General features: G+C 50.5%; 1 protein-coding gene across 2 annotated transcripts; it reads right to left on the reverse strand.

The window, feature by feature from the left end:
- Positions 1–5,398: 5,398 nt before the first annotated feature.
- On the reverse strand, positions 5,399–83,584 carry LOC103824243 (gamma-aminobutyric acid receptor subunit alpha-3). 2 transcript variants are annotated; one of them, XM_050974498.1, is made up of 10 exons: positions 83,523–83,584; positions 74,364–74,491; positions 69,645–69,766; positions 43,399–43,466; positions 39,250–39,470; positions 29,245–29,327; positions 25,722–25,865; positions 23,621–23,773; positions 20,419–20,630; positions 5,399–13,793 (listed from the first exon to the last, which is right to left on the reverse strand). In XM_050974498.1, exons 2-10 carry the CDS (start codon positions 74,450–74,452, stop codon positions 13,464–13,466), a joined length of 1,422 nt encoding a protein of 473 aa, XP_050830455.1. In that variant the 5' UTR covers positions 74,453–74,491; positions 83,523–83,584; the 3' UTR covers positions 5,399–13,463. The 2 variants fall into 2 exon arrangements, with proteins under 2 accessions (XP_050830455.1, XP_030084736.1); XM_030228876.2 differs by lacking the exon at positions 83,523–83,584 and adding an exon at positions 83,260–83,310.
- Positions 83,585–125,810: the final 42,226 nt, after the last annotated feature.

Here is a 125,810-nt window from a genome sequence, read left to right on the forward strand (position 1 = left end):
GAGGGGACAGCTCCCTGCCCCTGAAGGACACAGAGGGAGCTGGATGGATGAAGCCTTTTCCTGACCCAGAGATGGGGCAGCTGAGAGGTGTTTTAAACACTTTGATTCCATTTTCAGTCTCATGAGGAGGGTGAGACAATACAGATGTTATAATTCACTCCATCACCATCAGCACCCAGCTATTTCCTAATTACAATGCATTCTCAGCTTCTGCCATCCTGTGCTACAAATGCCTTAAAGCCAATCATCTAAAATTACCCCTCGTGGGTCCTACTACAATGCACCTTCCATAGTTCTACTTCTCCAAAGTACCCAGTCTGATTTGCAAGGCCATCCTTTGAAAGTTATTTCTGTTTCCATTTCTCTCTCAACAATGTCTGTCCTATCCCATGGCATTTCTAAGTCAGCATTTCTTATCTCAAGCTTTGCATACAGATGCACACTGTGTGAGCCTTCTGTCAAGATTTCAGAATTTTCCTACAAATTCCATTCCCCACAGGGCTGCTCTGGCTGCTGCTCTCCCCTCACCCAGCCAAGGTGGGAAGGGGATGTGGTGGGGACAGGAAAATAGATTTTATTGTATATTTTAATATATAAATATATAAAAATATAAATATAAAATGCAAAATATTAATGATAAAATATAAATATATAAATATAAAATTTTAAAATTATAAAATGTAAAATTATAAAATATATGTATACAAATAGATAGAATTATAAAACATAAATATTAATATATAACTATATGTAATATATATAAAATATGAAAATATAACTGTAAATTTAAATTGAAAATATAAATATAACTATCAAATATAAATATAAATATAAATATAATATAATATATAAACATAATATAAATATCTATGCTGGCCTTTACTGTGGGCCTCCAGGGGCAGATATGGAAAATATCCACAAAATTCCCACCCCCTTCATAAGGTGAATACAGTTTTATAAGTTTAGTAAATTTGCAAAAGTTCCAGTTTTACAAGTTTAACAAATTAGTTAATTTGATAAAAATCACCAATTAGAGATAGAAGAGGTGAGGTAAGGTGAGGTAATTTCCCCCTCTCTAAATCCTCCCCCCTCAGGTGAAAACTGAACTTTATTTATTAAAATATTTATAATTTTTTTAAAAAAACCCTTTATTTATAAAAATAAAAACATATTTTTATGAAGAGATGTTTTTCACCCTTGTGTTTTGTCTTTTTGCCTGTCAGGGTGATATAAAGGTAGGGAAAAGCAGCTACGAATGACAGGCTACAAATATGTGTGCAAAGAATAGAGGGAATATACAAAAGAAAAAAAAGGCAAAAATCGTTCAGCATCAATAGTTCTGGGAAGAGCCCTGCAGGTGGGAGCTGTGCAGTGCTGGAGCCACTGCCAGATGGGAGGGATGAAGAGAAGAGAGAGAAATAGACGAGAGAAGAGAACTAGAAGAAGATGAGAAGAGAAGAGTAACTAGAAGTATGAAGAGACTGAGAAGAGAGGAAGAGAAGAATAGAGAGAAGTAAGATAGACAGATTCGCTCTCTCCCCCCCTCTCTCTATCCTCCTACCTCCTCTCCATCTCCTCGCCTCTCCTCCTCCTCCCTCCTCTCCTCACCTCTCCGTCCTCCTCTCCTCCCCCTCCTCATTCCACTCTCCCTCTTTCCCTGCCTATGCATCAGTTAGCCTCCCATACTCGAATCTCTGAAAATAAAAGCTAACTCCGCCCTCGTCACTCTCGCTCTCCTATCCCTCTCCACTAACTTCCTATCCTCTCCTCTCCTTCCTTCTCCTCTCCCTCCCTTCTCATACTCCTCTCCCACTCTCCCAAGAGCGTAAGAAAGAGAGATTCTCCTTCTGCAGGAGGATCCCTGCCTTGGTGCTGGCATTTTTGATCATACCACCCTGAATGATGCCTTTATGAGGCTTCCTAAAAACAGAGGCCAGACAAAATTAGGAGAATAAAGAGCAGTTCTATTTATTGGAGGGCCTTCAGGTACATTCAGGGCAGACAAACCCCCCAGGGGCTGCACCCAGAATGGATGACAGGTCAGAGGTGTGGTATTTGCTGGGTCCCCAGGAGAAAGGAGGAATTGATGAATCTGACTCCATGTTCTCAGGAGGGTAATTTATTATTTGATGTACTTATATTATATTATAGAATGCTGTACTAAAACAATACTAAAGAATAGAGAAATGATCCTTGCAGAAGGCTTAACAAGATACTAATTAAAAAACTGGTGACTGACTCCTCAGAGTCCTGACACAGCTGGACTGAGATTGGCCATTAGGTAAAAACAACTCACATGTTGGATAAACAATCTCCAACCACATTCCAAAGCAGCAAACACTGCTACTAGCCCTGCCCAGCCTGGTCTTGGACACTGACAGGGATCCAGGAGAAGCAATCAGATAATTCTCTGAGGCTTCTCATCTTCCCAGGAGAGGAAATCCTGGCAAAGGGATTTTTCAGAAAATGTGACAGTGACACACAGGTTTTCACATTTTTATAGGTTTGCTCCATTGGCATATTGGGGGTTAATCTTCCAATTACAGCTCCAGGTAATGAAGTCATTTACCCCCAGTTTGCTGCCCCCAACTCACTTTTGTTTCCATCTCTCAGGGCCTGGAGAGGAGTTGTTGTGTCTGCCCAGAATGGGAGAGCAGCAGCTCACACTGTGTGTAGAATTTGGAGTTACACACCAAAGAACTGCAGGGTTACAAATAGATGAAACTCTAAAAGCCAAAATCCTGAGGCATGATGAATGTCTTGTAGGGCTGGCTTTGGGGACCTGGCCCCATCTCAGGAGCTGGTTTGCAGAGGAGGTTTCTGAAACATCAGTGCTCTGAAGGCAGAAAGAAACCACAGTGCCCTCTCCTTCCCTGTGGGGCTCTGGGGCTGAGCCATCCCCACTGGCTTCTCTCGGGGAGGAATTATCTGCTCCCAGCTCCTGGCACCTCAGCAGCCCCACGTCAGCAGCTCTGCCCTCCCCTCACCCTGAGCCCTTCTGTGTTATGAGCACCTAATAATAAAAGCCAGCTCTTGCATTCCTGAGACACCTGTCAGGCTGAGCACTAAGTGCTGGGGTAATAAATACTTGTTCAGCTCTGCCTCTTCTCTGCCAATTCTCCCAGCTCTGTCTGTTTTCATTACTATTTCTTTTCTGTGGACACTGCAATTACACTCTGTTCCTCTTCAGGGTCCTTGTTCTAGGTTCAAATAGAGAAGTGATAATGCAAGGAAGCATTTCACATCGCTGTTTATTTTTGTCTTCTGAGTCAGGAAGATCTTTTCAGGCTGGGACCAACCCTGTGCAGTCTTGATTAGGGAAGGACTCAGGCAGGGGGGCTGGCAGAGTGCTGGGGAAAGGGGGGAAAACTTCAGACTGGGGTTTTTATGTTTTCAGACAGTGGTGGGCTGCTCCTGCTGAGGCCACAAGCCCTGCTCCTTCCTGAGGAAGCCTTAAGTATGCAGGCTGTGCTGCTCAGCCCCATGACAGCACTCCATCTGCCACAGCAGCTGTGAGCCCCAGCTCTCCCAAGCCTCCTCTGGCATCCAAATCTCGGAGGAAGAGGGAGGATTCAGCTGAATGCAGCAAATTCAAATGCCTAACTTTTTTTCTTTTTTTCTTTTTCTTTTTTTTTTTTTTTTTTTTTTGGTCCAAGGTTGCAATATGTTTGGAGATCTTGTCCCACCAGCAAGTCCCTGGTGCAGCAGATGGTGCTCAGGGAACCTAGGGAAGGTGGAGGGTGTTTCCTTCCCTCTCCAGGCCTGGAAAACAACTGATGCTCTCACTGGAGTTATTTCCTTCTGCTACTTCCCAGTGATAGCTGGGGGGAGAGGGAAGTCCTCCCTGAATATGTTTGGTTTGGATAAATAATCAACATTTTGACTAAAAATGCAAAAAAAGGGTCTATGGAAACACTGAAAGTTTCAAGCTTAATGCAATAGGATGAACTTCAGCATTTCTTGCAGGTGATTTTCCCTCTGCTTTTGCATTTGGAGAGATTTACCTAATTTCAGATCTTTCTACACGGGGAGAAAAATCCTTCTTTCCATTAGTTGCTAAATATAACATCTCATAAAGGTAGGGAAAACTAGCTCATGGCTCCAAAGAGATGCAGTGGAGTGTCCAAATGAAGTCCCCACACCCTGAACTGCTCTTTCAGCACACCACACACAGAACACATCCCACTGGCTGGGGGACATGGCATGTAAATATAGCATGTGTAAATCTAATACCCACAGGGGAGCCACAATCAAAACTCCTGCAGGAAACACAAGCCCTGTGAGGAAGGTTTGAAGGAGCTGGGGGTGTTTAGCCTGGAGAAGAGGAGGCTCAGAGGTGCCCTTATTGCTCTCTGCACCTCCTGTAGGGAGGCTGTAGCCAGGTGGGGTCGGTCTCTCCCACCAGGCAGCACTGACAGAAGCAGAGGACACAGTCTCCAGCTACAGCAGGGAAGGTACAGGTTGGATATTAGGAAAAAGTTTTTCACCAAAAGAATAATAAAGCACTGGACTGCTCTTCCCAGGGAGGTGGGATCACCATCTCTGGATGTGTTTAAAAAAGCCTGGCCATGGCACTTGGTGCTATGGTCTAGGTGAGGAGTTAGGGCATGGGTTGGACTGGATGATCTTAGAGGTCTCTTCCAACCTGATCATTCTGGGATTCTGTGAAAGGTGTCTGAACCATGGATAATTTGGGTTGAAAGGGACCTGAAAGCCCATCCAGTGCCACCCCTGCCATGGCAGGGACACCTCCCACTGTTCCAGGCTGCTTCAAGCCCTGCCCAGCCTGGCCTTGGGCACTGCCAGGGATCCAGGGGCAGCCACAGCTGCTCTGGGCACCCTGTGCCAGGGCCTCACCACTTTCACAGAAAGAATTCCCTCCCAATATCCCATCTAACCCTGCCCTCTGGCAGTTTAGGTCCTGGCCAAGTCTTTTCTCCTTGCCCCTGGAGAAGCAGGAAGTTTGATTCATGTTGTGCACAGAGAAACCCCCCAAAGCTTCCTGGAGCAGCAGTGTCTGACCATGGGTCACCCACGGGGAGGGCAAAGCACCTCAGACCCCTCTCCCCCCCGTCACATCACCACCACTCTGCCTTCCAGCTGGTCCCCAGCCAATCTGACTCAATTTACCTCGTGCCCTCCCCTGTCAGTGGGAAGGAGAGCGTTTTAAACATGACACAATGGGCACAGGAAATTTTCTCAAGCTTTTACTTTCCCCCAGATTATTATTTTCTAATGGCTTGTTTGCTTGCCAGTGGGACAAACTCCCCAAATGGGCAGGTGGTCCAAAGCCCAGAGGGTTTGGCTTTGAGAACCAAACCTGGGGAAATAACCATGATGACAAAACCCAGATTTTTTTTAAAATATGAATTTTTTATTTGTTTTGATAGGAGTTTGAGAGAGTGGGTAGAGTGGAACAGCAGAGTGATTTAATTCAGTGAAGAGGTCTAGTCCCACCTTGTGTGCTACATCAGGAGGTTAGTAGGTGTCACAAGAGTCCTCCTCCTCCTCCACTCAGCTTGCTGATCTTACTCATGTACTCCTTGTTTCTGGTGTTTTCTAATCTCTTCTCAGAACTTCACTGTAATTTTTTGAGGCATTTTTCTGTTGCTTTGACTTACTGAAAAAGCTAAAAGCTGAAAAAAATGGCAGGACTAAAAATCCTGCCAATTAGAATGGGCCTCTTTTTTTCTTTTTTTTCCAGCAAAGGTTGAAAAATACAATTCAAAAATACAAACAGGCATTGAACATTGCACCAAAAAGCATTTGAAACACAGAAAAAAAATCTCAGAAAGAAAGAGAGAGAGAAATAGAGAGAATAAAGGTCACAGTTTCCATGAGAAATCCCTTAAGAAAGTGGCTACCAGCTACTCAGTAGTGAAAACAAAGTCAACAAAAAGTTTTAAAAATGCTTTTTTTCCCCCTAGATGTTATTTATTTACAGCTGTAATAACAGGATTGTCATGCATTAAACTGCTGCCAGCTAGATCCCTTCTCATAGTGGAGTAAAGAAAGTCTCACAAGATGGAAAACAAAGCTGAGGGCGTGCAGGGCACAGGCTGGGCCCGAGGCAGTGACAATGGAGGTGCTCTCTGAGGTGCTGGGTGTGCTCTGATGCAGGATGGGCTGCCCTGGCATGCTGCTGGTGCCACCCCCTGTGCCTAAAGGAGCAGCTGGTGCCTTCCCCTTCAGGTAGGACACTTGCTTGCAGCTGTCCCCAGGTCAGCTGACAGGGACAGTTTGGTGCAGGAAGGGATGCTCGAGGCCACCTGACAGGATTGGGGGGGCTGAGAAACTCCCTGGTGACAGCAGGGAGGAACCCTTGCACTCCACATGCAGCCTGGCAAAGGCAGGGTGGCAGAGACTCAGGCTCCCCAGCTCTGCCCCTGCTTTCTGTGCTTGCAAAAATCAAGTCATTTGGCGTGTGACTGCTGTTACACTTGCTGGGTGCCTTGCAGAAAGACAGGAGGCACCGACAGACTCTTCAGGGGAGCCAGGGTGCAGCTCACAGTGCAACACGAGCCAATGGTCTCATCAAGCTGACAGGGCCTTCAAGCAGCACTGAGGAGAAGAGCCAAGAGCATTCAAAGGCTGTGGGAGCTCCCTGGCTTGTGCAGCAAACGTGAAACCAGGCTTCCCTCTCTCGGCAGAAGGGACTGGTAAAGTTTCAAAGTTGTTTTTTTAACAGGAGAGATCTGTCCTGATGGGGAATGGGACAGGGAGGAGCAGGACAGGACAGAACAGGACAGAATAGCCAGAACCTGTTTGTCCTAGAGCTTCATGAGGAAAAACCAACATCACCACTGGTGGTGAAGGATGACAGGCCCAGCGCTGGGACCAGCCCAAAGCCAGGGCTGTAAAGCAGCAGAGATTCCTGTGGTGGGAGGCAGGCACCCACCCAGGACAAGAATTGGTGACATCCTTCATTCTCCTGGCTGGGACACCTCAAGGCCCTTGCTGCTGCCTGCCACAGGCTCTCTCCAGCAGCAGAGGAGGGAACAGAGGAGCTCCAAGTGCAACTGCAGGTTCACTGAATGCTCCTCTGAGGCAGGGGTGATGCTGGGGGAGCTGGTGCTGGGTGCCTCTGGGAGGGCTGCTCAGCACAGCCCCACTGCCCACAGGCCACCCTACACCTGTGAGGGGTGCTGCTGGTGCTGAGGTCAGGAGAGCAGCCCCCACTGACACCTCCCACCATGCTCACACCCTCAGGTATCCCTGCATCCCCCCTGGAGCAGCAGCCATGCCCCTGAGCTAGGCAGGAGAGGCCCAGGTGTTGCTCTGGCCAGGGGCAGCTGCAGTGGATCCCAGCAGGTCTCGTGCTCCCTCCTGGAGCAGACTGAGGGGGGGGGACTCCCCCTGCACATTCCCTGGCAGTGCCTGGGCTGAGGAGCAATTGCTTGGGAGCACTCAGCTGTCAAAAGGCACCTCAGGAACGTCCCCATGGGCAGGGCAGGACAAGGGCTGTGCTGTGCTGGAGCACCTGGGACATCGGGGACTAAGTTTTCCTGAAAACTGAGGAAAAAACCCTTTCTTTTCTTGTAAAAGAAAAGAAATTCTGTAGTCTTGAGGCTCACAGTGCCCACTCTCTGCAGAGCTGTGGGTTAGATTTTCAGTGGTCAGACACAGATGGATTTCTGTACAGATCAGCCATAAAAATGGAACCCTGACAGGCTATCAAAGCAGGGAGCTGCTGCATGCAACACACCTGCACTGAGCCCCCAGACTGGGGGGAGGCTCCTCTCCCTTGTTCCCTTTATTCCCTGTGCCTCCCAAAGCCCAGTGCAGAGGGTTCAGCTCACTCTACAAGATTCAGCAAAGAGAAGGAGAGGGAAGAAAAATAATTAAAAGTGGCCATTCTGGCTTTCAAAGACAAAGAGGTTTGACATTTAGATGTAAAGAGTTTGTGAGCATAAATATATACACACACACACACACACATGTATATATATATATATATATATATATAAATATATAAATATGTAAAAACCTTTGGCTGATGGAACAATACAAGGTCAAACAGTAAATATTTATACCTGGAAGCCATCAATCTCATCTGTGCTGTGGCCTCTTGCCAAAATTACCTTCAGAAGAAGTTTAGCTTGATATGGAGAGGATTGGTGAGTTGCTTGGGTGTTTTTTCTTCCTACTGAATATTAATAGAGCATTTACATTTCCGTCAATGTGTCCTTTGCCCTGATTGAGCCCTCCCCACCTCAACAGGAGTCATGGAGATGTTTCTCTTCAGGCTGCAAAATCCACACCGGTGTTTGATCAGGTGGGCTGAAGTGTGGCCCCAGGGAGGGATAAAATTTGGAGAAGAGGGCCTGGAGTGGGGGCTGGCCTGACACTCTGTGCTGGGACAGCCCCATCCCAGCTCTCCACCACTCCCAGGATGAAGGACGTGGGAGGGGCACACCAGCACATCCCTGCCAAGCCCTTCCCAAGGAAAACCTGCAGGAAGGGCACCCTGTGTGCTGCAGAGCTCTCCTGCACCCCTGGCAGAGGCAGCAGCCCCAGGATCCTAAGGGTCTCAGAGAGGTTCTCAGCAGAGGAGAGGCTCTTCCTGGGAGAGGTGCCCTGCAGCAGGAGAAGCCCTTCTGGGGTGGGATGGGATGGGATCCTCCCCAGGGATGGCTGAGAGGAATCCAAGACACGGACAGAAGAAATCAAGGATGAGAAATGGATGCACCTGGTGTGCCTAGGATGGGCCAGCAGGGACAGGCTGGGGACAATCTTGTGCCTGGGAGCAGCAAGCCAGGGGTCTGCTCACACAGGGATGTCCTGCAGCAAACCAGCCAGGACCCTGCCAGTGCCACTCAGCTGCAGGGATCAGGACAGGGGGCTGTGCTTAGGCTGAGCTGGGTGCACAGAGGAGAGCAGGGAAACTCTGCCTGAGTGCTGGGTGATGTCTGAGGAGCTTTCAAGAACTTCTGCGAGGGTAACTCCATCAGACCCTCAGGAGAACAGGTGGCACTGAGGGACCACCTCTGCCCAGCCCTCTCCTGTCACCCCACAGGGATGTTCTCCACGCTGACACCAAAGTGGAGCTCTCAGTGACCACATCTGCTGTCTCTGCCTGCTGAGGGACCCCAGGGGAGCTGTCCCTGCCTCCCCAGGCTCAGTTCTCTGCCTGTGTGCAGTTTCAGAAGAGGAAAGGGGCGAGCTGCTGGTGCCAAAATGTCCTTCTGACATTTCCAGCAGGAATGAAGCTGCAGGCTGGGACTGCACTGGGTGTTCTCCAGGTGGTGGGAGCTGCAAAACAAGAGTGCAGACCAACAGCTCATTTTTAGCACCCTAAAAGACTTCCAATTCCTACCTGGGAGAGTCTCTTCAAGTCAGGGAAATTTGGGCATTGCCAGAAGAAAAAAAATACTGGAGTCTTGAGGTTCACAGTGCCCACTCTCTGCACAACTGGGGGTTAGATTATCAGTGGTCATATCCAGATGGATTTCTATGCAGATCAGCCATAAAAATGGAACCCTGATATGCTCTCACAGCAAGCTAAAACTGCAGTAATTGATGCTGGATTAGCTCTGGCCTGGAAAGCACTTAGAAGAAGCCCCCATCAACAGCCTTGTGTTAACTGGGAGGGAAAAGTCCTAATTTGAGTCACTGACAGTTTCATAAAAAAAGAACATTATCTTCTCTGTGATGTCTGCTGGCAGGAGATGTTAAACCACTTATTTATAACTATCTTCCCAAAATGCTTTCCTGCTTGGAAGCCAAACTAGAAATCCTCTTTGGTTTGTTGTCTTTAACCAAAGGATGCTGGTATTTCTGCTTCCAGCTGGCAAAGAGACTCAGAGCCCATGCCAGCCTTTGGTTGGGAACAGACTTGGCTTTCGAGGCTGCTCACACAGGCACAGGAAGGCAGCCTTCAGCAGGCACCAAAACTTTATCAGTTTTGGGAAGAGCCAGCAGATGGGTGTCACAGGCAAGCCACATCAGTGGCAGGCTCCTGGGCAGGGACAGGAGGGGAGGGACAGGCAGGGATTCACCTGTGGGCAGGGACAGGCAGGAATTCACCCTGGAAGCTCAGTGAGAGGGATTGGATCACTGCAGGGAATGAGGGAGGGAGGGAGGAGGCTCAGGAGCTGCTCCAGCACTTCAGGGAGACCCAGCCCCTCTCTTGGGCATCACCCCACAGGACTGAGCCCACCTGGCCTGGGCAGGCAGCAAAGGCAGCCCCAGGGTGCTTGGGGCTGATGGGAAGAGCTGACACCTGAATGTGCCCAGTTCTGGCTCCTCAGTTTGGGAAGGATGTTGAGATTCCTGAATGTCTCCAGAGGGGACAGCAAGGCTGGAGAGGGGCTGGGAACACAAACCCTGAGAGGAACCCCTGAGGGAGCTGGGGGTGCTCAGCCTGGAGAAAAGGAGACTCAGGGGTGCCCCCATCACTCTCACAGCTCCTGAAAGGTGCCTGTGCTCAGCTGGGGCTGGGCTGTGTCTCCAGGAACTGACAGACCCAGGGCACACAGCCTCCAGCTGCATCAGGGGAAGCTTAGGTTGGATGTTAGAAAAGAAATTCTTCACTGAAAGAGTGCTTTGGTGCTGGAATCATCTGCCCAGGGACGAGGTGGAGCCACCATCCCTGGACAGTTAATAAAAGCCTGGAGGTGGCACTCAGTGCCATGGTTTAGTTGATGAGGAGGTGTTAGGTCATTGGTTGGACTAGATGATCCTAAAGGTCTTTTCCAACCTAATTAATGCTATGATTCTGTGACAATTTATGGAGAGCTCTACAAAGCAGGCACTGACAGACAGCAATGTGGCTCCTGGGGTAAAAAGGATTTTGGGGCATTCCCAGTCAGCAGCTGAAACCCCCTCTGCAGCAGGGCCAGCCAAGACAGCTAAGTCATTGGATGCAGCATTTAAACTTGCTGTAATTCCATTAGTAAACACAACAACTCTTTGTGACCATTTTATTGTGTTGGCTTTGCTTGTTGTGGGGTTTCTGTTCCATTCACTTAGGCCTGAGTGTTATAGTGACATGAATGCTTTATGAGACACTCTTCATCTAGCTTATTTAAGGAAATGTTTCCCAACCAGACAGCTGTAGCCCTTCCCAGCGCAGAGCCCAGGGAGCAGAAGGGTGGCAGGAAGGGAACTCACTGCTGGGGGGAGTGTGGGGGGTGCCTTGGGGCTTGGGGACACGTCCAGGCAGGGATGGGGCAGCTGGGGTGTCACAGTGGGGTGGCTGCAGCAGCAGCAGGAGGCCCAGCAGGCAGAACCAGGTGCCAAAGAAGCCAGGATGTCCTCCCTGTCCAGCAGAAGGGCTGGGGATGCTGCACCCTCCCCTCTGCTCCTCCATCCTGATGCTGCAGGCAGAGTGGGAGAGCTCTGGGTCCTCCCAGCCAGCAGGGAGCCCCTGGGGGTGAAAGGCACTGTAGAAATGACATGGTTTGGGGTGCAGGTGCTGTGAGAGAGGATGTGGACAGAGCTGGTTTCCTTAGCAGCAGGTTGGGCAGGGGCGGGATTTCTGATTCCTCCTTCCCAATGCTGCCAGCCAGGTGGATGTGCTTGTGTGCTCAACACTCTGGGACTGGGCTAAACATCTCCAAACTCCCCTCCAAATCTCAGCTGTGGGCAGGGGGAGTGACTGCACTGCTGTTGAGCCATCAGGTTGGTAAGGGGCAGGCAGGACATGCACCAGCGCCACCCACTGCAGGACAGAATGCCCTGGCCTTCCTCACTCCATCCTGACACCCCCATGGATATTCCAGGTGGGGAAAATCCTGTCCTTTGTGCTCAGCCCTGCTTCTGCACAGGCAGGGGAAGCTAAGCCTGCACAGGGGCTCAAAGCAATGCTGAAGGGGTTGCTGGGGGTGCTGGGGCCTTGGCTTGGCTGCATGAGCCCAAAACACACTGGGGGCAGCTCTGGGGGGCAGCCAGAGGGCCAGAGGGAGGCCCAAGGAAGGGGGGGTGCACCCCTCTGTGGCAGCAGGACTGTGCTACCCCAAGGAATCATCAGGCACAGGATGTCCCTCCTTGCAGGAGCACAGTGTGCCCATGGGTCCAGGGACAGATGGCTTGGATGTCACCACTTAGTGCTGCTGCTGGGAAAGGGACAAACTCTGGTTTGGGTGCACTGTGGTGGTCAGGAAGGGAGAAAAAGCCTCTCTCCAAGGCACTGGAGGGCTTTCCTTGCAGGAGTGTGCAGTCTCAGACTGGGCCTTACCTCAGCTGCTTTGTGGGATGGCACCTGGCTCAGGTGGCTCTGTGGAACAGCAGTGTCACCCTGCTCCTCCAAAGAGCCCCTTCTGCTGTTTTCCTGTGGTGCTGGGGATGCACCAGCTCACCAGGGGCAGGGAGAGCCTTGGGGACCCCCCATCCCCTGGAGCAGGGGTTTGCCATGAGCTGGGCTGCCCCAGCTGTGCTCCTCCCCATCAGACCCCAGGGGAGGGAGCTTCCCTGCCTAAATCCAGGTGTGGGCACTGGGACACCAGTGAGAGCTGCTGAGCAGCCAAGGGAAGGTGAGGGGGAGGCTGGAAGAAGGGGCTGGGACAGAGGATCTGCTAAGAAGGATGAGTGGATGGGGTCCTAAGAGGAAGTGCCAGACCATCCACCTGAGCAGGGGCTCTGTGGTTGCCAGTCCTGATGCTGGGGGCATGCAGCCCCACAGCTGCCATCTCCTCCAAGGCTTTGAAAAGCTTCTGCCTGGGCTTCCTGACTGATGCTGAGGAAAATGAATTCTCTGGTGGGAACCACACTTCCTGCTAACACAAACTGCCCCAAGAGTGCAGGATGCCAGCCAGACAGGACCTTTCTGGAGACACAAAACCAGCTGGGCTTGGTGAAGACAGAGAGGAAGAAGACCTGTGATACCTACAAGATGCTGCCACCAATGGCTCTGGGGACCACAGCAGTGATAGGATTGCCCCAGCAGGCACTGGGCCACAAGCTGGCCCATGCCAGGCTGCTCTCCTGTCCCCACAGGTGACCAGCTCACCTGCACTCACAGCCCATGTGCAGGACCCAGCAGGAAGTGCCAGGCACTGAAGAGGAGCCAGGCTGAGTGAGTGACACAGCCTGCAGCCAGGTGTCCAGGAGCATCCCCCATGCCAGGGCAGCCCATCTCAGAGGAGGAGGAGCCCCTGGGGACAGCATGGAATGGCAGAGGCATGAAGATCATGGGGACCACAGGAGGTGGCAGAGGAGAGATGGCAGCACAAGGGGACTTGGTCAGATGGGTGACAGCAGACTTAAGATGTTAGAGGCACAACTTGTTATGATCCCTTATTATTATTTTAGCTTTCATCATCAAAGTAAACGAAACCAAAGTATATATGGGATTAAATTAAAATCACAGTTTTGTTTACATTATAAAAGAGTGACATAATAATAATAATAATCATAATCATATCAAATGAACAATAATAATTAACCCAAACAAGAAAAGAAGAAAGCCCTGGAGAATTCCTGCTGGGATGATGCTCACAGATGGAAGGTTTGTGTGACCTGTTTTACTGTTTGGGGATCATTCCCTTGATAGCTGACTCCCGGTTCACATAGGTGGCCCAGTAGACCAGGTTGAAAATGGCAAAGAGGACGGGGAAGACGATGCGGGACATCTTGTCTACCTTGCTGACGCTGTTGTAGGTCTTCTTGCTCTCGGGGAGCTTCTCCTCCAGGCGGGGCAGCTTGGGGGGCACGCTGGTGGCAGTGGCAGTGGCAGCAGCACTCTTGGAGATGGTGGGCAGGCCGGGCTCCTTGGAGATGTTCAGGGCGTAGGTGGTGCCAACGATGTTGTAGGTGTTGTTGGTTTTCTTGGCCAGCGCCACCGGCTCTTTTTTCTAGGGGAGGTGGGAGGGGGAAAAAAGGAAAAAACAAACAACAAACAAACAGAGATGAAGTGGCAGAGAACAGCACAGAGAATGTTCTGTCCTCTGAGTTTTACCTGCTCGTCCGGGTGAGGAGGTGGAGAAGGGTGTGAGGAGCAGGAGGCCAGGAGGGGAGGAATGCACCTTGTGAAAGGAGAATGCAAAAAGGAATGACACCCCATGTGCTCATCCTTGGGGAATAACTGCTTTTCTGCTTGGCTCGCTGCTTCCTGGGTCAGGTGAGAGGAGGACACAGCACACAGGATTACAGCTTGGTTTTATTTTTTTGGTGGCAAAAAGCCATATTAAGAGTATGGGCGACAGCATTGCAGTGTTTTTGCACCCTGAGTTCCTCACAGGAACGCCTTACCATTTAACATAATGATGTTCAAATTGTTTCTGGAACCCTTTAGAGCACCTCATGACCCACCCAGGTCAGGTACAAAACAGCTGGAAGGCATTTGCACCAACCAGGATTTATGGAATGCTCAGCACAGCACTACAGGGCAGAGGAAAGCCTTTCCTCCTGCCTTCCTACCCAAGAGATGCTGAAAATCATGGGAGGGGAGGGAATCCCTCCCACAGGGCTCTGGGGGACAGCATATGTGCTGCAGCAAGGACAAACTGCAGACAGAATGGCCCTTGTGTGTCAGATGTGATGCACTGAAGGATGGGGGTGAATGCTGGGGACAGACAGTTCAGTGCTCATGAGGATGGCTGGGCAGGGAGATGGACCTAGGGGGTCATGACAGGTGTTGCCCCCTCTGGGGATCCTCCTGCTGCTGCCAGGGACCTGAGTCCAGCTGCACTGTGTTTTTTAAAGCAACCCAAGGCTACAAGGAGAAGGCCACTGAATGAAAGCTGCACTCAGGTACCCCACAGGTGCCCCCTGCTACACCAGGAGCCAGCATCAGACATAGCAGTGCCTCATGGTGGGACTCTGGTCTCTAAACTCAGAAAAAGGTGTGCCTTTGGATGACTTTTTTCTGTTCAAAAGCAACTGAAACACAAGGTGAGGCTCATCCAGGCATTTCCCAGGGCTGCTGAGCATGGTCATGCATGTTCCTATGAGGGAATCACTTCAGGAGGAGAGAGGGCTTTGGCTTTCAGTGCTGCATTCCATTTTAAATGTGTCTACAGTCACCACAGATATTCCTGGTTACCTTAGGAAATGAATTTTCCACAGGGATTTTCAGAGGGACACTACAAGCAGACTTCTGTGCAATCTTTAAACCCCTCACCAATAACACCACAGCCAGGCAGCCTTGTAATAATGTCAGCAATTACAGAAATTAACTTTTTAGGAGGAGGTGTAGATGTCTTCAGGCTCCAGACCAGACTAAACCACTGTTTGGCCATATTCACAGTATTTGATGGTCTTTAACAATTAACTGGGTCTGATTCTGCAGTCATTAGAGCCACGTTAAGGTGTTCCCTCTGCACAGCAGATGAACTTTTCCTGCTAAAGAATTGACAAAAAAGCAAGTAAAGGGCTAAAGATCCTTCACCTATTAGAACACTTAAATATGCTTAAGTATGATTACTTATTAACACAGCTACAGGAGGCAATAAAATAATTAAAAATCAGTAATGAAATGAAAAACAGAATGTTGTTCACAGAACGTGATTGGCAGTGCACTGTGATTATCTTAGTATTAATCAGCCATGTAATTCATTAGAGGAATAAGATGAATACCAGTGACATGACATTTTCAACCTGGACAGTTTTCCTGCCCCAGAGTTTGGAAAGTGGACCCATATGAAAACAGCTGAAATGGAGTAAAGCCAGGCAAACCTGGGTGCTGCGGGTGGTGACAGCGAGCTGCTGCTCCCAATAGTGTGATCCAGAGACCCCAAGGATTAATTTGGGATCCCCTGGGCCTCAGACCAGGATGTTCAGGCTTGGGAACCTTCAGCCAGGGCCTTTTCCCAGCTGCCCATGGAGTCCTCATCCTGCTCAGAGCTGGGAGCACCCAGAACACCCACACTGCCTAGCCCAAGGCATGCATGTGCTCTCCATGTGTTCTGCCCATGAGATGTCAGAGAAATGGTTCATCCTGGTTGCTGGGCTCTATAAATGAGTTTTTCAGGCAAGGTTTTGACACTCAAACAAAGCAAAATGTGCTTGTTGCTGTCAACTGCTAAGTAGCTCCCAGCCTTCACCCTGCACCTTCATCTGTGAGGAATTCCACATCCTCCTGAAGCAGAAGGAAGAGAGTGGATAAACAGGAGGAACCCCCACATTTGCTTTGAAAACTTGTCCTATTTAAAACCTCTGTTTTGCAAAGCACTTCCTGCACTTATGGCCCCACTGAGGCCCAGGAAGACTGAATTGCTGCACGAAGATGTCCTTGTGCTGGTCTCCTGAGGGAAAAGCTGTAGAAGGTGGTGTAGAGATAAATCTGTTCCCTAGATAGTGCAGCAGTCTGACAAGTTGTTCAACAACACACACACTGGAAAATAACAGTGGTTTTTGCTAAACATTCTTGTCTTCGAGCCTCTCTGCTGAGGAACTAACAACAGAACACCTAAATTATGGGAACTACTGCTTCTGTCTCTGGTTTGCTTGAGATTTATTTCTCTGTACCTGCTCCTTGGCAGGAGAAAATTTGGATTGGAAGCGCCATGACTCTGACAGGCAACTCTGAAAGTCACCAGTATCTGCAGAACTCAGGAAATCCAAGTATTTGCCACTTGTCATTCTAGAGAAAAGTCACTTTAATGACTCCCAAGCAGCTCCAGTCTCTGGCATAGCTGGATCCCATAACTCAAAGCCCAGCAGCTGCTGTTGCTGTTGCAGCAAAGATATCACTCCTTCCCCACACCAAGCCAAAGTTCCTCCTGCAGCCTGCCAGAGACTTGGCAATTCAGATTATATGGGACTGGTCCCAGTGATCTTACACTCCCTGGATCACCTGACAAAGAGGTTGGATGGATTAAATGATCAGCCCAACACATCACACAGTGATGAGAGAAAAGAGGGGGAAATGCTGCTGAAGAATGATTCATGGACTGTGCTGAAGGTGCTGAGGACATAAATCACTGGCAGGGCTATCACAGAATCCATTAGGTTGGAAAAGACCTCTGGGATCCTCATGGAAATCATGGAGATTGCTAGTGCCAAGAACAAAGGACACATGGGCTGCAGAGCATGACCAGCAGGGGAAATCCCAGCAAAAACATTGACCATAGTGAGGCAGACAAAAAGGAGAAGGATCTGAACCATCCTGAGCCCTGAAGACTTCAACCTGGTTGAAAATGGTGGCCTGTCAAGGTTCTTGTTCCTCTAGGATTGGAACAAAGATGCCACAAATGGAAAGAAACAAAGGAAAAAGAAAAATTATTCCCAGGGGAGCTGGATCAAAGGGTGAAGTTGAGAATGGAGTGGGTTGCACAAAAAGTCAGGCTTTACCCAGCCAGTAGAAAAGGCACCTCATGCATGTTTTTCTTAGGAAAAAGTACATTAAAATGCCAGACCTAACCTCACCATGCACTGAAGAACTATTGTCTTATGACAAAAATAGAGATCCAGGATTATTGCTCTATCCAAAGCATGTTCTGTTTTTATGTATCTGACTGCAGATACTTGTATTGGTTTTGTTGCTTCCTGACCCCGAATTTCAGGGTAGTGCCATTCAGGCACAGATACAGAGCTAGATCAGCTTTTATGCACAGACATGGCATTGCAGGCAGAAGTGGGTTTAAGTGTCTTCCAGGAATCCAAAGCTTCTTCCATCCTGAGGAACAGACCACACTTTCTGTGCTAAACTCGCTGGTAAATGTCATCCTCGCAGTTTCCCAGCAGCAAAGTCACCATTGCTTGTTCTCTCTTCTTGATCCTCACTGTCACGGCCGCTGCAGAAATCACCTTGAGGTGGCCATGCTTGTGGCTGGGATGGTGGATGGGTCTCTCTGCCCAGGCACAGCTCTTCTGTCCTGAAGTGGATCCTTTTTACAAGGTCTTTTGAGGATGATGGAGGTCGGGAGTTTTGCTGGCTACTGAACTCACTCACCTTTCAATCTCTTTGGCCTCTCACTCATCTCACACCTCTCACTCATCTCACACCTTCCTCCTGATGATGTTTTGTTTTTAAAAGTCACCTTTCCATTCCTAAAAAGTATTTGGACCCAAATCCCTCTCTTCAATTTGATCTGCAGCTCTAGGCTGGTTACAGCCACTCTACCAGACAAAAAGAAAATAAACTTCTCATCTACAATTAGCAATTACTGATGGAAAGGCTTGAAAAATCTTTGGGTCCAAGAAACATTGGTCAAACCTTATCAGAGTGCAGGCTAAAGGGAGTTTTTAGTAACATCCATGGTGATATCTGCTGCTTTTCATTGGAGAGCTGCAGAGAATGTGCAGAGTAGCTCTCAGCTAGAACCAGCTGTGGCTACAGCCAGAACACTAGCATGATTTTATGATACAGAGACCAGCAAGTCACCAAGATCAGCCCAGCATTTTAGATTCTACCTGAAAACACCCCAGGTTTTCCCATCTAAACCAGTGGTTTGGCTGAGGGGGAGAAAAAACCGAATATACACATGGAGGGTGTCTGTCAGCAACCAGCAGCTTTTCCACAGTACTGGTTGTGTCCAAGTGGGACGGGAAGCATTGCTGCTGCCTACAGTGATTTTTTTTCATGCTCACACAATCAAACCTGGAGTGAGGATCCTTGCCATCACACCAATAAAGAACATTGCTTTTGTCTGGGGAGAAGGATCTCCAGAGACCAGGGCTCAGCCTGGGCTTCTCACTGGCAGTTTTACTCCTTGATACAAACACTTTAAAATGCCAGTAGTTACTCTTCTGCCTCTTCTTCCTTTTGTGGTTTCAACCACCTGGCTTGTCAATTGTTTCAAGAGGAGCTAATTAAAGGCTGAAACTGAGCCAATGAGGCACCTCCATTGCGTAGCAGATTCACTGCTTGGAAATACTCATTGGAATAAAGATGAAAAGCAAACATGTTGACACATCGTATTCCTAAGCTCCCTGAAAGCCCATCACTTCAGGGAGCTCTCCTGAGCTGCAGAAACTGGGAGTGAGTTTGCTTCTTCAGTAAAGATCAGAGATAGCTTGAAAAAGCATCCTCAAATTTGGAGCCCTTCCTGATTCTCCAGGCTGATACCAATTGCAGCAACGGCACGGAGAACTCCCCCTCTGAAACATTCCTGGTCCTGCTTTGTTCTCCTGTTTGATTATCATGTGCAGGAACATTCTGCGTGCTCTTAGCCTATTGTTTCAGCACTGTTAGTCTTGTGGTGCTGGGTCAGTGAATAAATTGAGGAACATGCTGCTTCTAAGATAAACTGCAGCTTTTGAGCCTTGACTGCTTTTTCTACCCAGTTCACATAATTGCCCAAGGCTGTGTGAATCCTGACTCTGTGCTGATTTGCCCGTCCCTGAAAGGGACACCACGGCTTTGAGGACCTGTCCTGCCTCTTCACTCGTGCCAATCACTCAGGAAAGGCTTCTCTCATCTCTAGAGGCCAGGTTGGCATCACTGTTTGTGGTGGAAGTGGAAGGCCATCCCCTGACCCCCTCTGGACGCTTTCTGCCATGAGTCTGTTGCTCAGACCACAGCTGCAAAAGCAAACAGATAGACCGAGTCCAAGAAAGACAAGAGAGAGGCATCCAACACCCACTGATGGCTCTGTTCACCTTCTTTGACCTCCACAGCAGAGAGACGACTGGCTGCTGTCTTCCCAGAAGTTGCTGCAGTTCTGTCAGGTGTTTAACATACAGCCCCACAACAATTTCCAACAACACATTAAAATGCAAAGGAGAAAAATATAAAGGCTCCAGAACCAAGAACAAGGACAAAGCTGATTTTCAAATTGATTCAATAAATATAAACAAGGAGCAGCATGCTACAGTAAGCGATTTCTCTGCACAGCCAAGATTAAATCAGTTCAGAGGGAGGGGGGCACGAGCAGGGGCAGCAGAGCCTGTCAGGATGAAGCTGCCAGAGAGGCTGATCCCAAGTCAGGGGGGTGGGGGGAAATGTGGGTGATGCCAGGCATTAATCTGCTGCCAGTTGGCATTTGGGATTGCTGGCTTCCCACCCACCCTCTGTGCCCAGCTCACAGAGCAGCAGCTGCTGGCAGCTGTGGGCAATGGCACCAGTGTTAGAGCTGGCCAGGAAACAGGGCTCAGTGGATGTCCTGCAGCATGTTTGGGTTTTTTGGCATGCTAGCAACAAGGAACGGGGGTGGAGGGCTGGGTTGGGTTGGTTCATTGGTTTGGGAGGGTTGGGTTGAGGTTTGGGATGGGGTTGGAAAGGAAAGGAAGGCGACACACGACCACCAGCAGAGCAAACCCAAAGCACGGATGTTCCCCTGGCAAACAGCCATACAGAGGACAGAGGGAAGAGCCAGCAGCCATGCCTGGGTGTTCCCCTCCAGCTCAGCACCCTGACCAGCCCCGGCCATTCCTCCCAGCCCTCAAGAACCGCTGCAGTCAGGAGCTGGGCTGGGCAGGCAGTGAGTACCATCCAGCCCCCGAGTGCTGTGGGGCTGCACGTTACCCACTGCTGTGCCTGGCACGGCTCCCTCGGGCAGCGCTTCTTCCCCACCCCCTCCCCCAGCCCTGGCTGACCTTCATCTCCTGGGCCTCCAGCACCTTCTTGCCATCCCAGGCCCAGCTGCGCTTGGTGAAGTAGTTGACGGTGGCGAACTCGATCAGCGCAGAAAACACGAAGGCGTAACAGACGGCTATGAACCAGTCCATGGCCGTCGCGTACGCCACCTTGGGCAAGGAGTTTCTGGCGCTGATGCTTAGTGTGGTCATGGTGAGCACCGTGGTGACACCTGGGGGGGCACAGCAGGGCACAGGGATGAGATCACTGGAGTGAGATCTGGGACCTGTTTCTCCCAAAACTGCAGCCGCTCCCTTCACAGGAAGGTAGGAGCCAGCTCCTGCCTCCTGCTGTAGTTAGGGGAGGATTGCCCAGAACTAGTCCTTAGTGCAACTCAGAGAATAACTGAGCAGGAGGCCAGGTTCAAAGACCCTAAAAATCACAGGATAGCACAGTGTGGTATTCACATGCCCTCTGAACAGAGAGAAGGTGTGAGACAAGCAGAGAAGAAGGAAAACACAACTCTTATCTCGCTTGCTGCGCCTGTGTTGTGCTAAAGTAGAATGCAATGTGGAGATTGTTTACCCAAAGTGAGGATGTTTTGTTCCCTTGGCCTATCAGGGCCAAGAAGTGAGTGCGTGTGAGACTGTTACAGGACAGAGAGAATCAGAGATGAGTACAGTGCTGGGCAGGTGTAAGCAAGAGTGAGTGCATGGCAGATTCAGTTTAGATACAATCTACGTGGTATAGTATAATAAAGTAATTAATTAGCCCTCTGCTGATGGAGTCAGATGCTTCATTCTCTCTCCCTTTAGTCGGAGTCGCCTTTGATTTACAATAGCCTGGGCTGGAAATGACCTTAGAGAGCACCTGGTTCCACCCCTGCCACAAGCAGGGACACTTTTCACTATCCCAGGTGGCTCAAAGTCCCCTCCAGCCTGGTCCTGCACACTTCCAGGGATGGGACAGCCACAGCTGCTCTGGGCACAGCTTGTCCAACCCCTGCTCGAATCAGGGCCAACTTCAGGTGGCTCAGGGAATTATTCTGTTTCAGTTTTGAGTATAATCAGTGGCAAACATCTTCATTAGGATGAAGACAGCCTTCATAACCTTCCCCAAACTGCAGTGACTAGACCTCTGCTCTCCATAAGAGTCCTGGCTCACAGGGAGGCACTGCACTGCATTCCTCACCTTCTGGCAGGGAGAGGTGCAGGATGCTACACCCAGCTCATGTAGAATGTGTCATGGAGAAGCCTCTAGTTGCTTTTGCAACAAAATAAAAATAATAAAATAACAGTGTAAAGAACAGCTAGAGAGTTGTGAACCTCATGGAGGATCGGAAACTGGCCGCTCATCCAACACAGCTCTCAGGGTTTTAGAAATACTGTCTTGTGACCTGCATGGATGGACACCTGGGATCCTGGGTCCTGCTGTCAGCAGCCCAAGCTGCCAGAATAAATGTCATAATGATTTATCTTAAACAAATGATCTGTTGCAAAATGTCTTTTAAAGCTTTTTTCATTAAAGCAAACAACCATTACCATCCATTTCCCCAATAATGTGCTTTTCAATTAAAAATGCATTAAAAACATTATAAAAATATTGACTAATTTTCTGTTCCCTTAAGCCATACTCCTGGTAATTTAAGAGTTTCAATTCAATATTGTTGACAATACTTTCTGAGGGGCAGGAAAAAAAAAGAATAAACAATTTGAGTTCTCATTATTTTCTTAATAGGAAAGCGAGGCAATTTGGGAGCAAAGACATTTGTCACACAGGTAGGTTTTAATTTTTCAGTCAGCTCTTGCCTGCTCGATCTGAGCTGCTGCTTGAGGAAACTTATTCACTGCAATTCTCAGGGTAACACAGGAGGGATATGGTATCACATTTGATACCATATATCCCCTCTCTGCTTGGGGACTTTTGTCCAATATCCTCTCTGTTAAATGGAATCTGCTGGGCAGTGTTACATCCAGGATATACAGTCCTGCAGCATCACACCTGCTCTGGGAGTGTGCCTGTGTAGAACCTGAACTAAAGGTCTTGACAGGAAATCACAAAGCAATTCTGTTATTAAATGCTTGTAAAAGCTATTAATATATGTGCAGTGCCAGCCTGGCACTTTGCTTGGGTGAGAGGATCTGAAAGCAGCTGAAGGAAATAATAACACTATATTCACCATGCAGTTATGCTGCCTCAGCCCAGGAACTTGTTATGTGGAGCTGTGACCAGGGGCACATTAGCAATTTCAAAGGTAGGGCTTTAATGCCTCCCCGTGTCCCTATCCTCTGCTCTGCTCCAGAGCCAGCACAGATAAGCAGACACAGCCAAATGCACATAATTAGATGATCAATACCTTGATTACTGTTAATATTTATGGCTGGGCTTGTAGCAGAGCCATGGCCAGGAGTATTTTTGCAGTGATTTGGGGGGGAACAGGCTCACTGGGAAGGCACTGAAAGCTGTGCTGGGGAATGGCCAGCAGCTTGGAAATGCTGGTCAGGGCCTGTCACAGAGCAGCCCTGATGCTCAGTGCATTCCTCTTCCTATTTCCCTTTCTCCCCATTGTAGGAGTGGCAGGGGTAGGATGGTCAGGATGGACAGAGACAGAGATCTCTGAACCAGCTCTTTGAACTGGTGGGTTATTGCCAAGGGCCTGGGTGCAGGGCCCTGCTGGGAGCTGCCAGCCACAGCTCAGAGCAGCCCCAAAGAGGGTGAGAGGGGGGTAAAGAGAGGGGTAAAGAGAAAGAAGGCAAGAGCGTGGTAAAGAGGATGAGAAAGAGCAAGGTTCCCGTTCCAATACCATAAATCTTCTCTGTTGAATATTCTAATTCTCACTAACCAATCTAGTACAAGATACAAATCCTACAGCATTTACATCCAGCCTATAAGAATCATTACATTACCATATGTGTTACATTTTAAACCCCAAAACCTCCTCTTTGGGCCCTTCTGCCAAGCTAGCAGGGTCTGCTCTGCCCCTTGGAGCTGTCTGCAAGCAGAGGGTGTTGTTTCATCAAAGGGCATTACCTTCAGCTGGCCACACCATTGTTTTCCAGGTGTTCAGTAACTGAGGTATCTCAAAGCTGCTTTCATTTCAATCTTGCTTATAGTTTCCATATTCTCAAAATCTTTTGCCAGGCAATTGTATTTATAAGACTTTCCTGTTTCATCTTCCCCAACACCCCATGCTGAGGGGAAGCCCTGTGCTCCCAGACTCACCAAAAACCGTGCGGGCAGGGACAGACTCCCTGTTGAGCCAGAAGGAGACCTGGGACAGGATGACAGTCATGATGCAGGGCAGGTAGGTCTGGATCACAAAGTACCCAATCTTCCTCTTGAGGTGGAAGTGCGTGGTCATGACGACGTATTCCCCTGCAGAGACAGCCAGGGAGGGATGCTGGGCCAGCCCAGCCACTCCAGAGATCCACCCTGGACAAACACCCAGTTTTTCAGTGGGATTTTGGTGGGAAGGAGGGGTGCAGAATCCCAGAATAATGAGCCTGGAAGAGACCTCTAAGATCATCCAGTCCAACCCATGCCCTAACACCTCAACCAGACCATAGCACCAAGTGCCATGGCCAGGCTTTTTTAAACACATCCAGAGATGGTGATCCCACCTCCCTGGAAAGAGCATTACAGAACTTTATTATTCTTTTGGTGAAAAATTTCTTCCTAATATCCAACCTGTACCTTCCCTGACATAGCTGGAGACTGTGTCCTCTGCTTCTGTCAGTGCTGCCTGGTGGGAGAGACCGACCCCACCTGGCTACAGCCTCCCTACAGGAGGTGCAGAGAGCAATAAGGGCACCTCTGAGCCTCCTCTTCTCCAGGCTAAACACCCCCAGCTCCTTCAAACCTTCCTCACAGGGCTTGTGTTCCAAGCCCCTCACCAGCCTTGTTGCCTCCTCTGGATGTGCTCAAACATCTCAACATCCTTCCAAAGCTGGACACAGCACTCAAGATGGGGCCTCATCAGGGGCAGGGGTGCAGCAGGCACACATGTGCCAGGTGTGTGCCCCAGCACAGCCCTGGGGGCTCTCACATCACTTCTGGGCTTTCAAAACACTTCTCTGAGTCTTCTACAGTTAGCTACAAAATAGGTGTGGGACAAAGGTGAGCTAGTGTCAACAAGTGGGCAATAAAATCTTTCACTGCTTTGCCCCAGGCACAAGGGGCCCTGGGGGTCTCTCCTGACGCTGCTCCCATCCCAGGGAGCCATGCTGTGGGTAAGATCCCCTAAGCCTGGAGACACACTAACAGTGCTTTAATAGGATTGCAGGACATGGGGTTTTATTTTCTCTGACAATCCTGAAAATATCCCACCTTCCCTCACTGTAACCATCTCAAAAATCCAGGCAAGTTCTGTTGTTACATGTCCCACCTGTGAACTGAAGAGGAAGCTGTCCCTCTTTTCCCTCAACATCCTCTTCCTCCCCCCAAAGCTTTGGGTATTTTCTTGGATTGCTGTGCCTTTACTTTGTGAGCGTGGCTCTGCTAAATCTTTACACACAGGAGCCTTTAGCAGCTTTCTCACCACTCCAGGTTATTCATCTGTACATTTTACTACAACTTAAGTAGAGAGATGGGCCAGATATTATGACATTTAGTTCCCTGGGCTCCCCACATTTCCCCAAGGGAGGTGAAATGAGTTGTTACAGACAGACACTATTAAAATCAAGTGCACCAGAGAGGAAATATCCTCAAATGAGAGAACTACTGGTGCATACAGAGGGAAAAAATAAAAAGGAAAAAAAGAAGAATTATGAGAGACACACATGAGGTAACAGAAGCTATCAGTACCTGGATTCAGAGGGGAAGGGAGGAGCAGCAGATGGGAGAGAAAGATGATTAATATTGGTCATTAATCAGATGAAACATTTGTTTGGGATAATCTTCTATTAGTTATGATAATATTTGTGCAAGCAGATGCAGTGAAAACCACACTGAACATTATGTTGCCTTCGCCTCCCCTGCCTGCAGTGCTTTCCTGAGGGGCTGGAAAGGAATCCAAGACAAATGAATCCTCAGCAGCACAAACCAGCTGGACAACGTGGGGCAAATTTTCCACACAGCAGATCATTTTTAGATGCTTGAGATCAGTTCTCCTAAAGACTGTGGGCAATAAGACTCTTTCAGTGGAAACCACTGCAAAAACAACCTCCTCATGCCCCTTGGTGACTGCTGAAGATGTCACCAACCGTGTCCTCCTGCCTCAGGAAGTGCTGTGCTCCTGGACTGCCTCTATAATGATCCCAAATCGTGGCATTCCAAGCCCATCTCATGGCAGGAGGAGCTGAGCCCATGGTGGTCCCACAAATACCTGTGCTGGATCGAACCATCTCCGTGCCAACCACGTGGCCCAGCAGGTCATACTGGTTCAGGCGAGATCCACCCTTGGCTACTTCCACAGATTTATCCTTCCCCAGGGTCCAGGTGTAGATCACCTCTGTCTTTGTGTAGGCATCTGCAGAGGAGGGAGAACAAGGAGGTCTGTGCTTCTGCCTGACCTCAAATATACCAAAATTAGCCTGTAGCCAAATGAATTTTGCTGTGCATCTCTCAGAGCCACATGGCTGAGCACAGCCAAGCATGGCCAGAGACCAAGGCAGATCAACAACTGTTAAATCAAAGGAGCAGGAGTGAGCTGGGCTTTTTGGAAGGGAGCTGCAGAGGGGCAGAGCTCTGTCACTGACAGACAGGCTGTCCCTGTGACGTGCTGACTCTGCAAGGGCTGCCTCCAACAGGGAACAACATCCAGGCCAGCAGGATGCTGGGGCAGCAGGACAGCACAGCCCTGCCATGCCAGGGACAGGGAAAGTCCTGCTGGCAGCAGCTGGCAGCAAAGGATGAATGCAGATGGGGCTAAATTTTAGGTTAAAAAGTTTGAAGTTTTTACCTTCACTCAAAGGCAGCTCTCTCCAAGACTCTGAGATTTGGAGTTGGTGTTCTCTCACACCTAAATGCTTTTTCCTGTTGCATTAACGAGCAGCCAGGACTCAATTTCTTCATGCAGGAAAAGCCCCTTCTTTATTCACAGAACTCATTTCTAGTCTTTGCAGACCTTGTATTCAACCCTAACTGGCTAGTAGTTCTCTTGCCACTCAGTTCATTGGTTAATAACTGGCATTTTACCTTTCCATCAGATCTCTCTATTCTTGGGGTGTTTACATATTTTCTTCACTGATTCTCATGGGACAGATTTATTGGTTATGCAGGTGCAAACTTATTTTTCTTACTAGAACAGGTTGTTGTGTTGACTGCCTTCATTCTTATGATTTTTCCTTCTGTGAACTTACAATCTACTGCTAGCTTAGCTAGAGTAGCAGGGCCTAAACCATATTTTATGAGGCCTTTTTTTATAATATCTCTACCTGTCTGCAGCCTTTTCCCTGTGTTTGTGACCAAGCCCTCCTGCCAAGAGTGCTCTTGGCTTTTCCAGTCCTATGGTTATCCAAAAATTGATTCTCTCCAGACTGCTAGGAGCTATTTCTCCCCATAATGCCCAAAATTCCTGTCCATACCAAGTCCATATATATACTATATGTATATATAGTTGGTATGGACAGGAATTTTGGGCATTATGGGGAAAAGTACCTCCTAGCAGTCTGGTTGTCTGGGACAGAAGGGTCTCTGATGTCACACAGGCATGGTGTGGATGTTTGGAACACATTTAATGCCAGGCAGCTGCTTTGGTTCAGCTCAATGCCTCATTTGCAATGCAAAATCCAATCCAAACAGGGACAGCTCGTGGACATTTAGGGGAGCTGGTAAATTCAGCAGCATCTCCTGCTCCCCTAGTCTCAGATAGCTGCTGTACCAGTGATGGCTTAGGAACAGCTCTCTGCTGTGCACATTTATCTTCAGGGAGCAGGGGATGAGCAGAGCCATCCCTTCACTGCACCTGGCCCAAGGGATGCTGCAGGTGGGCAGCTGAATGGCTGCTGGCTGATGCCCTTAATTCTCCTGCAAATTCCCTGCCTTGCCCCCTCAGGGGGCTGCCCTGGTGGCCCAGGGACAGCAGGGCACTGCTGATCACTGGTGGGGATCAGCAGAAAAGGGTCTGTGAGGCAAACTCAGCCTCCTTTGGGCAGGGTCTGGCACTGGCATTGTCCTTCTAATTGCAAATCTGACCCACTTTAGGCTTCTTGAAAATGAGCAGCTTCCAGCTATCAATGGCTTTTTAGTGAAAACACTGGTTTAATCCCACTCCAGCACAGGAGAGGTGAGCTCTGATGCACTGTGAGTGCTTTAGAAAAAGTCACATTAATGTTAACCAGGGGCAGCTTTCTGAGCTCCTTGTCTCAAAACTCTCATCATTCAGAGGTCAAATCAGTAAAAAAAATAAGCCCAGAGGTTGTTCCAGCAGAAACACACACATTAATCTCTTTTCCTCACCAAGAAACATTATAAGCAATTAGATGTGCAGTAATCTGCCTTCCTGCAAGTCTTGTAATAATCCCAGAGTTTAGGCCTGAGGTATGAGATTTGATATCCAAGGTCAATTAACATTAATAATTCATCCTTCTCTAAGGCCTTAGTGATGTCTTGTGGCAATGAGTTCTACATTTAATTAGGTGCTGCCTAAGAAATAGCTTTATTTCAGTAGTTCTGAATAATCCACTTTCATGGGTACACTTTGTCATGAGGCAGAAGAGCAGATGCACATGATAAATATGATTTCCTCTCCTGCCAATCAAACTTTTCAACTTTGTCCTCAGTTAGCTCCCAAATGGCTACAGGAAGGAAGTGTCACTTTGGGAAGGCTGGGGATTCTCTAGGGGTTACTGGTGTGGGCTCATTCCTCAGCTGGAGGTGGGAAACTCTCTCATCTGACACAAATACAAACTAAAAGGGGTGCTCAGTTCATTGGACCTGGGAAAGAGCCCAATCAGAGCCAGACTGGGATGTTTATTTTGATATCATGGTGAACCAGGGTCTTGGGGTTTGGCTCCCACTCACTTTAGGAACAAAACCAAATGAAATTTAACTTGCTTATGGGAGAGATAAAGGGATTCTATGGGGTGCCCAAGCAGCTGAGCAGCTGTAAGTCTGGGAGCAGCTTTCAACTCACCAGCAGCCTGCAAATCTTCCCTAAACCAGGACCCTTGGCTGCTGGGGCTGAGATTCCCAGGGTTTCCAAGCCTCCCACCTGAGAGCAGCCTGCTTGGCAGGATGAAGAGGGGCAGGGGGCTTGTGAGCTCCACAGGAGCATGGAGCCAGAGGAACCAGGTGTTCAGGCTGGCAGGATGGGACACCGCTGCTGTCCCAAATCTGTCTTCCCAGCATCCCCTTGTGATGAAGGAAAAGCACAACTCAGATTTATAACCATAGAATCATTAATGTTAGAAAAGACCTCTAAGATTATTAAGTCCAGCACTGCCAAAACCATGACCCCAGGTGCCCAAAATACACATTTTTTGAACACTTTAAGGGATGGTGACTCCACCACATCCCTGAGCTGCCTGGTTCAATGCTTGACCCCCCTTACAGTGAAGAAATTTTTTGTAATATCCAAACTAAACATCTCTTGGCACAACTTGAGGTCATTTGCTTTCATCCTGTCCCTTTTTACCTGGGAGAAGGGACTGATTCCCACCTGGCTACTTTCTAAATAGATTTACAGCAAACCCAAGGGTGTCTAACCCACCCTGTAAGCCTGAACTGAGCACAGACTTGCTCAGTGATGAATTGCATGTATGAGACACCAGAAAAAACAATTTGGTCACATCACCATCAGCAAAAATGAATATTACTGTTACTAAAACCCTGTGTGACACCAGCCACACCAAGGACTGCTCTCCAGCCCTGCAGCCCCTCCTTGCAGAGGTGCTGGGGGTACTTACAGCTCCCAAATTTCAGGGGGCAGGCGTGCACGTCCATGGGGAAGTCCTCCAGGTGCATGGGGCACTCGGCGTGGATGGTCAGCCTGCAGGACAAAGCACAGGGGCTGCTCAGGACAGGCTGGCCCTTCTGCACAGCCTCCTGCAGCCAGCAGCACTGGCAAAGGCTCCAGGTGCTCACCAGCCTCCGGGCAGAAGGCCCCCAGCTGAGGAGAGGACAGAAGGACACACATCTGGCAGCTTTTCCATGGTGTGAACTCAACCCTGTTGACCAAGTTCATCTTCACCCACAGAGTGCAAGGAGGAAATGTGCCAGAGCCCAGGAGTCCTGGGTGCTTATGGGCTGTGAGCAGAGCTCCTGAGTCACCATCATGTTTTCTGAAACATCCCCTTGCCCAGGATTCTTCTCCTGGGAAGATGAGAAGCCTCAGAGAAAAAGGAAAACAATATTATCTCATTTGCTTCTCCTGTGTTTTGCTGCTTTGGAATGTGGTTGGAGATTGTTTATCCAACAAGTGATTGTTTGATTGGTTTCATGTGAATTGTTTAACTTAATGGCCAATCACCATCAGCTGTGTCAGACTCTGAGAAGCGTCACGAGTTTTTCACTATCATTCTTGTTAAGCCTTCTGTAAGTATCCTTTCTCTATTCTTTAGTATAGTTTTAGTATAATATAATATAATATAATATAATATAATATAATATAATATATATAATATAATATATATAATATAATATAATATAATATAATATAATATAATAATATATCAGCCTTCTAAGAACATGGAGTCAGATTCATCTTTCCTCCCCATGATGGGGGACCCCAAAAATCCCTCCCTCCTGGGGCCAGGGGACACCTCATGGACCATGCTGGCAGGCAGAGGGGAGGGCTCCAGGGGCTCCCAGGGAACAGGCCTGGTGCTCTGGAAGGAGCTGAGGTCTGACAGATGGTTCAAAGTCCAGATCCATGGAGCCACCAGGGCACAACACCCCCTGTCCATGTGGGACACCTCATACCACCTCCCCTGGCTCGTCCCTCCACTGTGGAGGATGCTGCAGGCAGGTGAGGAACTGGAACAGCCTGGGGGTGTGCAGGACAACCTGTGCTTTCCAAATCCCCCAAATCTCAGCAGGATACCTCGTCAGGAAGCAGCTTTGTGAGGGAGGCACAGCCATAAAAAAGCATAAGAAGCTGCAGAATATGGGGCCAGGTATAAAAGGGTCCATGATAAAGGGCTCTAAAAAGGGAGCTGGTGTTCCTTCCTGGAGTACTGCAAAGAGTGCAGCCAGGGAGGGGGAGCCAGGAGAGACAGCTTCCCAGGAGATGTCTAAAACAATCTTCTCTGAAGGAACCATTTGTAGGGGAAAAAAAATAGGAATCACTTCTGATGGCTCAGCAAAACAGCAAACAAACCATGGCAGGAGCAACATGTGGATGGAAAGGGCAACTGCACAGACTGAAGGTGGCTTGTGCAAATCTCAGGTTGAGAAGTTTCTATTGAGATGTTTTCCTTTGGCTATAAAAATGTTCAGCTAAGTTATTCTTCACAGAAAATACTGAGGCTTAGTCAAATGCAAAATAATCCCTGAAAAAATAAAGGCTTTGGGTTTTGTTTGCTAAAAGCAAAGAATAATTTTCTTTTTTCAAAAGGAAATAAAATAAAAATAAAGGTTATTTCTTTTAAGCAGACAAACCTTAAATTCTTCTATTTTAAAAATTTTTTAAAAAGAGGAGGTTTTTTTTTAATTCAGTGGACAAAACCACACCCTTCACAGATTGCTGTAAAAACCCCTGTGGAGGAAACAAAGCAGAGTGGCTGTGAGGTGGCAGGGGTGGCACAGCTGCAGTGACAGTGGCTGCATGTGGCAGCTGCTGCTGTGAGAGGGGACAACCACACACAGGGACAAGGCAGCAAACCCTGCCCAGCTGCTGCACTGCAGCCTCCCCACTACTGTATTTGCAGGGTGCCCTCACAAAGGGAGAGAATTATGCATCTGACTCCATGTTCTCAGAAGGCTAATTTATTACTTTATTACACTGTATTGCATTAAAGAATACTATACTGTACTAAAGAATACAGAAAGGATCCTTACAGAAGGCTAAAAAGATAATAATGAAAACTCGTGACTCTCTCCAGATTCCTGACACAGCCTGGCCCTGATTGGCCAAAGAGTCAAAACACTCAGAGCAGAATGCAATGGAACAATCTCCAAACACCTTCCAAAGGAGCAAAACACAGGAGAAGCAAATGAGACAAAAGTTGTTTTCCTTTTTACTGAGGCCTCTCAGCTTCCCAGGAGCAAAGGAATTTTTTCAGAGAATGTGAATGCCACACCCTATCACCTGTGAGTTCTGCTCTGCCTGATGAGGAAAGGAACCCTGGGATTTCAGAGCCACATCCAGCCTCACCTGCAGCTCCCAGAGTGTTCAGGAAAGCTGGCAACCCCACGAGAGAGAGAGCAGAGGAGTTAAATCAAGAAGCAGAGCAGGAGAGTTGCCATAACTTTGGTGGGTCAGAGCTGGGTGGCCCAAACTCCCTGGAGGCCCTGCAGCACTCAGAGCAGGGCATTAGCCCCCAGCTCCCCCAGTCTTTGGGAACATCTGGCAATTCAGAGACCAAGGGCCTGGCCTGCAGTGGGTGTGCCAGTCCTGCCTGAACCCCTGCCCATGGAAACCCTGTGTCCTGTGAGAACCTGGCAAAGAGGGGATGGAGGGGATGCTGCCTGTCCTGCTTGCTTCACAGCAGGCTCCAGCCTGGCTTTCTCAGCCAAGGCAAGAACCACTGTGTGCCCAAAGCAACTTCTGGAGACAAATCACTCTGTCTGACTTGGTGATCTGTTCTTCACACTGCACTGAATGCACCTGTTTTACATGAAAGAGAGGAAGACCTGACCTTTAGACTTCAGTCAAGGCTCACTGAAGACTGACAGGGATTTTCACAAGCCTACAAGCACAGTGTTGTAATTATTTTCTCCTGGACACTCAAAGGCCACCATGAACAAATTGCTCATTTGCTCTGATGCCTCTCTTTTCCAATATGGATTTAAAGAAGCACAGGTGTAAAAACCTGGCAGCTTGGTGAGGACTTGACTGCCTTGCTCTTCCTGTTCTGTTTCTTTTGTGATGTTCTCTTCAGCCAGCTCAAAACCCACTTGGGGAGCTCTTGGCTGGCAAGCTTGTCAGGCATATTCTCACAGATCTCAGTCTTGGATTCTTTCTGGGTCTTTTCCAACTGCAATGGACTTTTTGCTTCTCATTTTGTCACTGTCACTTGTGTCAGGGAAATGTTGAGACATTTCCCCAGCCTCCCTCAGCAGCCCACACCAGAATTTTCCTTTTTACCTCCCTGTTTTTTCATCTGCTTCACTCCTTCCTTCATTATTTCAAAAGGCTCTTAGCTGGGAGTTCCCAAAGTTGGCTTTTTCAAAGGACCTCTTCTCTGACCAGTGCCCTCCTTCTGATGCATCCTGAACCCACCCCAAAAAACCCAGGGAAATCTTTTCCTTCCACTGTCCTGTCTGCTAATGTTGGCTGTGATCATCAGCCCCTCTGAATAAGGTTGAATGACCCCAAGGACTGCAGATTGTGGGTCTGGTGGGTTTGTGCTATTTAGAGCAGCCTGAAAGAGCCTCAGAAGGGACCAGGACAGCAGCAGAGACTGGTCTTGGCCAAATCCTGCCTTCTCCAGGACATGGCCAACAAGACCAAGTGCTGTCAAGGGAAGGAGACAATTTTATATGGATGCTGGATGACTCCCTCGATGTGTGGGAATGCAGCAGCTGCAATTTAAATCTAAAGACTGTTTTATTAGCTGAGCCAGCAAGCAATAAAACAAGAAATCCATCAACAAAATACTGGAAAAGCAACCTAATCTGCCACTCCTCCACCTACAACTGAAGGAGTTTTTAAGTCTCCCAAAATTAAATAAAAAAAAAAAGGAAAAAAGTTGCATCATTCCAGCGAGATGAGTCTGGTTCAGCAGCTTCAGCCAGCCAGGTCAGCAGGTTCACAGGTAACACATGAAATGTCAAACCACAAGGAATGTCTGTCCCTTCCCAGACAATTACCACAGCCTCTGCAGCATTTGGATCAAAGGGTTTATTGCAGAAATTCTCATCTCTGCCCCTTATCCTGTGCAAGGCAGCTGATGGCCAGAGAGCCGCTGTGTTTTGCTTCATTGCTCTGATGGGCTATTCACATCCAGCAGCCCTGGAAAGTCCTTAGAAAGCCTAAAGAGCACCTAAAAAATAGCCAAGCTTCCAGAAATCATCAGCCAGCAGTCAGAGCCTTTGGCTCTTCAGTCCCAGGCACCTGCAGCAACTTATGCAGAACTGTCTTGAAGCCAAACCCCAAATTCCTCATGTTTTCTTCTCGGGACTTCTGCTGCTCACAGTGACCCCAAGATGAGTTAGAAAGTCTCTTTTCCCAGCCTGGCAGTTGAAGAAGGAACCAGAACTCTTCTGGTCTTGTTCTCAAGGTTGTTTATTGTTTCTTGTCTCTAACATTCTTTCTCTGGCCTGCCGAGGTCTGTCCAGCAGGTCAGACAGAGGCACTCTGACCCCCTCAGGGCAGAGTTATCTTTTTATACTAAAAACTACATGTGCATTATTTACCATAACTTCCCAATACCCATCACCTGTGTTAGACAGTGAGCTTCTACCTTAAACCAATCCAAAAGTGCCACCATCACAGCAGAAGATGGAGGCCAAGAAGAACAAGAAGAAGAAGGAGAAAGGCAGGACATGCCCAGATTCCTCCATCTTGCCTCCTGAACCCCCATTCTAAAACCCCCAAAAATCTATTTTTCACCCTGTGACAAACTAACTGTTATTCTACTTAAACTCTCTTGACTTGTAACTCTTCATATAAGGTTGGTAATTGTTTTTTCCAAGGGCTAAATCAAAGGCACAGGGGTCTTGGGCTCTGTGCCAAGGTCTCTGAGCCCCTTGGCAGAGTCCAGAGGAATTTCCTGGGTTCTGACATTTTCTCTTCACTTTGCTGGCACAATGGCACCTAAAGTGGAACATCCAGGACAGAACCTGTGCTCTTTTCCTCTTTTAAAATCACGGGAAGTCCTTTGAACTGCGCCAACACAATGGCAAGAAGCGTGAATCAGGCTAAACATCCCTCTGCCAGGGCTGAGGGGATAACAAACCTCTTCAGCTGCGTTCTCATGGTTACCAGGAGCTTAGCAAAGCCTTTGATGTGTCATTAGAGCCCCTGTCGTTACCTGCGTGCAGCTGCAGCATGAGCCAGGATCTCAGCCCAATTTCTGGGACGCAAATGTAATAATCCCTCGGTGTGTGAGTGCTACAAAAACATGACAGCACCCTGCATGGCAGGGCTGGCTTTGTTTATGCCAGGGATACTGCTGGAGTTTTGTCCTGATTTCTTCTCCAGGAGGTTCATTAATAACCACAGTCAGACCGAGCAGTGTTTACGGTTTAGGCTGTGGGAGAATCTAGGTTAGGTTTAATTGAGGGGTTTGAGCTTGAAAGCCAAATTGCTCCTAGGATCCTCGTGCTGGATCTGGAAGCACTGATTTCACTTTCCATCCTCCCCCAGCCCCTGGAGATTTCAGCCCATGATGGCAGAAATGCAGTGAGATAAGGTGTTCTCTGAAGATTTCTCCCTCCTGGGACAGTTTCCTTAAAAAAGCCTATCTGCACAAAGCCAAGCCTGGAAAACAGATCATTTTTGTCTTTGGATCTGCTCTGGCAGGGGAAAGTTGGAACAAATCTCATCTTGTTGCCTGCTTATGTTTTTATCAGCCAGCCAAGCTCTGCTTTGCTTGGATCCATCTGTGATGTTTCCTGGGTTCAGCCCTGGTGTGGGAACAGACAAACAGCTGCCAGCCCCTACAGCCCAGGAGAGCTGAGGCTGGGCTGTCCCAGCTGCTGCTCCTGCAGAGAGGCTGCACCTCCATCGTGGGGAGGGTGCAGCAAAGCCTGGAGCCATCACAGCCTGCCTGGGGCTAAAAAACCCCCAGCCAGTAGACACCCCAAAAAGCCTTTGCTGAGGCAGAGACACTGCAAAGCTCTGTGATTTCAAAAGGCAGCCTGGGAAGCCCAAAGCCCAGGGCATGGCACACCAGGTAGAGAACCTGCTCTGGGATTCCACAGCCCCTGTAGGTCTGCATGTGTGCTGGGCTCAGCTTTCCCTCCTGCTCTGCCTCACCTGAGGGATCACAGAGCCTCCCTCCAAGGACTGCACGTTGTCTTCAGCAGCACAGGCTCTTGAGGCAGTGCCTTTGGGCATGCAGGGAATGTGTCAGCCTGACAGGTAAAGAAAACATCCTCCAAGTGCATAACTTGAGCACATATTGTCTGGGAACCACTCTGACAATAACCACAAAGCCTCAACAGGCCATTCTGACAGGCCCTGTTAAGAGCAGAAGAGCTTTTTAAAGCCTTGATTCACAAAGCTGAATCCCATCAGCACAGCATTAAACTTTCACTGTTTTTCTGTGCTTCAAGTCTGGGGAGAACCAGAGCATTATCTGTGTGCCCCACACAGTCTGAGCCAGAGAGTATACCCAGAGATGGCTGCTTTTGCCTCCTCCTTACATAAATCCATGCACAATTCCCAGGTTGTTGCACTCAGGTCTGACACCCGAGTTTAGAGACCAGAGCTGGGCTTTTGTGAACTACTTGGACCATGCAGGAGCTCTGCAAGAAGAGACTGCAGAGGCAGGGCTACATAATAAAACTGCACTCCCTGTGCTCTCTGAGGCAGCCAGAGGAACCGGGAAGGTACAGAGGGATCAGTAATCCTGGGGAGCAGAGCAATGCAGCTCAGTGCAGAGGTCACAAAGGTTGTTTTGTGGCCCAGGTGCCAAGGCCTGTCAGTGGTCAGGGCTGTGCCCTGTGACATTGCACTGATCCACGAGGAGAATGTGCCATGACTGAAGGAAATCTCTGCATGCTCGGCTACAGCTGCTGTGCAGCTCCTGGGAGCTCTGGTCAGTGATAAAGAGGCTCTCTCCAGGAGCTATAAATATTGTCACACAGGTGTAATTTTGCTGGATGCATGTGTCAGACTTGCTGTTCCACCAGAGCAAGTTCATCTATAACTGTAAGCCTTGACTAAGAGAAGTTGGCTTTCCCAGCAGGATAAATAGCAGGAGACGTGCCTCTAATTGCACATCAGCAGAGCTGATCCCTCAAGGATATTGCCTGGTACAGGAGAAAGGAGCAGGACGTTCTCAGGAGTCAAACTGCAGGGCCAGGTTGATCCAAACAAGGGATCACCTGGGCAGTGCTGCCAGGCACTGGAAATCTGGTGGAAGCTCAAACTCTCTCCCTAGTGAGCAGGGCACCCCTTTGGTGTTTTTTGCACTTTGCTGGATGCCAGCTGAGTGAGTTTGGCTTCAAGGTCCTGCTCCTTCCTATAAGGACAGCCATGCACATTCCTGGCCCTGGGGGAGGACAGCAAAGGCATCACTGGGACAGAAAACAAGAGACTCCCTCCAGCCCTTCCCTGGGAGAGGTTTCAAAGCAGTTAACAAGGGAGAGTGATGCCACCATCACTGTTTGACAGGGGAATTGAGGTGGGAGTGCCTTGGAGTGGCAAAGCCTGACAGATTTTGGTGGCTGAGCCTGAGGCTTGGTCCTGGCCCTGCAGTCTGTGCCCTTGCATCTTCCTTTCTGACACCCCCCTCAAAAGAGACCCTGGTGGTCCTGAGCAGCACCAAGAGGGAGAAGGGGAATCATCAGATGCTCCAGGACAGACATCCCATCCTGGTTGTGTTTATCTGCCATGCCAGAGGAGTCCTGCATGCTGTGGTCATCTGGGCAGCTCTAACCACATGAGCAGCTCCAGGATGTGCTGCCCAAGCCTCCCCTGGGCTTCACTCACTGGGGGAAGAAAAGATCTCTGTGCACAAGAGCTCCTGGCTCTGTGCAATAAAAGACATGACAAAGGGTCTCATATCCAACCCTCAGCCTCTGAGTGGGCTCCTCACCTCTGACAAAGCCTTAGGGGGAGGTATTTAAGGGGGACAGGAGCACCTGTAAGAGGAGATCCTACATTCCCCAATTCTTCAGAAGACAGCTAAACTGAAGGATGGTTTGAGTTTATTTTAAAAAATCCCAAGGCTCTCTTTTCTTCCAGAAGCTCATTCCCAAGAGTCTCATGATGCTGCTGCCATCCTGGCACCTGCCCAGCCCTGAATGAAAAAATAAATCCAATACTGTTTTAGTCACACAAAACTTGCTGAAGCTAATGGCTGTTTGCTGAATAAAGAAGTAGTGAAATGATTTAAAAGCTCTGAAATTTAGTCTCTTTTTTTTTTTTGGCTGTCTTATGCCAGCAGCTCCTGTAGTACTTTACAATCAGACAATGATCCAAAGTGTGGGGAGTGCGAGTTGTCTACTTGCAGGTCAGAGAGCTGGGAGCAAAACAGAGCCCTTAAGTCAAGTTGGGCTTTTCCCTTCATTTACCCCATCTGCCTTAATGTGAGATCACTGATGTGTGGAGACCTAAACCCCCAGGGCACTGGCAGGATTAGCTCATATTTGAGAACTGCTGCACAAAAGCAAGGCATTGTTTATCAATGTGGGCTGTAAAACTTGCTGACACCGTGTAGATTCACAGCCAGTTTAACTATGAAGAGATGAAATTCTGCCTGGTCCTCATAAACAGAGGTGAAAGTGCAGCATCTCAGCACACAGAATCCCCAGTGAAGCCTGTTATTAGTTAGGATTGGCTTGGAGATGGAGACAGAGAAAATAATTTTTTAAAACAAAGATTTCCACCTTGCCAAAAACAACTCAATACCTTTTTTGTGCATTTATCAGCAGCTTGTAATTTCATTTACAACCTATGGCTCCTGCAACCCTGGCTTCTCCAAATCACAGGTTTTAATTAGCTGTTTGTTGGGTTTTTTCCCTAATGATGTGCATCGATCACATAGATTTGGATTTTTTTTATTCCACGAAGTGGGAAAAAACAACCCCATTGTTGTCACAAGCAAGCTTGGTCTCATTAGATGTGTGAAATGGTTCTGCTCTAACATGCTGAACAAATTTAGATCTCTTCTCAAGCTGCTGGGGAATAGCAAATTCTCCCAGCCTAATGTTCCCATACCAACATTGGATACCTGATTCATACCCCATCACAGGTCAGGAAGAAAATTAAGCCAGGTGGCACATCAACCTCACAAACTATAGATCCCAACACATCTACCTCAGCACATAAAAGCAAAAAAATCAATGTGAATGATGAGGGAAAATCTACCTGTAAAAATGTCCAAGCTGAGGATCAGTGACCGTCCATAGGTAGGAAACAAGGAGAGCATGGAAAGCAGCAGGGCAGGTGTGGAAACCCAGGGCACAGGGAATATTTCTCTGTCTTCTCTGGGATGCCCTGACCCCCAGGGCAGCACTGACTCTGACCCTCATCCATGGAGAAAGTTTCCCAGACCTCAAGACAGACTGGAACCCACAAAAGTGTGAAATAGATTACAGAGAGCAGTGTGGGTGTGTCACTGGGTGAGAAATTGAGGTTTTGGGATTTTTAGTGTGTTGTGGATGGAAGCAAGGTGGAGGGCACAGGGTGTGGTCCTGGGTTTCTTCTTCATCCTTCTTCTTCCTCCTTCTCCATGGGTTTGGGTGGCATTTTGTAATTGGGCAGAAAAGTCCCATTGTGGGCTCTGTGGGATCAGTTCTTGGGTTAAAAGGGAAAATAATCCAGGTGTCAGCTCTTAATTGGATAGTTCAGTCTTAAAAGCCCTTGGAACAAGAGATTGTTGGGCATTTTGTGCCTTGCTGCAGAACTCACAGCAGTGAGACTGATTTACTGATAAGAAATAATAAACACCTGAGTCCCAACATGAACCCTCTCAAGTGCCTTCAGTCCAGACCCAGGGAAACCCACAATTGGTACCCCCACAGGTAGGACTCAAATCTACTAACAAGAGTCAGTGCATAAACCCTGCTGTGAGGCACCCAGAGGTCCCTGCATGTGCAGAAGGACCTGGATTCCCTGGAAGCAGAGGCAGACTCACCTCATGGTGTACAGGAGGGTGCCGTTGTCCACCAGGCGCAGCAGCTTGTTGGGGGTGGTCATGTTGTGGGCAACAGATTTCTTCCCGTTGTGGAAGAAGGTGTCAGGAGTCCAGATCTTACTGGCCAGCAGGTTGTTCAGGGGAAGGATTTTCATGGGACCATCAAACTTCAGCCTCTCATCTCTCCAGGACTGCCGGAAAAAGACATCAATGGTGTATTCCTTTGGGGAGAGAGGAGAGAAAAATAAGTTGTGTTTTACTCAGCTCAAGAGGCAGCAGCAAACTGGGTTTTGGCACACCTTGGGTGACACAAAGTGTGGTGCAATGAGCAGAAGGGGTTAATAGCAGTGCAGGGCAGATGGGATTCAGCACATTTTGGGTAATGACTTACCTAGGATGTCAAAATGTGCATGTCAGTGTTTCTGAGCACTGCAGAGAGGCTGCAGCACAGCCCCTATAGTGGCCAGAGCTGGGGTGGCCCTGCTGCACCACCACCTCTATGCAGAAGTTTCAGGGGAGAAAGGCCATTTTATGCAGCTACACAGGTATTTTAGAAGGCAAAAATAAAGATCCTGGAGATGGAGTCTGGCCAGGATGCTGGTAATTATATCTCTGCTCATAAAAAAAAAAAAAAAAAAGAAATAAACTTGCATGGCATTGCCTTAATGTTATTTTGTTCCCCAGGTCACCTTTAAAAAATCACTGAATCGAAGACTTTACTGGCATTACAAGATCCTGTGACTTTCTTTTGTCTTCTTTTTCTTGTTTTATTTCCATTTTCTTCTTCTTTTTTTTTTTTTTTTTTCTTTCTGCCAATGTAGAGACCCATTTCCTAGTCCAAATTCCAGCTGGGGCACTTAGAAGTCACCTATTTGAAACCCTGCAGCCAAGCCAGCTCCTCACTCAGTGAATGCAGATTCAGAAACCACTTTTAGAGACAGAGGGGTCTTTGGAAAACCTCTCTGTCCCAACTGTTCTTCCTCCCGCTGCTGCTGCAGACTCGTAATCTTTATTTACACATTCCTGGAGGCTGCAGGACCAACCAAACTTATCATTGTGAGTGATTTCTTTCCTGCAGCACTTCTCAGCAGCACTTAAAAACTGCTGTGCATCACTTTCCTATAGGACAGAGAAATTCCTACAGGTTTTGCAGCAGATGGCAGCTGAATGGAGGCATCTCTGTAAATAAATCCATCCCTGCTCCCTGGCCATGGAGACACCCCTGCTCAAATATGAACCTTCTGGATCTTAGCTGGGGAAGGAAAGAGAAATTCTGCATTCTCAAGGGCTCTGCCCTGTGCAAGGTATTTACCCGTTTATTTCTTGGGATAAACGCAAAGAAATGAGCCTGTGTGCAGTCCCAGGAGGTTTGGGAAAAGTCCTTAGCAGGAAAAGGGCTCTCTCATTCCCTGTTTCTATTTAAAAAGTGCCAGACAAAGAAGCAAAACATTTTTAATGACTTCCAAGGCCCTGCTTATCTTCTTTAATGCTTAGGAATCATTGCTGAAGCAAAGAGAAATCATGTTCAGAATGTTCCCCTCTTTTCTATGCTTCTCTTCATAAAACCATTATTCCCAACTCTCCCCTTCCAAGGAGCACACTTAGTTCTGTGTTATGCTTTTCTCTGCCTACAGAACTGACTGAAAACATCCAGACTGATTCTCTCCTCAGAGTCCATCCGCGAAACAAAAAAATCCCCTTCAATTTTTGTTTTCCTTTGAATAATTTCCCTGGGACTGAGGCAAAGCTGCAAGAGCTCAGTCCTGAGGACTGGGGTGCACCTCAGTGTCGCAATAGGACACAAAATAAAACAATGTGGGCACTGGAACTGCAAGGGAAGGAGAAGGGAAGTTTATTTTCTGACTTTAACATTTATAGACTTTTACAAGTGACAGTGGATTGGAGGATGAAAGTGCCACTTCTCCAATGATGCTGGACAAGCCAACAGTCCATGAAATTTCTCCTCCTCCAGAGAGGAATGTAAAAACAATAATTATTTACATCAAAGTGTGTGAGAAACTCCATTACAAGAGTGTAAACATCAGAAGGCTTAGAAGAACAGGGTGACACCTCAGGTGTGGACAGGCTCTGCTCTCCAAACCAAAAGAGAGGTTGGGAGTCCCTTGGAGCACTTCAGTGGAAAGGTCTCCACGTTCTCCTCTGTAGGAATGTGCTCCCTGTTGATGGAGTGACAAAACGATCCTTTGTCTTCATAAAAAGAAAAAAAGCCCAGAAAACTGAGGAAAGAAACTTCCTCAATTAGGTAAAAAGACACCTCATAGGACCTGGGGGACTTCACCTCAAACTTAAGGATAGCTAATTGGACAGAAACCAGAAAGTCCTACCTAAGCAATTTACTGGGAAAAAAAAAAGATAAAAAAGAAACTAATTGCTTCTGTGACGTGTTTTACAAGGAGCAAGAATGTCTTGCACCTGGCTCAGTTTCTCTCTGTAAAGAGCTCTGTTATTTTGCCTTTTATTAAAACTTTTTGTTTCCAACACCACCACAGAAGCCATCCTGCTGATTTTATTCCTTCTAAGGTAGCTGAGCTATCTTGGGTGTGAAATAGATCTCCAAGAGCTTGTGAGAGCTGGCTTGACGAGACCCCTATTTCACTCCTCCTCCTCCTCCTCCACGCTCTATGAGCAGCTGCTCTCCCTCTCCCCAAGGCAGCTTTACCTGCCTCTCCTCCATCACCGCTATTCCAATTCTGCAGTTCCGCAATTCCAGCTCCAGAGCGCCGGAGCTGTGGGAGGGGAGCAGCGCCGGGCAGATGCCAGCAGGAGGGAGGGATTTCCCTGCTCCTGAGATGAAAGGAAGCCCCAGAGCAGGCTCTCCCCCTTTCCCAAGGAGATGGGGTTTCTCTCCCTCACTTTTAGCAGCAGAGCTAAAACACATTCGCTATGCATTTGTAAAATACACGGAACGAAAGCACGCGGAGGGGAAATAATTTATTATTCCTTAACTGTCTTCCTAATTTTATATTCATTTTGTCAAATCACATTGCAGAGAATACCTTCCTCTTTTCAATACCTCATATTTTTTTTCTTCACAGTTCATTATACACACTCCCTTAATCAAATATGCTCCACCTTGGAAGTAATTATCAGATACTCCCCAAGGGCTACAAATGCTGAATATATAATGGGTCTCTGCTGTGGTAGGAAAGCAGGAGAGAGAGAGAGGGAGAACTCAGATGAGGTTCATAATCTTGATTACACTGACATCAACTTAATTTCGTACCCTGGAGGGAGTGGTCTTCCCAAAGCAACACGGGTTAGAGTGATGGAGTGAGCTACTCCATGAAACACAGAGATTTTATTCTCCCTCAGCTCCTCTGCTTGCCAGCACAGGATTGCTGTGGGACAGCTGGAGAGATGTTCAGGCCATGCCAGCCCAGAAAATTCAACCCTTGCAGCTCTGGAGGGGCTGTGAGAGCCACAGGATGCTGCTCCAGCTTGGCCTAGCTAGTGAGAACCTGCTCCCTGCCCCAAAACAGGCTCCCTCCCTGGCACAGACTGCCCATCACTGGCCTGGTCTCTGCCAGCACCAGGGCACCTCAGGGGCTGGGCATGCAGGAGGGGCTCAGTCCTCAATGCATAGCTGTCCTCACCTGGCATCCTGGAACTCCTGAGCAGCCACCCACAGCCAGCCCTTCTCTGGAATAGGAGCTGCTGTTGAGAAACCTCATAATTAATTATGCTCCACAGTCCTGTTTTAATTAGAAGACAAACTGTTGTGGGAATACAAGCCTAAATTCAGACCTCAGGCCTTTTCATTAATTATTTTCCATGAACATGTCAAAATAGGGCAGTCAGTCCATGCCTTTTCTGTTTTCTCTTTTGCCTCCCTCCAGTTCAGGCACTAAGGATGGTTTGATGGTGGATCATTGTCTCTGACACTGCCACCAAACCAGACCAGCTTCTGACATCCACCCCTCTTCCCAAGGATCACCTTCATTCCTCCAGTTATCAACTGGTTTCCAAAAGCCCAAGCACACCTGGGAAACAACTCCTGTCTACCCCTGGAACTGAGATACCACCAGCTCTTGTCACTTCAGGAAAACCCCACTTTTACCCATATTGTCCTGGGAGGAGGGGGGGACACATCCACAGCAGCTGAGGAGAAGCCACCTGTGAGACACCTACCATGTCTGTGTCCGAGACAGGGCCGAAACTCGTCACGTAAATGTCTGTCTTGACTTCAGTTACACTGTCTGGGACAAAAAGAAAAAAAAAAAAGGGAAAAAAGAGCAATTAGAGAGCTGAATTTCCTTGTGCAGGCAAGGCTTTGAGGTTTGTTATATAGTGTTTATTCCTGCTCTGCTGAACCCTCAGCACCGCGCTCTGTGCCCCAAACAAGGGCTGATTTTATCACTGGTAATTGGGCACATTCATCTCCAGTGCAGCTCTGCTGCTTCCCACGCTTACACTGAGGACAAATCTGTCCCACACGGCCAGACAATGCATATTTACAGAATCTGTGTGGCTGCATCATCCACACTCAGCTACAGATCCACATGTTTTCAATCCAGAGGTAAGCCCTGATGCTTTGAAACTCCTTTTTAATCTGAAATCCCTTTGTGTCTCCCAGCCAGATAAACAGCCTAGCAATGTTCCAGCAGTTTTAGGGAACCCTGGGTTTGTTACAGCTCCAGGCTTATCTGTATGTAAAAAGAATCAATATTCTGATTGCCTTTTACTGCCATCGTGCTCGCTGCTCTCCTAAGTGCCTCACTCTCACAAAGCTGCTGCTGCTGCTCACTTGTCACATGCTGCCCCTGCATCCCAAGCTGAGATTCCCTCATGGATGCTGAGCAGCAGCTTCACTTCCCCTGCAAAGCCACAGGGCCCCACTGCCTGCCCAGCTGCTAAAACCAGGGGCAATCTCAGCCACATGCCTTCAGATAACCTGGAGTGCTGAACACAGCCAGCAGCATGTGCACAGAAAGCTCTCCTTCCTTGGATTTTGGCTTGTTTCCTAATTGACACCTCTGCTGCCACCCTGCTTTGCAGGGGAATCAAGGCACAGTGATTTCCCAGATTTACAGTCTGATGCTCTGCCCACTGGGTTGTGCTCAAAACATGATGGATGAGCTGCTTTGAGTTCAGCACTCAGTTCCCATAAATCCTCCCCACTTTAGGGATAGATCATGCAGTTGTGTGGCACTAGCTGGCTCAGAGCTGCTCTCCTAATGAAAGAACCAATTTAAAGCAGCAGAGCAGAGTTCATGTTTTATGTACAGGACCGGACCCAATTTTGGCCATCCCAGCAGCCTTGCAAGTAGCCTGGATGGCCCATTGTTTAATTTAGTTATGGAAATCCTTCTGTCCCCTGAGAGTCATTTTGCAGTACTATGAAGCTTTAGGTTTGTGCTTCAAAGTTTTACATCCCAAATAAGATAATGCATTCTGGCAGGGTTTTCTCCTTAATGGCTGAAATATACGTATACATGTCTTTAGTTATTATGGCTGAGAAGCTTTTGATGCAGCCCGTGGCTGATATCATTGTGCTAGAGAAGTAACCCTTGATCTCATCTTGATGCACTATAAAGAAGGTTAAAGAGAAATATGTACGTGGTACACTTTGTGAAACACCCAGAAATCCAAACAGAACGAGCCCCTTCTGTGAGGCTGAACCACTCAGGGTATTCTCAGCCTCCCTCCAAACAGGTCCCAGATGAGGCACAGAGCAGAGAACATCGAGTGGTGTGAGGCTCCTTCTGCTACCCCGTGTGGCAAGAGAAAGCTCATTTTGTCTTGGAGAAAACACAAAACTCTCCCTCCCCTCCCCTCCCCTCCCCTCCCCTCCCCTCCCCTCCCCTCCCCTCCCCTCCCCTCCCCTCCCCTCCCCTCCCTCCCCTCCCTCCCCGGCATTCATTCTACACCCAAGGGTGGCAGATCAGGAGCTGTGGCCATCCATGGCCAGGGAAGGCAGTCCCTGGGAGGTGCAGGATGAGCTGTGCCCTGCTCAGAGGGACAGGGGGTTGCAGCTCCACACTTCTCTTCACAGAGGAAAGCCAGGCACAATTCTTCCCAAGAATATTTCTGGGTTTCACATTCTCTGAACCTCAGAGAAAGGAAAAACAATTCTTATCTCATTTGCTCTGCCTGTGTTTGTGCCAAAGTAGAATGCAATATGGAGATCACCCAGAGTGATGGGGTTTTGTTTCCTTGGCCTGTCAGGGCCAGGTGTGTGTGTGTGTGTGTCAGGACTGTTGGGTGACAGTCATGAGATTCTGTGCAGTGTGTGCAGGGTTGAGTGCTTGGCAGATCCAGTTTAGATGTATAGAATAATATAGAATGATAAAGTAATTAATTAGCCCTCTGATAAGATGGAGTCAGATGCATCATTCTCTCCCCTTGTCGGGGTTGCCAGCAATTTCAGTAGGGAGTCACAGAAGGGTTTGTGCTTTCCAGCATGCTCTGTGGGGTCCAAGCCCAGGGGAGGGGATTCAGGAACCCAAGAGAAGACAAAAAGGCAGAATTCACTTTGGACACCTTTTGATATGATCCTGCAATCCTTAAATAAGCTTTTACGTCCTCATCATGCTGTAACCTGGCTGACACAGAGCTCCAGAAACCTCTTCCTGACCCTTCAATCTACTGGTAAATCCAATCAAAGACAATGGCATTAGGAAACTTCAGTAATCTATTAATAACTTATTAATATTAATAACTAATTATGACCCATGTCTGAAGAGAATCCCCCATTTCCAGCCTGCAGATTTACCCCCTGGCAAGGCCATGCAGCACCCAGAGAAGGGACAAGCTGGGGCTTCACCACTGGCTCAGTGATGTCCCTCAGCTCTGAGAAAAATGAGCTTCCTGCACCTCTCATGGCAAAAGGCAGACTGAACCCTCCCTGTTAATAAGTGCTCCTAAGGGCAGGATTTGGCTGGGATCCGGAGGGATTTCTGAAATTAAATCATTGCTACGCAGGCAGGGATTTCAGCAGAGCTGGGAAATCCAGAGATAAGTAAAACACCAGCAGAACAGAGCAAGCTCCAGCCTCAGAGATTCACTTTCCTTGTGATCCCACAGCCCAAGAGCACCTGCACTGCTCCCAGCTCTGTGACCGTGAGACCTCCACCTGCAGAGAAACCAGCAGCTGCCCCAGCAGCCTCCTCCCTCCTTACCCTCACACTGACCCACCCAGAGCCTGAATGAGATGAAACTGCATCTCTTTATCAGCAAGAGAAAGCTGAGAGAAAAGCATCTCCTGCCTCTGCTTAGAGACATGGCAGGGAAATTCTTATTTTCTGCTCAAGCCATAGATGTGCTCACGCTGTATCTTGGCTGTCTTGCACACTTCTCACCAAAGATTTAACAATTAAGGACATTATAGGGGGGGTAGGCACTTTCCCTAGAACTGCTGCAGAACACAAAATGGCATTTTTCATTTCCTAGCAGCATCCTTCCCTGTAATTCAATTTTTTCACAGGCACGAGTCGAGCTTTCAAGGCTGGTGGGGTGGCAGGTGGATGCTGCCAGTCCTGTTTACAACCAGGGAAACAAAAATGCAAGGGCTGGGTTCAGATAGGAAGCTGGAGCAGAGCAAGGAGCAGAGCCCAGGTCTGGCTGCCCTAAGGATCGGCACAACACTGCCCAACAGAGCCCTTGGTGGGCTGCCCAAGCCCCTTCCAGCCACCCTGCCGAGCTGCTGCACCAGGAATGCAAAAAAAGGACCCTGGAGCCAACATGAAACTGGAAAAGGAAGAGATTTCAGGTTCAGCATTTGACCTGAATTTACAGATCCAAGTGGCATGCCATGTTCCCAAGCCATTTGTTGAGGATGATTCCCTTGTCTGGGGGCTTTGCCCATTCATAGGCTCAGCTTATTGCCAAGCTTCAGCACAACCATGTTCCTGGGAAGAATGTGGAGCAAGTGTGAGAGCAGAACAAGGCTCTGCAGGTCAGCCAGGGCTGCCCCTTCCCCACAGGTACAGAGCCTGCTCCTGCCTTGCTCCCAGCTGTAGAAATCCCCCACAGCTGGGCAGATCTGCAATGCAAATGGCAAACCAAACCACCCTTCCCACAGTGTTACCATGGCACTTACTACACCTGCCTGCTTTTTGAGAGCTACCCCTCTCCTCCAGGAATCTGCTCCCCCAGCTCTGGCAGCTTTTGTACCCCCCAACCCCCTCCCAGCCCCGAGGGGAGGGACAGCTCCAGCCCCTACAGCCCCTCACCAGCAGGTCTGTCACCTCCCTGGGTGTGCACAAGGTGCAAACCAGCAGCAGCTGGTGCTGAGGTGTTTCAGGCTTCCCATTTCCCCTGCGTCCCCGTCCCAGCCCTCCCCATCTCCCTGCCCCTGTTCCAAGGCAGACAACCCCTTTCCCCTGCAATTCCCCCTCTAAGTGCTCCTGACTCCGGGGCCCGGGAGGAGATAGCTAGCTATTATTTACAAAATGACGGAGTGCTATTTTTACTTGCTTCTTGGAAGCACGGGGAGCAGCGGCGGGGCTGGAACACGAATTACACCGCCTCGCTGCCTCTGCCCTCCCCGGCTGCAGAACTGCGAGTGAGCCTGGGAGGGGGGCACGGGGGGGGCTGAGCGGGCTCGTGTTAAACCTCCCCTGCACTCATCCAGCGCTGTTTATTCAGGAATCACCCCTGACCGCCCGGCTCGGCCGGCTGTGTGTCAGCTGCGGAGGTTTGGGGCTTCGCTGAGCGCGGTTGGGCAGGCGGGGGGTCCTGGAGGCTGTGCCTGCACTGGGATGCTGTGCCTGCACTGGGGTGCTGTGCCTGCACTGGGGTGCTGTGCCTGCACTGGGGTGCTCTGCCTGCACCGGGGTGCTGTGCCTGCACCGGGGTGCTGTGCAGGCAGCCAGGGTGCTCTGCCTGCACCGTGCAGCCGTGCCTGCACTGGGGATGCTCTGCCTGCACCGGGGTGCTGTGCAGGCAGCCAGGGTGCTGTGCCTGCACCGGGGTGCTGTGCCTGCACCGTGCAGCCGTGCCTGCAGCCGTGCAGGCGGGCGCTGGGGGCTCCCGAGTGATGCGTGCTGTGACAAACAGGGGCGAAGCCGCTGCGGCTCCGTGCAGGGGATTCCTGGATGCTGCGCTGACGTCACGGAGGCTGCACAGCCCCGGCTGCGATCAGCCGGGGGATGGGGAGCTCCAGCTCCAGGCAGCTCCAGGGCTGTGAGGGGACCTGAGGGAGCTGGGAGGTGACAAACCCGTCTGCACTGTTGTTTCTGTGCGGGATGGTGTGGCTGAGAATAGAAGGGTTTTCTGCAGCCAGGGGTATAAACCATCAATCCCCTCCAAGCCAGCTCCTGGAGGGAGGTGTTTCTGCTCTGGGCTCCAATGTCCCATCTCCAGCTGTGGTCACGTCCTAAGAAGGGCAGTACCAAGCTGATAATGCCTCTTAACTCCCTCCTAGACAATGCCATTTATCCTTAGCTCAAGAATTTCTGAGGTCCCCTTATTCAGTGTCCCCTTATTCCATATCCCCCAAAATCCACACTAAACCCTTGGGGAAGGATCCCCACCAGCCTGTGCTGAGAGCAGTGGCACCATGAAGAGAGGAGCTGCAGCCTTGCTCTCTTCCACATCACACAACCCACAGGGACACCAGGGTGACACCCAGAACCACCAGGGCGGTGTTTCCCAGCTAATTCAGCATCTCTGTGAAGGGAAACACAAGAAGTCAGCTGGTACTACCCACTTCCACCTCACAGCTTCCCCCAACTCCTTGCCATAGTAATTAACAAGCAGCAGAAGGTAATTTTTTCAGCTGCACACAGAAGCTCTTTGTGTGTTTCATTCTTCGCCTTCTCAGCCTCCCACTGGGGGAATTTAATTTTCCTTCCACTTTTAGCCTCTGCAACAGAAGAGGTTTCCATGACCTTTGCTACAAGCTCCCCGAGCCCACTGGAGCTGAGCTGAGCCACAGCCCTGGGCAGCCCTTACCTTCAGAGGTGTCACTACAGCCTCAGCCAGAAACTCCACCCTGGTCACTCCTCTCCCTTTGACCCCCATCACACCAGGGCTGCCTTTCCCAGCCCCCACCTGGGGCTTTTCAGGGGGTTTAGAACCTCTGGTGCTGCCTTGTTTTGGGAAGTGGGAGCTGAACGGTGTCTCCTTGCAGGATGAGGGGCCCTAAAGAAGGGAGGGACATTTCTGCGTGGTGTGGCATGTGGCACCTTCTGTGTCACCTGGCACTTGGGAATGCCAGGCCAGTGCTGGGAGAGGACAAGGAGGCACAAGCAGAGAGGTAGGTGCCCAAGAGGAGAGGGTGACCTCTCTCCACAGCCTAAAGCGGCAGAAATGGAGGCATCTACATCACCAAGCACACACCATGAAGCCCTGACGTGGCCTTCTCTGCTGCTCTCCTGCTGTGGGGGCAGCAAGACTCCCCCATAAACATCAGAGTTGCTTTTCTTGCAATTTTTTTTTTTTTCTGAGGGAGCTCAGAAATAGCAGCAGAGAAGGAAATATTGCAGTGAACATCACTGCAGTGCTGTTGATGCCTCCTGGGCTTGTCCAGCCCAGCCAGGGGATAAAGCTGACTCCAAGGACATTGACAGAGCTCCTGCCACACAAAAGGCCACACAGCGGTGTGAGCTATTGCTAATGTCATGACCACAAACATCCCTACTGTGCCTGGAGTGCTGCCACACCAGGTATCCTGGGAGCAGAGGCTCTGCTGGGGTCAGGAGGGAAAGGCTGGGGAACAGAGGGGGCAAAAAGCCACAAGAATCTCCTGGAATTCCCTGCAGCCTCTGGGAAAGGGAGAGCAGAGGTGCAGGCAGGTCTCAGGACAAGCCCTTCTCTCTCCTCAGCTGGGCATGACTTGAGGGATCTCAGACAACACAGACAGAGGTCATGAGCAACCTCTTCAAACTCCCAGTCCCAAAGTAAAAACACTTTTTTTCAGACACTGCTTGGCTGTTGCAGCACCCCAGCAACCTTGAATATGAAATTACTTGCTCAGAAGTGAAAGCCAAGTCTCCTATCACAGACATTCACCCCTGTCTGGCAGCTCAGCCCAGGCACCTTTCCCAAAAGTGGACAGCAGTGTGTACATGTTCTTCTTCTGAAAAGAAGCAGCAAGAACATACACAGAATGTCTCAGTCCTGTCAGTGCCAAGTGGCAGCCAGCAGGGCCAAGAGTGTCACCAGGGGGCTGGCAGGTGGCCCAGTCCTTCAGAGGCCAGACAGAGCTAACAGCACCATTTAATTCCCTGAGCTACCTGAAACACCCACATCTCCAGGAAAGCTCATTGGGCAGAAGCATCACAACACAGGTGAGACCCTGCTGTCCCCACAGGTAATCCCACAGGTAGTTCTGCCCACACCCACCTCACCACCTCTGATGGCACCTCCCTCTCTCTAGGGAGCACAGAGATGAGGATGAGGAGGGTCCATGGATGAAGGCTGGTGACCTGGGACAGAGTGGTTAAGGATGACAGGATGCTCATCTACTGCAAAGTGGGGTCAGCCAAGGACAGAGCACTGGGAAATCTGTACTCTGCAGAATAAACCACATAGTAAGGGAAGAAACAATATAAATTTCTGAAACAAATGTCTTATCTCAGCAAAAGCAGGGGTGAGTAAGAGCCTGCAGGGGATTGCCAACAAGACCTTTGGGTTGGATCCTTATCTAGCTCTGCCATGTCACAGACAATTTGTCTCACATGGTTTTGCCCAGCTATTTGCTTGATCCCAGAGTAACTGGGTCTGTGTAACAGCTCTGACACCCTCAGTTATGCTTCCAGTGACTTCTGCAGGGTTATGATCAAAAGGACATCGCATTTAGATGGGAACAAGGCTATCTGCTCCTTGCCAGGAAAACATCAAGCCTGTTTCCCCAATCCTGGGGTGCCCAGGCTTTTTTTCAGCCGCTGCTGCTGCTCCAATCCCCTGGCACTGCCAGCATTTGCTGTACAGCCAGTTCCCAAGTTGCTGCTCTGTGAGCCATGGTGATTAATTACTACCTTCTCTCTGGTGTGATGGCACATCAGTGTCTACAATTGTGTGTCCTCCAGCCAGACTAGAGAGAAATCATCCAATCTGTAAACACAGCGACCCATGTGGTGTCACTTCCAGCTGTGCTTCTCTCCTCTCTCCCCTCAACCTGGATATTTCAGGGAGAACGAGGAATTCAAAAGAATTCCAGGGGCTGTCTCAAGAGACAGCCAACAACAAAGCCACTCACATGTGATGAGAGAGATCAGCATGGTCTGCAATTACATGTGCTCAATTCTTCAGCCCAGATGAAGTGAGATGATGCCTGTCAAAGCCTCAGAAAGACAGCCTGCCCTGGCTCCCTTTCTTAGCAGGGCCACGGGGAGCTGAGGCAGGGAATAGATTGATTCCCTGTCTCACACCACATGCTGCAGATGCAGAGTTCTCACATGGCTGCAACCAATGTCCTCTGCAGGAAGGAGCTGCAGGACCATGAAGTGACCCAGTTACCACTTGAGTGTGGCTTGTCTGGGATTTATGGCACACTCTCAGGCAGAGATGGATGTCTGATTGCTGGGCACAAACTCCTGGGTTGTATAGAGAAGATCAGCTTGGTTTTTAGAAGAGAAATCCCTCAGGAGTCTGCAAATGGTCTGTACATGTGCCTGTGGCTCCAACCCAGGGCTGAGCTCTCTCCACACCTACACAACTCCATCACCAACAGAGCTGGGATCAAGGCACAGCTACTGCCTAAAGCAGAGCTCTCAGACACACTTGGCTCCTCAGCACAGTGCTGAGAGGCACAGAGGGCATCTGCTGTCCCTGCTGGGTGAGAAACTGCACTGCCTCCCCAGCCCTTCCGTGGGGTAGCAGCACAGGTGCCCCAGCTTTCTGCTCTGACCTCGCTGCACTGCCCCTTTGTCTCAACACACACTGGCTGAGGGGACTCCAGGCATACCTGGCACGCCCAGGTGGTGCTGCAGAAGGTGCTACAGGGATTTCACACCCTCCCATGCTGGTGAAAGGCATTTTCTCACACTTGTCAAGAGTGTGGGGTGCAGGTTACAGCTCTATCCAGCAGAGCAGCCTTACCAGCAGAGGAGCCAACAAACCCTGCTTCCCTCAGATCAGCTTTTCCTCCCTGATTTTCTGATGCCTAACACCAGTTGATCCCACCTAGTTGCCTCTTTCAGCTTTGGGTCTTTTTCCACTCAGCTTCATAATTCCACAAATCTTGGAGGGACTCCAAATCTCAGAGTTATCCACCTTTTCTGTCAGGCTTTGCTCAGATCAGCCACAGCTCTAAAGCTTATGGAAGACAAAAGGCAGCAAGATGAGTGTGATAAGCCTTGCACCATTAGAAGCCCTGGCTAAACACCTAGCACAAGGCTCCACAGAATGTGATTTAATTTAGCTTGCCCCCCTTTTATCCACGTGCACATATTTTTATCACCACATTAAGATACAGATCCAGGGCTTAGACTCAGGATGTGGTGCAAGATCTTGATAAACAACCACTCCAGCAGGGACAGAAGAAAGAGTCAGAAACAGCAACTGCTGGAGGGTGTGCAGCCATGGAGGCTTTATACACACCCCTCATTCTCACACATACAGACTACAAACAGAGCCTACAAATTAGCTGTGCTATTTTTGCCACAGACAGAACTAAGACAGAATGAACAAAGCTACTGTTGTTACTATTTTAAGGACTCAGGACACCCTCAGATGCCAGGAAGACAGAGGAGGAATATGTATGTATGAGCATGCTTTTAGAGGTTCTGCAGTGCTCCCAGACCCTGTGGTAATGGAAGGGAGATGCCACAAGAACATGTTTGTTATATATTATAAATACAATGGGAAAATGTGTGAATATAAATCAGCATGCATAATTTAACATACTCAGTATTAAAGGCTGGCCTTGATGGCTAAGCCAGCGGCACTTGGGAAAGGGAATCCCTGCTGGTCCCTGTGGACAGGGGAAGAGCAGCCAGACAAGGCCGTGGTGCCAGCTGGTACATCCAGCTGTGCCCTGAGGAAACCAAAGCCAGGAGAATTCTGCTGCAGGAGCAGTAACAGGAGGGCAAAAATGCTGGGCTGCTACCTCAGCATTGGGCAAACCCCCTCCACGTTACCTGCAAAGCACCTGTGCTCTGCTTTGAGCCTGCCTTGATGACCTTGTTCAGGTAATTCTCCCCTTCAGGGATCAGGGACAGGGCTCTTGCTGGCCATGCCACAGGATCTTGGTGAACAGAACCCTCAGAGAAAGACTGCAGCAGGTTCAGCACCTCAGTGCTGTGCCTGAGGTTGCAAACACAGGAGAGATGAGGCACCAAAACAAAGCATTGCTGTCTCCTTCCACACATGAACAACTCAGCTGGGAAAACCACTTATTAGACCAGGCTTATCCACAACCTACATGAACCCCGTGTGCCTCTGAAGCTTCTTCCTCAGGCAGAGTGGCCCTGGCAGGTTTTTGCTCCCTCCCTTTCCTAAAAACACTGAGCCTTTAGGTAACTCATTATCAGCAAGTCTTTCTTTAACAGAAATCACCACCCCCCAACAGGCCACAGTTGCTTTGAGAGGAGTTACAAAATCTTCAGATCGGTGCCAGTAACATCCTTGGAGTTTGTAAAGCAATTACTGAGCTCTGCAATTCATCAGGCAGATCCCCAGGAAAAAGATAAGCACGAAGGTGCAATACAAAACTGCTGCTGCCAACCTGATAATCATTGATAGACAACAGAGAAAACAGCTGCAAAGATTGGAAAGCAAGGAAGCAAACAGGAGAATGCAAGAAAAAACAGAGAATCATTAAGCTTGGAAAAGATCTGTAAGATCAAGTCCAGCTCTCAACCCAGCACCAAAGCCATGTCCACCATTAAGCCATGCCCTCAATTGTCAGATCTATGTGAGTTTTGAATATTTCCAGGAATGGTGATTCCACCACTTCACTGGGCAGCCTGTTTACAACCCTTTAAGTAAAGAACTTTTCCCTAATAATCCAGCCAGAACCTCCCTTGACTCAAGTTGGGGCCATTTCCTCTCACCCTGGCACTGGTTGCCTGGGAGAAGGGACTGATCCCCACCTGTCTGCCCCCTCCTCTCAGGGAGCTGTAGAGAGCCATAAAATCACCCCTGAGTCTCCTTTTCTCCAGGCTGAGCCCCCACAGCCCCTCCTGGTGTTCCAGACCCTTCCCCAGCTCCATTCCCTTCCCTGGACATGCTCCAGCTCCTCTTGCCATGAGGGCCCCCAAACCAGTCTCACTCAAACCAAATCTGCATTAAAAGTGTGTTGTTTCAGAGGGAGAAGGAAGAAAAGAGATGTCTCAGTGCATCAGGTTTGCAGGCTGAGCTCTGGGCTCCAGCCCCACCACTGCTGCTCTGCACCGTGGCCCTGAGCATGCACTGAAGGCAGCTCTGCTGTGCCTCAGTTTCCCCACCTGCCTTCCAGCCTTGGTGCTGCCTGCCTGTGCCTCAGGCTGTATCTCATTCCAGCCTCTGCAGGCTGAGCACTGCCAGAACACGTGATGGGCTGTAGTGGGCAAAAAATGGAAATAAAAAAACAGAAGAAGAAAGTGACTCCTGGGGCTTGCTGTACAGCTCAGAGGAAGGGCCCATTTAATTTTCAAGCCTGTCCCCTGAGGCCAACACCAGGTACTGAGACAAGATACAGGAGTACCATAGCAGGGAGCAAAGCTGTAATTTGCACTCTGGCTCCTTATCCATTAGCTCCTGGCTGGCATTTCCTTCAGCAGAGAACTCAATCAGCTCCTCAGACAGTGTGCCTCTGGTGATGCTTCTGGCATCCTTCACCTCCACTCCCAGGGCACTGCAGACAAACATTTTCCCTTCTCCACGCACCCCAGCGTGGTCTGTGTGGCAGAGCCCAGCTCTGCACAGAGCTGTCTGTCCCCTGTCATGCACAGGTCACTGAGTTGCATGGCCAGTGCTTATTTATTGCAGCAATGCCAATAGAGTGTGCAAATAAACTCATTTAATTCACACTGCCCTGCACTGGTCAATTTAGCATTTCCCCTGGGCTCACCCTGTGCCACCTCTGCCACACACTGAGAAAGGCACTGGGAATAAAAGAAAAAGGAAAGAAAAAAATTACACTTTAGTTTGCCAGGTGCAAATAACTCCTTCTGGATTTGCTGCCCCAGACTTGCAGGGAAAATGGAGTCTCCAAAGCACAGGATAAACCCCCAAACACTCTCTGTGCTCCCCCAGGACATCCCCTCTCACCTGCCTTCCCCTGCTTCCCAGGAAAAGTCTTGGCTGCCCAGTGGGGCCAGCAAGCTCTGGCAGCAGTGGATTCATGCCCACGTGGCAAGATGGGCTTAGTTGTGCATTCAGGCTGCTGTTTTATCCCCGGGTGAGCAAAACAATTCAGAAGAAATTCCATTTTGGCTCTAAATCTCCCCCTGCCCAGCACTGTTCAGACACCAGCATTGCCTGTCCCAAGGACAGGAAGGCTTTTTTATCACAGTTACTCACAAAAATTCAACAACTGATAGGGAATTGTCAGTCCTGCCCACTACATGAATTATGATATGCTGCATGGTACTCTGATACTCCCATCAGAGACAGGCAGAGGGCAGATGCCTCCAGATGTATGTAATTTTTAATTTCCTTTGCTGGGGAAAATGTTTTCTTGTTTTAGTGATGTATGTTCAAAGCGTTCCAGTTCCCATGGCAACTCTCTGCTTCCACAGGAGATGTCATTTTTCATGCCATCCCTTCAGAATTCGACATCTCCTCACAGAAGTTTTGAAGAAATGTCTCTCTTAAATATATATTTATTAGAGACAGTGCCCGAGAGTGTGTTTTATTGACACGTTTCTTAGGTGACTCAGCCTACAGAGGAGAAAGCTGTCTCCAGAAATATGCTGCCTGCCAATCTGCCTTTCCTCAGCTTCTGTTTTCAACCAGAACTCTCCCTCTCTTTTTCTGCCATGCAGTTATTTGCCAGCACCTACTCCCTTTTATTTTTTTTAATTCCTTTCTGTACCCATCACTCTTGTCCATGCCCAGCATCTGCTCCCCCCTGTTTTTTTCCTTTAATTCCTTTCTGTTCCCATCACTCTTGTCCATGCCCAGCTTCCCAGCAAAGCAAGCACAGCAGGGGAGTGCCCAACTGTGTCAGAAGTGTCTGTGCCTATTCCCTGCTGCCACATTTGCATGTAGAGAAAACCCCAAAGTGCTGCAGAACTGCATGAGCCTCCTTGTGCTGGAGGTGCAGCAGCAGGAGCACCTGGCGCTCCCTGCCCCTGGATGCTTTCCCTGTGCCATCTGACTGGAGCCCTTTGGGTGCCATGTGCCCCTTGGGAAGGGCTGAGGGCATTGAGGTGCTCATCCTGCTCCCCAGAGCTGCATGGGGCTGCCATCCTGGCTGGGGAAAGGATTTGTGCCCCAGGTTTATCTGGTCCCACTTGGGCAGCAGTTTCAGCGGCTCACGGTGTTGTGGTGCCTCTTGCTAGGATGGAGCCACCTCCCTGCCCAACTCCAGCCTTCCCTGTCCCACCAAGGCCCGCCCCTAACCATCACCCCAAACCCTGCACCCCTTGCTCTGCAAGCCCTGCAGAGAACAGGAGCTGTAATATCCCTCCCACAGCTGCTCCCAGAGGTTTTTCACCAGACCCCAGCAGAGTTTCCATTCCAGGCTGCAAGGAGCTCCCAGCTCTGCTGCCCTCTGGGACAGGGGAGCCCCCAGGCCCTGCAAGGCTGCTCAGGTGCCCTCAGTGAGCAGGATCCCATCCCAGGAACCCTCACTTGGCCCACGATCAGCATCTCCCAGCCACTCCTCAGAAAGAGGCGGCAGCAGCGCCGCGAGTATCCCGGCGGGACACCGCGCTGGAGAGCCTTAATAGAGCTGTAACCTTACAGCTCCAAATTGCCTTCCTGCAGGAGACAAATCCGAGCCAGGAAATTGGTAGGAGCTGAGCAGATCTGGAGGCTGATGGAGCTAATCCCAGACATGTTTAAATGCAAAGGCCCAGGGAGCCTCGCTCAAAGCCGGCGCAAGCACTGGAGCTCGCTGCTGGGTTTAATTCTCAGGTGCAGCCTGCTCCGAGGGGTGGGAAAAGCAGGGAAAATCAGGGAAAATCAGAACACTGGGAGCAAACATCACAAGCCAGCTTCAAGGTCAGAACCTCAGCAAAACCGTGCACCAGTCAAACAGCAGCTCCTGTTCACCCCATTTTAGAAACCACATGGATAAACATTGCTGTGGTCCCTTGGAGGAGTTTAGAAACCTTTTCTTAGCCCAGCCTGGAGCAGGGACACACCGGCTCAGGGGACACTTCTTGCTGACTCCAGACTTCACATTAATTGTCCCGTCCCACCAGCCATTAATCAAACGTCTTCCACTTGCATTTTTATTGAAAATCAATTTAATAAAGTAGGTGGGAGTCCGCACGCTTCCATAACATCAGATAAATATTCATGGGCGCTTACACTGCTTTAGCTAAATGAGTTTTTTAAATTTAACTGGTGCAATTTCCTTGTTCCTTAATATATGGCTTGGCTTGCCCTTGTTCAGGAACAGAGATGAGGTGGGACTGGCTCACTCACAGGCACACCAAGGAAAACTCCTCAGCTCTGGAGCCAGCACCTTTGGGCAAGGATTATGTCATCAGTAATTGGAAATACCACTGCTGGGGTCAGCATCACCCAGAGCAAATCCCCAGAGCTGAGGTGGAATTCCAAAGGGCCACTTGGAGTTGAAAACTCATTTTCCACCACTGAGAGCATGGCCCCCATTTTTTCCTCAGCAGGTGTGCCCTTTGATTTCCACTTTTCCCTCCCTGTTTAAGGAGCCATTGTGCTCCAGCAGCTAAAGCTAATGAAAATCCTTGGAAAATGCACCCCCCTGATGGTTACTAAAGGAGGTTAAAAGGCTTCCAGCTACCAAAACACACCAGGCACCAGGGAAAGAACAGAAACACACCCACTCGGAATTTGAGAGTCCTTGGAGAAGGGATGAGCACCACGATCAGCATCACTGAGACAATCTCCACCTGCAGCCCTGGGGAGGGCAGGTCAACCCCAAGCAAGGCTCCTTGCTGCAGCCCTCCTTCCCAAAGGCAGTTGTCAGAGCCAGATGGAAAAAAGAAAAAGCCTGACACATTAATCAAATTTAGGAGACGGGCAGGACTCAAACAGTCCCTATCAGTGAGAGATTTCACAGCATCCAACAGCTCTTTGTTAAGTGGAGCAGTGAGGAGCTGCAGCTCCCAAAAAGCAGCAATGCAGGGCAATTCAGCCACTGCCAGGATTCTTGTCATGTTATCCCAGTGATAGATCCTTCTCTTGAAAGGCAGTGCTTCAGAAATCCAGCACACCATCACTTTGCCTTTGTTATTCATGCAAACTGACTTGTTTTCATCCTTACAGCCCCGACCTAATTCCCCGTGCACACGCTCCTACAGCGGCTCAGAGCCCACGACAGGATTTGCTTTCTCGGCGCTTTGGTGACATGAAGGTTGTGACTGGCCCTGCAGACAGGCACAGAGAGCCTGAGCCCTGGCACAGGGCACGGAGAGCCCTCCCAGAGTCACATTTCCCGTGCTCCAGCTCTAGGGTGTGGGTGGGTGTGAGCACAAACGGGATCCATCAAGTGCTACCATCGTGGTTTTCCCTTTATCCCCAGCAGCTACAGATGCAGCAGAGTTGGGCAATCCTCACTTTGTGATGTCACCAGAGGCTCATGGCTCAGATCCTCCCAAAACACAGCAGGGCCAGCTCTCCTGCAAGCCTCCCAGAGCACTGATTTCCCTGATTTCCCTGCTATTAAGACAGCAGCCCTGCCCTGGAGAGATCAGCCTCGCTGGAGACAAACTGCCTGTCAGCAAACAGCACTAAATACAGGGTATCATACTCCACAGATGGTGGCATGCTTTTAGAGTTTTCTCTCTTGGATGCAGGTCACACCACTAATGTCATCTCCAAACACCGAAATCCTACATGTGAAAAGGTAAAGCTTAATTGCCTTGAACAGCAACTCTTGTATTGACTCCAACATAAGGCCCATAAATATTAATACAGCTATATTTAGCCCCTTTCAATTATACATACAAAATTGAACATCTTTCTGGGAACAAATCAGTCCAGATAGGGCTTGGATTTTTTTCCTTTTCCCTTTTTAATGCGTTCTGCATCAAAGTAATAATAATTCCAATTGAGCCAAAGCTTTAAAAAACCCAAAACAACAAAACCAGTGGATGGAGGCAAAGTCTTAAAGATATTTTTCTGGCTCAACCAACTCACTGGACAGGTGTTCAAAGGCACTTGCACACTCCTAAACTCAGCTCTGCCCCACCTGGTTCCCATTTATTTGTTGACTCAGTCCTTTTGTTGGAGGGCAGCAAATGGGCCCAAGAGAAAGTATGTCCCTAGAATGACACCCAGGAGGGCTGCTGGGACAGGGATGCTCCAGGGAGGTCCCATCCAAGCATGGCCATGCCCACACAAAGCCTTCTGCAGTTAAGGACCTTCTCCTTTGTATAAAAATCACATCCTCTTTACTGATTTGCAGATTAATTATACATTGCTTCCTTTGCCAAAGTGGACTTAATGGTATTGACAGGACATGACAAAGAGGAGCTATCAGAAAGCTTCTCTCATAACCATGGCCAGATTGATTAGGGAAGAAGAAAGGAGATTTCCTGCTTTTGTTTTTTAACCCTTCCTCATGAAAGCAGACAAGGCCCTTTGCTAGGAAAAGGTGTTTTCACTCTCAGGCAAGACCAGGTGCATCTCTCTGAAGGAAAGAGCTCTCATCTTTCATGCACAGAGCCTGGAATTCAATTCCCACATGTGCACAGACCTTTCACAGAAAACACAAGTTGAGGGGCGGAAAAACCCCACAGAATTTGCATTTTTTGCAGGATAGGGGCCACAGCTGGCTAAAGTGACATCTACATGATGAGATAAGAACTCAGATGAGTAAGAATGATACAGGATAGGAAAAAAAAACTGATCTGGCCTGTATGGACACAGAAATTCCTTAAGAAGAGCTCTGAAGGATGCAGCAAGGCCTGTGCAGAGCCTTTGGCTGTGCTTTGGGGGGGTTTGTTATGGTCCTCAGACCCTTTCCTCAGCAAAGCTTCTTGTATCACAACAGATCTTTCCAAACCAGAGCTGTCTGAAATGGCTTTTGCCATGTCAAAACAGCATCCTGGCTTTTCAGACACAATTTATTTCGCTCCAGTCACGAGTTGTTCCTCCACTGACTCAGCCTGAACTTTGTCATCAATAGGATTTTCCAGCAGGTTGGGAGAGGGGAAAAAAAAAAATCATATGCTTCTTCTATGCCTGTTGTTCTCAGCACTTTGGTTCGAATTATATCCTTCCAGAAGGTAAAGAGAACGGGGTGTCCTTTCCTCACAATGCAAATTGCAGATTAAAATCCTTCTCCAGGCTATACTCCGTGCCTATAATTGTCAGTACTCCACAAGAACTCTTTTTTTCTTTTTAATAATCATTAGCTGCACATCCTTCAGAGGCAGATTTTTAAAGTTCAGTTACAAGTTAGCAGACAAAGAAATATTACAGGAAATTCCTGCCCCACCAGGTGAGAGTATTCCCACTTACTGCAACAGGGTATTTCCCTCTGACTTCTAATAATCTTTGCTTAAGGGACCCTGCACAGTTTAGCCTCACAGCCTTGCAGCACTCCCCAAAGACCCGTGCATCCTTCACCCTCACAAACACTCCAGTATTTTTGTTTAATCAAACAGTAACCTTTAAATAAATGGAACAGCATGAAGAAGCTAACAGGTCTCAAGCAGCAGCATTAATCCCCCCTCCACAGGGGGCTCAGATAGATGTGATTTGATTGCTTCTTCCAGGTGGATCAGGGCTGAAATTCACCACCACACAATCAATGACTTTGCCTCATCAGACATAAACAATACAGAGGTATATTACTACATGAACTGCTGCAAATATTTTATCCTCTAGCTCAACAAATAAAATAGCTGCTGTTTCCTCAGTATTTGACCAGTTGTTTCACCACCAGCTTCCCAGAACAAACCAATTAAAGTTGTTTTTAAACTCCATAACATCCAATAAAACAATCTTATTTCTCAATCCATATCAAAGCCCCATTATAAATCCTTTACATGGGCCTGAACGAATGGAAATTCTAATAAAGGAGAAGCTGCCATAGTCCAACAGATCAATAAAGACATCCTCACAAGCAGTTTATAGCCATCTATAACATCATCTACTAATGTTCTTAAACCCATCTAACACATGTTCAACATGCTGAAACATCAGCTATCGCCTTCCAGAGTCATTATAAACAAACACCATCATCCCATCTCTGACACAGGCACGGCTCCCCCTCGGGCAGGGAGCAGCTGCCCGACGCTCACCCTGCTTCACTGCAGGTGGCTGAGCCAGCACTGCAGCTCTGGAATACTCCAGTACATATTACTGGGGCAAAAAGCCCCTCCAGGGGGCTTTCCTTTCATAGAAATATTTCCTGCCCCCTGGGGAAAATCTTCTTGCCTACATGTGTGGGTGCAGGGCAGGGGGAGCAGCTCCTGGCTGGAAACACACAGCCAGGGAAGGCACCAGCTAAAAGAGCACCCACAGGAGCAGGAGAAACACTACTTCTCACAAATCACAGCCCCACAGCCTAGAGGCTTGGCTGGGCTAAAAAAAGGCACCCACAGGAGCAGGGGAAACACTTCTCCTTCTCACAAATCACAGCCTCAAGCCCAGGGGCTTGGCTGGGCTGCTCTGGAGAGCCCAGGAGTGTGCACACAATGCTGGTGATGGACATTGGCCACATGACTGCCCCTGCAGAGGGTGGCAGGCACAGACCTGGCATGGTGACCCCCTCACAGCTCTGCCAGATGCCTCCAAAGCACCAGTGCTGACCCAAAGCCAGGTGTTTCACACCAAAAGCAATCAATCTCCTTCCACAGTGGATTCCTGAGCCCTCCCTGGTTCCTGTGACACCCCTGAAGCTTTGATACAGGCTTGTTGCCCTCAGCACATTCATAACTTATTTAAGAGAAGACTTGCACCCTTAGGCACAGCTGTCAGGGCCGTGCTCCTCGCCTGCCTTCTGATGTGTGCAAGGCTTTTCACACACAGCTGTGCACCAGGGGTTTCAACAGCAACACCACCAGGAATTCTGGGCCAGAGAGGAGAGCACCAGGGCTCTGCAAATCCACAGCAAAGCTGCCTTTGGAGAGCTGCCCTCGAGGGGAAAACAACCTTTCTTTAATTTGTTCACAGACAGATCTTGACTTCAGAAGTTAGACGAGCAGAGCAGGGTCCCCATTGCCCAGGAAGGTAAACAGAAGGAAATGCTGTTCAGGCAATGCCTCAGCTTCAAATTAAAACTCATCAAGGAAGCTCAGACAGAGACAAAAATCTGAGATAAGACATGGATTTTGGTTTTTTTTTTCCTAAGAAATGATCAAATTCCTCTCTGGAGTAATCAATACAAAGCACGAAGTCAGATCAGAGAGAAGAGATGAGAAGTTGGGAGAAGTGGAACATTAAGACAGAAAAACAGATTAACACAGACTTGAAACCCTAGAAATCGTAATAAACAACAGAGGACAACTCTGTTTGTCATCTCATGTTTCTCTTACACAAACACTAGGTTTAGATAATGTTTCTGAGGCAGCTTCATCACACACAGGCGAAAAACCTATCCACAAGTGAAAAGGTCAATTTCAACATTTCATCCAGATTTTAGGAAATAAAAGTTCCATAAACTTCAGTCTGGACAATTTAACAAGTTTTACCACTGTTACAGGTTAATGTCACTGCAAACAGATTTCTTCTTGGATCCTGCCAGGCAGATAAGGTCTTGCTGTTTCATTTTGAAGAGCACTGTACTTTCAAGAGAAGGCAGTTCTGTAATTTAAAAATTCTATTTCAGCCCCTCTGCCTTAGTGCTCCCACAGTAACAGATGAGCCCTCACCTGCTGGAGGTCAGACCAAAATGACAGATGCACTGAGGTGTAGCACACCAAGCATCTCCTGGGAATGTCTCAACCTAAAGGGAGCTGCTCTGAACCCAAATCCAAACCCTGTTGGCCATCAGCACTTGAATTAGTAAAATGCTGGTGGCCAGGCAGGGATACAGATGTTCCTCAGGAGCCATCCTGCCAAACCACACCATCATTAAAAGTGCAGGAAGAGACATTGCACCACAGAAAGAGGAAACAGGAGAAACCCCAACTGAGGTGCACTGTGCTGACAAAATAATCATGGAAATACAACAGCAGGATAAATATTAACAGGTCAAAACCATTGACAAGTCAGAGCTGACACAGCAAGGACAGAGAAAAGGCACCACAGGCCAGGTGGGCACCCCTGATCTGAGTCCTGCTGTGAGCAGCAGGTCCTGACTGCACCAAGTCCTGCTGGAGCCCAGCGTGGGCTGGGAGGTGCTGACACCAAAGAGCAGCACAGTGGAGAAGAAGAGGAGGAGCCTGGGTTGCTTTCACCCTCTGGATAGACCCAGTTGGGAGGGTAAAAACTGGACCTCCCCTCTGCCTGGATGAGACCACCCCAGGGACAAGGAATGGGTGCCAGGCCCTGTCCCCAAGGAAGAAGGAACCCGAGGGGTGAGCGGGGGAATTGTGCTGCTTTAATCCAGGTGTCAGTGTTTGCTCTCCTGCTAAACCCCAGGGACACTTCAGGAGGCTCCCAAACCTCAGCTGTCCAGTAGCCTCTGGTGCAGAGCTGGCCTGGCAGGATGCTGAGCAGCCACCACCCCCTCAGCAGGGCTGGGCTGGTCAGGGACTCCAGAGAGGCTTCAGGGAAACACCACGAGTTACCTTGTCAGTCATGCTGCATCCAGGAGGGATAACACTCATTGATCCCAGCCTGGCTGCTTAACATGGTACAAATTGCTTTTTAATTGCAAGTGGAGAAACTGGCTTATCTAGGATGTTTACAACTCATCTTTCAGAAAACTGAGCAGCCTACTCTCTTCTTCTCTTCCTTGGGGCAAAATCTTTCCCTCCTGGCATGCCCTGGAAAAGCCCAGCAGTTTTCTGGAATGCTTCCCAACCACTCAATAGAGAGACTTTGTCCAGATGCCCTCTGGGTTCCTCAGCCTTACCCCAAATGTACCTCAGGCACACCCCTGGCCCTGTGGAACAGCCAGTCTCTGCCTCAGCTGGAAAAACCCCTTTTGCTTTGCAAACAGCTGTGGGAAGGTCCCACATGCCTCCTCCTCCAGCAGTAATAGCCCTACACTGCCAAATGATATTTAAAGCACTCTTGAGGCTGTAAGGAAGGAAAAGCCTGGAAATGTCCCCTCCTGGCCCTGCCCAGGCATTCCCAGCATGGCTCTGTTTCAGCTGCAGCACAAGGGGCCCAAATGCCATCGATTAGGAACTAAAGTAGAGAGGGTTCAGCTGTCCAGGGAGCACCACAGACCCTGGAACCCCCAAGCTTTGTGATCTCCCTCATGGTCACTGAGCTGGACACCACAGTGGCCCTGTAAGGTCTGCAAGGACACACAGGGTGGTTTTGGACATCTGTCATTCACAAAGAATCTCTTGTGGTCCCTTCATCTGCATTCCACTACTTGAGCATCTCTTCTTTTTGGGCACAGGACATCTCAGCCCTGGTCAGGCAGTTCCACCTCCTTCTCCTGGCCACCTCTCCCCTCTCCTGCTCTTGGGAGCTCCAGGGAAGCTCCAGGTGCATAAGGGAGGCTCTGCAGGGAGCCCCAGCAAGGAGAACCTGAAAGCTGGAGACAGACACTTCCCACCTCAGCCCCTCCAGGCTGGGCAGAGGATCTGTGTGACTTCAGAGAGGACCTGTGTGATTTCACAGAGGACCTGTGTGACTTCACAGCGCCAGACCAGGAGCAGAGGCCCATGCTGCCCACAGAAGCTCTCTCAGGACATTTTCTGATCCTGCAAGGCTGGCCATGACAGCAGATGTCTCCATGCCCTCTGGGTCCATCACTGCTCTCTCCTGAGTTAATAACCAATCTGCCCCCTGTTCTCCCGGGGAAGCACAGCCTTTGTGCTGACAGCTCCTTCCTCTCCTGCCCCGCTCTGAGCCCTAGAAGATGTTCTGTTTATGCAGGTCCCCCTTCCCCAAGCCCAGACTGTCTTTCTGTGATCATGAGGCCACAGACAAGACTCTGCTCTGCTCCTAAAAGGAATCCAGCCCTGGCTCAGTGGGCAGAGCCAGGGAGAAACAACCTGCCAGACACTGTGACACGAATGGTCGTGTCCCCAGTGCTGCAGGGGGTCACTGCAGAAGAAGGGGTCTGACTGCCACCTTCCCCTGCCTTTCTTCTTCTGAAGAAGTGTGCTCCCAAATCTGCCCCTTGCCTCAGGACAGCACAGACTCCTGGCTGGCCTGGATGTGTCCTGTCTGGGGCAGGAGCAGCAGGCAGGGCCATGCTCACCTGGAGCCTGGCTCTGCAGCAGCAGCAGGCACTCCTGAGCAGCCTCAGCACTTGCTTCAGCTCCTGTCTGCAGCATCCTGGCAGCAAGAGGAGCTCTGGCATGGCAGCTATTAGAGTGGGTGGCAGCAGATGGTGAAAGCAGAGGGGATAAGAAAATAAATACAAAGAGGCTATCTTGAGGGGAGAAGTCACCACATTAACACTCTGTTGCTTACACAGTGTCTTCTCCCAAAGTCTAAACAAACACTGCTCAGCTCCTGGTGCACAGGGAGCTGAGGGAGGGGACAGGGCACAGAGCACACACAGCACTGCAGAGCCCTGAGAGATGCTGCAGCCCCAAACCCTGCCCAGCCCTCCATGTCCCAAAAGTCTGCAGGGCCATCTCAGCCAGAACAGGAAAACCAGCCAGGCAAAGAGCCTGCATGTCCTGCTTCCCACAGGTTTGCACGAAATTTAGGGAACTCCATCCTTCCAGCAGCCTGGTGTGGGCACAAGATCACCACATCTGCCCTTTCCATGGACTGCAGGGTATGGATGCTCTTACACCTGACATCTTCAGAAAAGCAATGGAAAACATTCCCAATGGAAATGGGGAGACTACAGGGACTGCCCAGTGCTGTCTTACAGGGAAACCAATGTTCCTTGTCCATGGCCCAGTCCCACTGCAGCACAGCTGCTCAAGGGGAGCAAAGCAATCCCCAAATTTCCCAGCCCTCACACAGCCTTGGCCAGCAGGAGCCCACCTCTTGCTGACTGCCACCCCAGGCTCTTCCATTACCCCAAACTCTGGAGACTGCAGCAGGACCATTTCTGCCTCTCTGGCCACCAGCAGCAGTGGGAGAGGTCTTTCCCTCCAATTCTCCTCCTGAGAGACCTCCAAGGCTTCAGCCTTAGGAAAAACAACCAAAACTGGGGAGAGCCTGGCTCACCAGGCTGCTCCACACAGAGGACAACTTAGTGCCAGTCAAGAGCCCCCAAAACCTGCAGCCCTCCTCACCACCTCCCACCTGGGTCTGCCAGAGTGCCTCAAGTCTCTGTCATTCACAAAGAATCTCTTGTGGTCCCTTCATCTACATCCCACTACTTGAGCATCTCTTCTTTTTGGGCACAGGACATCTCAGCCTTGGTCAGGCAGTTCCACCTCCTTCTCTTGGCCACCTCTCCCCTCTCCTGCTCTTGGGAGCTCCAGGGAAGCTCCAGGTGCATAAGGGAGGCTCTGCAGGGAGCCCCAGCAAGGAGGTGAAAGCAGTCCTTAAACATTTAAGGGCTGGCTCAGGCAAAGGCAATTTATTATGTTAAACATGTTATTAAAGGATCTAAAGCAACAGAGCAAAGATGTTCCAAGAAAGGTTTGAACTTCCCCAGCAAGGGGCTCTTGGGACTCCTCTTGTTAATACTGAGCAGCCTTGTCTGCAGCTGAGCCTACAGTGAGCATAAATGCCCCTCAGTCCCCGTGCAGAACTCGTTTCACTTAAATCAACACAGCCATCGGGGAGACTTGAGGAAGCAAAGCTATTAGTGGGACCACGGTTAATTCTGGGGGAAAGAAACAAGCCACAAAAGCAATAAAACTGACTGATTGCTTATGCAGACACTGTAACCCTTTCCTGCCTGGGTCCTGCAGCACAGCAGAGGGGAGGATGCTCGCTGGGAAAGCCCTTCCTGCCCAGGGTTGGCATGGTCCCAAAGGGCAGCTGCAGGGCACAGGGCTGTGGCACAGAGCTGGACATGGGGCTGGGAGGAGGCAGGGCTGCTCTGGGGAAGGAAAGGGCCATCCCAGGAGATCCCATCAGCATGCAAGAGCTCAGGAAAGCAGCTCCTGGCAGCAGGACTGCAGAAAAGGGGACAGCATGTGGTGACTCCAGCTCTAGGTGGGAATCACCACCAGCAGCACAGCTTTGGTGAGCAGGAGAGCTCAGAGCAGTGCAGGGACATCCCCTCACAGCCCCAGGGACACTCTGCTGTCAGCACGTGAGAGAGGCCACCTCTGCCACAGCAACAGCACACCAGGAAACCAGCCAGGCCCACATTTCCCTAATCCCACACCTCTCTTCCCCCTGTTCCTTCGGCCTCCTTAGATCATGCTGACTAGCTGTAAGTATTAGATGGGAAGGTTTTTCCTTGGTTTTTCCTTCTGAGGCACCTCAGACAAGTGTAGGAGCTTGCAGAGAGGCTCTGCAGCAGCAGCAATGTTGGCAGCAGTGCTGAAGGCAGCTCAGGAGGCAGCAGGGCCTGGGTGAGTGCCCGGTGCCCAGAGCAGCACGGGGGGAGAGCTTGCCAGGTGACAGCTGCATAGGAAATAACTGAGAAGATGTGGAGATAGAGGCTCTATCTCCACATCTTCAGTAGCAAAGCAAACTGACTAAAATCAACAGCAACATGAGCTGAAGGTTCTGCAGGCTGGTGGTACAGAGCCACAGAATGGTTCAGGTTGGGAAAGGTCATCAAGTCCAGCTGTGCAGCCAGCAGCACCACCATGTTCAGAACTAACCCACATGCTCAAGTGCCACACCAACACTTTCAGGGATGCTGGCTCTACCATTTCCCAGAAAGCCTTTTCCAATGCTTGACAACCCTTTCTGTGAAAAGTTTTTCCTTACACCTAATCTAAACCTCCCCTGGTGCAACCTGAGGCCATCTCCTCTTGTCCTGTCATTTGTTTCCTTGCAGAACAGACTGACCCACACCTGGCTCCAACCTTCTTTCAGGGAGCTGTGGAAAGTAAGAATGCCCCCCCTGTTCTCCAGGCTGGGCTCTCCCAGCTGCTCCTCATCAGAGTTGTGCCCAGACCTTTTCTCTGGACACTCTCTGGCCCCTCAATGAATGTATCAGCATTTCTGAAAGGGAATTTGTTTTTTCCTTCCTCTAGAATAGCAGGAATAGGTTCACCCACAGCTGCTCCATCTGCAGGCCTGTCCTTGCACTGTCACAGGCCACCACAGCACCCTGGGACTCACACCTCTCAGCCCAGGAGACAACAGCCAAACTGTAGCCCCACACTTCTCTTCACAGAGGAAAGCCGGGCACAATTCTTCCCAAGAATATTTCTGGGATTCACATTCTCTGAACCTCAGAGAAAGGAAAAACAATTCTTATCTCATTTGCTGTGCCTGTGTTTGTGCAAAGTAGAACGCAAGATGGAGATTGTGTACCCAGAGTGATGGGGTTTTGTTTCCTTGGCCTGTCAGGGCCAGGTGTGTGTGTGTGTGTGTGTGTGAGGACTGTCAGGTGACAGTCACGAGATTCTGTGCAGTGTGTGCAGGATTGAGTGCTTGGCAGGTTCAGTTTAGGTGTAATGTAACACAGTGTCATATAGAATAATATAATATAATATAATATAATATAATATAATATAATATAATATAATATAATATAATATAATATAATATAATATAATATACATATAATATAATATAATATAATATAATATAATATAATATAATATAATATAATATAATATAATATAATATAATATAATATAATATCATATAATATAATAATTAATTTGTCTTTTGATAGTAACCATCTGAAATTAAACAAATGTGTTCAGTACAGGTGTCACTGGAAAATTAAATATCAAAAGCCAAATAGAAGTAGAAATAACTTCTGAGAAGACATAATGGGAAAATAAGGGATCAAAAAAGACAGCATTGATAGGCAGGAAAATTTTGCTATAGCCTTCATTAAGACCAAAATTCTACCCTCACCACAAAAACCCAGGAATTATAAATCTTTTCTTGATGATACTCTGTGTCTTGACCAGGGTCCCTCCTTATAACATGAAAACTCAGCCTGAAGTCTGGGAGAGGAGGAGGGTGGGATCTGTGAGGAAGCCAACTCTCACCCAGTGCCTCCAGCACTTGGTCCATACTGGGCCTCCCTTTTGATAAGATGGAGTCACATCAATCACTCTCTCCCCTTGCTGGGGGTTGCCCGCAAATTCTCTACCAAACAGCCTCAAAACGGGGAAACAGCCCCAAAGTGAGCCTGGCACTGAACAGCCTGCCCTCCTGGCAGTGCCAGGGTCATTCCAAAGCTGCCTGTCCCCCTGAGGGCTGCAGGAAGCACCACTGACCTCCGAGGCCAGGCCGCAGGCGGTTGTCGTAGCCGTCCAGGAGCCTGTCCAGGATGCGTGTGAAAATGGTGATGTTGTCCTTGCTGTCATCCACGACGTCTGAGACGTGCTTCTGAGAGAGCCTGGCACAGGGAGAGGGGGGGAAACCAGGAGAGAGGGTTAGAGGGGAGATCTACACCGGGCGTGCTCCCAGAGCTACAGGGAGGGAAGGGCCTGAAGGGCAGGATGGGACTCAGGTTTTGGTAAATTTGTATTTGCACACACCACAGGGATTTCTGATCCCTGTGGTTCAGCTCCCCTCTGTCCTCACAGAGCTCCCCACTGTTCCCTCCCCAGCTTTCCCAGAGCTACAGGGAGGGAAGGGCCTGAAGGGCAGGATGGGACTCAGGGTTTGGTAAATTCTTGTGTTTGCAGGACTCATCACAGGGCATGGGCCTGAAGGGCAGGATGGGACTCAGGTTTTGGTAAATTTGTGTTTGCACACACCACAGGGCATTTCTCTTCACTCCCCTCTGTTCTCACAGAGGTCCTCACTGTTCCCTCCCCACCTGTCCCAGAGCTACAACGAGGGACAGGCCTGAAGGGCAGGATGGCACTCAGGTTTTGGTAAATTCCTGTGTTTGCAGGACTCATCACAGGGCATGGGCCTGAAGGGCAGGATGGCACTCAGGTTTTGGTAAATTCCTGTGTTTGCAGGACTCATCACAGGGCATTTCTGATCAACTTCAGCTCCCCTCTGTTCCCACAGAGCTCCCCACTGTCCCCTCCCCTCCTTTCCCAGCTACAGGGAGGGAAGGGCCTGAAGGGCAGGATGGGACTCAGGTTTTGGTAAATTCCTGTGTTTGCACGCACCACAAGGATTTCTGATCACTCCCCTCTGTCCCGACAAAGCTCCTCATTGAGCCCTCCCCACCTTTCCCGGCCCAGATCCACCATGGTGGGATCCACCACTGCATCACGGGGAGTGGTTTAGGAGCCCTGTTTTAACAGGAATGCCCCAGCATCCCTTGCCTGCCCCTAAAAATGGGCATTTTCTAGGCAGAGGCTGTGGGAAGCTGAGTTATTGAAGTGCCACTATCTCCTTACAGGCAGCATGGAAGAAGTGACACCAGGTATTTGGCAGATTGAGCCATTTCAAAGATCTCTGCCCCAGGGAAGAAGGGAGACAGAAAAATAAGAATTCAGTAAACAGGCTTAAAGCCTCATCATTAAAACACTTAGTGAACCATCCCTGCAGTTTGCTGAACTTTCCCTGCTTATAAAAACAAATGAGTTTCCACATTCCCATCTCTGCTCAACACAAGAAGCCTGGAAGCCCCCAAACAAGATGATTTCCTCAGAACACATTCTGCCCCAGGTGGAATAAAACAAGGAGTAAATTCCTCTAAAAAAGCACATCTCACTGAACAAAATCTTCAATGCGGTTTTGCAAACACAAGGGGCTCAAGTAATACATTTGCATTTTGTGTCTCCCTTTCAATCCACAGAAAAGGAGATTGTGAGTCCTTCTGGAACCACCTGCCTCTAAAAGAGATTTCAGATGGCACAGAGCAGCAGTGCTGTGGCTTCAAGCACAGCTTTCCGCAGCAGAAATAGCTGTTAGGACCAAAACAAATGGAAAGGCAGAAGATTAAGTAACAGAAAAAAAAAGAAAAATCTATAGAGATGAGGAGTTTTCAAGGAAGATGGAAGAGGAAATAACAGAGAGACAAATGAGGCAAAAAGAAAGATTAAGAGGCACAAACAGGCAGCGAGGTGGCTGAGGAAGCCCAGCCAGGCAGGGAAAAAAGGCAGCTGAAGCAGAGGGATGCTCAGCAGCAGCTACAGGAGACCCCTTGGGAGCAGGGAAGCTCTGAATGGCAAACTGGCACTAAATGGAGAGGTGAAAAACTGGGGAGCACTGGCCTGAGGAAGACCATGAATGCCACAGACCAGAAAGGGTAGACACCCAAATCATGGTTCCAGTTACCAAGGACAGCACCTGTGACCATCAGAAATGTAATGCTGGGGGAAGAAAAGCCCCCAAATTGTCACTTTCTGTCACTTCTGCCCCTTTCCTTCCCACCCCAGCCTTACTTCCTCTGATGTGTGGCAGCCACTGGTTTCAGCATGCATCATGAAATAACAGGAGAAAAAAATAATAAAGCCAAGAAAAAACTACAGAAAAAGGAATATTATTTAAGGAGTTCAAAGCTTAATCCTACTGCATCCCATCTGGTCAGACTTGCTACCCCTGACACTGGTGGTGCACCTGTAAATACACTGTCAAGTGTCAGTAAGGTGGCAAGTACCAGAGCTGGCTTGGAGCTCTCTACCAGTGTTTCCCCAACAGAAAACCCAGATTCTGTAAGACAAAAGAAGTACAAGGAGTATTTCCTAGCAAGAGAGGAAAAATTGAGAGCAGGGTATGGGTACTTCTGGAGTCAGGCTGAATCAATACTATTTAGAATGCTGCAGTTAATTGAAATATTCCCTTTTGGGCAATTCTGACATTAATTTTCATTGGTTTCATTGACCAAACACTCTGGGAAATTTCCTTTCAAGTGCCTGAGGTCTGCTTCTCCAGGGGCACATCCCACCTCTCACAGGACCACTTGGCCTCTTTTTTAGCAAAGCAACACCTGGAGGAATGGTCAAGCCAGGAAGTTGAGCCTCCAGGAACACAAGGAGGGTAACACAGTGCTGAAATTCCAGTTTGCACAGGGTGAGGCATGGCTGGGATAACACCTGACCCAGCCCTAATGCAACCTGCCAGATCCAAACATCAAAACACGTCTGGCATTACAAACTGCATCACAGCCTCCAAGATTTCCAGCTGAATCCAAATGCTGGTTTTGGCTTTTCATCTGGACTTGAACTCCCTGCAGGTAAGAAGAGTTTTGAGAAATTTAACAAATGCCTGCAGTAATTAGTGGGGTTTCAATTGTACCAGCTTTCAATAGATGTCATGGTTAAAAGCAATCTGTCCCAGTGTCTGCTGATGAGTATATAACCATCTATAACTTATGAATAGCTAGCATGCTCATGAAAAGCTCATTCATTAATGTTTTATAAGCTATCTTTAAAAATTACCCATAATATAAAGAGCTAGAGGATGGATTTTTGTGAAGGAACTCCTGGCGGAGGCTCAGCGGTGATGGGAAAAATGAGTTTACAAATTTCAAAGCTGTTTTACTTAGCCTGACATTTGAGGCTTTGACTTCAATGTGAGCAGTGTGGGATTCACTTGGGAGGTGCTGGGGGAAGAGCAGCGTAGGCAGGACAAGGGAAGGTGCAGGCAGGGGAGAGCCAGCAGCACCTCTGCCTGGCACCTGATTTGGGCTAATAATTCCTTTGCCAGGAAAACTCTGGGCTGCCTCACCTCACCTTAACATAAAGCTAAAGCTGCCCTTTAGCAAGGCATAAAGGGACTGCAAAAAGAGATGTGTGGGATCAAGGTTTTAAAATAATTAAAATCCTCTAGGCAGGAAGGGCGGAGGTTTACAGCAAATTTAATTAGGATAGGCTTGAGGAAAAGTCATTAGCTTGCCACCTGTGCACAGGCTCTCTGGGGAGCTGTGCCACATCAGCACAGGGGTGCCCTCACACCCAATTTGGGAAGCAAATCCTCCTGGGGACCAGTACTGTGAGCAATCCCAGCGTGGCAGGTGGTGAGGGAGCAGCAGCACCCTGAATACAGGGTGGGGAGGAAAAGGCAGCAGGGAGGAGAGCAGAGCTGCAGGCACAGGGCGTGGGGACAGCCCCCACAGGCATTGTGGGGATGGGGTGAGAGGCCAGGGCTGGCTGTGTCCGTGCAGGGTCAGCACCCACAGGGCAGGGCAAGCTGCAAAGTCCAATCCAGGCAGACAAAGCAGAACAGGGCGGGAGGGGCAGCACCAACATCTTTTCATGCACGAAGATCCTTGATCCTTCTGGACTTCTAACTCAGCAGACAGCATTTCAGTGTCCATACCTGGCACTCTAAAGGCTTTTCTAAATGTTTTATAGAAGTCATGTATTATTTGCATTTCTCTCCCTCTGTGCAGAGCTCCTCCCTCCCCCCTTCTCCGTCCTCCTTCCTCAAAGGGCTCCCCAAGCTCACCCAGCAGGGGCTCTGGTCATGCAGTCACCATGACTCTGGGATGCAGTCATGGACTGACAGGCTTTCATCCCCTCCAGACAGCTCCCAGAGGCTGGGAAGGTGAGGCTGGCAGCAGCACTCTCCATGCCAGGACAGCCAGAGCCTGCACACCCAGGCACAGGAGGGCAGCCAGGGTGGCAGAGAACCCCGGTGCTGCAGCAGGTCAGGTGTGCTGCCTGTGGGTCATTACACCATTAACAGCCAAACAGATGAACCAGATTGATTTTCTGCTCTTTAAAATAGTATTAAAATATTAAATGGGGTGGGAGAAATCTCTCTTCCAGGTTGAAACTCAGGCAAGCAGAGTCCTTGCCCAGAATGAATTGTGACGAGGCCAAATCTGAAAATAGGTTTTGTTGCATAAAATTGCTGACAACTGATCTCAGTGAGAGCACCTCAAATAATGCCAGTGTCAGCCATGTTAGGGACTGAACAGCCCCTGGGTGGAAGGCATGGGGACATGGGGAGGAGGGTCAAACACAGCAGAGACCCTTTAGTGCTTTGTCCTGGACTGCTTCATACACATCCTGACCCCGGGATATTTAGGTTCAGTAAGAGGACTACAGCCTTGGCCAACAGCTCAGCACTCACCACCTTACCCAGCATCAGCAGGGAGAGCCAGGAGCAGGACCAGGACTCCAAGGCTGAGGAGGGAGAAGGGCCCCATTCCCAGGAGCCTCGGTGCCATGGTGGCAGCGTGCAGCCACTGCAAAACGAGCCTCCAAACCTGCCAGGGGGGACAGAGGGGAATGAGAGGAGAGAAAAGAGGTTTCAGTTACTAGGGAAAAGCAAACAGTTCAGTTTTTTATGTTGGGCAGTGGTCAGTATTCCTGGGGTCCTGCATTTGAGCTCTCACGAAACCCTCAGGGACCAAAGGCAGCATCGTGGGCTGGAGCACTGCTGGCCCTGGGCAAGCTGCATCATGTCAGAGCCAAGCAGGCACACACATTAAAACCCTCACCCCACCCTCACAGCAGACCCTGCAGCTCCCCTGTGCTTCAGCAGCAAGTGCAAAGCTCACTCACAAAACAACCCCACTGGCTCTTCCTCCACCTCACCCTGCAGGCTCAGCTCTCCCCTTGCAGCAGTCCCAGCTCACCTGCTACCTCTGCCACCTCGGTGACATCCACACAGCAGAACCACTTGGGAAGTCTCAAGACCCATTTTTTTTCCCCAACATCTTTTTCTAGACAGTTAAACCCTCATTTAATTCCGGTAATGACACTGCCAGGAATTATTATTAAGTTTGACCACTGAGGCCCAAGGTGGTGGGAGCGCTCGACGATACTACACTTAGTGTGCTCCGAGTTTTCATTAATGCTCAGTTTTACTTTTATTGTGATGTTATTGCACATTTAACTGCCTTCTCCTTTTATGTATCTCATTATGTTGATGCACCTTGGAGCAGCACTGCCAAGCAACAGCCTGGATAAATACAGCTTGTCGTGACATCTCCCCCTCACAACGCTCCCTGTCTGGCAGCCAGGGGTTCAGCCAGCCCCACTCTGAGCCCCCAGAGCCAGCAGTGAAGGCTCCAGTCAATCACAGCGGGCAGAAACCAGGGCAAGGTGCTGGTGCCAGCCAAATATGACCTCTGGGTTTCTCCACTCGATGCTGCAGAGCCTCAGGCAGCTCCCTCCAGCACTGAAGGAGGTGCTGGCTGCACAGCCAAAGCCCAGCAGCTGGATGGCAATTCTGGCCCAGGATGAAGAGGACTATCTGGGTGCTGCCAAGGAGCGGGGCTTCTGCACAGGGATGTGGGAGAGGAGAGCTCCCAGCAGAAATCCCTCCTGTGCAGAGGGCTCAGCCCAGCAGCATGGAAACACCTGGAGAGCACATATGTCCTCAGTGTGCTCCTGGAGAGGAGGCACAAGGCAAGGTTGGCTGGTGTGTTTTATCACATTTCTGCATTTAACTGGTCTCCCCATGGCAATGAGGCCCTACAGTCTCCCTGGAGGCTGTGCCTGATCCTTGTTTTTTAGCTGTAGGAGCACACAAGCTGCCAGGCAGGCAGAAGGTAAGAGCCAGACACCACCAGTCCTTACCACCCACCTCAGCTTTTGTTCTGGCAAGATACTCACTAACAGCAGGCACAAGGGGGAAAAAAAACCCAACCAACCAACCCAGCATTTGGCCCTAGTTACCTTTACCTTCCTCCCCATCAGTCACATAAAGTCCTTGCAGAAATGAATGCACAGATTAATTTAGGCACAATGTGCTCAGGCTTTTTTAAGCAGGATTCCACCTGAATGCCCCCTTGGGAAGCTCCTCCTATGGCATGGACACACCCATGGCTCTGGTGAGAAAAGCTCTGATTTGGGAGGCCTCCTCTGGCTCTCCCCAGTTCCCAGCTGAGGAGGGACACACAGTCTTGGAAAATCAAGTATTTGCTGATGAAGCACGAATTAACATCTGTTTTGTGGGAAATTCCAACGTCTTGGGGAGACTTCGTTCCAAATCATGACAAGGACAGATAAAATGTTGATTTTTCTTACAAGTCAAACTCAGAACTTCTTCAATAAGCAGCTTCTCAACAGATTTCCTTTCAACTTTTCCCTTTCATTTCATTTCAACTTGCATATTATACAATAGTATTTAATTGATTTTTTTCCTAAGGCAATTTCAAATACTAGCCAAAAGCAAACAAAAAATTATTTAAAAATAAAAGAACTGTGGCTGTCTGTCCTCTCCCCTCCCAAAAACACCACTGAAAATTTTCACTGAAATCAACATTTTCTCATTCAACTGCTGATTTCAAAAAATGCTTTGTTTGGGCAGAATTTGCAAAGCCAGCAGACTTTGACCAGGGATCCCCACACAAACGAGGATGCTTTGGGTTTGCAGCAGGTTCCTCCTGGCTCTGTAGGAACTGCTGTGGCTCCTGTGGATCATTTGGGACCATCTTTATCAGATTTGGTGAAACCATGGGTGGGGCAGATAATGCACCAACAGTGGAAAAGTGAAGCTAAAAAAAAACCAGCACCAGAAAATGGAGGAACAAGGTAATTTGGAGGGTCAGGAACAATGACAAAATCCAGAACACCTTCCACGTGGATGTGTCCTGCCTGTGCCAAGAAGCTCTTAACAACTGCATTTTCACCAAACCTTGTTCATAGAGTTTTCCTTCAATATTATAGAGAGATGGAGGTTCATTTTCTACTCTGGGTAGTTCTGAGGAGGAAGATGCTAGCCAAGGACAACAGAGGTGCTCAAATTAAATCAAATTTGTGCTTAAGTCTTATTTGAAGCATCAGAACCATCTCTACACACCTGCACTGGAGCAAAATCTGTTTTTACTACTTGCCCAAGCAGACATTTTGGCAGTCACATCTCAGTTTGTTCACACTGAGAACATCCCCAAAATGGGGCTTTGCTATGGCTGCACTCAGGAACTGGGGGAGGACAGCACAGCATGGAGAACAGCTGGGCACTGTTTCCTACCACTTCCCTTTGGTCCATGCTTTGTGTTGTTCCTGGGAAGCTGGACAGAACAGCCTGCAGGGCTCTGAGGCTACTTCACACTTGGAGATGGATTGAGAAGCAGAGCCAGCCCTGCTCATCACCCTGCTGCCAAGCAGGAAAGTGTTGGGGAATACAAGGAGGACTTACAGAGGAGATTTCACCATTCAGACACTTCAGGGGATCACCCAAAGCCCCCCACAGCCAGATCCTAGTGTGGTTCCCATGGCACAGCAGCTCTCAGCATCACTTCTCCCCTTTCCTGGGGCTCCTGCAAGCCCAGCCACAGGCACACACAAGAACCCAACTGGTGCAAGTGCTTTAGGAGCCCAACAGCTACTGGCCACACAGCCTCCCTAATAAAATCAGTTTGTAAAACAACTCTCCAGGTTTCAAAAGGCCTGTAACTGATCTCCTCAGATTTTAGCACACAAGAGTAGCTCTTGGAGAGGGTGCTGATGGCAGAGCAGAGAGGGGTCCCTCTGAGCACAGGGAAGGGATGGGAACACCCACAAGAGTGCCTTGGGAAAAGCAGCCCTGGAGCTTCTCCAGCCGTGCTGGGGCTGTCCCTGTGCTAGGCTATTCAGCTGTCACTCCCCACTCAGGAAAGCTCTGAATCAGCCAGCGCCTGGATCCAAATACCTGCAGGGATCCCTGATCCTCGGGAAGGGCAGGGAGGATGCAGGCAACGTGCATTTAACTGCATGGAACCAAGTGAGGATTTGGGAATGTTAATTGGCTGTTAACAGCCTCAAAGAAGGAAAAAATCCCAAATCTCTTGCTGAAGGGAAAACTGCACAGTGTCCATGAAGAAAAAAGTGCAGAATACCAACATTTTCAAGCTCAGATGAGTGGTACAACTCTTTAGATGACCCTCCCCACCTTCCATATGAGTTAAAGAACATCTTCCCCTGAGCTTCTGGCTCTCTGTGTCTGTGCAAGATGGAGTCTGGAGGGATGGTGTGTGTTCAGAGCAGCCCTGCACTTCTTCTTTCCTCCATCTGTCCACTGCTCACTCCTTAATGGCACAGTTAGCAAATGCACTCAGCACTAATTGTGCAGTTGCTGGTAACCTCCACAGCTGAATCCAATGCAGATTTCCTAAGAGCCCTGCTGACACCCTGCAGCTGGAATCAGCAATACTTGAAGTTCACAACACAGGGAATGTGGCAGGTGTCTTTACAAGCACACACCTAAGGGCTTCACAAACATTCCCACTCCTCTCCAAGACAATCTGTCCAATCTCCAGAGCATCATAGCACAACAGCACTCCAGGGAAATACAGTCTTCCTGTTGGATGTGCTGTGAACAAGGAGTTGGAAAAGCTCCCTTCCTTCCCTCATGACAGGAACATGCTCCAGCCCCTGCTCCCACTTAAGTGGGTTTGGGAACCAAAAAAAGTGCTGGAAACTTCCAAAGCAGCAAGGTATCCTAGTAGCTATGCCAACATTGGGTATCTCCTGACTTGGCACACTGAGCCTGATCTTCCCAGAAATCCTTATTCTAGAAACCATTAAATATTCTGAAGTGCCTTCCTAGGAAAGAATGATTAGCACAGGCTCACTGCTGACAAGGGAGAGACATAGAACTCTGGAGGTGGAGACTGAAAGATAAAATTGCAAAAAAACCTGAGAGAATGGCCAGAGAGGGGGATACTGTAAGCGCCAGAAAAGAAATGCAGGCAGAAGAGGCCCATAAACACACCTGGGCACGTCTGTGAGAGTCACATGGACATCTCACCTGAATTACTGCCTCCTGGGAAGATGCATAGCCAGGGAACTATCTGATTCACTCAGCAATAGTCTCACCATGCAGACAGCATTCAGAAACCAGCCCAAAGGACAAATTTGCCCCAGCACTGCACCCAGAGATGCTGTCCACCCCTGGTGTCATTGGATCAGCATCCCCACGTGCCATGCATGAACACCAGTGACATCAGCTAGAGGGGTGCAGAGCACTGACAGCTCCCACTCAGCCCCCAGGACCTGCAGCAGCTGCACATCTTTTGTCAAGTCAGGTATCTCAGGGAGGGCTGTGCAGTGAGGAGCTGATGCTGGGAGCCAGCTGGAAATCACACTGGGAAGAAGAGGCAGCCTCAGCCCAAAAGCCCAGATCAAAGCACTTCTGTGCAGGAAGAAGAGGGTGATCCACACCCCGGTGGTGTCAAGCACCATCTGCCCACCTGCATGGCAGCACAGCCAAGCACAGCGCTCTAGGTGACCTCACAACACCTGCATATTTACCCCCAAATTTAGGAGCACTTGCACAGCACAAGAAGCTCATTAAAGCCCTTCCTCATTGCACTGGAGGCTCTCCAAAACAGGTCCCAGGCAGCAGGGGAGGTTCTTCAATACCCCTCAAGGATCGCAGAATCATCCAGCCTGCACGGGCTGGGCTCTGTCCAGCTGTGCTTGACCCTCTGTGAGCACACCAGGCTTCTGGTGGCCACTGCTGTGCCTCTCTAATGCCTCTCTGAGCAAAGCTCCAAGCCCTCTCCGCAGAGACAGCAGCCAGCAAGTGCTCAGTGCAGCAGCAATAAACACAGGCAAGGCACACGCTGCCCTGTGTCCCTGCTGGGGAAGGCTTTCTTCAGTTCTCAAACACTCCAGCTAAAAAGGAGGGTCCCTTGGAACAAAAACATCTTTTCATTCGAGGGCAGGGGCAGCAATGAGCAGCCACAGTTCATCTGGAAGCCCGGGAACGGCTGAGTAAGGAGCTGTGGTGTTTCACAAGACCCCTGTCTCACTTCCCAGGTTGTTTGCATCCCTTTGTTGTGAAATGAGCTGGCTGGGACGCCCGTGTGTGCTGCGCAGCACAGGCACAGACACCCCGTTCAGCAGCCCGGCCCTGCCAGCTCCCAGCTCTACCTGCAGCAGCCAGCACAGGGCCAGGCTGCCTATGGGAGCCTGGATCCAGCCCAGCGCTCTGCTTCCATCACCTGAGGTCGTCTGGATGTCTCCAGCTGGCCTCTAGCTCAGCACTGTTTGGCGCTGTACAGATGCTGCTGAAGGCCAGAAGCTGCTACAGCATTTTAGAGAAATCAGAGACCAAGAAACAGGCAACAGCACCTCCATCCACCTGAATCCAACTTGCTGTTTGCCACTTACACAGAGAAACAGCCCTGGCTCGCAGCGAGGGGTGCGTGGCAGCGGAACCACACAGTCCTCGACTCCTGAGCAGGGAAATGTTTGTGCTCACCTACCCAAGAGGCACACACTGGCTTGTCCCTGCAAACACACAGGCACTGTAGGAGCCATAAACAACCTTCCTGTGAATCTGCCACACACAGAAGGTACGAGGCACATGTGATGGTTATCAAATGTGTTGTCTGCAGCCCTGCAAGGGACGCCAGCAGAAGAAGGCGCTTGGAAGCAGAGGCACCAGGCAAAGAAATTAAAGGTTTAGATCAACATGTAAATCTTGGGAGCAAGTCTTAAAGTGGATTTCTTCTGTAAGTTGTTCTGCTGGTAATGAAGGAATAAGGTCCGTGCCCAACTCCCAACCCAGCTTTAATTTTCCAAAATGAGAAGCCGCTTGACAGTTTTTCCTCATCAAAACAAAATTAATCCAAGTATTGCATCTCTCTACTCAAAAACACATCCAGAGGGACTGTAGAGTGATTCACACCCACAACTGCTATGGGAAACCGTTTGCACTCATAGTGTAACAAGCCAACACTGATTCACCCACATAATTACAGGCAGACACTGATTCACAGCTACTGCAACTGCAGACAGACTGACTCACAATCAAAGCAACTGCAGACAGACCCAGGCTCACAATCACAACTGGAAATACAACCGTGCTGACAGTATTCACAGCTCTGTGTATCTGCAATTCCATCTACACACCAACCTCTGGAAAACGGGCCAGCAGTGCAAACACTGTGCACCAAGCCCCGCAGTTTTTTGCTGGCACTTTTGACCTTCACCCCAGAGCCATCCTCCCCTCGCTGGTGGAACAACCCCCACACCTCAGCAGCGTCCCTGCCCTGGCAGGAGCCCAGCAGGACTGTCAGAGCCTGGTCCCAGGAGCAGCCAGGGACACACAGGCACGGGGGGTGTGTATGGTGCAAGGCATCCCTGTACATCTACTCTGTGCCACACACGGCTGCGCTGCCTCCGTGCTTCCAGAATGTGAGTGAATGCAAGCCAAGTATAATACATTTAGCCCATGGGCAGAGGAGATGGCAAAAGACTCACCACTGGGCAAAAGCCTGAAAAGCTGGATTATTTACTACAATCTCTGGCTGGGTATGTAATTATGTCAGTGTTCAGCCTGGGTATTGTGCTACTTTTTGTAAACAGTTGGCAGGAATACTGGGACTGAGATGAGGGGCTGGGCTCTGTCTCCAGTGTGGAGAGAAGCAGGCTGAAGAGGACCTGGTCTACTTAGACAAAAAAAAAAAAAAAAAAAAAACCAACAACTGAGCTGAAAGAACACATTAAGCAGGAAAAGGCAAAGGAGAAGCTGGGAGTGAAGTGGGACAGGTGGCAGTCTACAGACAAAGGGAGAAGAAAGGAGAAAGAACAGAAGGGGAAAAGCTTCATGATGCAGACTTGTGATAAGGAGCTCCAAAGCGAGGAGAAGCAGCAGTCCCCCTGTGCCGAGGGTGTCTCGCAGCAGTGCAGACAATGCATCTGTGCCTCCCCACACGCCGGGCTGGCTGCACACTGAGAGCCAGGAGCAGATTCCAGGGGAAGGACACAGCAGCCTCCAGGCCAGCGTGTGCAGAGGGCCCAGGTGCAGCTGCAATCCCTCCAGCTGCTCTCTCGGAAAGGAGCAGCAGGGCCAGGCTCCAGCACTCCTGTCTCTGGGCACTGCGGGGCACCACAGGCACAGGCTGAAGGGCAGCCTGGCCAAACTCCACTGAAACAACATCACCCCAAAACCCCCCAAAATCCCGCATCCTCCAGGACAAGGAAAAAGTTAAGAGGCAGACTACAGAAAGGGGAAGACTTGCCTGAACCATGAGTAGCATCTTCTAGTTGTGGGCTGGTCCTGCCTCAGCACCTGCTGGTTTTCTTCTTTGCTCTCCCCAGAAGGGCACTAAGGGGAGGGACAGGTGAGGTAGCAAACCTGCTCTGCTGTTGCCATCAGAACAACTCGGGTGAGCAGCCACTGGGAGCTGCTCTTGCCAGTCCATGGCAGCGGGAATCTCACCAGAGGGTCCTGCTTCTGTGTTTCTGTCTGGGGACACTGCTGCATTTGCAGCCAGTCAGCAGCAGATTCGAGGGAGACACTACAGATGCAATTGGCCAGGGAAATGAGCTATTTGTTCAATTGTACTTCTCTTGTCCAGGCGAGAACCATTCTGGCAGAAGGCAGAGTGAGGAACAATGGCTAAGTGTTGCAGTGGGGACTGTCTGCCACTTAATTGCATTAAGCTATTCCTTTTTAATGATCCATATCTCAGCGCTAGTAACTCTGTTAGAAGGAGAAAAGACCTAGAGTTCTTTTCCCCTCTCCCCTCACACCAGCCTTAGAAACTGCAGCCCGCAAAACTCCTTTCCCTCCCCAGCCCAACACAGCATCTGTGCCCATTAGGCCTGGCTGCAGGATTCAGGGGGAAATTTGACTTTGCTTTACTACACCCTTCTCCCTGCTCAGCCCTTCCCCTGCCTTCTCGTCAGACTCCAGCCAGGGGGGCTCGGGATTGTCCTCCTCCAGGCATTTCTCCCCGCAGCCGCTCTCCCCGTTCTCCAGCCGGCAGTTCCAGCCGGGCGGGCTGGATGCCCGGCAGGGAGCACCGGGGCACGGCTCCGCTCCGGACCGACACGCGCGGGACTCGCCGCGGCAGCAGGGATGCTCCGAACCGCGGCCGCCTGCCGAGCCCCCCCTTCCCTCCTCGCTCCGCCTATTGTCCGCGACCCCCAGACAATACCCGGGGGCCGGCTCAGCCCCCGGCAGCCCCATTCCATCCCATCCCATCCCCGGCCCGGCTCCGCGCTGCCCCCCGCGCCCGCCGCCGCCGGGGATGCGCGGGGAGCCCCGGGGGAGCGGGGACGCGCCCGCCGCCCACCCGCCCGCACTCACCGGCGCCGGCTGCCCCGGCGGGGGGCTCGGGGGGCGGCCGGAGCCCGCCGGGCTCCGCAGCGCTGCGCAGGGCTCCGCGCCCAGCCCGCCGTGCCGCCCGGCCGGGGCTGCCCGTGCCGCCTGCGCGCTGCTCCGGCCGCGGCGAGCCAGGCAGACAGCGAGGAGGGAGAAAGGGAGGGAGGGAGGGGAGCAGCATCCCCCCGCCTTCCTCTTCCACCTCCTCCTCCTCCTCCTCCCCGCGCCCCGGAGGAGGGTTTACCCACCCGCTTTGTGCCGAGCCGCCCGCCCCGCAGCGCAGGCAGCGGGGATGGGTCGCTGTCTCTTGCCCCGGTTCGGGGCCACCTCCCCGAGCGATGGATGCTCCGGGGTCCTCCGCCCAGCCCCGGCCTCAGAGCACCGCCATCCTTTCGGCGCAGGAGGATGAGCAGAGCAGGGCTGGCTGCTCCCTACCTGTTGAAGGGGGCAGCTCCTCGAGGCGCTGATGCTCCTGCCAGGAGGTGGGCAGCACCCCGAGCTGCCTCCACGCTGCCGGGCCTGGCCGGGTCTCCCGCCGGGGCAAGGAAGTTTGGCCCACAAGTTGGGATTGCCGAGGCTTATATCGCAATAAAACGATAGGCAGAGGGGAAAAACGCGGGGAAGGGGAGAAGAGGAAGAGAGGTTAAAATGCAGCGAGGAGCAGGCAGCGAAGGCAAGGGCAGAAGCGGTGTGGAAATGCAGGGAACCCGGAGGAAGGGCTGGCCACAGCCGGCTGGGCTCGGGGAGGTTTTGCAGAGGCACACGGCAGCAAAGCTGGGAAGGCGAAAGCTGACAGGGAGGCACACTCAAAATATATTGTCCCTGCAGAGCTCTCCCTGCTCAGCACGCACCGCAAGGTTCAGCCGCAGCTGACTCCGAGGAACAGAACCTGCCCTCCACCACCGAGGCTGTGGGGTGGGTGAATGGGGCATCACTGCAGGCACTGCTGACCAGCCCAGAGCTCCTCTGGAAAATACTCTTGGTTCTGAACACTTAACACAGAAACATACTTCAGGACAAGGGCCCTCAAGGCATGGGTGATTAAATCCAATTTAACTGTCAGTTCTCTGCATTGAGGTATTAGAAAATGACCCAGTTCTTGCTTCCAGGAGAAAGTTAGGGGCAATCACGGTTCTACCTCATCCCTGCAGAACACAGCCATCCTGACTTTGGTGAGATAGGAGTATTCATCAGGACATTCCTGGGCAGTAGGAAGAGAACCTCATCTCTCTTTCAAAGCTAAATTTCATCTCCCTGTGGTTTGAGGATGGTCTTTAGTAGTCCATATATTCAGATGTATCTGTAAGCAGCAGGTTAAATGCCAGTAGAGTTCTGCTTTCCTCTGCTGGGCAGGGTCCACAGGAAAGACCTGAGGAGCTCACAAGATCTGAAGACCAACACCTAAAACAAAAACTGGTCACTGCCCCCACAATCAAATCTGCCATGTTTTAGACCAGAGCAGCTTTAATGTTACTGCAATGCTTGGCTCACTTACAGGAACTCTGAACCACCACAAACCCTAATCAAGATAAGTTTCTCCAGCCCTCAACATCACATCCAACCCCAGACAATGGAGATTAAGTACTCACAGGACAATTTTGCAGTAGCAGCAAGACCTTCAAGTTGTTATTTTCTGTCCTCTGAAAAATATTTTGCCTGAGCAGCAGAGACCTAAGTTGAGAGATCTCGTGTGGACAGCCAACATTTTAATTGTCCTCAGGCTGTTCACACATGAATGACAGCACCCAGTACATGGTGTAGGGCTGTTGCCATTTTAAAAAAAAGTCTGCTTCTGCATTGAATTCCTCCTGCCATAATATAAAGCATCACTCAAGAAGACAGCTGCGTGTGCACACTGGCAGAGGAGCTTTTTGCCGGTCTCCTAAACTAGGACAAATCATAGGATCATAGGAAAACTTGAACTGGAAGAGATTTCAGGACACCAGCAGCTAATCTAGTGTCCTATTCAGAGCATGGCCAGCTAAGGAAGAGCCCTGTGAGCAACAAAATTTGGCCATAGTTCTTCACACGGAATTCCTGCTTACGTCCACGTTTCCTCCAAGCCACGTCTTCTGTTCCTCATTGATATGCTTGTGAACAAAAGAGTGTTGGCAAGGGAACAGGGAAGAGCCCAGAGGGAGTCCCAAGGCACCTTTCCCTTAGCTAAGAGCCCCAAGGGTCTGGCCCACCATCTTCCCCCTGGGAGGGGGTGCTCCACTAGAGAATACACCAGGATGACCATGCCCAGACAGGGGACATGGCCAACTCAAGGACATTGATGGCCCTGAGGCTGAGAGCAGAAATCATCCTCATACTTGTTCTTCTTCTTTTCCAAACTGATTCAGCTGCTGGCATGAGCTGCCTTGGATTTGAGAAGAGGCATGAAGCAGAATCAGTGAGACAGGCATATCCGGAGACAGAAGTGACTCAGGATTTTAAATGGCTCGTACTGAAGCACATTCCAAGATTTACACATTTAAGTACTGCTAACAACACTCAGAGGCAATGAAAACCATGCTTCTCTTGAGGCCTCTTCTTCCACAATCAGCAGTCATACCCAGTTCCCCAGGAGCAACATCTCTTACTCTGCCCTGAGATGCCTTCACCAAGCACTGCCTCCCCACTCAGAGGTCTCTGACACTGCCAGCAGCCTGAGCAAGTCTTGGGTCCTTCACTGGAAGAGCTTTTCCAAGAACCTAAAAATCAAGTTGAATCCCTCCCCTTGTAGCCACAGCACAGGTTCTTACAAAGGTAGGGAAGAGGCTAATTGGAGTCAGACAGAAAAGAGAGCACCACATGAACACTGAGTTGCTGAGAGCAGAGCAAGAGGTGCAGCACCTAAGAAAGGTACACTTCCCAAATTAGGAGGTCTCTGGATGTACATTCTGTAACCCTTTCTGCCCCTCCAGATGTGCTGATCCACGCCATAATCAGCTCATGCAAGTCCTTGGCAGAGCAGGCACCTGTGCACCACAGCAAGGTCTGCTTCCAGCTGCCAAGCCATTAATCAAAATATCCACCAGTCAAAGCCCTCCTGGAGTAGAGAGGCAGTGCCAGAGAGCCCAAAAATCTTCATGCCCCTCATGATTTGCTCACCCCACCTGTTAGCCCTGCAGAGACATCAAGGGAGGCTGTGGCAATCTTCCTTTGTCTCAGCCAGTGCTGAAAATCAACTGACCCATAAGAAAGAGAGTGCTCCCACCATCTGGACAGTGCATGATGATGGAATTAAAGACATAAGGGCTATCCAGCAGTAGCACAGGAGGGGTTTGGACAACAGGGGATGCTGTCAGAATGGAAGGAAGAGGCTTTGGCCAGGAAAGCAGGCATTAGGTAGCTTAAGAAGTCCAGTTTTAGACAACCTTTTCTCTGGGGGGTATGGGTAGTGTTATCAATATCTAGTTGTAATTGCTTTGATCTCTGCTCTACTCAGAAGTAAAGGTAACCCTCCATTAAGAGTATCAGTCTCTGTGGATACATTCATCAATTTAAGAGGCATAAAAACATCTTGTGAAACCTGTAAGCAATTATCTTTTAATGCATCTCTCCATCATAAGGCTTTTAATTTCTTTTTTAAACTATCTAACCTCTCTGTCTCTGCCTTTACCTGCTGGAACACCTCCCTGAACTCTGGCACAGTCCAGGAGCTCATGGCTTTGAGGCAAAACCTTTCTTATGGTGATCAAGGTTAAAATGTGGCTGTCACCATATTATTGAAGAGTAATCTCTCAAAATGGAAGTACAGCAGCCTGGGAATACCTTGCTAATAATTAACAAAGCCTTTCCCTCCCATCAACCTGCTCAACAAGCCAGAATAAAAGCCTGCTTGCTTTTAGGTCCATGCTGCAATGCCCTTGAACAGAATGGAATTGCAGATTTGAGCCCTTCAGCAGCCAAGCAGGAGGGTCCATTCTGCAGGTGCAGGCTGGAGCAAGAGCTCAAGGATGTGCAGCAAACCTCCAGGACACACGGCTCTTGGGGCAAGTCCAGGGACTCTCCTTTCTTCCTATCCTCCACCCAAAGGCAGCATCCGAGGAAGCTGCAGTTCTTTGCAGGGAAGGGCCGAGCCAGGGCACAGCTGACCTTGCCCAGGGCAGCGTGCTGGGAGGGACAAGTCCCGGCAACACCTCCCCCAGGGCCACTGGGAGGCACAGAGCCCTCCAAGGACCAGAGATCCTCAGCACAGGGAGGGCAGTGCAGTTACAAATGTCCTGTTGGCGTTCAGGCGCTCGCCCTGGCGTGGAGCAGCTGGCCTGTGGAGAAAACAGGACCCAGTGCTGGGCACAGCGGAGTCCTTTGTGCCAGTCCTGTGTGAGGGGATCCCTGCAAGCTGACATCCACTTTGGAGCCCTCTCCTGCTGCCAGGGAAAGCAGCCAGCCTGCACACAGGTGGCCAGAACAAAGAAACTCTGCCTTTCCCTGGAAGCTGCTGGAAGCACCGCCGAGGAGCACCATGATGATGTCCTGCTTCCCAAAGAGCTGGGACATGAGGGCTCTTTTCTCCCATCCCCTTCTACTCTTAAAGCACCCAGGGACAGCTGGACAGCCTTACAGACCAAACTCTTGTCCCACTCTCCTGGTGTCACCTTTTCTCTGTCCATCCCCACGTGGCAGCTGCCCCTTTTCCCCACCCGCCAGCTCTTTGCATCCGGAGCAGCGTCAGAGCCGGCTGCTGCGGTGCTTTATTAGCCCATCTCCATGGCAACTCGCCTCCAGCTCCACTCAGAGAGACCCCCGGCTCCTCCGTGCCATAAATCAGCCACCCGCCTTCCTCCCCGGTCAGACACGGGGTCACGGCTCGCCCGGGCTGCCTCTGTGCCAGCCTCCCAGCTGGGGCTGCTCTCTGCCATCTGTGGCACCACATTCTCACCCCTCAAGCAAAGCCTAACATCCATCCAGAGAGGCAGCATCCAAAAGCTGGTGGTTTGGAGCCACCCGTACGAACCAGCACGGAGCTGGAGCTCTGCTGCCTTTGGGCAGGGAGCAGAGTGCAGGGACAGCCCCCACCGTGGCACTGGGCTGAAGGAGGAAGTGTCCTTCTCCTTGGGAAGGCACCTGCTGCCCCTCCATGTCCACGGTGAAGCCCTCAAAGCCTGCCCTGAGGGGACAAAAGCCACCTACAGTGCCGTGCTCTCTCAAGAGCTGTTTTAGCCCAGCACAGCTCAAAGCAGGTGACTGCAATCTGCTGGTCCTCACAAGGACAGACGTTTTCCCACACACTTTTTCCTCGTGGGAAGGGGCTACAGGACATGCTCCTTTCACCCTCTCAAACACACAGCAAAACCTGTTCTTGCTGCTGTAACTCCCCCTCTAAACCTCAGAAAATGGAGAGAGCTTTTGCTTTGCATCCCACGTGTTATGCAGATTGTCACTTCATCCATAAATTCCACGCACCTGATAATGCTGGAACTAAATCCTGACAAGACAAATACGAAGGTGGCTCCTGCCACCAGAAGTTCAGGTAACTGAAGAAGCAGCCTGGCAAAGTAAAAGAGAAAAATGGTAATTTTCAGAAGCAGCTGGGGCACTGCAGGGCTGTGCTGGTGGGAAGGTGATGGGCTTAAGGCACAGCCATCCAGTGGCTCACCTAAAATCACTCACAATCCACAACCAAGCATGCACTAATGGAAAAGATTTTTTTTTCCTCACCTTTCCACATTCCCTGAGAGGAACTGATAGATGTATCTACTGATATATAATCCCAAGGGATGCTTGCAGTGTTTCTACACAAGACTACAATCTTTGTAGCTTGGATGAGGGTTCCAGTGTATCTGAGGGTTTACCAACAACTTAGACATGCCCAAGGAAACCCAGCAATGACCATCAGGATGGCTGTAAATCTTCATTTCACACAGATGGTCAACATGCCCACCCAGACAACACCTCACAGAGCTAAAAATCCCTCCCTGCGAGGCACTGCAGAGCTCAAGGGCTGTGTCTAGGCAGATCCTGGTAAAGAAGAGAGCTGGAGTCTTGTTTCTATGACAAAACGTGCCATCCAAATCTCCAGAAGCCAGGTCCAACTCCATGCAGAAGTACCAGAGCTCTTTTAGCAGGGGGAGCTGTCTCAAAATTCAAAAGCTATGTGCTGGCAGTGGAGCAAATTCATAAAAGCTAATGAGCCTGAAAGAGACTGTATTTGTCCTGCAGTCCCTTGGCAAGAGCAAAAATAAACCTGGAGAGAAAGACCTGTTCACATAGTCCCTGTTTTCTGTTCTGCAGCTACAACAGCAGCATCAGTTCAAAGATCCCCCTGTGGAGTCATAAGGTTTTCGATGCCTCAGCATTTCTATTTCTAACGTTGCACATGCTTGTCAACTCCAAATATTCTGAAACAATTTAGATACCTAACACCTAAATCAAGTGCTTACGAAGGCTGGCTTTGAGAGTCCCTGTTTGTACTTGTTTTTTTTCTGATCCAGGGTCCTTCTGAGTTTTTCTCTGCACCCACAAAGCTGTGAACTCAATTTTTATTCAGAAGGAATCAAGTGGCAGGGAGCCAAAACCGAGAACTTGAAAAAGGGCCAGATATCAGGAGGTTCACACTAAAAATTGCTGGGGTTGACAACAGCAGCTGAAGCGTTTGGAAAATGCCCTCTGTTCATGTTTCATGCAATATGTGATACCAAGTCTTCGTTCCAAATACTCTCCTCAGCTCTCTTTGGCAACTCAGAGGAGACCCTGGTCTCATCACAGCTTGATAAACTGAGCTCAGTTTACATCAGCAGCCTTCTGGCACCAAGACACTGCTGAGCTTCGGGTGCACAGGCCTTTAGGAGAATAAATCCCCAGGGAAGAGTGAACTCTGGTGCACTCAGGACCTACCACATCTGGACTCTGAGTGTATTTCTCCCAAAACAGCCATCTCAGGCTCCTCTCCATCAAGCAGGAGAGTCACCCATGCAGTGTGGCTGTGGACAGAGCCTGTCAGCAGCAGAGCAGAAGATTCCCAAAGACCTCAGTTGAACCTGCTCCTGTAACGAAAGCTCTAAATGTCACCATGCTGCCTGTGCCAGAGTCCCTGGAAGGATTCAGATGTTGTCACGTTTGGTGAAGTTTACAGGGAGCACAGGAAGGCTGAGGCAAAGCCTAACAGTGAATTAGCTGAAAAAACCAGCAGAGTCCCAGGTGAGAAGATCTCTTCGTGATGTTAAGGTGGCTGCAAGGGCCAGGCCACTCCAAGCCCTGGCTGCTGGAGCCACCCTCATGGAAGCTGAGGCTGACCCAGCAGCTCAGTGGTTAATGAAAGGAGGAACTTCTTGATGCCTGGAATGGCTACCTAGAGCAGAGGCCAGAGAGAGTTCAAATAATGAAGTGAGTATTTATTAAAGGCCTTTACCAGGCACACCTTGGGCAGCTCAGGAGCCTGGCAGAGGCTACACCCAAGATGGACAATGGTCAGGAGTTCTTTGGGCTGATAGAAGTTTGGTCTGTTTGCATATCAGAGGTTCATTCCCCAATTACAGCTTCAGGGGATGAAGTCACATTCCCCCAGTTTGCTTCCCCCCAATTCACTTTTGTTTGTATTTTTGGGGCTGTGAAAGTGAGCTTGGCTCTCCGGCCTGGAAGGATTATTCTGTCTGACCAAACTGAAGAGAGCTTCCCACCACTCTGTATGGAGTTCAGGGCTTCACACTAATGCAGTGCAGGATTTGGAAAATAGAAAAGCTAAGGCATCATTCTCAGAAATAGTTAGTGTGTTTGTTACCCTTGTCCTGGCAGAAAGGCACAACAAAAGGAGCAGCTCAGAGCCCCAGTACTCTCCTGTTAGCCCACAGCTCCTCATGCTGCCCCATCTGCACAGCTGGTGCCGGGGCTGGGGGACTGGCTTAGCCATCAGTGCAGCTCCTGGCCATCCCTCACTTCCCCAAGGCTGGTGGAGACCCCCAGTCTCTGGAACACACTCAGCCACGTGCATTACACACCCCAGCACCAGTTTGCTGCCAGAACTGGGCCAGCACTGAGGCAGGCACGAGGCTGTGGTGCCAGGGCGGGCAGCGGGAGCCCCTCCTGGCACAGCGCTTTGGAGGCTCCAGCTGGAGCTGTGACTGCACGTGTACAGCTGATCCTCAGCCTCTGCCAGGGCCTGCCTGCTTCAGGAGGGGCTGTTTGGTGTAAACAGGTCACAGACAAACAGCCAGGGGAGTTGTGCTTTTGGTGACAGGAAGGCTGTGCACGGAGGAACAGAACAGCTCTGCACGGGAGGAAGCGCCACAGGGCATGGGCACAGGCAGATGTTCTGCTGCTCCCAGTGCCTGGCAGCCTCTGGAAATGCAGCCTGCCTCAGCCAAGCAGGGAAACACAGACCCAGGGACACTCAAAATGAGAAAAGAGATGCTGTAATTTCCCCCAAACCAGCAATACTCACAACAGGCCAGGCTGTGTGGTCCAGAACAGCCCTACACAGCAGGGAGCCATGAAGCTGGTTGGGCTGTGTGGTTTCCACTCCACATCCCAAAGCCCTCCAGCATTCAGAACTGGGAAACCTAAACCAGCAACTTCTCCTCTGTCTTCTCCCTCCCACACTAGCTGAGAGCAGTTTGGATAAGACAACATGGGTCAAGAGCTACCAAAGATTCAGTTTAGCTGTTTCCTTCCTGTGATGTGCTGGGCTATTCTGGTGACTCCACAGCAGCAGGCAGAGTGAGTGGGGGTCCTGGCTCTGAGGGAGCCCCAGTGCTGACAGAACCCACCTGCATTCATTATGCAGAATTCACCTGCTGGACTTGGGCCCAGCAATGTAGACAGCACCAGGCTGCAGCATCTGAGCTCCAAACTTTCCAGGATTCACCAGAGTGAGCTTTTCTTTGTTCCAGCTGATAGGAAGGGAGAGGATAATAATGGTCAGGGTCCTTTCTGCTTCCCCCAGTCCAGCCAGCCCCACCATTAGGGAGGAGAGCTCCTCCTGTCTGGGAGCCAATGCACACACCACCCTCTTGATTTGTAATTAGTGGAATAAGAATGCTCAGTCAGCTGGGAAATCTGCCTGAGTAAATGACATCCTCAAGTGCTTTCTAATCCAAGGAAGGCAGCCTCTCACTTCACTGAGCTAATGGCCTGCAGTGGGGAGCACCAGAATTTCTCCTATGGACCCACATGCACCCAGGAACACTTCTTTAGCTAATTCTCCATGCCAGCAGCCCCAGCTGGGACCTGGGAGTAGCTGCTAGGTCCTGCCAAGAGTTTGTGTCAGTAATTAATCTGCCTCAGCCTCACAGCACTTGCTTTCTCCTCAAGGCACAAACTGTTTAAGGAAAGGTCCAGGCAGAAAGGACTCTTGGGTCAGGGGATATGGGAGCTCCAGAAAGCCCAGAGGCAGGTTCAAGGGCAGCTGCAGAGCTATTTCTGTGGGACAGGACCTGAGAAGTGAAAGAACAGAGGTTATGAGTCAAGGCAGGAGCTGCACAGCACCTGGCAAGCCACACACTGGAATATTAACTAAAATAACCCTCTGCCTCATCTCTTTTAAATTCAGGTGCACAGGGGAATCCATCAAGGTAATTTATGGTGTGTAGCTCCTGAAATGCCAATCAAAGGAAGCCCAGAGTAACAAGTGTGTTAAAAGGGACCTCATTGATCACTATCTCCACAAACAGGGCCTTAATTCCTTCAATCCCGGTTAATCAGGCTACTTGTTACTTTTCTTACACAAAAGATCAGTGGGAAGCATTAGGCATTAGCTATGAAACCCCCAGAAAGCTTCCCAGGTCTGGAGGAGGCGATGGAGGTGGTGTTTGGTGGTGTGGAACATCTCCAGGGTCCTCAAAGGGCCCCAGACAGAGCTTGTCAGCAGGACAGGGGGTTTTCCCCCCTCTTCCATGAGTGGAAATTTCTCCGCGCACAAACCGCCAAGATTTGATGCAAACCTGACAATTAGCAGATGCAGAGATGATAATTAGGAAGGCAGAGAGAAAAGAAAGAGCTCTGCTGAATTCCAGGAGCCCACAGCCCCGTTGCACAGAGGGAGCAGGCTCACGTGTTCTGCCAGCAGCAGCAGCAGAGGGGACCTTGCTCTGTGGATCTGCAAATCTGGATCCATCCAACGTGTCAGCAGCTGGGGCAGGCAAAGAACCACTCCAGCCCCTTCTCCTTCCACCTCCTCTTTAACAACACAAGCTGGCTTTCCCTAGGTCTTTCATGAGGTATTTTTGCTCCTTATTTGCCCAGGAAGCCCCTCTGACCTTTTGCATGGGCTGGTGTGCTGCTGCATTGCTGTGAGCTGTAACATGCTGGCAAGCTGGAAAGGGTTGGGATAGCAGGAGGTAATGCACAGATCAGGGCTAGATCTGCTCTTATTAAATACAATAATTACCGATCTGGAAGAGGGAATAAGCAGCACATTAATTAAGTTTGAAGAGGATCTGAAACAGAGGAGCTGCCAACAACAAAATTGAAAAAAATTATATAAAGAGGAGGGAAAAAAAAATCAAGTGGGAAGAAAGCAGAACCTAGGAGAAGAAAAGACACTGAAGAAGAGCTGTGGGGGAAGGAGGAGGTTTGACTCTACTTCACCCCAACAGCCCCAGAAGTCCTTTGCTTATTTCTACCTTTTTCCACACAGCCAAAGCAACCCCCAGGCAGAAAAGGCTTTGGCAGACAATTTCAAGAAGAGAAGCCCTCCCATGTTTTTTACTTCAACACCGTTAGGAAGGAATGGTGGAAGCATTGTCCCCATATGAGGAAGCTTTTACCAAAGGGCCATTTTGTCAACCTGCAAAGATTCATTCAAATTCAAGCTTTTTTTTTTGCAGGGCATGGCACTTAAGTTCAGAGAGGCAGCCCTGCATTCAGCCCAACACAATATAAACACAAAATTTCACCCCTTCCTGGTTTTTTGAGAGTGTGGGGGTTTTGTAAAGCAGCCTCCAGATGCCAAAGAAGGCAGGGAGGGGCATACTACAGGAAAGCTTTTGCTGAGCAGCAGGGTACCCTGATGAAACTACAACTTCTCCAGGACTCAGAAAGTCTAAGTGATCACCCTCAGACAGGCACAGACTCACACTCCTCAATCAAACTGCAAAACAAAAGGGCAAAACCTCCCTTTCCCTGCCCTGCCAGTGGCAGCATTTCCAGCTTCCCTGGGGCTGCCTTAAAGCAGCTCCACATTATGCACTCCAATGCAGAACATTCTGTTGAGGATTATATCTACATCCAAAGGTGATGTTTCAGCCGGCCTGCCCTGGGATTGCCAGCAGAATGACATCACCACTAATTAATCAGCCTCTGTACAGACATTTCTCAAATCCCCTGGATTCAAAGCACAGCAATTAGTCACATATTCCAGCAGGAATTGCCACCTTCCTTTCCACTTGCTCTGCTCTCCCATCCCTCGCTGACATCCCAGCTCTGGGGCTGTGCTGCTGAGCCAACCCCAGCATCGATCCACAAGGAGAAGGATCACATGGCATTGCCTGAAGTCCATGTCATTATCCCTGATGGAGTGTTGGCCAACACCACTATGAACAGGAGCAGAAATGCCAGTGACAAAGGAAGATACATTTCCCCTACTGCTGCAGGGAGCTGGGCTGCACTCAGCCCTGGAGAACCCCAGTGCCCTCCAAAAAGCACACACTGAACACCCACAGTGGGAATAAATCTGAATACTCTCAGTGTCCAGGTAGGTCCTGAGTGCAGGGCTCCCTCTTCCTTCAGGATTTATCCTCCAGCACCCTTGTGCCAGGAGGCTGCTGCTGTTTGGGGACAGCTGTAAACTGAGCTCAGCTTCTCCAGCTGTGGTGAGAGCAGAGTCTCCTTGGATTGGCACAGAAAGCTGAGGAAGATATTTGGAGGGTGGGAAGACCTGGAATAATTAAAAAGGACAAGAAGGAATTCAGTGGCTGACAGCTCTACCTGTGAGCACAGGGATTTTGGGATTGGTGGGGCAGGTAGGAACAGCTCAGACAAGGCCACACTGGTCAAATGCTGGGCTGAAAACATAGGATTTTGGGTCATAAAGAGCGGCCAGGGCACGTGAGGAGGGGACCAGAGCCCATAAACACTGTGATGGCCACAAGTGTCTGCTGCCAGCAGCCTGTGAAGCCTCTCCAGAAGCAATATCCACGAGGTCAGGGAGTCAAGCACTGCAATCAGGAGTGCCAGCATTCAGAGCAGCCCCCGTGCCCTCACACACAGATAAAAGAGCAGCAAATTACCAGAGTGTTTAATTACAGAACCCCCTTACCCTCCCCCACAGCACCTCCAGCTCCTGCAGCCAGCCAGATGTGTGTCCCAGATGGAATGAGCACAATGCAGGAGCAGCAGTTCCTGTTTACAGGGAGCTGCTATTTGTAGCTGATAACCAGGGACAAACAGCAGACAGCCATGAAGCTGCAGGAAGACAGGGGATGCTCCTTTGGGAGGGCACAGTGTGGGAGCAGGTGCTGCCTCTGGCTCTTACAGAAGGGTTTGATCCCAAGTTTCCATAGGGAGCCACTTGCTTTGGCTCCCAGAGGTGTAAGAGAGATCCTGGGTCTGACCTACAGGTGTGCCAGGCACCCCTTACTCTTCCTCAGGGGCAGCTGCCCTGCAGAGAACCCTCTGGTATCACTGGCATATTTTCTGAAAAATCCTCTTTGCCCAGGATTTTCTCCTGGGAAGTTGAGACGCTTCAGAGAAAAATGAAAACAATATTATCTCATTTGCTTCTCCTGTGTTTTGCTGCTCTGGAATGTGACCTGGAGATTGTTTATCCAACTCGTGAATTGTTTTAACTTAATGACCAATCACCATCAGCTGTGTCAGACTCTCTGAGTCAGTCACAAGTTTTTATTATTCATTCTTGTTAAGTCTTCTGTCTGTATCCTATCTCAATATAATATAATATAATATAATATAATATAATATAATATAATATAATATAATATAATATAATATAATATAATATAATATAATATAATATAATATAATATAATATAATATAATATAATATAATATAATATAATATAATATAATATAATATAATATAATATAAATATATCAGCCTTCTGAGAACATGGAGTCAGATTCACTCACCTCTCACCTCATCCTGGGGACCCTCACAAACTCAACACTCTGGGCCTAAGTGTTCCAAAATCACGACACCAGAGATCTCCAGCTTGACAGCCAAAAGCATCCAGTGCTCTCCTGCTTGAAGCTCTGCATGTCAATTCTCACAAATTTAAAGAGAGGCTAAAAATAACCTGTCTTCCAGTAGTGGTGGTGTGAAATTAAATTCATTACCATGTGTGAAGCACTCTAATACAATGGTGATGAGTACTACCGAGCAAAGGAGCAGATTGTACAATAGGGAGGAGAAAAAACCCTAAAAGCCACATTGAATGCAAGTGCTCAGGGAGGCAAGAGGTGCTGGGGAGAGGAGCAGTGGGGGTCACATAATTGGGCTGTATTGATGCATATGCACAGCGAGGGGTGGGGTAAGGTAAGAGAGGCAGATTCAATTTCCATCCCCCTGAACTTCAGGCATCACTGCTAAAACGTTTCAGTAACATCAGGATGCATAGCAAAGACTTGGCAAAGAGCAGAAGGTTAAAAATTAAGGTAGGAAAAAATACCCCCAACCAAATGAAAAAAGCACAAACAACAGAAACACCACAGAAAAACGACAGAAAATATCAAACAAGAACCCAAGCACCAGAAAAGAAAACTTTTAGGCCAAAAAGACTAATAAAATCAAGGTAGAGAATACCAGGGTTGAAAAAAAGCTCAGCTGCTGACGAGGAAGCACAACTTGTTGAAAAGGCTGATCAAAGAGCCAGTACTTCATTGACTCTAAACCCCTGGCTGAAAAAGAAAAGGTATCCAGAGTGCAGAGGTCAGGGGAGAGGAACAGTGGGCACAGGTATGAAAGCAGAGCTGACATCCTAGAAGTTCTGTGAAAGCAGATTCCAGGCATCCTCAAAATCATGAAAAGCACCCCCAGGAAGTTCTGCTAACCCCTCCTACAGCTGCCACACCAAGGAGGTCCCAGCACGGGCTCTGGGCAGGAATTTCCAGCCATCTGATGCCTTTGCTGGGCTCAGATCTCGCAGCTGCGGCTGGAGCCTGGCAGAGCAGCAGCAGCTGTCCTTGGCCTCCAGCCCACAGCAAACACATCTGGAGCAGCTGGGGATGGCCAACTGCTGCTGGCCAGGAGAGGATTCCTCATGTGGATTTAATATTCTGCATTCCATGTGATGTTTTTAATGGGGAGTGTGGGACAGCCACACGTGTGGTCAGGGAGCAGCATTTTGGGGGCCTCTGCTCTGGACATGGCTCTTTGTGCCCATGGAGCACAGCAAAGGCTCCCTGGGCCACCTGCAGGTCCTTGGTTTCCTCAGGGAATTCAGCCCCTCCCACCTGAGGCTCCTGCAGGCAGGTTGCTTTCCATCCCAACCACCCTCAGGTAGTTTGGTTGGATTCTTTATGCCCCATTTTCAGAGCACCTTGTCCCAGACACATTTGTGTTCCAGTATTTTGTCTTCTGTTCCACTGGATTTTTTACCTTTCCTCTAAAAAAAGAAAAAAAACCAACCATTTTTACTTTAAAAATGTAAAATGAAACTTTTGAAAAATCCACATTTTTTTCTGTAAGTTCTTATGTACCCACTTTGAGCTCTCTACAAGCCAGACCAGCAATAAAAAAGATGAATTTTTCAGAGGACACAGAACAATCTCTTTCAGCTCTTTTCTCCTTTTTATCCTTCTATTTTCACCTGAGTGACAAAGAAGTCAGAATATTTGAGTAAGTAGTTACTGCCTTAGTCCCTTTCTTCACTCCCATTTTACCAGCCTGAAAAGCAATGTGGGGTTTTTATCACTTTGAGGGAGGTGGAAAGGCCTGGTAAGTCTTCACATTAGAAAGTCAAAAAAATAAACCAGAACAAAAAAAGCTTTGTCATGTGAAAATGGATGAGAAACCACCCATCTGAACCAGGTTCAACTCTTGTGCTAAGACATTACTCATGGAAAAGAAAAAAGAAAAAAGAAAAAAAGAAGAAGAAGAAGAAAAAGAGGGTTTAACTTGCTTTAAAAGATACTTTTTTGAACCTGGGCTGATAATAGCAACCAGTTTGCAAAGTAAAACTGCAAAGGCAAATCTCAGAGCCCCTGGAGCCAGGCAGTGCTGAGCACTAATTGGTGCAGAACAGGGCCCAGCCCAGCCCTGCTGTGAGGAGGGGTCCAAGGAACACCCTAAATCCATGGGAGCTGTAAATCCAGGGGGATTGCACACCTGGGGAGGTACTCAGGTGCTGGGAGGTGACAGTCCTTGCTGCTGTAAGATCTTTTGGTGAGACCCCACCAGCAGAGCTGCCCTCAGCTCTGGGATCCCAGCACAGGGAGGAGCTGGGGCTGCTGGAACCAGTCCAGAGAAGGCACCAGGGTGATCAGAGGGATGGAGCAGCTGTGCTGGGAGAAAAGGCTGGGAAACCTGGGATTGTTCAGCCTGGAGAGGAGAAGCTTTGGGGTGACCTCATTGTAGCCTTTCAGGACCTGAAGGAGCCACAGGAAACATGGAGAGAGAATTTCCAAGGGATGGAGGGGCAGGAAAAGGGGAAATGGATTCAAACTGTCAGAGAACATGTTGAGATTGGATATTAGGAAACATTCTTTATTGTGAGGGTGGGGAGGCACCAGAACAGGTTGCCCAGAGAAGCTGTGGCTGCTCCATCCCTGCAAGTGTTCAAGGCTGCACGAGGCTCAGGGCAAGCTGGGATAGTGGGAGGTGTTCCTGCCCATGGCAGGGGTTGGATTGAGACAATCTTTAAGGTCCCTGCCAAACCAAGGCATTCCATGGCTCTGTGATGAGAACAGCTACACATTTTCCTGCACTACCAAGGGAAGTGAAACCACACCTGGGAAGGTGTTGGGCTGTGCAGGGCAGGACCTCTTGGCTCTGGCATTGATAATCAGTAGAACACCCTGTGTCAGGAGACTGGAAAGGCATCCCTGAGAGGGAGCTTGCAGAGGGATTCCCTCAGCTGAGAGGGAATTCACACCCTGAGAGCCTTGGCAAAGCTGGCTCTGGAAGCTGCAGCAATACAGATGCTGTGCAAGCTCCCTCTGGGCCTTTTAAGCAGTGCCTGACTCAAATGGAAATCAATGTGAGCCTGGAGTCAACTGCTCCGGAGAGAGAAATCCCCGTGCAGTGCCCAGCCCAGGCCAACCCCCAGCCCGGGCTGCTGTCCCTGGCACAAAGGTGACATCCCAGAGGGGTCCAGTGGAGGAGCCACATCCAGACTGGGCTGGCCCTGACAGGCACTGCTACCACATGGCTCTGACCAGCCCCAGCACCCCAAGTGTCTCACAGGACATCCCGAGCTGGAAGGGACACACAAGGAGCAAAGTCTGGCCCTGCACAGGAGCCCCACAGTCCCACCCCGTGCCCCAGGGCACTGCCCAAAGGCTCCGTGAGCTCTGTCAGGATGTGAGTGCTGCCCTGGGGAGCCTGTTCCAGGGGCCCAGCACCCTCTGGGGGAAGAACCTGTCCCTAATACACAACTGAACCTCCCCTGACACAACTTCAGCCATTCCCTGGGGTCCTGTGATGAGCCAGCACAGAGCAGAGGTTGGTGCTGTCCCCTGGGAGGAAGCTGGCCCCCCACCCCCCAGCACTGGGCAGTCCGTGCCAGGCTCGCTGTCCCCTGTGTCCCCAGTGTCCCCCAGCACAGGGCAGTCCGTGCCAGGCTCGCTGTCCCCTGTGTCCCAGTGTCCCCCAGCACAGGACAGTCCGTGCCAGGCTCGCTGTCCCCTGTGTCCCCGCCCGTTCCGCGGGGTCTGGCGCCCCCTGCCCGCCGCGGGGGGAGCGGCAGCAGCCCCGGCCCCTATCGCACAGAATCCATCAATAATCGGGTCAGAAAAACCTCCGGGATCAGCGAGTCCAGCCTCCGAGGGATCACCACCTTGCCAGCACCGAGTGCCACGTCCAGTCTTTGCTCAAACACCTCTAGGGATGGTGACTCCAGCACCTCCCCGGGCAGCCCATTCCAATCACCCTAATTGGCCTAATTACCCTTTCTGAAAGGTGAAGAAATTACTCCTGATGTGCACCCTGAACCTCCCCTGGCCCAGCCTGAGATCCTGTCCCTGTGATCCCGTCCCTGTTCCCCGGGAGCAGAGCCCGACCCCGCCGGCTTCGCCCTCCTACAGGGAGTTGTGCAGAGCGATAAGGACCCCCCTGAGCCTCCTCTTCTCCAGGCTGAGCTCCCACACCCCCCTCAGCCTCCCCTCATGGGATTTGTGCTCCAGACCCTTCCCCAGCTTTATTCCTTCAGCAGCTCCACGTCCTTCCTGGGCTGAGGGCCCAGAGCTGGATACCGGACTCGAGGTCTGTGCCTCAGCAGTGCCCAGCACAGGGGAACAGCTACTGCCCTGGTCACACTGTTTGTGATGCCAGCCAGGTGCCACAGGTCTTCTGGGGTTACCTGGGCACAGCTGGCTCATGTTCAGCCCCTGTCAACCAGCAACCCCAGGCCCTTTTCTGCTGGGCCACTTGCCAACCACTTTGCCCCAAGCCTGTAGCACTGCACGAGGTTTTTGGTTTTGGGACAGGCCCCTCACAGCCCCAGCCCACTGATGACAGCTTGCTGGGCAGCAGCAGTGACCTGGGCATGCAAAAATCACATATTTACACCTGCAGAGACGTGATGGAACTCCCTGGTTCCTGAGGAGGGAGACTGCTCTCAGAGCCACTCTCCAGACTCCAGTGGAGACAGAGCTCTCCAAGGAGAGGGACACAGAGCAGCTTCCCTCACTCCCCTCCTTTCACACAGGACTTCTGGCAGCCCAGGGCTCCCAGGGTATCTTTGCAAGACTTGCTTGCTCATGTGAAAAGCTGTAAAACAATAGCAGTACCACCTGCAGACACGTGCCACAGCTGGTGAGGTCACCCAGTGCATTCCTGGTGAGTGGGAATGCCCACAGGAGACCTCTGCCTTCCCTTCCCAGATGAACTCCCATTTAAACTGAAGCTTATTCAAGCATTTGCATCCCAGTGATGCATGAAAGTGTCCCTCTGCAGGTAAAGTGACTGTAAGATGGCATTTCCATGTATCTGGGATGTTTTTCCAAGCTGAGCTATGGATAGTTCCTTCTTCAAGCTGTTGCTTCTCAGTAGATTGAGAGTTACAAGCTCTGCTGCTCCAGCCTGTCCACCTCCCCAGCAAGGTGAGGAGCAAAGGCAGGGGGCTGAAGCCCACCTGCAGGTCTGCACAAGTCCTCTGCCTACAGAGCTGTCCCAGCTGGACACCTGAGGAGTGGCTGGCTTTGTTTTGGAGGGATGGAGAAGCTCCATTTCCCTGCCCCTGGGCTAACAGCCCACAGGAGCTTGGCAGCCCCTCTGACCCTGACACTGCTGAAGAAAAGGCTCCCTCACAAAAAAGCAACAACTCTGCACCAAGCTTGGGCTGCCACAGACACACCACGAGCTCCCTGCAAGAGGCTCCTTGCTCTCCTCACACCCACCCTGCCCCACAGGGCTCAGGGAATGGGGTCAGCCCCTGCCCTCAGGGCCATCCCCACACCTTCCCTGGTCCTATCCCTTTGTTTGCACCTATTTTAAGTCATAGAGGCACAAGCCCTGCACCAGCCATACCTTGCTGAAAGCTCTGCAGAGGCCCCATAAAACTGTGGGGTTTGCTTTTCTTCTCTGCTAGAACTCCTTGGCTACTCACAGCTTTTGGGTTGAAAAGCCTTGGTTTCATCTCCAAAAGGAAGATCATTTTTTAAGAACTGTTCAGACAAAGTGTGACATAACAGGGTATCTATTTCTTGAACAGAGCTGTTTCCCTGCATTTGTTTGAAGTCTGACCTGATTATTCCTGCAATTGTATTTTTAATGCTCATCAGGTATCCTTGGAGAAAATGGAGAGTCACTTTTTTTAGATCATGCATATGTAATCAGACAAACAAAATATAGCTCACCTGCCCCCTTCCTCCCCTCTACAGCAAAAAGCACATCCTTCACCATTGCTCCAGAGAAAGCAGCAGCTATTCAGATGGGACAGAGCACCAGTTTCTGACCTGCCTTGGGCACTTCTGGTGCCATCTGTCCTCACTGTAGGGACAAATGCTGCCCTCATACTGGAATAAACAAGAGCTGTTCCCCTACTCATAAGTGCTTCCTCCAGTATTGCTCCCACATGGTTCTACACCTTTAACCCAGCTTTTTAAGGTGGCAATTTCAGCTCCCTGGGTGCTTTCAGTCCTGTTTTGCACAGTTTAATAATCACTGCCTGGACCAGCAGAGGCAGGCAGCATCACTGGTGGTTGGCACTCTGCACTTGTGACCTTGCTGCTGAGAGGAGAGGGGCACTCACTGAGCAGGGGATGCAGCAGCAGGGCAGCACTTTGTGCCTAGGTCAGCCCCTCCTCAGGCAGTTGCTGACAGCAGCTCAGCCAGCCCAGCCCAGCATGAACCTGGGACATTGAGGTTCCAGGACAGCCTGTGCTCCCACCTGTGCGCACACACCAAATCCCCCTGGCCTGAGGCTCAGCGTGTGTCACAGCTCCAGGGCACACAGCAGGAGACACAGGGAGCCCCTGAGGTCAGGAAATGCCCCCTCCTGCAGCTCAGCTCAGCCCAGCCCTCTGTGAGGTTCCATTTCCCAGCAGCTGCTCCACCACAGACCAACATCCTCACCCCATTCCTGCCTTGAAACCTCCCAGGCTGGCAGGGCTGGTGTCAGGCTCAGCAGAAGGGCAGCTCCACACTCCCATCTCAGCAGGAACTCATCCAGACCCAGGCTAGAGGCAGAAAGTTTGAGCTGCTGCAGAGTGCTGCCATAAGCAGAAACCATGGACACAGGCAGCCTCCTCACCTCATCAATCATCAGGAGGGGGCAGAGAACTAGTCACCATCTCATCAGTTAATTACAACTGTTAATCATATTTTCATTAACCTGAAATGGAGCTGCCAGCATTGCCCCTCTTTTCACCCCATGGCCCAAGTGCCATTTCTCAGAGATCAATTCTCCTGAAGGAGGACACACTCTGTCCTTCACAGCTCACATCTGGCCAGCCATTTCCAGAACCTGTTATCTTGCCTCTTTTCCACATGTCCACACTTCCTAGGCCTCAGCAGGCACCCACACTGCCTTTGCCCTGCAGGAAATGGGTTTAGCCTCCTCTCAGTCTCCCAGACCTGCTCAGGATGGGTTCCTGAGGTCCTGCAAGCTCTATGCTCTTGGCTGTCACATTGCTGCCACACTGAGCACGTTGCTACAACAATATGCCCCCTTTCCCACTGTTTTTTTAAGATCACCTGGTCTATAAGCCTGTTTCTGTAAAGCATTTTTAGTTCTCCATGCATACCTGTGAGCAGAGCTGTTAATGCCACATATGACATGGGACAGACAGGAAGGGCAGGAACACCTTGACCTGCAGGGCAGGAGGTCACACTGCTCAGTGCCCCAGGGGCAGCTCTGCACCCTCCAGCTCTGCTCCTACTCCCCCATCAGCTTCCACTCCTGGCTCTCCTCAGGAGAAAGAGTGCTGATTAGTGTTGATTGAAGACTTTGGATGCCACACCTTCCCCCAGGGTACAGAGGAATACTGAGCACTGTGACATTTGAGGTCCCCTTTGCCTCTGCTGTTACAGCACTGTGCCTCAGCCCTGCCTTGGGGGACAGCTCACCTCTGGGGGGAGCAGGGAACCAGCATTCCCAGACATGATCCGCTCTCCTTCCCTGCTCCAGGCCTAGAAACCCCCTTTTCCAGGCTGAGGCATCACAGCCCTCGTGTCTGTGTGCTCTGGGAAAGCAGGTCCTGAGCAGAGCCATCCCCAAGGCTGCTGAGCTCTGGGCACCAGCTCCATGGAGCAGCATTTACCAGAGGAAGGACAGGAGAGCAATCACAGATCCTGCTCCTTCCTGCTCATCTCACTCTGGCTCAGCCTGGCCAGTTCAGGTGACTCCCATTTTAAATGGGATGAGTAATGGGATGATTGACTCTCACAATTAAAAGACAAAAATCATGTATAATATATGTTAAGAGAAGTTTTATAGATTTATAGTTATGTTTTACCCCCCTCGTGTTGTTATTATGGGGTGGCCTGGGTTTGGGACACTTGGGAAGGTGGCATTGTTACTGTGGCAGCACCTGAGCTCCAACCAAGGTGTAAAGAACTGATCTCCACCACTGGGCAGTGAAGGAGTCAATGGACAGAACTTTGGGGGAGCTAAAGGGTTAAAAGGCAAAAGCTGCACTGTTTGGGTGAGCACATGGTGAGGAAAATCCTTTGCTCCCAGCTCTGTAATATTTTCTTTATTCAGTTTTCTGTTGTATTTTTGATAAGGCTTTAATAAACCTTTTAGATTTTTTAAAAGTGAGGAGCATTTCTCACGTGAAGTAGGTGACCTGAGAGGGAGTGGTGACCACTCTGGTACAAGCCAAGCCCTGCAAGGGACAGGACAGCACTTGTTCAGCCTCCAGAGCTGTCACAGTTGAGACAGCCACAATACACAGAGTGTCACCACACAATTCCAGAAAGCTTCAACCCACACAGAGTAACACCAAACCACTGCACAAGGCTGCAAGCATCTGCCCTTCTTGTTTTTTAGCCCAGCCTTTTACACCCCTCATGTTGATGCACTGCACCTGTGAGCCCTCTGTTCCCTTTGGTGGTTGCTCAGCACACCTGGGCACTCCATGGCTCATTGCTGTCAGTGCTGCTCACCTGCTGCTCACAGCTGTGCCCACTGGGGATGAGGCTGGGCCAGCCCCATCCCAGTGACCCCAAACTGTGCCTGCAGCACAGCCCCATCCCAGTGACCCCAAACTGTGTTCCTGTCCCAGGCTCCTCAGGTGGGGAGGTTGCACCTTCTTTATCCACTCCTAACGTTCCAGAGGGAATTTAGCTCTGTTTGCCCACGCCCTGCAGGTCTGGGAGGATGTCAGGAAGCCAGCCAGGACCAGAGGCTTCAGGCTCTGCAGGTGCTTTTGCCTCCCTCTCCTCTCTCCCCCACCCCCCAGGAGCCTCAGACGTGCTAAGCAGCCTGTGAAGGTGTTAATGGGGAATGGATCACCCCTGCCACAATTGTGATGCACCGTGGCACCCAGGACAGAAATGAGATATAAAGTATGTACTTACTCTCCCAGTGTGAAAACTGCTGGGTTAAATATAACCCAGGCTGCTGGCTCCAGGAAGCGTGGCTGATCTCTTCATTTGATGGCAGAGTGCTTGCTTTGCCAAACAGCCCTCAATCCCCACGGAGCCAGCAATTCCCCCTGTGCTAAATGTGCATTTACATTACCAGGTATCAGAGAGGTGCATACATTTCCTTCTTTATATATATATATTTTTTTTTCCTTATAAAATGTCCCAACCCAGCCTCTCACCAGCCAAGCCTGGCTGTTGTTTTTTGTCCAATTAGGTTTTTGATGAGGTAAAAGTCACTCTGGTTTCTGCAGGTGCAGAATTGAATGAAGAAGGTGCAATGAGGGATGAAGAAACCTTCACCACCTCCCTGGCAGCCTCAGGGTAGCACAAAGCAACCAAGACACAAGATTGTTGCTGGTTAGGGCCTGTGGCAGCCTTGAGAATCAGCATCTGCCTTCCAGTAAGATTTTAACCAGATTTCCTCTCCCTTTTGTGACCTCTTGTGCTCCAGACACAGTCTTGGAGTGACAATAAGCTGCATTTTTAATACACCATCCCCCTGACAGAATGGACTGCCTGGCACTCACCCCAGGCCTTCCATGGGATCATTTGTAATCCCCTGGAGTGGAGGGACAGCTCTGGACATCCCCAGCAGCTCCCAGTGCTGGTTTAAATGCCAAATGAACACTCCCAGGAGCTGCAGAGCTGCTCTCCCAGCTAAGCAGCCCCCACACCTTGTGCCCATGGTGGGACACTGCAGGTGCTCACACCACCAAAAATGGAGCTGCAGATGCAAAGGCCTCCAAATTCAGCATAAAGCTGGGTTAGTCTGAGCCTGGGGGAGGAGAGGGGAAGAAGGTGAGAAACAAGGCTTGCTTGGAGGATGCAGAAACACCTCTCTGCCAGAAGTGACCTCCAGAGCTTGAAGTTAGCCAGGGGAAAAAATGTCACAGAGCACACACTTTTAATGGCAGCACTGCATTGCCTGTGACTGCATTCCATAGGATCTTCTGTTTACAAGAGATCTGTAAATCAGAATACAACCCTTCTAATGAGCTGAACTTGCCAAACACCTCCTCTGCCTTCATCCAGCTGAAGGCTCATCAACTGAGGAGTGTCAACCAGCTGAAACTTCAGGATACCCTAGATAGAAAAAAAAAAACTTATTCAAATTATCCCTTCTGGCCTCGAACTCCAAGAGCTCAAACCTTCTTTGAACCCTCATCAAAAGTGAAGCCATTTCTTGTAGCAGCCAAGCTGGCTGCCAGCAGCACAGGAGCACACCACTCACCTTAAAAAAGCCAGCATTAATATTTACTGACTGAATGCAGGCTGCAGAACAGCTCTTATCTGTGCTGTTTAATTGTGCCAGCTTTAAGAGCAGCCCAATAAAGGCATGTCAGCAAGGCTTCTTTTTTTAAAGAGTGTGCCAGGGGATCTTGTTGTAAGTGAAGATCTTGGAGAAAAGCGAGGAGATTCATTGCATTAAGTGCTCGGTGTGAAAGTGGGTTAGACAGAGCTGCTCTCCCTGGGGGGCTGCCTCTGCCAGTCACCTGGAGAGAAGGATCTTTTAGAGACAAGCCAAACAGACCTCAGCACTACCCAGTGAATTTAGGATGGTGGCCCTTTGCCAGCCCAGTTCTCCTCCTCAGCAGGAGGTGACACCCTCAGCCCCCTGTGTCCACTGGCACAGCTCAGTGAGGACATTCCACAACACAGGACAAGCTTTCCCATCTGACCCTTCACGTTATTTGTGCTCTTGGGCTGAGATTTGGATCATTTGTCCTTGGTGCCCAGCTAGGGCAGGAATTGTTTTGTCTCCCTGCTCTGTGCACAGAGCTCACCATCCCCTCATATGAAGCCCAGACCCACACACTAAAGCAGCCAGAATCTGAAAAATACAAAAGCTAAACATGAGGCATCAGTTCCCACTTAGTAACCCCTTCTGCCTTTTCACCCTCATGAGAAAAGGACACAAGTGTCTCCTCACCTATTCAGATGCCACTCCTGGGGGCACATCTGCACCCCCACTGTCACTGCTGGGACCAAGCTCCCTTCACAGGTTCCCTGTTTGGCTCCCTACACCCCACACTCTCAGTGCCAGACAATATTTTCTTACTGGCCCCACTTCAGGTTTCCCAAGGTAGAGTCTCAGACACCTGGATCTTTTATTTGAATTGTGGCACAGCATCACAACAGCTCAAGGCAGGGAGGGACCCCAGCAAAGCATCCCCTGGGCTTGTCTGCCCAGCCATTGCTCACACACCCTTCATGTGTCACTTGGTCCCATGGGGATATTTGTTCTGGGGTCTTCTCTGGGTTCTCCAGAGTCTCTGGGTGAGTGCCACACCCACACCTCCATGGCACTACAAGTCCAGCATCACCTGCCTCCAGCTAATCCAGGTCATGGGCTGGAGAACCCCGAGGAGCAGCTTCCAACCATCCCAGCCCACTGGGGAGGCAAAGCCTCACAGGGCATTTCCCAGCTTTCTCATGCCCATGGTGGTTTTATATCCCTTCGTTTCATGGCCCAGCACTGAGGCAGGGAGCAGGGCAGGCTGCACCCCCTGGCAGCAGCACCCCAGAGCCTGCAGCCCCACTGCTGGGAGAACTGGGAGCCACAGGGGCTGATGAGCCTTGTTTCTCCAGGCTGCAGGGAGGCTTTGAAGATGCAGGCAACAAAGGGGGAAGTTTCAGCTCACCTGAAGCATTTTGCTAAAAATAGCTGCTCTTCCCCCGTCACAAGCTGGCATTGGACTGCTGGAGTATTTTAAAGGGAGGTTATAACATAGAGCTTCCTCCTCTTCCCTCACTGAATCTCTGAGCAGCAGCTGCAGCACACGCACACATTACAGCATGCACAGCACCCTGGAAACCAGGCTGCTCTCAAGGCTCATTGAGTGTTAGGTCCAGCTCAAAAAGCAAAACCCAGCCCATTTGCTATGGGGCAGTAATTGCTCACATCCCCTCAGCCCTTTGCAGAGGAACCACAAAACTCAGCAGCTCACTGCAGAAGGAAGAGGGCTAAAACAAGAGGCAGAAGCAAGAAACAATCCCTAATTACAGCAAAGAATGAAAAAAACCCAGGTTCTGCAATGCCTTAGACCCATCTCTGAGGGCATCTGCTGACACTCAGTCCCTCATCACAGCCCAGAGACCTCTGCTCTACAGTTCTGCTGCCAGGATTAACCCAGCCCAACCTGTGAGATCTCCCACAGAAGCACAGCACCTATCAATCAGTAAATATGCTGATTGGGATCTGCAGGTGATTAATTGCAGGTGATTTTACTGCAGTCTGTGGGGTGGGCACAGAGCCTCCCTCCAGTATCACAGGAGGCTGCAGAGGAGATGGATGCTGGCAGCAGTGCCAAGGTTGCTGCTTCCAGGCCCAGATTTTGTTCCTTCTTAGGCCATAGGTGAACACAGCCCTTCACCAAGATATTCAGTGCTTAGAATAATTCCTCAGCAAGCACCCCACCTGGAGAGCAAAGCCTTCCTCTCTCCTGCTCTGGTTTTGAAACAAGATGTTTTTGCAGGAGGGTTTTAAAGTCATCCAGTCTGCTACAGATCACCAGTGGGAGATGATGTTTGGGCTAATGCTCAGCTACATCTCCTAGGGCAAAGGCCAGTGAGAAATACTGCAGCAGAGCAGAGAGGGAGGGAGAGGAATTCCCTGAGCAGAAATTATTTTGAGCACAGAAAGCTGCAGAGCACTGTGGAGCAAGGCAGAAGAAAGAGGAGAGAGAGGTGGTTTTGCTGGGGGGACACAAAAGAACAGAGGAGAGAGGAAGCTCTGAGGATTCCTCTGGGGGGGAGGAGGTAGGATGCTGCTCAGTGGGGCTGTGTGTGTGTGGAGGATCCCTGGCAGAGCTGGCTGGGCTCAGCAGAGCTGCTCCCTGCAAAGGGATTCCCTGTGCTGCTTGTGATTGGTGCTGGCACAGTGACGAGCTGCTGGAGAGGATTCCTCTTCCCTGCACATCAAGCAGAGCTGGAGGAAAACAGCAGCCCCATCCCCCTCTGCTCCCCTCCAGAGATGGGGGATTCCTGCCTCTGCCAGGGCTGAGCACTCACACAAAAGCACACAAAGAAATCCAGTGGGGGTTGTGCCTCTCTGCAGCGTTCAGGGGGAAGGGGGCTGAACCCTGAGGGAGTGATCCAAAATTTCAGTTCCTAATGAGAGCCAACACATCAGCTGCTGTGCCTGAGCCATGGGAGGGTCCTGTCTGTCCCCACAGATGGACACACCGGACACCAGCCAGTCCTGCAGAGCAGTCGTGCTCCTTCCTGCAGGCAGGCAGCCCAGGAGATGGGACCTGGCTTCTTCTGGTGCCTTAAGGGGCTGGAGCAGAGGCTAGATGGAGTTTAGGGGAATAAAGAGGAGATTTATTTGTTGTCTTCAAAGGCCACACCCTGGCAGTAGCAGAGCCACAGTTTTGGCTGTGCCTGCATGGCTCCAAGATGGAAACAGAAGAGGGCTTGGTCATGAGATCTCTCACTTTTATAAGTTCTGCTCCATTTGCATGTTGGAGTTAATTGTCTAATTACAGCTTTAGCCCATGCAGTGCCATCCTTTTTTTTTTCTCTTCTCAGTCCATGGTGTTTGTGCTCTTGGGCTGAGATTTGGGTCATTTGTCCTTGGTGCCCAGCTGGAGCAGGAATTGTTTTGTCTCCCTGCTCTGTGCACAGAGCTCACCATCCCCTCATATGAAGCCCAGACCCACACACCAAAGCAGCACAGAACCTGAGAAACACAAAAAGATAAAACCTGAAGCATCAGTTCCCACTTACTAACCCCTTCTGCCTTTTCACCCTCATGAGAAAAGGACACAAATGTCTCCTCACACATTCAGATCATGCTCAACCACATCTAAGTGCAAAATAGCAGAGCCTAAAGCCTGTGTGGAGTTCAAGGTGTGTTTTAGTGACAAAACACTGCTCTCTGACATTGACCTCCGTGCTGACCTTAGAACATTGCTCTTTTCTTGTCCCTCCTGCCAAGGGAAGGGTCACCTTCACTCTTCCCTTGAGGAGGGATCAGGAGCAGGTTCCTGCTCTGCCCACCTGGGAGGTATTACAGTGAAATTGCACTGTAGGGGGCTCAACTGGGACCTTCTTTCCAGAAGTACCTCGGCTGTCTGCCTTCCCCCTTGGATGTGAGCTGCAGGGGGATGCACAGAGCAGCACCCTTCCCTGTGCTGGGGAAGACAGAGGTGGGCATCCCATCCCCCAGGCGGGGCTGGTGATGCACTCAGCGCTGTTACTCAGCGCTGTAACCTCCTAGGGAAAAGCTCTTTGGGGTGGGGGTCCTGCTGGTTGAGCATTGCCAGATGTCACAGGTGACTCTCCCCACGATCACCTCTCTCTCTAGGCTGGTGGTTTGGGGAGAAGCAGCACACAAAGCCCTGCTGTGAGGCACAAGGCTCCCAGAGCCATTGCAGAGCTGGGTGCTGCTGGAGGGGAGCCTCAGTGAGCCCCTGCAGGAGACCTGGGCCAGTCTGCAGCCCTGGCCAGGGAGAAGCCAGAACCAGACTGAAATGTCCCCTTGGCATCATACCCAGACAAAAAGCAGCAGGGTGTTTATCCTGGTGTAACCCAGACCCGTGGGACACTGTGGGGTTGTCACACTGTTCCCAATCACGTGCAGGAGGGTAACCTGTACCTGCCTGCTGTGCTGGGGACAAACTCCTTTGGGTGGGGAGGTCACCCCTGGAGCGGGAGCAGGGACTTCTGCAGCTGCCATTGGTGCAGGGAGTCCTGATCTCATCCCCAGCATCCAAAAGAGATCTCCTGTGAAAGCAGTGAAGGTTTTGTCTATGCAGAAAAATCTGCTTTTTTAACCCCTCTGCCTCTTCACTCCTCTTAGCTCCCTAAGGACAACTCTGTGTGAGTTCTAAGAGTGAACAAGAACTACTTAATGCTTGAAAAGCCCTGGGTCTTAAACCATTTTAAAAATAAAAAAGGTAAGTCAGAGTTGCCCTCTCCATCCTGCAATGGGAGAGTAAAGTCGTCCAGAGTGATGATGAGAAATGTGGGATATCACAGCCTGAGAGAGAGCCTGAGCCTCCTGCTGGAGCCCCAATCCCTCTGCACCGCCTGCTTTTGCCTCCACAGGGAGAGATCCTGGCAGGAAATGGGGACTGGCAGATAAAAAAGTGGTTCAGCCCCCTGTGCCCCTGTCCCTGCCAGGCGGGGTGCAGATGATGCCGTTTTTCTCCCACCACAATCCCGTCGTTATTCAGCTTGGCAGCACAAGGTGGAGTGAGTGAGTGCGGCAGGAGGGAGGGAAGGAGAGAACGAGTGTGCGAAGCTGGCATTTTTAAATCTATCAAACATTTCTCCGTGTTGCCGATTGCAAACTGCCGCCCGCGGCCCCTGCTCCAGCATCCCGCGTTGCCATGCCAACGGAGCCTGCCAGCCCCCGTGTCGTGAGGGGCCACGGGCTCCTTGTAGAGGGATGTGCATGTTCCTGGCCCGTTCTGACTCCTAACAAGAGCATTCTTCGGTAATTGCCCCCCAGAACTTCCGATGCTGCGAGATGTTTTACCCCTCTTCAGCGCTTTTAAGATGCCATCAGCAGTGCTTGACTAAACCAGGACATCCTGGCACGAAAAGCAGCCTCCTCCCGACCCCTGCACTTCTGCTGGGAATTAAACAGAATAAAGCAAAGAGCTTCTCCTGTTCCCTCAAAGCCTGGAGAGCTGGGGGTGTAAACCTGAGTGGCACCCCCAGGAGACAACACCTCGGGGTGCTGGCTGACTCCAAGGACAGGGGAGCAGTGGATTTGCTGCCAGTCCTGAGCTCACACCAGTGTGACAACGTGGGGATGTGGCACAGAAAGCAGGAACACCTCAACCAGCAGCTACCTGAGCCTGGGAAAACAGGAATTCCCTCGGATCAGCCCTGCCCTGTGCTGTGTGGATGGCTCACAGCATGAGGGAAGGCTGGGCTGATCTCCAGGGCTCTCTTGCCACCAGTGTTTCTGTGATGGGTGTCTGGGCATCACTGATTTGTTGGTTCAGTTTTCATTGCAGAGCTGGGCTGTCCTTGCTGGAAGAATTATGTTGGTGGTCTGGGAAACAACTTCACATCCAGGGGCTGGAATGGTGGCCTGGGAGGCAGGCTCAGAAGCTCTTCCTTCTGCTGGGGGTTGCTGGCTGTCACAGATGGGTAATGAGATGGTTGGCTCTCACAATGAAGGGGTGAACATTAGGTGTGTGGTAAGAGAAGAGAAGTTTTGTAGATGTGCAGTTATGTTACTGCAATGTGTCCTCCCCTTGCATTGCTGTCATAGGATGGCCTTGGTCATTGGGGCATTTGGGGAGGGTTGCCTTGTTACTGTGGCAACACTTGACCTCCAATCAAGGTGTAAGAAAGTGATCTCCCCCCTGGATGGCAAGGAAGGAGCTGGCTGACAAGACTTTAAGAGGAGCTAGAAGTATAAAAAGCAGAGCATCCATTTTGAAGATGAGCACATGGCTGGTAGTCATGGGGGCTCCCAGTGCTGTAATTTTTCCTTATTTAGCCCTTTTGTTGTAGTTTTTTGTTAAAGTTTAATAAATTCTTAAAATTTTAAACAGTGGACAGTCATTTACCACATGGCTAAGGCACCTTAGGTGCAGGTTCCCTGGGGACAGGGGCATCCAGCTCTGCCTTTGCCCCTGGCCCTCATGGTTTTATCTACAAAGTGCTTTGTCCTCTCCAACCATGGAGGAAAAGCCTCCCCTGCTCTGGAGAACAGAGACTGGAGCAAGGGAAGAGCAGAAATACAGGTCAGCTCACTTCAGTGAGTGTGGAGGTGTGCTGTGTCCTCCTTTAGAGGACCCAAGAAGATGTGAAGCCCTGAATTGAGCTTGTGCTGTGGGGTTTTTAGCCTTGGCAGTTCACTTCCCTTGGGACCCTGGGGAGGGCAGCAGGGGCATTTGCTTTTATTCAATTAAAGAAACCAGCAAAAATGATATCTGCAAGTCCACTGTGAGCAGCTGCTGGCTGTGGAAAACCATGACCAGCCAAATGTATAACTCAGATTGTGATTCTGCCTGGCCACACCCGCCTGTGTCTAACCCAGCCCCTGCTCATCTCCTCCAGCCTTTTGTGTTGCAGATGAGGGCCAGAAACACCAAAGCAAGCAAAGAACAAGGTGGTGCTTCCATGAACTGGGAGTTTAGGGTTTGCTGGGTGCCAGCCCAGAGGTCCCAGCTGCAAGTCCTGCCTGCACATCCCACAGCAAAGCTGAGCTTTGTGGCCATACCTGCTCTCCACTCCCTGCCTTTCCCTCCTGGAGGAGGTTTGCAGGAGCAGCTTTGCAGGATGCTTTACATTTCTCCTTCCAGTTGCTTTGTTCTCTCTCCTCCCTGCTGTTTCCTTGGAAAAGTTAATTTCCCCTATGGACTTTCTTTAGATGGAAACATTCCCCCTCAGTGGAGATGGTGAGCACAGAAAACAACAGTTTCCAGCCTGAATGGAAATAATTAGAAGCACCTTTTGGTGAGGAAGAAATGGCATGAACTGAGAAATCTTGCATCCCTGTATCCATGCCCGAGGTCACTCTGTGTGTGAGATTTCTTACATTGTTTTCTTTCTCTTTTTTTTTGTTTCCCTCTCTTTCTCTTTCTGGCTCCAAACAGCTAAAGGTGAAGTAAATGAAGATTAGATATGGCCTGGATTTATGGCAACAACTTCCCAAAATCTCCTGTTCCAGCTCCAACTCATTCCCTACCACCTTCTGCAGCCCCTGGCACCAGCAAAAAGCAAATGTAACATGTTACTAAAGTGTTGTGCTCTTTGTGCACTCACCTTAGGCAGGTGCTAGCTGCAGCAGGAGGTGTTGGGTGGTGGAAAGTCAGATGTTACAGCTATTGCTTCAGTTACAGATAGCTCTGCCTGGGAAAAGGCAGTGGAGTGAGAGGGGAGGGCTGGGAAGATTGAAAGTTTGACAAGGAAGTCTCCCAGATATGTGTGCTTGGCAGAAAGAGTTTTGAATGAAGAATCTGAAGAAAAGTAGAGTTGGAAGCAAGTTTTGATATAGAAGAAAAGAATTGCTGAGCCAGTCTGACTGGATAACCAGGGAGGCAAAGGGTGTGTTAGTTAGAAGGGGTTTTATGGCTTAGAGCAAAGGATAAACCCACCCCAGACAAGAAGATGTTTTCACCAAGCAGGAAGAGAGCACAGGCAGACAAGTCAGCAAATGTGGCAAGTGGAAAAAAGGTCTCAGAATTTTCCACTGCAAGAAAACTGAAAAACAACTTCTGGCTTAAACTGTGATGTACTGACTGTGAGTGACTGGAGAGCAGTGCCATGAATATGGGAATTAGAGTAGTTATGACAGGCTATAGGTAAAAGTTAAGGTATAGATTGGTTCTACTGTATTAGGATGCTCAGCAAAGAAAAGTATAGAATGCAATGTAACCTAAACTCGGGGTCTCCAGGCCTGCCTGCAGCTGGAGCTGACAGCTGTGGGCACAGCTCTGTCACCCACAGCCCTGGACTGCTGTGACTCTTGGGTACAATAAACTGCATTTTGGAGAGCTGCCTGGAGTCCCACATCTCTCATTCAGACTCTTACTACAGGGAACACACTGTAACCCTCTTCTGAACAGATTTAGGACTATTACTCCTGAAAACAAAAGTGCTTTTCCTTGGGAAGCTGAGGCAAGGACAGCCATGGTCAGCAGTGCAGCTGGCACAGTCAGTGTGCCCAGTGCCCATCCTGGGCTCCAGCTGCTTCCCCCTGCAAGGAGCTCCCAGGAATGCTGCCTCCCCTGCTGCTCTCAGGTGCTCTGCTGAGCCTGAATTTTTGAAGAGAGAGCAGGAGGATTAGTTTTCTCAGAAAACGCAGCACAAAGTGGAGATGTTCTGTGGAGAGAGGATGATTCTTTTCCCCCTCCATACTCATGATAGAAAATTGTAATGGGCTTTGTTCTGATGAGTCTTGCAGTACTTATCAGGGTAAATTTAGTATTGCCTCCTATTATAAATGACAAGAAAGGTACAGCTAAAACCAAAACTTTATCCTGACATTTCAGAAGCAGCTGTACTTAGATAAAATATTTTTGTTCGTCTTTTCAAATTGGGATCAATTAACTGCTGGGTTTGGAATTTCCTGCCAGGTCAAAGTCCTGTTACAGCACTGTTTATAGTCAGACTGGGTAAAAAACCACCAAAATGGAAAGTACTGAGGTAAAGTTTTAATTATTAAAAGTCTAGAGCTGAGAACAGGGAAATCACAGCCCATCAACAACCATACTGCTCCCTCACCATGTGAGTGTGAGCAAAATACCTTGTTTTATGTGTCCCAGAGGAAACGTGGATGAATTCCTCCTCCTGAGGACACTGTGGGATGGTGTGGGTAGGCTAAAACAGCAGAAGGGGAAGCCAGAAGGTGGCCAAAGGGATGGGAATGTAATTTTTTTGCAATGTGCTCTGTGCAGGGGCACTGTTGGTGTGGGGAGTGGTGTGGGGGGCTGAGCTCAGCCTCCATCCTGACCCAGTGATGAAAATGGGCTGGAATGAGCAGGGAGAGCTGGGCAAACCTCACGTGTGGGACAAAGCAGCACTTCAATAAATTTCTTGGGAGTGTCTTGCAGGGGGTCCCCTCAGCTCTGGATGCAAATGCAAGGACAGATGTACAGGGAGATCTGGGATTTTGAGAGGGATTTTGAAGACCAGAAGTATTTGGTATGGTTGGAAACCACTTGCTTTCCTTGTCAGGGGAGAGAGCGGAAGGAAAGGGAAGGACGGAAGGAGGCAGGGACAGACGGTGAAGGGAAAGGGAAGAAGGACAAGAAGGAAGGAAGGTGAAGGGAAGGATGGAAGGAAGACGGGAAGGAAGGAAGGGTAAGGGAAGCAGGTGAAGGGGGCAAGGGGGGGCGGAAGGCGGGGGGGATATCTCAGGGGCGGGGTTGGGGGGGGGGGTATCAAATTTATCCGCTCACATGATGTATTTACTCGCTAAACTTTGTGGCTGTGGACACAGGGGGCAGTCGCCTCGCGTAATTAATTCCCTTCTCCCGCCTGCGTATGCTTTGCGGGCGCCTGCGCTCCCCCCCACGTCTTCTTTTTGAACGCTTCTCTTCCGTCGGCGTGATTACTTTCCCGTCCCGGGTGTCTCCCCTTAATTTCGAGCTTTCCAGTGTTGGAGTCTTCTTCTTGGTATCTCGTTTCTTCGGTGTGCGCGCGATCCGGTGAGCCCAATAGTATGCTGTGTTCGGTACCTTGGGGCTGTGGCCGAGCCGTGCTCTAGGGACTCACTCGAGGGGCTTCGAACTTCCCCGACAGTGCACTTCCATTTATCCGATTTCCCCCGACTTTGTCCGTCGTTGGTACATGTCTTTCCGGCCCGCCCTTTAGTGTCTAGGTCAGCCGCCTACGATTTTGCTCCTAAATTCTCGCCGCCAGCTGGACCGGCCCTTCCCCTTAGGTGGACACCTCCTCTGTCTGTCCTGTCTTCCTTTTTCCTTTCCTCCCCTATCATTATTTGGTCTGTTCCATTTTGGCATCCATGACCCTTCAGTGTTCGTTACTTTAGTTCCCTTGTCCGCCTTTAAGGAGTTCTTCTTACCAGGCATACCCCCAGATCACCGTTTGGGTCGTCCGCGAAGCCTCCTAGCGGTATGCGCGGTGTTCCGTTCGTGGCCGTTTAGCAAAGCGCACGTTCCCCAACTCCCCTCTTGCGCCTTTCCCCCCCTGTCGTTCGCTTAACAGCTCAGCCCGTCGGCTTCCATATACTTTCTTTACATTCCCTCCTTTCATGGGCACTCATTCTGCGCTACACCCTCTACCTACATCCATATTCTCATGCGAGCGGACAATCACAATTCTCTAACCCCCACCCATTACCTTTCGTCACCTTCTCGCTCCTTCTTTTCCACTCCTTCTCTCTCATCCCTTGCTTCCGTTTGCTCGTTCGTCTGATTCTCATTACTCGCGGCTTTAGCTGTGGGTGGGGGTTCTCGGGTTGTTAAAACTTGGCTGTGGCCCACCACAGGGGGGGGAAGGGGAGGGGGCGGGGGGGGGGGGGGGGGGGGGGGTGGGGAGGGGGGGGGGGGGGGGAGGGGGGGGGGGGGAAAGGGGTGGGGGGGGAGGGAAGGGGGTCGGGGGGGGGGTGGGGGGGGATCTGGGGGGGGGGGGGGAAGGGGGGGGAAGCGGGGGGGGAAGTGGGAGGGGAAGGAGAGGGGAAGGGCGGAAGGGAAGGGAGGTAGGGAAGGTGGAAGGGAAGGGGGAAGGAGGAGGGAAGGGAAGGGAAGGGGGGGGAGAGGGAGGGAGGGAGGGAGGGAGAGGGCGGAGGGGAGGGAGGGAGGAGGGAGAGGGAGGGAGAGGAGGGGGAGGAGGGGAGGGGGGAGGGAGGAGAGAGGAGGAGGGAGGGAGGGAGGGAGGGCGGGAGGGAGGAGGGAGGGAGGAGGGGGGAGGAGGGGAGGGAGGGAGAGGGAGGGAGGCGGAGGGAGGGAGGGAGTGAGGGGAGGGAGGGGAAGGGAGGGAGAGGGAGACGAGAGGAGGGAGAGAGGGAAGGGAAGGGAGGGATAAGAGGGAGGGCGAGAGAGGAAGGGAGAGAGGGAGGGACGCGAGGTGAGGGAGATAGGGCAGGGGAGAGAGGGAGGGAGGGAGAGTGGGTGAGAGGGGGCCGGGGAACTCTCCAAAAAGCTAAATGTGGAGGGAAGTAAGGATTTAGGGACTCACAAGTAGACTCTGTGTGACCAGGCCTGCACCCTGCAGCCCATCAAGACAAAGTTTAGGGGGGCAGTGGAAGCCCTACTGGGGATATCTCTGGGAGTGGTGCCACTCCCAGAGGAGTGGGGCACCAGAGCTCCAGAGAGATCCCCCGGGGGATCTGAGCAGAGCCCTCTCTCGGGGAGGGGAGAGAGCCAGCTCTGAGCAGGAATCATCCTCACACCACCTGGTGTGATGGATTCTGCCTCAGAGCAAAGGGCTCCTAAGCAAAACCAGGGGGCAATCAGCTTCAAAACTTGTCTGAGGCTGTGAGGGCAGCAGCATTTTGGGGGTCCCTCAGAGATGAAGAATCACTACAGGTGCTCAAAGGAAAAGTGCATTTTCCTGCAGTTCTGCTGTCAAAGCTGGGACAGCCCTGAGCAGAGACAGCAGCTGTCCCTGGAAGGTGACAGCCAGAAGCCTTTGCAGCTCCTTGAGTGGCCAGATGTCTTCTCTGGGCTCTCCTTTCCCTTTCCCCTGACTTCTCTCTTTCTCACTACCCTCAGTTAGACTTTTGGATCTTGGCAGGTTTTTGTGACAGTGTTTTCACTCTGAGTGCCTCTCCCCCTTCCCTCTGCTCCCTGCACACACAGGCAGCCCCGTGGCTGGAGCTGCTGCTCCCCAGCCTGGAGCAGACCTGCCCTGTGCTCCATCACTCTCAGCCTGTTGCCAGGCAACCCAGCATCACATGGATTTCACTCCCAAGCTCCCAAACAAACTGCAGTACAGGGGATTTTTCTCCTGCTCGTCCAGAGAGGGACCTCCCCTCCCTTCCTGGCAGCTCTGAGGGGTCTCCAGTGGTCACTGCTGGCTGCTGGCTTTGCTTTTTCCTCACTTTGCCTCCCCATCTGCCACCTTGGCACCTGGGAGGGCACACACTGAGTTCTGTTGGAAGGTTTGTTGGTTTGTGGGGCTCCCTCCAGGCACAGCCCCACCTGGAGTGGTGGCAAACCTGCTATGATCCTTGTCTCCCTCAGGGAATTGCTGAACAGCTCTCCCACCCTCAGACTGCCCAGGGCTGTGGAATTACACAGGAGCTTTGTTTTCACAACTCTAAAGGCTGAAATGGCTCCAGAAGTTGAGGCAGGACCCCAGATTGCTTGCTGTCAGCAGGCTGATGGACTGTCAGACCTGTCTCAGGGGCAGGACACACATCTCACTGTCTCCCAAGCCATAATGTACAAATGGTGTTTGGTGACAGCCATATAACACTCCTGAGAGCTAATTTTGGCACAATTATCACCCTTTTCAGGTCGTAAAAGTCACTCAGCACTCAGCCACCTGATCAGAGCTGTCAGCCAAAGCCTCCTGCAGCCATGGAAAAGCACACAGAGGTTATCCCACATGAAATGCTGAGCCAGAGAGGAGCACACATCGTGTTCCCAGGGGAGATGTGCTGCAAATGCCCTGTCCCAGACAGGAGGAGTGCTAGAGGAAGGAAGCACACCTCTCCCAAAGCAGGATGTGCCTTCAGAAACACATTTTGCTTGTGAACTCCTGCATTTCCACACTAACAGCTGGACATGGGCGTGTCCAGCTGCCATCACAGAAAGAGTGTCCAGTTCTTCCATCACAGAGAGAGTGTCCATCTTCCATCACAGAGTGTCCAGTTCTTCCATCAGAGAGTGTCCAGTTCTTCCATCACAGAGTGTCCAGTTCTTCCATCACAGAGTGTCCAGTTCTTCCATCACAGAGAGAGTGTCCATCTTCCATCACAGAGAGAGTGTCCAGTTCTTCCATCAGAGAGTGTCCAGTTCTTCCATCACAGAGTGTCCAGTTCTTCCATCACAGAGAGAGTCCAGTTCTTCCATCACAGAGAGTGTCCAGTTCTTCCATCACAGAGAGAGTGTCCAGTTCTTCCATCACAGAGAGTGTCCAGTTCTTCCATCACAGAAAGAGTGTCCAGCTGCCATCATAGAAAGTGTCCAGTTCTTTCTTCCATCACAGAAAGAAGTCTGCTAGCTGGTTTAGGTGTCTGGTCAAAACTGACAGACCAAATTTGGCAGGTCAGAAACCTCCCAGCTGGGAATGGGGCTCTGCCAGTGGAGACCAGAACATGGTTAAGGGGGTCCTGATCTCTTCAAGGGAAGGAACTGAGCAGAGCAGCTCCCTGGCACGGTGAAAGGTGCAGACTGACAGCAGACTGACAGCTATGGGGATCCTCTTGCACCCTTTGTTGGGAACTTTCAGGCCCCATTAGCTCTCTGAAATGCCTGTGCAGCGATGCACAGGGCATAGGGCATAAACAAGAAGATTTAGAGATCTCTGTGTGGTCACAGAGCCATAATCTCATCACAGTACAGGTCATGGGGAACAGGAGAGCTGCTTGAGGCCTGGAGAAGAGCCAAGTCACTCCAGTGCTCAGAAAGGGCATGAAGGAGGGCCCAGGGAGCTGCAGGCCAGCCAGCCCCAGCTCCATCCCTGGAAAGGTTAAGGAACAGCTCATCCTGAATGTCATCTCCACACATGGGGAGGAGAAGGTTACCAGGAGCAGTCAGCATGGGTTCAGCAAGGGGAAATCATGCTCAGCCAGTCTGATAGGCTTTGGGGATGGAATGGCTGCCTGGTAGGTGAGGGAGAGCAGTGGTTCCTGTCTGCCCTGGCTCCAGCAGAGCCCTTGGCACTGTCCCATAACATCCTCCCAGGGAGGATGGGAGGCTGAGAGGTTGAGGTTGGACAGAGGGTTGAGAACTGGCTGGGTGGCAGAGCTCAGGGGGCTCTGATGGTGGCCCAGGGCCCAGCTGGAGGCCTGTGACTGGGGACACTACTGGGCCCAGTCCTGTTCAAAGTAATTCAGCCATGGCCTGGAGCAAGGGACATTGCCTGGGGAGGACACACCAGGAGCTTTGTCACGGGATAAACACAGGGGAGGACTCTAGGAGACCTGGGCCTGACCCCCTGAGGCTGAGGGGAGTGCAGTGTCCCCAGGGAGCCTCTCTTGTCACCTTTGCTGTGTCCCCTCAGCGCAGGTGCTGGATGCTGCAGGGCTTTAGGCCAAGGCAGGTGGCACCTGCTCTGGGAACACATTGTCCCTGCAGGGGGACAGGGACCAGCAGCTGGGCCCCTCTGCTCCCCCTTCCTCCTGAGCCCTAGAACAGGAGAGCTGCGGGGCCAGAGGGAGAAAAAGGAGATGAAACCATCCACACCTCCAGGTGGTGGTCAGCAGAGGAATTTTCTGCTTAGATCCTTGTCATCCATTCTGCTGCTGCTTCCAGATGTTTTTGTTGCAGCTCCATGACTCAGGAGGGGACTTCTCCGCTGGCACAGGTGGGCAGGAGCATCCCCAGGAGTGACAAGTGTGGCACCCTCTGAAATGGGAAGGCCCAGTGGGAGACACGGGCCTCAGTGATTCCATCACTGACAATAATGAGCAGGGAGGCATTTCTGGGCACTCCTGAACTCTCTGCAGGGACTGAAGGGTCTTTTCCTTGCCTTGTGCCCTTCACACTGCCAGTCCCAACAGGATCAGAAATGCCAGTGCTCCTCCTGAGCACCATCATGGAAATGCAAAGAGGAAATCGGCCAGGAGACCTACAGACAGACAGATCCACAGGACAGACAGACACAGATCCACAGGGCTGGGGCTCTGCATCCCTCAACACGTGTGCAGGGATGGATTCACAGCTCCCCTGGCACCACAGCTCTGCTGGGCAGGTGTGCCAGCCCCAGGCTGCCCTGCACACCTGACTCACCTGCCCTCCCCATCACCCACCTCGGGGGTGGCAGGAGCAGGTTCTCCTTGTGCCACAGGCCAGGACAGTGTCACTGTCACCCTGCAGGCTGCCTGGGCAGGGCAGGAGGAGGCTGTGGTGTTGGGAGTGATGTTCTTTAGTTGTAGATACGAGAGCTAAACCTCAACAACCACAGCTATCAACAACCACAGCCAGCACAGCACTTCTGCACTCTCCTAACCAAAGGAGCTTTGCTTGGCCAGACCATTTCCTGAGTGAAGGAAAGCCCAAACTGAACGTTGTCTGCAGGCCCCTAAGCTCAGAGACAGGCTGGAATGGGAGGTAGTGCATGAGCACACCTCCAAGGACAGTCCTTTCTCCCTTCCCACCACACTTTGCTGCTTGAAGAGATTTGAGCTCATAGGACACACAGGACTGCAGGCAAATTCTGCTCATCACTTCCTCCATTTGCAGTTCATAAGAAAGGTCAGCATTTCCACTTACTCTGCACTACCTTGCAAAATGGTGAAGGATCTTTAGCTCAGCAAGGATGGGGAGCCCTGTGGATGTACTCTGAGGCATTTCCTCAGGAATATGTAACATCTAGGACATGGTGTGTCCAAGCAGAGAGGCTCCTGGGCTAGACATGAGGAGGCATTTGTGAATCAGAGGATGCAGAGTCACTAAAACAGGAGCCACAGCTGCCCAAGCAGCTGTCACCAAGTCAGCCCCACCAGTCCAAGGGGGCTGTGACTTGTGGTCTTTCCTTGTCAGCACCTGAGGGTATTTAGATGGCACTGGGGGGGATGATGGAGCCTTTGTCATGTAGGATAGTTTGAGGGAAACCTTTCCTGCAGGAACCTGGAACTGGAATTGCTGAGGCTCTTTGGCCTGGGGAGCTCAGTCCTGGATGCAGCTGCAGCAGGAGACAGAGGCTGCGTTCTGGACAGGGTGGGAAAACTCGCCTTTGCCTCTGCTTGTCTCTATTTCCACCTCATGATGTGCCCTTCACTTACTTGCAGGTTGTTTTCCACCTTCTGCACAGAAATGCCAGCTGTTAGACTGCATTGTCTCCTTTTCTGCAGGACTTCCAATCATTCCTGGTTTTATAAAAATTCTTTTGCTTTCTCAGCTCTTGTCCTTGTTCTGCTTTAGAACAACCATCTTATTCTGGGAATTGTTGGCTGGGCAGAAGAGCCAGCTCTCCAGCTGGCTGGGAGAGGGGATGAGGGAGATTTTTCACCTTGATGGCAAGCTCTTGGGAAAAGCAGCACTTGGGGCTTGGAGCTGGCAGTGGCCACTGGAGAAGAGGGGAGACCAGGGTGTGCAGATTTCAGCAGAGCAGCAAGTAACAGAAGAGTGAAAATGAGTAATTTAATAGTGGAGGACAGCAAATGGCCACAAACACCATGCCCATGGCCCCTGCAGGGTGGTTACAGCCACTGCTGCCATCCTCTCACAGATATTGGCAGGGTCAGAATGTGGACTTCAGAAAAACCCATCACTGGGCCCTCCCTGGAGAGCAGGCAGCCCCCAGCAGGGCAGGGAGACACTGAGTTTAGGGCTCTGGGAGGGGCCCATCTTCTGGGGGGCAAGGAACAAACCCCTCAGTGAGCACGGGCACATCTGCATCATCTCCTCTCCTTCATGAGAGCCAGCAGAGATGGGCACTAACTCCAGAGCACTCCTGTATCCCAGACTGTGGCTCCAGGTAGGATGTTCAGGAGTGCCCAGCAGCTCCCTTGGATGCATTCCCTGCCAGGCAGGGCTTCCCAAAATTTCCTGCTGTGGCTGAGTGGTCAGATAATTCATGTGACACGGTTTCTGCTCCCAACTGGGAGCACTTGCAAGCACAAATGTCACCATTTGTGAACATAGTTTTTCCTCTTCATGTGTGCCTCTGACATTTGCTTTTCACTTACCTTTCCTGCCAGTAACTTGCAATCATGGCTGGTGGGAGGGATCAGAGCAAAGGGGGCAGAACAGGAAGGGACCAGGAAGGGCTTAATGGGGCCTCTGGTGCCCGGGGACAAATGCTTCTCATCTCCCCAGGAGCTCCTCCCTGGTGCCCAGCAGCTTAAATCAGAATAAATGCTTCAGAAAGTCACTGCTCTCAGGAGCTCTGTGTGCTGGTGGCAGCAGAGGAGGTAAATGCTGTACCTGTACAGCAGCCAGCACCTGATGGCACCAAGCAGCTCATCCTGGGCATGTGGGGACATCCTGCAGGGCCAGATCTCCTGGGCTGGCTCCTCTTCTTCAGCAGAGTTGTGGAGAAACCACAGCTTTGGCCATGGACCCTACAGCTTTGGCCATGGACCCCTCAGCCACAGGAATTAGGGTGCCACAAGCTCTTGGGGGTGGTGACAAAGCATGAGTTGCTTGTGACACCGGGCGTGTGGGAGCTCAGGAGCACCCTGAGGGCACAGTGCAGGGAGCCCAGGCACATGGACTTGCTCTGGGCTACCAGGCAGTGAAATGTCACCAGCTGGGTGTCCTGGGGAGGTCCCTGCACCCTGCACTCCCTGTGGAGGCCACAGGGAATGGCCAGCAGTGAAAGCAATGGGCAGCATGGCCCTGACTCCACAGGGGCAGGCACATCCACTGGCAGGTGACAAGTGCCACTTACCTGCTTTGGGCTTTAGGAAGGCAGTGGAGATCACTGCTCTGTGTTTTATTTGCTACGTCTGGACAAGCAGAGATGATCTGGGCACTAAACCAAGCAGTGAACCTTTTCCACCAGCCTCAGCAGTAAGGGAGAAGATCTTCTCTCCTCCCGTTCTAGCCCAGCCTCACTGTAGATGTTAACCTTTTCCCAGCCTTCCTTTTCCCCACAAGCCCAGTGACAGCAGGCCAGCTCAGCACAGCACTCAGCTGTTCCCTGGTTTGGTGGCTCTGCATGGCCACAGCCCAGTCTGGCCTGCCAGGGAGGAGCTCCTCAGAAAGGTCACTCCCCACCAGGCTTTTTAGGAGAAGGAGATTGGGAGGACAGGATCTGTGGCCTGTCTCTGATGAGGGAACCATGTAGAGGGAAAGGAGCATTAGGAACCCCAGAGAAAAGGATGCCCCCAGATTCACACAGAATCACAGAATCCCTGGGTTGGAAGAGACCTTCAAGATCATCGAGTCCAGCCCAGCCCCAACACCTCAACTAAACCCTGGCTCCCAGTGCCACATCCAGGCTTTGTTACACACACCCAGGGATGGGGACTCCACCACCTCCCCGGGCAGAACATTCCAGAACTTTATCACCTTTCTGTAAAAACTTTCTCCTGCTATCCAGCCTGTATTTCCCTTGGCACAGCTGGAGGCTGTGTGCCCTGGATCTGTCAGTCCCTGGAGGAAGAGCCCAGCCCCAGCTGAGCACAGGCACCTTTCAGGAGCTGTGAGAGTGATGGGGGCACCCCTGAGTCTCCTTTTCTCCAGGCTGAGCACCCCCAGCTCCCTCAGGGCTCCTCTCAGGGTTTGTGTTCCCAGCCCCTCTCCAGCCTCACTGTCCCCTCTGGATGTGCTCAGTGTCCCAAGGTCCTTCCCAAACTGAGGGGCCACAGCTGGGCACTCAGGGTGTGCCCTCACCAGGACAGGGGAAGGATGATCTCCCTGCTCCTGCTGGCCAGATCTCCCTGCAGGGAAGGGCAGGATAGAGCAGCTGCCCAGTGGCCACTGGACATTGCCCTGTGCCCCTTGAGGCATTTTGGAGCTGGTCCTGCCAGCTGCAGTGACACATCTGCTCTGCCTCTTGTCCCAGAGGGCTTTGGAGACCATCTACACACAGGTGCCAACCAGGACATACCTGTTCAGAAGGGTTGCTCTGAGCTGCCAGGCAGGTGCAGAGGAGATCCAATTCAGACTGGTGAGAGCTCAGATGTTTCCTCCTTGAGCCATGGCTTCTGCTCTGCCTTCAAAGTGCTGCTGGATCTCTTCTTTTTCCTAGGGGGAAAAAAAATCCTTCCTGTTAGTACATTACTGCACGCCTGATGGAGAAATCCTTCATTATATTATTTTTTAAGACAAAGCTCAGAGGCTGGTGCACAGGAGGCTGTGATGATTTCAATGGCTGTTACCATTCCAGCATGCAAAGCCCCAGCACCAGG

The sequence above is a fragment of the Serinus canaria genome, chromosome 4A (assembly GCF_022539315.1).
Source record: "Serinus canaria isolate serCan28SL12 chromosome 4A, serCan2020, whole genome shotgun sequence".
In the NCBI taxonomy this organism is placed as follows: domain Eukaryota; kingdom Metazoa; phylum Chordata; class Aves; order Passeriformes; family Fringillidae; genus Serinus; species Serinus canaria.

Excerpts from the sequence above, each read along its gene's own strand:
- LOC103824243 (XM_050974498.1), bottom strand. The coding sequence starts at position 74,452 with ATGGCACCGAGGCTCCTGGGAATGGGGCCCTTCTCCCTCCTCAGCCTT. Across the intron at positions 39,471-43,398 it reads CTGTCTCGGACACAGACATG|GAATACACCATTGATGTCTT; the intron begins GTAGGTGTCTCA and ends CTCTCCCCAAAG. Across the intron at positions 20,631-23,620 it reads CCCTGCCCGCACGGTTTTTG|GTGTCACCACGGTGCTCACC; the intron begins GTGAGTCTGGGA and ends GTGCCCCCCCAG.